The following is a 136,529-nucleotide window of genomic DNA, read 5'->3' on the forward strand; positions in this document are numbered from 1 at the left end:
ATTTAGAAGTTTCATGAGAAATACGTGGGCTGTGTTTACATCCTTTAAGGCTTGAGGATCTGCTCTTTGCCAGAAGTTTATTTGCACCTCTATACTGATGAGGCAGAGTTTATGACTCTTCACATGTAGTATTAGAGGAAAAACCCTGGCAGATGTTCAAGAGAGATGGCTTCCAAGCTTGTCTGCCTCTTCTGAAATATGCCTCATCCCCTCCTTGATTGTTGGTGGCTAAATGCCCAGGTCAGAAGCAAGGACACATTCCTACAGTCCCACACATTTGCACAGCTCAGTACTGGAGTTCACAGAGGCTTCTTTGTGTGTTGGTATAACAGAGTCTAACTGATCGGCAAACCCACAGGCCCACTGTTAACGTGATGAATTGTTTTGTGCATGCATGGAGCATACACCCAACCCAAAGTCACTTACTGCATTCTGTTCATACACTGTATCCAGAGGAGCTGCACTGACATGTCTCTTCATTCCCAGGATACAGTGCCACTCCTGCCTTCAGCAGCTCCACTACTACTCCATTACAGTACAGGTACTGCTGTCTCCTTGTGCAGAACTACGATTTTCACAGAATCACAGAATATGTAGGTTGGAAGAGACCTTCAAGATCATCGAGTCCAACCCAGCCTTAACACCTCAACTAGGTCATGGTATCAAGTGCCACATCCAGTTTCCTTTTAAACACATCCAGGGATGGTGACTCCACCACCTCCCCGGGCAGACTATTCCAGTATTTAATCACTCTTTCAATGAAAAACTTCTTCCTAATATCCAACCTATATTTCCCTTGGTGCAGCTTAAGACTGTGTCCTCTCGTTCTGTCAGTTGCTGCCCTGGAGGAAGAGACCAACCCCCAGCTGTCTACAACTACCCTTCAGGAAATTACAGAGAGTGATAAGGTCACCTCTGAGTCTCCTTTTCTCCGGGCTAAACAACCCCAGCTCCCTCAGTCGTTCTTCATATGGTTTGTTTTCCAATCCCTTCACCAACTTTGTTGCCCTTCTCTGAACACGTTCAAGCATCTCAACATCCTTCCTAAACTGAGGGGCCCAGAACTGGACACAGCACTCAAGGTGTGGCCTCACCAGTGCCGAGTACAGGGGAAGAATGACCTCCCTGCTCCTGCTGGCCACACTATTCCTGATCCAGGCAAGGATGCCCTTGGTCTTCTTGGCCACCAGGGCACACTGCTGGCTCATGTTCAGCTGCTGACCAGAACCCCCAGGTCCCTTTCTGCTTGGGCACTGTCCAGCCACACTGTCCCCAGCCTATAACACTGCAGGGGGTTATTGTGGCCAAAGTGCAGGACTCAACACTTGGACTCATTAAACTTCATTTTGTTGGACTCTGCCCATTGACCATTCCAGATCTCTCTGCAGAGCCATCTTATCTTCCAAGCGGTCAACACAGGCACCCAGCTTAGTGTCATCCGCAAATTTACTAATGAAAGATTCAATGCCCTCATCCATGTCATCAATGAAAATATTGAACAGAGCTGGTCCCAGCACAGACTCCTGAGGGACACCACTGGTGACTGGCTGCCAGCTGGATGCAGCACCATTCACCACCACACTCTGGGCCTGGCCATGCAGCCAGTTCCTAACCCAGCAGAGTGCTCCTATCCAAGCCCCAGGCTGCCAGCTTATCCAGGGGTGTGCTGTGGGACACAGTGTCAAAGGCCTTGCTAAAGTCCAAATAGACAAAATCCGCAGCCCTTCCTGCATCCACCAAGCGGGTCACCTGGTCATAAAAGGAGATCAGATTGGTCAAACATGACCTACCTCTCCTAAACCCATGCTGGCTGGGCTGAGACCCTGGCTGTCCTGTAGGTGCTGTGTGATGACACTCACTATAAACTGTTCCATTATCTTGCCAGGCACTGAGGTCAGACTGACTGGTCTGTAATTACTGGGATCCTCCTTCCCACCCTTTTTGTGAATGGGTGTCACATTGGTCAGTTTCCAATCTTCCAGAACCTCACCAGTGAGCCACGACTGGTTGTAAATTATGGAGAGTGGCTTTGTAAGCTCATCTGCCAGCTCCCTCATCACCCTGGGATGAATCCCATCTGGGCCCATAGATTTATGAGTGTCCAAGCATTTCAGCTGTTCTCTGACTGCCTCCTCTTGGATAATGGGGGGGCCATTCTGTTCCCTGACATCATCTACCAGCCCAGGAGGACAGTTGTCCTGTAGGCAAGTCATCTGCCCACTGAAAACTGAGGCAAAGAAGACATTGAGCACTTCTGCCTTCTCATCAGTAGTTACTAAGTTCCCTTCCTTATCCAATAGAGAGCAGAGGTTCGTCTTACCTTTCCTTTTACCAGTAACGTATTTATAGAAACACTTTTTATTGTCCTTTACAGAAGTCGCAATTTGGAGTTCAAATTGAGCTTTGGCCTCCCTAATTTTTTTCCTACATTCTCTAGCAGCCCCCTTACATACTTCCCGAGGGACCTGGCCCTCCTTCCAAAAATGATACATCCTCTTTTTGTTCCTGATTTCATCCAAAACCTCCTTGCTTATCCAGGCTGGGCGTTTGCCTCATTGACTGGTCTTCCACACAGGGACAGTTTGTTCCTGTGCCCTCAAAAACTCTGTTTTGAAGAGCACCCAGTTTTCTTGAACTCCTTTGTTTTTAAGGGCTTCTTCCCAAGGAACTCTCTGAATAAGTCTTTTAAAAAGGCCAAAGTCTGCCCTCTGGAAGTCCAGTGCAAAAGTCTTATTGATGTACCTCCTGATTTCACCAAATATCAAGAGCTCTATAATTTCATGATCGCTCTGCCCCAGTCGTCCTCCAACCACCACATCTTCCACCAGCCCATCTCTATTTGTGAACAACAGATCCAACATAGTCTCTCCCCTGGTGGGCTCACCTACCAGCTGTGACAAAAAGTTATCATCCATGCACTCTAAAAATTTCCTGGACTGACACCTGCTTGTAGTGTTGCTCTCTTACCCCACATAAGATCCTGTCATGCATTTGCATACATCGACCTGCTAGTGCTCTTTGACACATTTCGTGCTCTGCTTTGAAAAATGTGCAGCACAACAGTATTGACCACTTTGAGATTGCTGAACTTTCCAAGCCATAAAATAACATAATTATTAGTCTGCTGTCCTTAGGAGTTACTAGACACTCCTGCTCTGTGGAAGTTGTTAATGCACACCGGATGCTGCATGGTTCTTCAGTTTGTCAGCAGTCCATGTTGCAGGGTGGTTGTGAATGGTTTTTCTGCTTTCATGAATGCATGGCACTTCACTAGGGCTGCATCCACGACCCATGTCTGAATCAGGCAGGTGATGGAGTTACTTTCCATTCTGACACCTATCGGAAAGGCCTCCACTGGAACCCTGCATGCAGTTCTGAGCACTGTCCTTCAGGGAAGACATGGATTAATCACAGAGAATGAAAGCAATAACAATGTCTAGAAACTCTGGTTTAAAATGATAGGATTTGCAGTTGATCTGGATGGAAGAAGGCTAAGGAGGGGAACACTTTCATAAGTTTTCACAGATAACTATTTTTATATGAAGATAAAATAAGGCATGTAAAAGCTTTAGTTGCAGGAAGAAAATGGCACAGCCAGGGAATTCACTGGAACTCCAGTTTTACTATAAATGCCAAAACCATGTAGGATGTACCTGCAGAAGCCCAGCTGATCATCCCTTGGAATGTGTAATACTTGGGCCCCACCCAGGATAATTTTACAACCAGAAAAGGGACTGCAGCATTGTTAAACATATTTTGTGGATCACTGTGAATTTTATGACATGGAAAATGAAGATGAGAAAAACAGATGATGCTGTAATAACTAAAACAGATGAACAAAGAGGTCTCTTACTTACCCAAGACTGTCAACAATAAGCAATTGCAAACTTTCTGTTTATTCCATCTCAGCTGTATTTTGTTATGTTTACAAAGTTTAAGTTTTTCCTGTTTTCATCTCCTAGTGTGTTCACTCCAGGTCATTTTGAGGAACTCTTGTTTTGTCAGAGAAACATGAGAACCCTCTTTGCCATCTCAAAATGAATTCCTGTCTCTAGGGTGTCCAATCCTGGACTTTTCTTTCCCCATTTAGGAAGACTTTTGTTGCAAAGATCTTTTGTCTCTGAGTTTTTACCACACTAAGCCTTTGGCCTCACAGTTGTGCATCAGGCACAGCTTTGAGAGCCTGGATTCTCATGTGCTGACTCTGTTAGACAAGAAAAGAGAAGAAAAATCATGCAATGAAAACCCATCACTTTAAACCTTCATAAAGCCTGAAAGCTCCCTTTTGTGTTTTTTTGTTCTCTGCTGATGTTTTCAGATTGGACTTAGATACTTAAAGAGGAGAATTGCACTGCTCTGTGAAGTTAGAGCTTGGCTAGGGCAAGAGGAGCTTGTGATCTGAGTGGACATGCTTCAAGCATGCCAAGCCACTTCCTGGAGAATGGTGATATAGCTCGGGGTTAGTGAAACTTGGTGTCTTGTGAAAATGTGATACTGTACATTACCTACTGCATTCCTTACCGCAATGTGTCATGGCAAACCGCTGAGAGAGTACTACCACTGATGTTCTGGAAACAAATGTGCTGAGAAGCTGAGTCCATGTCTTGCCTGATGGAGACAGGCTGAGTGCATTCTAAGGGGACCAAGACACCACGGATGAGGTTCTGGTGCCCACAATGCTATATCTGACAGCAGCCAGATGGGATAAAAAAGTGGATCAAATGTGTCTCTGAGTGCAAAACCAACGTGGGCTTGTAGGGAAGCTCAGTGGTGCCAGTGGATCACTTCCTGGGCTTCTCCCAGCTTGCACGCTCTGGAGAAAGGCATTTGGCAAACAGGTGGCATAGAAACTGGCATGCAGGTTTGTCTGATCTTGCACCTGTCAGGCTTCTTCAGCCTGAACAAAGAGACATTCGGATGAACTGGGTGGCTCTAAGTGCCCTCTTCTCTCCTGCCAGCAGCTGGGATGATGCCAGTGACTTGAGCCATAATCCTGCTCACCTCAATGAGACATGCACTGAGCCCAGTGCTTTGCACAGCCCCCTTTTGTATCCTTCATTTGTCCTAGCTAGGAGCAGTATTTTCAGAGCTAACTGCAGATCTTCCTCCAAATGCCACAGGACATGGAATTTCAGTGCCAGGCAGGTCATGTAAAAAAAAAAAAAAAAAAAAAAAAGCCAAGTACTATCTCATGGCAACTGGGGGCATTTTCAGATGAAGGTCACCATTAGGTCTGGGAAGTATGGGGCTGGAGAAGCATTCACATGGACTGGCCACCTCTGGTAAACCTGAGCCCTCTCCACTCTTGGTTTTTGGCTGCTGGTGGAGACCAGACAGCAGAGCTAAGGAGGAGCTTGGGGCTGACACTGTGTGGGAGGTTTGGTAAAAAATCATTAAAGGACAAATCCATGGGGCTTTAAAGTGACTCAAAGGTGAGATAGGGGAAAGGAGATTTGGCAGCAATGTTAAAACTTGATACTACAAGACTGGAAGGCAGCTCTCCTGGGCTGACTGCAGACTTGGAGTAGCTCTAGTGGCTGTCACTGGAGGTATGGAGCAAACTGACAGGGAGTAAAGTAAGGCATGGGATTAGTAGGTGCATTGATACAGATGGCATTTGTGGGGAAGTAGCTTTTATAAGGTGCCCATGACTACAGCTACAGGTCCCCAGCAGTGCTGGTAGTGGGGCCATCCAGCCAGTGGGCTTAGGTGGCCATGACTTGGTCTGGCTCAGCCTTGAGGCCTCCCTGTTCCCCCTGTCCCAGTGCTGCACCACTCCTCCCAGGAAAGTTTCCAGCCGCAGTCTCAGGGTGCTTTTCAGTGTCCTGGATCCCCAAGAAGATGCGTACATCTCGTGGGGTTTCCCAAAAAGGCAGTTTACCGAAGCATTGGCTCGGAACTCTGAAGAACCTTGTCACGGGACAAAAGGCAAGCTCCAGCGTATCTGAATCGTTAAAAATCAGGAAAGACTCTTTGGAAACAAATGCTGCCCTTGCTGCCGCCCTCCGCAGCGCCCCGCTGCTGCCCGGGGGATGGACGGAGCGCGCCTGCCATCCCGAGTGCGGACGGAGGGTAAGAACCGACCAAACCGGGGCCGGGGCGGGGGCCGAGCCGGGCGCAGCTGTTCTCAGCCGGGAGGGGCGGCGGGGCCGGCCCCCGCTGAGTGACGGCCGGGCCGGGGCCGCCACCGGGCCGGACCCCCGCCCCCGGCAGCGGCGGAGCCGGCGCGGCCAGGACGAGCCGCCGGGGCTCGGCGGGGCACGGCTCGGCTCGGCGCGGCGGGGCACGGCTCGGCTCGGCGCGGCGGAGGGGTGCGGTAAGCGGGCGGAGGGGCGGCGGGCCCGGCCCGGATCGGGGCGGAATATTTGGCCGGCACCGGGCGGCCCCGGCTCGACAGAAATAGCGGCCGCCACTGCGGTCTGGGCAGCGCGCAGGAAAGGGCACTGCTTGAGTGCTGAGTCGCCTCCCTGTCTGCCCGCATCTCTGCCTGCCCGCCGGGAGCCGTGCCCGGCGGTGGGAGCGCTGCGCGGGGATGCGCGGGGATGCGCGGGGCCGGCGGGCGCTGCGGCAGCAGCCGGGGATCCCCGCGGCGGGCAGGCGGAGGCGCTGGGAGGGATGGCAGCCCCCGGCGCTCACGCCTGTCCGCGGCACATCCCGGCCGGGATCGGAGATGCTGGCACGGTGAGAGGAGAGGGCCCTGCACGGCGCTGAGCGGGTTGCAGAGGGCACCAAGAGTTCTTTTTTACTGCTTGATTGCGTTCGTATTCAGGGAGCTCTTCTAGGAGATGATTTTCCAGATAATGTATCGCTAGGAAGCTGTGCTGCTGTTGTAAGGGAAAAGTGGGAATTAGCAGAGGGAAAGGTTCCTTGAGGCCGTTGTTCTATTTGCCTTGGCCCTACTTTATCCAGCTTGAAATAGTCGCTGCCTTGAAAGGTACTGCTTATCCGAAAGATAACCTTTCTTCATTCAGATGGACACAGCTTCTGCCCCCACTCGTGTGCTCATCTGTTGCCGTCTGGTTTTCAAATGGTCGTGGACCGTTTCTTGGGCAGAATCCATTGCCCTCTGCCTCCCTTCAGAGCTGGCTGCTCTACCCTTATGTGGAGGTCTTTTCTTCTTGCTCTACAACTTTCCTTGGGTGTTGGGCCTTGAGCCAGAGGGGTGCTCAGCCATGTGACTGAGGTTGTTTTTAAGTGTTTTTAATTTTTTTTAAAAATCCCTTTCTCATGTGTTACCTGCCAGATCATGCAGGAGTGAAGAGTGACTTCTTCATTTCTCATCAAAGAGACAAGATCTGTGCTGAGAGAGGGCACCTTTTCTTGATATCTGATACAGCAAATACTGGACAAGCTTTTTGTGCACACAACCCCTACTTCAGGCTATAGCAGTGAGCTCTTTTGCCCTCTTGAAAGGAGGAGCTTGGCTACAACATTAAGGCCAAACACCATCTTGCTCACACTGTGGTGCCCAGGGCCAAATGCCTTTTGCAGTGTTGCAGAAGTGTTTTCACTGTTGCCTCTCTACCTGTTGTCCTAATGTACACACAGCTGGGTATTCCAACAAGCACACTGCATCACAGGCTCACTGCTTCTCATTTCAGAGTCTCTATTTTCCCCCTGTCAGGGCTCTTCCCCCACCCCTCCTTCAGCATTCCACCCTGACTCATCTTGTTCTTCACACACTTCTCAGCTATGATGGTCTGCTGCATTTTCTCCAGATACCATGGTTTTGGATAATATTGGAAATATGTTGTTTGCTCCCCACTCCCCTTGGTGTATTTGTGAAAGTCAAACAGATATGGAAACAGTCTGGTCTATCTCATTACTCATTTTTTTTGCCCAGTTTTTGCTTTCATTCACCCAAAGGACCATTTGATTGATCTTTGCGAAAGATCCCGAATTAATCTTTTGTAAGGAGCACCAGTCCTCTGTTGCCAGATATGTAGCTCCTATTCCCCAGAGCTGTACTATGCTACTAAACATAGTGTTTGCAGATGAATTATTATACTTTTCTGTGTGCTGCTTCACTGTTCTTCAGGTGTGTGGAATTTTTGTGAAAGGAAGGAGACTGTGATTTGCCTTCTGATGCTTTTTTTCTCTATAGCTGACAGTCTTTTGCACATCATGAGCTAGGAAGACTGTCTTCACTTCTCTGTTTAGGCAGAGACCTGTAGACAGAATATCTTCACTTGGTAAAATTACCAGGCTCTTGGAAGAAACAGGACATAAAGTTGTGCTCCAGGACTCCATGGCACAAAATGCCCCTATGTTCTCAGGCACACAGGTCCAGCACAATGGGAGGCTCAGTGGTTCTCTAGCCCATCCCCAGCTCACAGCAGACCTCTCCTCAGATAAGGAGGTTCTGGCTTCATATGGCCTGTGTCTGCAAATCCCCAAAGATGGAGATCCCCCCTCCCTGAAGTCTTGCCTTATAGCTGCATCATCCTCCTGGGAGGGAATTCATCCTATTTGTTCATGGTAAATGAGATGAGCACATAACAGAGCCTATCCTGGGTCAGACCAAAGTCTGTACATCCCAGGATACTCTTGGCTGGCAGCAGCCTGATGAGCAGCTTGGAAGCAAGGTTGCAGTGATGCTTCCCCAGAGCTCTCCCCCATTCAGGTGTTGTGCAGTTTGGTGGCTCTCCCAGCTGGAGCTGGTTCCTTTGTTCCTGCAGGCCTTGCGTGATTGTGTGAGGGTCTCACCTCTGTTAAGTGCCTTGTTCAGGTTTGGTGCACACTGTACACTGCATGCTTATTGCTGCTGGAACAGTGCTCATTTTGCTTTGGTGTTAATTAAGCATTGACCTGCGTGGGGCTAATTAGCTGCTCCTTGGTGGGGCATTTCACTGCCGTTTCCTGTGCTTCAGCTACACTACCATAGGGTGGGATTGGAATGTGCAGATATATGTTACTACCAGCTCGCTGTGCTTTGGCTTCTGGCAGTCTAGCAAGGCTCTTTTACGGGACATGGCCATTGCCTGTCTAAGGATCTGAGGCACTGCTCAGTGTAAGACAGGAGCCTTTCTGCTCCTATATTCACAACGCACCCATCAGGTTTCCTGCAAAACCAGAGTGTGCCACAGAAACAGGGATGTCCATCTGAGGACTAAGAGAAACTCAGGCAAGAAACCCAGGATCACTTTCCAGAGGAGATTGTGCTGGCTGTGAATCTTCCAAGTGGAAGGGTTCAAGTTACAGAGCAGGAACTGAGTGCACAGTGTCACTAATGACTCAAGTGTGCCCACATGCTCTTCACAGGGATTAGTAATTAAGCAACTGAGTGCATGCCAGGTGCATGAGAGAACCTCACTCTGAATAGAAGAACACATAACTGTGTTTACAAGTGTGTGTCTTAAAAATATGTAAAGTGGGGGAGATACAGCTGGGATGCTTTTGTGTTTGGGCTTTGGTAGATCTTGGCCTGGTCACCTGACATCAAGGCTATTTGCTGATGAGAAAGACCACTTGGTGAGAGCTAGTACAGGATTGTGTGGCTTGCAGGCTGCACTATTGACAAGAGGAGAGTCAGGAGATACAGGCAGTCTCTGGATATCGGGTTAGGAGTTGGGTGAGCTGAAAAAACTGAGGAGAGTGTAAGCAGTTTGAGACTCCTCAGCACTAGTGGATAAAGGGAGAGGTCACTTAGCTTGAGCACAAGGAGCCTTCCCTAGTGTGTACATGACCTCAGACAACAAGCTGTTTGCTGTGGGGCTATCAAGTGCCAGAATGGGTGTGTCAGTTCTCACATGAGGATATTCGTGGGAATGAAGCTGCATCATCAGTAAGTCTTGGCCTATTGAACTTCACCACTGCAGGAGTTTGGGTGGTGACAATAACTCCAGATAGTGTTACGTGTTCTGCATGACTGGTGTGTCACTTCAAGAGTCAGAAGTCATGTGCTTTGATAGGCCCAAAATGCCTTCTTCCAGATGTTTCCTTTCAAATATGAATTTCAGGATGGAAACCTAGATCTTCCTTGGAAAAGTCTGAGTTTCCTGAAGGGACAGCAGATTGGCTGTTGGATTTCCTCCAGCGTGAGCCTCCTGCAGGAAGGCTGAGAGTGCCTCAGTCTTTCTTGTTGATGGCTGACTTACCTGGAGCAATGAGAATGTGTGCTCTCCTTTCTACATCTGCCATGGCAGAGCTTCTCACCATCTGGAGCATCCCCTGTCCTTTCTCTGTCCACTCTCTTCATTCAGACCATGGATTTGTGTTTTTTCTTCTTTAAAAGTCATTTCCCTTTAGGCAGCATGTGACTGATTGCAGTTGGGTCCATCTGCAGCCTTTCCCTCTCCAGGCTGAGTAAGTCCAATTCCCTTTGGTTGTTCAGCTTGGAAAGACTAATCTTCTACTAGAGGACATCAGATTGCATGCAGCATCCAGCTGCATGCTCAGTGGTGCAAAGCAGAGGGTTCCCTTTAGATCTCCCACATGGGTCTCCTGGATTGGCACTTTCTGATGCAGCGTGGACTGCAGAGTAGCGTAGTAGCAGAGTCTATTGAAAGCCTTTTGTAGCTTTGACAAGAGTTTTCATCATCTTGTACATTCAAGGTGGTGATGCAGAGCCTGGGCAGGCCTGCAGTGCAATGCTTGATGCTGCAGCCTGAGTGTGTGTTTATGGCTTGTTAAAATGATGCTTTTGTCTCTGACTAGAAAATGAGATCTGCTTGAAAAGGGATCTACAGAAATGTACAGGAGGCCATTACCTTAAAGGAGTGGCCTTAGGCATTTATCTTCCATTCATTTTAAGAAGAACAATGTTCATTTGAAGTGGAGTAAACTTTTGGATGTCTGTACCTCAGGTGGAGGGCATGTTGTCACTTGCAGAGCCACTACTGGACTCTGGTTGTGTCTGTGAGAGAAGAGACTGTGGGACCAAGGTCTGATGTTTGTACTTGTGTGCTGGGAGGAGACACACCCCTTCCAGCACATCTGCACTGACTTCCCTCCTGAACAGGGTAAATTGTGATAGCAAGCACCCAGCAGCAAAGACTTCTGTTGTGTATGGCTGTGTGATGACACTGGAGATGGATCCAGCTCCTCCTCTGCTCTGCTCTGATTTCCTACTAGATTTTGCACAAGTCACATAGATTCACATTTTTAGATGTGGTCTCAGTAGGAGCTGATGTGCATCTTTCCCTTCATTGCTACTGGATGTGGCCATAATTTGTTGGTCAGTTCCTTAACCTGCAGGTAACTGGTTATGTTTGGTCGCCCAGTAACTCAAAAAGCAGGGTTGACCGTGGAATCTCTAGCCCCAGTTATGCTGGGATGCAAGCTCAGGGTTTGAAAGTTGTCCCAGGAGGGGAGAATCAGCAGATACTCACTTTTTGGTAGATTGATCTCCTTCATCTCTACATCCTCACCGTGCCTGCTCCAGCACTAGGTGTGTAACAGCTACCCCTTCTACGAGTGCTTCTGGTACCCCACTTTGCTTTAGAGCACCGAGCCCCAGCTCTCCTTCACTTCCTGACTGTCAGCCAAAGGAGATCTCTAGGCTGACAGACCCTTGGCACACATGTGCAGCTTCCCAAGAAAGTAGAGTCTGGGTCCTGCATGAGATTTTGTTGAGGTTAGCTACTGGCTTTAAGGTTTGTCAGAGGACTGGCTGTATAAGAAGACAGCTTTCACTTACAAACAAGCTGGAGGTGATTTGTTCCTCTCATCTGCACAGCATGCATCTTGGATCTGCACTTGGGAGGCTCACTGAGATTTAAGTGTATGCACAGAAGGTACCTAGCTTCTCTTGAATTTATAGGAAATGGTCACTTGAGGTATGTATAGCTCCTCCATCAAAGAACCCCAGACCCTGGCATTTATCTTTTAAGTTATGCTGCAAGTCAAAGAAAAGAAAAAAAAAAAAGAAAAAAAAAAAAGATGATAGTAGCAACTATAGAGTGGACGGTTGATATTGGTTTGTTATTTTTATACTGCAAAAGTAATAGCTCTGAACTTTGACTCAGCTTTATACTTAAGCTGCAAAAAAAAAAAAAAAATCAATACCCCAAATGAGTCAAACAGGAACAGTTTCAAGCCATCCCTCATAATATGAATTCCTGCCTTCACTGCTCCTTAAATACAGCTTTCATCCTGAAAAGGCTTCTGCCTTCAAACTTGGCAGTTTTTTCAAGAATCCTCAATAGCTGTGCTGGTCACACTTGGCTACCTCCTTATCCCAAAACCCAAGCCCCATGGTCTGCTTTCACATTTCAGAGCACAGAAAAGGTTTTGCGGTAGATTCGAGGGTTGTCTGGGGTGAGGATGTTAATTTTTTCAGGCATGGCTCTCATTGTGTGGCAGAGTACGCACAATTCCTGTCCTCTGCCTTTGGTGGTTGTTGGGTTTGGTGGTGACCAGGGATGCCCCAAAGCCTCCCACATGCTGAGTCTTGGGCATGGTGACTGCATGCTGCAGCCTGCACAGACCCCCGAAGGCAGGGTTGGCTTGGACTGATAACAGCATTTATACCTGGAAAGCCCTACACCTTTGCTGGGGTTAGTTGCTCTTTCTCCTTGCATTTTGCATGGAAGGAAGTGCTTTCTGTGCTGTCCTGGTGTTGGCATGCTGGTGCAGGTGGGAGGTTGTGTGGGGAGGCGCTGGGCTGACTGGCAGTGTGCGCCAGGTCTGTCACACAGCATGCACCAGGTCTGTCACACAGCATGTGCCAAGTGTGTCACACAGCATGCCTGACACAGCACCCATGGCTTTCACTGTGACATTTTTGTATTTTCTTGAAATTTTCTTACTCCTGGTCATTTTACCCAATTCTTCCTCGTTTGTTTTTTTTCTGTGGCTGTTGGATCATGGGGGGATAATCCAGGAGACCCTTCAACTTGGCAGTATGGCTGCTGGTGCACCACTCCCTGAGCAGCCTGCTGCAGCCTAAGTCCATTGCTGCCCTGCTCCTGCCCTGCTCCTGCCCTCCCTGCATGCCCACCTGAAGAGCACAACCAAGTACTGATGCTTGTCCTCATCTGCGGGTGAAACACAGTGAGGCCACATGGGCCACTTTCCCGGATGGGTTTCCACTACTTTCCTGTGCAGACATCAGTGCTGCTCTCAGGTTTCGGCACCCCAAAAAGGTCATGGTGCTGCAGTGGGGTGTACCTATCCAATTAAATTTTTCTCCTTTAACAGTTTTAATGATCGTTGTGCATTCCAACCTGTGTGCTCTTCAGACTTGACAAGTGCGAGTGCTTGGGCTGTCTTCCTGTGTGTCTGACAAGTACTTCGAAAAATAAGTCTAATATCTTGCTATCTTTGTAATCTATATGAATTTCAATGTTTTGAGGACTTAAAGTTGCAATAGTGTCAGTTCTGTGCAGTGTCTGTATTTTGCACTTACATTCTTTTGTGATGCTTCCTTAGTTGATTGAATGAAGACTGATAGGGTTAGTGACAAAGAGAACTCAAGTTGTGCTGAAGGATCTTGTTTAGTTTGAACTCAGGTGAAGGAGAGACTTGTGTTAAACCATGTTTGTAACCCTGGCACAAGTCAGGGAGAGCTATTTGTGGTGGTGGGTGTTTCAATACTCTGTATAAATGAAAACAATTACACTTAGTCAGAATTTACCTGCTTTCTTATCACTGGCAGTTCAAAGCCCTCTTGCTATTTACAGCAGATGGGCTGGTTTGCTTTTTCTCCCAGCACTCATTAGCAAGATAGAATAGAAGAGGCCTGGGATGTGGAGATAAGGGAGTGCCAGTGAACATACTGGTCCTGGAGGCTGTGCTGGAGGACATGATGCTGAACGGCTGGTTCTGTGGGCAGGGAGTGGTACAGAATGTCCTGCTGCCGTGGGCAAGGCTGGAGCTCCTGACGAGCGGTCCTCCCAGCCTGCTCTCTGAGAGATGTGCGAGGGGCCAATGCTGTCTGGCTCCACCAGCAAGTCTGGGAGGGCATTGTGCCCCACAACACCTCTCTTTGGGGTATGTAGCAAATTAAATTCTCCCCACAGGGATTTCAGCTACGTTTCAGCAGGCTCTGCACCTGTCTCCAACCCTCAGGGCCTTTGCTATATGCAGCCCCGGCTTCATATCTCTGCAAGATGCTTTGAAACCTGAAGCGTTTTCCAGAAGTGTTGTCTGCGTGCACTGACATCCCATGTCTGTCCTGCCTTTCGCCTCTTGGTGCTGACATCTCTGCCCTTCTGGAAGGAAGCAACAAGGTCACCCTGCGGGGCTGTACTCTGGTCCCAGACAGGCCCCTGCTTGCAATCTTGCCTGCATTTCTGGGAAGGGTCTGTGGCTGCCTTTGGGAATAGTTGTCCTCATATAGCCAAGACAGATATTGCCATGTGTATGGCAGGTGTGGGTATTTTAAGCCATTACAGAGAATTTAGCAGCCTGGGGTGAGTTATTTTCTGCCTTCCTCCTTGGCCCTAGCTCCAGCTTCTTCCACAGCAGAATGGTCAAAACTACATATGGCCTATGAAATCCAGGCTAGTCATGGCTCATGCACTGCAATCTAAGGCTGCAGTAGCACAGCACGTATCCAGATCCAAGTCCAGGCTGCTTTTCTAGGATGTTCCACATCAGTATTCATGGGTAACTGCAGTAATGGCTCTGCCTTTCTCTATGCCTGCAAGATGGGCAGGCTTGCAGGGGCTGGCTGAGCTGCTGGACATGGCTCATAGACTGGCTGGTGTGTGGCTGCTGCCCACCAGCCTGACAGCACAGGGAGCCCTGCTCTGAGGGCTTTAGGGTACTGGGGAAGCACAGGAGTCTGGGGTTCCTTCCACCTCACTCAGCCAGACCCTCTGAGCCCCATGGCTCCTGCTTCTCCACCTTCTTGGCTGCCCTTGGCTCCAGTGCCCACAGCTGGGAGCAAACCAGGCCAATGAAAAGCTGATTTTCACCCTCTCAGTTCCCAGCTGAGGGAGCTTCAGGGGCCTTTTCTCCCATCAAGAAGGCACCATCTCCTCACACTTCACCTCCTAAGTGGTGAGTGGCAGGAATGTGAGTGATGCAGAAATTGCCATCATGCTAGTGGGGAACCAAACGTCTGACAAGATGACAGCTTCTAAATTTAAGGCTTGCTGTTGAGCAAGTATGTGTGCATTACTATGCCCTTTTGTGACCAAGCTAAAGATAATTTTCCGATCTGGAAGAGCAGCTGTGTTGTAACTAGCATTAAAAAACTTCTCCACTAATGAAGAGTGATCATAAAAGCATAATCTGTCCTGAGGGGACAAGCAAAGCTAGAGAGATGTGATTCAGGGTAGGGCTCTAATGCTCCACAGGAGCTGAAAAAAGACTATTTATATAAACTCAAAGGATATTTGGCTCCCTAAAAAATACACAGGCCTTGCTGTTATTTTTAATGTAAATGTCACTCAAAACTTAATAAAAGTTACCTTAAATTATCTAAGACTCAGTATTTTCTGCAAAAAAGCAAAAAAAAAAAAAAGTACATACAGTTCTGTGAAGCAGAAGGAGACTGTCAGCAAAAGAGCAGAGTTGGATATGCTTTTGTGTGTTATGCTGTGAGTGTGCTTTTAACCCACCTGCAAATTTTAAACAAATTAGCCTTTGTCTCTGCGGTCTTTTTGCTTGCAGAGGTCTAGTACATGCATGTGATTGTGTATGGCACACTAAATTAGGAGACATGGGACAAACCTCAGGGTCAGCAGGGATTATCCAGATAGACCATTCACTTCTCTTCTTGAAGGATTGGTTTGTTACATGCAGTAGCACACAGGTCAGCTGCTTAGCTGGCAGCAGTGCAAACATGTGTTGTCTCAGGAAAGGTGGGTCACTAAGTGGTACATTTAACTGGCAGCCTCCTGAACCTGAGTGGATAATACTTCCTGATCTCCTTGTGGCTTTAAAACATGGGAAGAAGTGCCATGCACTGTAGCCTTGTGGAGTTTTGCAGGGCTCAGAGGTACTCAGTGGTGCTACAAATCTGTTTTCCCATCTGGAAGCAATGTTATCTGGAGTGCCATGTGCAGGGCAGTGTTACTGGGGCCTTGTAAGGACATGCGAGCAGCACACTTTATACTTCTGGGTTGTCGTCCTTCAAAGAAATAAATGCCTAGGATGCTTCATTAACATTTAGCACTGTTTGCAGAAAGATATTCCTAGCTAGCGTCCTGTACAAAGAACTTCCTCAGTGCTGCCCTGTAAATCCGTGATGGGGCAATTTGGTGCCAGAGCTGCCCTACTCTCACGTCCGTGGTTGATTATGTGCGTGTAGGATATGAATGGGGGCCCTGAGCAGTCTTCTGAAATCAGCCATGCTTTAAGCATAAATCTGTGACTCTAGGGTGTTTAGTGCTCCCCAGCCAGGTGGACTGCATCATGCTTCATGTATTCAGTGTTAATGCTTCTTGTTTTCATATCAGGTTCTGTTACAGCATAGAAGTGAGATCCACAAGACTCCTCTAAGATGTCTTACAGAAAGGAGCTAGAAAAATACCGAGACCTAGATGAAGATCAAATCCTTGGAGCTCTGACAGAGGAGGAGCTCAGGAAGCTAGAGAATGAACTGGAAGAGCTGGATCCTGATGTAAGTAATTTTTAATTGAGATGCTAGGTAGTGAGTCTTAGTAATTGTGGGTGAGTGGGCTGCATTAGTAATCTGTATTTCAGTGGGATCCTTTGCAGAGCCTGTATTTGGTGCAAGAGTGGAAGAGAATGGCTGCAGATATACAGAAGAATTTTTTGCCATTGGAAGCACAGTCTATATGTGTGTCTTTGTTTCTCTCTTCCTGCCCTTTTCCCAGTGTGACAGGCAACTGTGACCTGCAGCAGCAATATGAGCCAGTGCTGGTGCAAGGCAGTAATCCTGTGGAAAATGGATCTCTGTTTCTGACCAGGCTACTGTGGAGGGAATGTTTTGCGGGTTGCTTGGTTTGAGGGTTTTCGGAGGGTTTTTTGGTGTTTCAGGTTTGGGATTTTTGTAACAAACTTCAGATGGCCTGTAATTTCCTCCATTTAGGCAGAAATCCAAATCCCAGAGTTTTGAAAAGTGGGACAGTTTATTTTTAGCAACCTCTTAGCATCAGCAGGAGCTGCACATACGCAAACATGGGGTCTGCTGGTGCCAAGCTGGTGAAAGGTTTTTGGAGCCAGCACTGTCCTGTTGCAGGGGATGTGCAGAGCCAACTGGCAGGCCTTTGGCTTACGGCAGTGTTACTCGAGGAGCTTGGGCACTGCCAAGTGAGAAATTCTTCCTGCAACATGCAGTTAGTGTTTCTGGAGTAAATTATGGGTAGTGTAGATTGCATCATCGATATTTTTAATTGCAATGCAGGAAAAAATTTGAGAGCTGGCAAGCTAGCTCCCAGGATTAAGTGTATGGGCTGATGGGCTGGTTACAGCTACCTCAGAAGACATAAAGTTAGGCAGCATTCTGTGAAAGATGAAGAAAGGTAAAATAATTATGGACATCTGTCAGTGCAGGTGTAGTCTGCTTGAAGATTGCATAGCTGCCTCTCACAGTATGAAGCCTGTGGAAGCAAGCTGTCTCCTATGCCTCCCTGCTTGTGCAATTCACACACTTCTATCTTGCCCTCCAGGTTGCCTGGGTCTAACTGCTTCCTATTAGTAATTTTCCTTCTCAGGCTTTTCACTGATACAGATATAAATTATAATGAACTACTTTTATCAGGCAGGCATGGAAAAATCTGTGTTTTTCAGCATCACCTTGGATGTCTTAAAAAATAAATGTTGACTTCTACCCAGTAAAGCTTTAAAGAACATGCTTAGTATCAGATCTGGGAATAGCCTTACTTACTGCATTAAGGCTGTTCTATATTTAAATATAAGCAGGTGTTTACGTGCCATATGTGTCAAGCACCAACCAACTTCCCGTGGCAGCTTACGTGACTGAATAACAAGGAGGCAGCTTGAAAAAAGGCTGAAGTTCACAGGAGTTTTGCTCTGCAACCAAGTGATCTCCCCTGTGAGACCCTGTCTGTAGTTTTGTGATGGATCCTGAAAGGCAGAAGAGACCACTACAACTCTCTGATCTGCTCTGTGAAAGATCATCAGATTTAACAGAACTGATTCTTGTTGGGACTCATGGGGCATTGTGGGCACTTGGACAGACTCATATAGTGGGGAGAAGATGGCTGAGAGACTCCAGAAAGAAAGGACTGGAGCTGATGTTGCAGAGAAACATTCACTGGGCAGCGTTTGAAACTGAAGGGGGGAGGGAGCATCACATATCTTGGGTGATCAGTGAGGCTGGATGAAGATAGCCTTTGAGACAAGAAGAAGCAAATTGTCCAGCAGTGTGGAGGAAGAGTGGTGCAATGAGGGAAGTGTAGAGGGGAGAGTGTTGGATGGATGGGGACTGTGGCCTGCAGAGATAACCTGTGTTTCTCACCTCCATGTCCAGAACGCACTGCTGCCAGCAGGGCTCAGGCAGCGGGATCAGACGCAAAAGCCACCAACTGGCCCATTCAAAAGGGAGGAACTCATGGCCCACCTAGAAAAGCAGGCAAAGGACATTAAAGACAGAGAAGACTTGGTTCCTTTCACAGGTGAAAAGAGAGGTATGGTCATCCTTTGCATTATGCTGGGTGCATCACAATGAATGCATAGTGGGTGCACAGCAGAAGGGTTGTGTCTGACCTGTGCTGATAAAACTTCTGACATTACTGAGGTGCTGAATCTGCTCTCTGCTGTCTAGCCCAAGGCCAGGCTGGCTGATAAACTGGAGTATGCCCCATAGGTCCCTGTGATTGCTGATTTGGGCACCACTGGTATGTTGTTAAATGCTGGACGGAAGTTGAACCACTGTGCAGTCTTCTCCCATCCCTATGCCACTGCATCTCTATCAGATTCTGGGAAAGAAATCATCTGCTATCCTCTCATTTTCCTCCTTGCCCTGTTCTCCTGTGAGCTCCTTAGGTTAAGCTCCGTGTTTCACTATTGCCTTTCACACTCCATCCTGACTCTCCGTAGAGAAACTCCACAGCTCTCCACAGCTGTGATGAGGCCCTGCAGTTCCCATCTAGTTTTCATCATCCCTTGACAACCCCAGCCTTATTTCCCAGTCTCCTACAGGTTGCTTGTTTGTGTCTTTCTGCACCATACCCTGCAGCAGCTGCTGCACTCCTGCTATGCATGGCCCTGAGGTGTCAGGGATTTTCCTCTGAGAATGGGGGTGTGAGCAGGGGTTTTCCTCTGCCTCTTTTCATCTCTTTCTGGCATCTTTTGCTGTTCTCCTCATATATGACCCATTATCCAAGTGACTTTCCTGTTCCTTCTACAACTGAATATCATCTGACATGAGACATGGGCTGGTCAGTCCCTGCCTCTGCATTCTAGGAACTTCTCAGCAGCTTTTTTCAGCTGTTGTGTCTCCTTCTGTATTGTGATCCCCCTGCAGCAGAAGATCTGGTTGTGTGCTATTCATGCTAATGGTTGCCCATTATGAAAAAAGAAGTGCATGAAAATGTGGGCATATGAGCATGTTTCCTAACTGAGGTCTTTCTGAAAGGTGTCCCCTTACTGACCCACATGGCTGTCTTAAAAAAGGCTTGTGTAAAATCTGTTCATTTAATAAAACCTGAGGTGGTATTTTTAGATTTAAAAAAAAAGTTATTGAGAGAAGTAAATTAGTAAATTGAGTATGAGTACTATCAGCAAGACTGGTTTGATACCTTTCAGATGTGTGGCAGTCCAGTGTTGCCTACCCACCTGGCTAGCCTAGAAGGTAGAAAAAGTGTTCTGCAGGAAAGAGAGGTATTTCAAGCATTTTGAGTCTGCAGCATCATACTTTGGTCTGTTGTGATCTCAAATGTATTAAATATATTTTCATTTGTAACACGCTGTTGAGAGAAGACATTACTCACATTGACTGTGAGCCAGAGATGGTAAATTACATATTCACAGCTGTGGTGAAGCTGTAAATAAACCACGTTTGCAGTTTGGAGGGTGATTTACTGGTTTGCCATGGGAGGTGCTTTCCCTGGCCATGCTGTGTGCAGACATACTGTGTTATGGCATAAAATGTCATGCATTGTCATCATCATGCATGCACCATTTAATTTAAAGTTCCATCAGTCCAAAGGAGGACTGAGATACAGAAGTTCCTAAAACTTAGAAATTGACTGGAATTAGGTGATTAAAATTAAACTAGAATTAAACCCCTGAAATGTTGATGTCACTGAGGTGTCAGAAGGAGTTATGGCATGACAGCAGAATCAAGTTTGCCCTGTTTCTCTTGTTCGATGCTGGTGTTGCACACACCAGATGGTACATCTAGTTTGCCTAGCCATGCATTTGGTGGGGCAGGGGTTCCAGATCTCCACACCAAGCCAGAGCAGACATTTTGCTGCTGAATATCCAGAACATGCCTGGCTGTACAGGCACATGACACTCTGCCTATTTTTGCAAGAGCAGCTGTGTCCCAGGAGGCAGATTCCTGCCCTCTCTGTCAGAGTGGCAGCACACAGGCAGAGGATGGGAGCAAAAGGCTGTTTATGACAGCCTCCATTTTGTCCCAGGGGACCCTGAGGTGCAGTTGCTTCTTCCTTGAGGCTAAATTTAGCCCCTTTCTGCATATCTCTAAGCAGCAGGATTGTTTCTCCCTTGTAGCACCACTGACTCTGGTTTCAGAGAGGTGACAAAAATAGTCCTGGCTGGCATGCTAGGCCAGGCCTTTTGCAGTCGCTGTCTCTGCAGTGATCCAGGACTATTTTAGGGGAGGGGACTGCTCCAAAATATTCCCAGAGCCCTCCTACCCCTGTCCCAGCAATGCTGGATTTACCCAGCAGACTGCTCACTGCTGTGGAATGTTAAAACATCACAAGCCTCTCTCTTTTCTTTAGGGCAGTCACAGGTGGATGCCGTGTTGTGAAATCCCAGACCTGGCCCATTCTGCCTCTGAGAAGAATCTGCTGCCCATTTGCAGCATGAGTGGTGAGGAGCTGGGAGCAGCTGTGCAGGGCCGTCAACTCTGTCCACTGCCCCATGCCTCCTGGGATGCAGCCTGCTCCAGCAGAGAAAGGGTTGTGGTTTGCCCAGTGATGGCCACAGGCAATGGGATGGGAGATTGGCAGGGAGCACACTGCCTTCAAAACTCTGTGTGGGAGCTCTCTTGTCCGTGTGGGCACTCCCCTTAAGAAAAGGTCATGAGTAAGCAGCTAAGATGACAAGTTTTCGTTACTAGCTGGACCTATGGATTTGCATCTTTGAATTGTAGGAAATAGGTCTGGTTTTTGGCCTTTTGCTGTCCAGAGAGATAAAGCACAGAGGTCTCCATCTGGCATGCTCTTTGCAACAGGTTCGAGCTGCCCTAAGCCTGCTTCTCCTTGCATCCCATGCATTCACTGAAGTGCTGTCTCTGCCTGCTGCCAGAGTCCTCTGCCACCTCCTTTCTGCCTCTTGACTAATGTGCCATCTGCCTTGCCCACATGCACGTGGAGTTAGCAGCAAGAGGTGTCTCAGTGATGGGACTGATCCTGCTGGGTACAGGCCTCTCTTGAATGCTGCCAAACCTTCACCCCTTTTGTGCAGCCTTCCAAGGGGAGTGAGGACCTTCAGGGTCAGGCTGTGCATGGCTTTTTGAATGCTGTGCTATGAACAGCCATGATCCTATACCAGTGTGCTGTTGGGTTTCCATAGATGCGGTGCTGGTGGAAGGGCTGAGCTCCACAGGTGCCTCTCCGTTCACATCACAGCAGGACTCAGACCAAGCTGATGGAAAGGGATTCAGCTTCTCATGTGCCCCCTCTGTCCTTTCTACGTTTCAAATCTCACAGCATGGAAATGCATCTGCAAGGGTAGCTGTGAATTAGGTGCTGTCGCTATACCAATAGTGACCTCACTTTGCATTTACAGGAAAAGCCTGGATTCCCAAGCAGAAGCCAATGGATCCCGTTTTGGAAAGCGTGACTCTGGAACCAGAACTGGAGGAAGCCCTTGCTAATGCCTCTGATGCAGAGCTCTGTGACATTGCTGGTAAAATAATTTCACAGTAATTGGGGGTCCAAATTGTTCAACTTCTAGGAGTTATTTTGCTCTTTTGTGGGAAATGAGATTTGCACTTTTTTCTGTTTATCTACATGCTGTCAGTTCTGACAGAATTTATTTACTTGCTAAAAAAAGTTACTCTTGGCCTATGTGATTTAATCAGGAGTGTAGACCGAAGCTGAGGAGGGAGAAGAAGCGTTTATCTATGGAACAGTGTGTGGTTTGGTCTTTTACTTTGTCACTACCACTGACTGTTGCTAATTCCAGTCTGTGCATTCAAGAGCACAGCATTCTTCAAACTAAACCTTAGGAAACAGTCAAGAAGACCCAGCGAGAATGTGGATTTCTAGTGCAACCTGTTAAAGGATCTGTCAAGTTACAGAACTCTTTCAGTGGACGCTCCAGGCCTGGTGGTTGTTAAGGAGGTTTTTCAACATATTGAAAGTGTTGGATTTCTTGTGATTCGTGTGGTCAGACAATCAGATGACAATATTGGTATGTTGCTGAAGCCCATAGTGTGGACTTAGTTCTGTGCTTGGGATAGGACGTGCCTTGGGAAAAGGAGCACATGGACACCCCATGATGCTTTATGAAGCTCACATGTGCTCTGCTGGTCTAGGAGTCAGTGAATATTTCAATGATACTGGCTTTTTTGTTTCCTTCAGGCTTCCATACTCCCTAGCAGTATTCTTCTTGCTGGAAGAAAGTCTGTAGAAAAACTTCACCAACTGGACATCTTCTACTTAATAATACCATTTTTTGGCTTACAAATGTGTTTCTGCATTAAGGCTCCCAAATATATGTACCCTGGCCAAGCATTGCATCTCTGGATTTTGCTTTTTTACTGTTGATCCTCAAGTCCTATAAAGCCCTATCCTATAAAATCTGCCTTTCTAAGCTCCAGATCTGTGCAGCAATTACTGTCGCACAGAAATGCTGTTCAGGGCAGCTTGTTCTACAGTTGCTGGGAGAATACGCTTAAGTGGGAGCAGGCACACTGATGTGATACAAACTGTGCTGAAATCTCAATATTGACAGTGACAGCCTTGCTCCTGCCTGCTTAGCAGGATTCATTTAGCAGGACCTCCTTTTGCTCCTACCTGTTTAGCAGGGATCATTGTGGACTGTGGTGTGTTGGATCCCTTGGCAAGGCCAGGAGGGTGGCTGTCAGTGGCCCTGGAAGGGCTCTCATGCCTTTGGTCAAGCGGGAGACAGAAGTGGGATGCCTTCATTCTGCTTGAGTTCCTTTGGAGAATACACCAGAAGCACAGACTTAGAAAGAGTGGGTTACTCATGTCTACCAACACAAACCTGAGCCCCCAAAATGCATGGTCATGACAGCAGATCCTTGCCATTCTCTGCAGTCCAGATACTCACACTCCAGGCTGCTGGAGATTTCATTGTCCAAATAAGCTGTAATTTGGGACTAACTGTGTTACCAAAAAGCTGAGCCTGCAAATTACTTTGCCAAGCTGTGTTGCACCCCTGAAAATTCCATCTGAAAGAAAATGACAGAGAAGAGAGCCAGCTAAAGTACAGACGAGCAAATCTGAAGTGCCCAACCTCACTCAGACTGTCAGATAGAGACCGCTTCGCCCTGTGAGATCCAGTTGGGAATGTGTCGGTGCCATGGGGAATTCACTGACACACTTTGCTGCTGGCTGTCCAGCCTGTGCCACCCAGACATGGAGTCACAATGAGTTGTCATTATAACAGATCCTATTCTTTTGCTGGGCTTCAAGGATATCTTTCTCCTGCAAATTCCAGCCTTTCTTGGCCGAAGCAACAGAACATGGTGACGGACTCATGCCAACCAAGTCTTAGAAGTGCCTTTGTTGGTGGCATGCTTGGATTTCAGGGAGAAATTTATTACTTTCACAACTGTGTCTCTCCAGAGATCAAGACTTGCTCAAATGTGTCTGTTTTAACAAGTATTCCTGTGTCTGCATTACTCTTTAGAAAGTCTTATAGCTATTAAAAAAAAGTTGTTGATTCAAAAATCAGTTTATCTTCAAACTTGATCTTTCTGTGTGTAGCAGGGTTACTTTTAGAAACAAACTCTTTACTCCAAAGTTCCTAAGCCACTGATTTCTTATTGGTCATTTGCAGCTATTTGCAGAAATTTCACTAGAGCCCGAAGACATGGTTCAATTTGCATTTGCATATTGGCTTTACAGCCTTGAGTCTGAGAGACACAAATTGGCTGAGTTTGTCTTTTGGGCTTTTACAGCATTTGAATGATGTTCATACCACCACAGTCTACATTTTGACCAAGCCAGCAGAGCTTTAGCTCCTCACAACGTCACCTTTCAAGCATACCAAGTTCACCACCGCAGCTTCTGTGGAGTGAAAACACAATGTGCATTGCTATGCTTCAGGTGACAGTCACCTCTGTGCTGCCTTGGGGTTGGTTTCACTCCATGTGGCGCACAGCTCTTCTCCAAAACTGGACTGTGGAATTGTGTGGCACATGCCCAGTGAGTGAGGGTGATGAGGATGTGAAGGCTCCTGCTGGACTGGGCCACTTAAATTAAAGTTTACCAATGGCATTTTTTTTAATTTTTACTGTCTTTTCCTCATCATTTTCATATGATGTTGAATCAGGTAGGCTGCTGTGAAGCTTTAAATGTTTGTTGTCCACAAGATGATGTTCCTCTTCTCCTATGGATCAGGCCACTCTGGAATAAACAAGGGAGCCCATTGGAGCACTGTTGTGTATTTATGTCAGCTGGGGGGCTTTGTCCTCCCTTTGTACGTTTTTCTGTGCTTGCACAGAGAAAGGTAGTGTGCTGTGTCTTCCTGGCTCTGGAGCCTACAATGAGTTGTGTTCTTCTGTTTCTGTAGCCATCCTTGGCATGCACACCTTGATGAGCAACCAGCAGTACTATGAGGCACTGGGGAGCAGCACCATCGTGAACAAAGAAGGCCTCAACAGTAAGTGATTTATGTTAGCAGGCTGCAGTATTTGGCTTTGAAGCTGCTAGCAGAGGCAAAGTGATGATTATTTTTAGGTTGAAGGTTAGAGCTTTGCACAGCAGAGCAGCCTTTGATTGCTGGGGCCATCTCTGGTGCATCCTTGCCCAGTGCCAGCCAGTGCAATCTCAGCCCTGGTGCCATCCGGGAGCAGGACAGCCCCATGCAGGCAGTGTGCCTTTTGTCACTCAGATTTGGACCTTAACAGCACACAGCAGCAGGCATTGGATGTCCTGTGCTGGGTGCCCCCAGTGGAGTGGCATCTCATCTTGTGGCTGTTTGCCAGGTGGTGCTCCCATCTCTCCACTTCTGGAAGAGGAGGAACACACTCAGAGAAAGGATAGTGCTACTCAGGGTGCTTTCATTTTCACATCTTGCTTTTCACTTGCAGGTGTGATTAAGCCCACACAGTACAAACCAGTTCCTGATGAGGAGCCAAACTCAACAGATGTGGAGGAAACTCTGAAACGAATACAAAAGAATGATCCTGACCTTGAGGAAGTCAACCTTAACAATATTATGGTATTTGCTCCTTCCTACTCTCCTCTCTTAGTAACAAGGCTAACTATCCAATGCACAGAAGGCAGACATTGAGTCTGTTTTGCTGCACAGTATCATAACACTTTATGTAGCCAGACAAGAAACACCAGTGCTCCCCATCTCCACTGTGGGCAGCAGAGTGGATTGTTACCTGCTGTGGGACAAAGGCCTGGGGTTGGTAGCAGGAGGATTCCTCTAAGTGCCTGGAAAAATGGAGCTATGTTGAGGATAGTCTGGGGAGACCCAAAACTGGCTGTCTGGTTAAAGCCATTTTAGGTTGCTTTAATGATTTAGACAGGCATATTTGATGGAGAGAATATTGATGTATATTATAAGATGGTGGGAGTAAAAAGGTTTCATAATCTAGATACTTGCCATGAAATATGAAGAAGCTGCCATTCTTCTTCCAGGTGTCTCTATCTCCCACCCCTCCCTTCTGTGGACTCCTTTACTTCCTGTAGAAAGCAAGTCAGGACATAGCACCACTTCTTATGTTGCCTTTGGGACACTTACACTAAAGAATAGTTTCTGTTTCATGCGGTCTGTTAAATGATGATATAGCTAAACAGCAAGAACATGGTTAACTGCACATGCACATCAAAGACATTTTTGCCGCACCTTTCTAAAACAGGAATATTTTTACTTTAATGAATTTTATTCAGGCTAGTGACCCCATCCCTTAAGGACACAAGGCTGAGAATCTGGCATGCAGGCACTATTTTTGTGTGTTGAACTCATGACCTTGGGATAGGATTTGGGGAACTGGGGAGTGACAGTGGAGATTCTAAGCTGCTGGGTGTTGTGTTATGGCTCTGCAGACAACTCTGAGTTGTAGATGATTCCACATGGTGGGATCCAAATGGTGTGGCAAGAAGTCCAAGGTGAGGATGCCACTTAAAATTTTAAGTGAAAATTTGCACATCTGAAAAGGGTATCTAAAGTTCTTCATAAGTGAACAATACTGATTTTGAGGGAACTCAGAAAAAGCAGCATGAATTTTTTTTTTGGGCTGAGACATAGCATGGCAAATGTTAGCCTGTAAGATGTTGTATAAAGCAGTCAGAGGTGTCTGTGATTTATGTTACAAGGAGATAATTTCAGGCCTTTCTGGATCAGTTCGTGTAGGTGGAACTTTCCTGAATATGACATGAATGTTTCTCAGTGCTGCCATTGGTACCAGAGAGCACAGGAGCAGTGCTTCGTAGGTTCACAGATCTTGGTTATAAACATCTCCACAATGCCCCTGTTCTTAGGTAGCTGAGTTTCTGAGAACTAAAGAGCAGAGATGTGGCTTCGAATCAAGGCAGTGAGCTTTTAGCAGAGTACAAAATAGGATGAAGACATTGCCATACTCCTTAGAACATGCTGGTTATAGCAAGAGAACTTGTAAAAACATTTTTCAACCCCTTCCTGAATTACTCTTGTGCATTTGATCATTTGACCTTGGTGAGAAAAGTACCTTTTACATGTATTGCACATTCATTTTATACAGATGATGGCCTAACACATGCTTTCTGCATTTCTTATCACAGAATATTCCCATACCAACTCTAAAAGCTTTTGCGGAAGCGCTGAAAAACAACACGTACGTGAAGAAGTTCAGCATAGTTGGGACTCGGAGCAATGATCCTGTTGCTTTTGTAAGTGCTGTGAGTTCATTGTCCTAGTGCTGTGACAGGACAAGGTGTTTTCAGGATTATTGACTGACTGCTTCCTCACCTTGTTTCGTGTTTGGCATGTTCCACACCTCTGGCTGTTTGCTCCAGTTTCAGGAGCACTAGTGGAAGCCAGCAACAGACAGGCTTTGGTTTCTTCACTTCATTTTTCATCTGTGGAGGTTTCAGGGTGCTGTCCTTTAATCCATGCAGCTTCCTATTTGTCCTCTAGGATCTCCTGGAAAAGGAGCAATATCCTGATGTCCTACCAGCATCTTCTAAAAGCAGTTTCTCTCTCTGGAGATTTGTTTCTGTTGGTACAAAGGTGTGCACATCTGCTGCTCCCCTCACACACATCTGCTCCAGCTGTACCTCATACATTCTTTGTGCAGATGTGTGCAGAAGCAGGACTCTGCATCCCCTAATGTCTGGCCTCTGTAGGTGATAATGGGTCATTCTGGCTGCTGTGGTTGATCTTGGGGATGCAGAGAGAAGCCAGTTGTTCTACTTGCCTTCATGCTGCCTTCCAGGCTGCATCTTTGCATCCTTCTCCAGCAGCATTGCAGTCAGTTTTTGCTCTCAGTCATGCAGGTTACCCCTGCCTACCTACCTACAAACACACACACACACACACACATACACACACACACACACACAAAAAAAAAAAAAAAAAAAAAAAAAAAAAAAAAAAAAAAAAAAAAAAAAGTGCACACCAGTTTCCTGCTAGAAAAAGAAACTTTCTGGAGGGCAAGTACTGCTCTTAAATTACTTCAGGCACTCTGGACTGGGGAGAAAGCTGGGAAGAAAGAAAGTGCAAGCAGGACAGGTGCTGTGTCAGAGCTTGAGGGGTGCTGTGCTGGGCTAGGGGAGCTGTGGGGCTAAATGCTGTGGGTGCAGGTCAGCCCTGTCATGTGTGCATCACCTTCTGGTTCATGATTTAGATGGATCCTCCCTTGCAGTTTATTTGAAGTGACATAATCTCATCAGGTCTGGGGCATTATGAGCTTTCCAGTCACTTCTGGTCTTGCCCACCAAGGGAAGCAAAAATGAATATTATGGTTGTGATGCTGTTTGAGAGGACACCTTGGATGTGGAGCATCCATTCTTGTTCAAGACAAATGCTCCTCTCTCTGCGTATTTTAGTGGCAAAGATCTCAACCCTGTGCATTGCAGGCAGGGACTCATCAGAATGGACGCAAGGCCAGTGCTGGCCAGCATCCTTGTTACACCATGCTGGCTTTAGAAGAGGGACAGATAAAGCTGTCACAGGGCAGCTGCAGGTGTGGACTGTCACTTTCTGGGATAGCCTCAAGTGTTTGTCCATGTGAGATTTTGCTGTGGTCTCCAGCATGCTCATGTTCAAGAATGCCCCTGTAGCAGCAAGGACTCCCTTCCCTCCACAAAGAGCACTTTGACCGAGTTGCAGTGAAACTGCACAGCATGTGGGATCCTCCAGGAGTGCTCTGGAGGTGAGAGGAACTGAAGATCTGCTGTCCTGTGGTGCTCTGCCCCTGCCTGTCTGACTGCCAGCTCTTCCTGCCCATCCCTGTCCACAGGCCCTGGCAGAAATGTTGAAGGTCAATAGCACACTGAAGAGCCTGAATGTGGAGTCAAACTTCATTTCTGGGTCTGGGATCCTGGCTATTGTTGAAGCATTAGAGGGCAACACGTCGCTTGTGGAGCTGCGCATTGACAACCAGGTAAAGCGTGTGTGGGTGACAGCTCTGGTCAGGTGAACGTGGCCTGTGGGGGGGAACCAATGTGTCCTGATACAGAGACTGGGGCAAGCCTAGCTCTTTGAACCAGCTGAGCCGTGGAGAACTTGGAGACAGCTGACTGAGAGACCAAAATCCTGGTTTCTCTGGATGTCCATTAGCTGCTAATCTGTTTAAGAAATAAAGTCTTTGGGCAAAAGGACTTGTGGGAATGTCTGCTGGATGAGTTGGAGCCTCTCAGTTGTAGCATGTATACAGGAACAGGCCAGCAGTTTGTTTTATGATCTCCAAGTCAGAAATGGACACAGGTTCAGAGAAATATCTGCAATCTCCACCCCTTCCCTCTAAGTGCGTGCTCTGAATCACCCTCTAGCCTGAATAGCTTGCTTTTCTGTTTCTGTTTTCAAAAGAGTCAGCCCTTGGGCAACAAAGTAGAAATGGAAATCGCAAATATATTGGAAAAGAACACCTCCCTTCTGAAGTTTGGGTACCATTTCACTCAGCAAGGTCCCCGGCTTCGTGCCTCCAATGCCATGATGAGTAACAACGACCTGGGTGAGTCAGGCTGGGTGCAAGCATGGGAGGGTCCTGTGGGCAATTCCTGGTGGGATTAGGGCAGAACTACTCACCTTAAAGACACATATGAATTGAATTAGAATGTGCCTCTTGAAGGGCCTGATGATGCTTTGCCCCTCAGGGAGGAAGGCAGCCTTCACCAGCTGATTCCTTACTGCAGCTGCTGTCAGCCAATGTTCTTTGCAAGTAATAGTGGGTTATTGTTGGGAAGAGCAGGAGCTGCCGATGTGGTTCAGTAGAGCTTGCAATACAGCATGTGGCACACGGGCTATGAACTGCTAGCATTTGTGATTCCTGCCAACTGCTTGTCTTCCTCCAGCTTCATTCCCACTTTAACAAGGAGATGAAAAGTAGTAGAGTTGAACTTTGACAGCAGTTAAGATTTGGCCTGTCTCCTTCAGCAAAACAAACAGGAACTGTTTCTAGGGATATGTGGGAAACCACATTGTTTTTTTATCTGTACACCCTCAATGAAGTGATCACAAGTGCTTGTGAAGCAAAATGTGGGCAAGTCTGCAAACTGCCATTTCAGCCAAAGCACGTGGCAGAGCCTTTCCTTGCTTGGCTACAAGCTGCTGTAAGAGCACTGGAAACCAGGCCAGCGGAGCAGTGCTGAGTGCAGCTAACACACCCACCACACTGTACTCAGCAGTACAATGTACAGCAGCTGTCCTATCTAGGCAGATGATAGATTTGTTGTGTTTTAAAAACAAATGAAAAAAATCCATCTTGCTTCAGCCAGTACTGTGCTCCTAAGAAGCACAGCCAAGCACAGGGGTATGTGCCAGTTCTTCACAGATCACACAGAATACTCAGAACCTGATCACTCAAGCACTGCACTTGGAAAGGCTTGCTATATTCTGTCCTTTGGAACAGAGCATGATTTTTAACGACTCTGCAGCACCTGGCATTAAAGTAATCAGTTCAAAGATTTAAAATCTAGTATTTTGATTGTTCCTCATGTTAAGAGGACAAATTTACAACTTGCTTTCCATGTAAGAGTTGTGTATTTTGCCTCCTTGACCACTAAGATCTGCATTTTTTTTTGTCTGATTTGGTTCTTGTTTGCAGCTTATATTCTTCGGTCTGATGGTCTCTGGCAATAGCATCTCAGCTCTACACCTGGACAATGTATAAGTAAAAACCCCTTTATTTTCCTCCCTGTTAGCAATAGCTCTGTGCTTGTGCTCCACTCCAGTGTTCTTGCCTATCAAATAATGCCACCAGAACATGGTTTGAGTCCCATAGCTTCTGTTCTCTAAGATGCTCTGTGTGAACCGACTGTGAAGACTTTTATATTCAACCTCATGAGCTAACTTCTCCATCCTCTTTATACATTTTTGCTCTGGTTTGGTTTCTTTCCCCCACACCTTTTTGGAAAGTCGTGAGTCTAGGTGTCAAGATATGTAAATCAACTTTTAAGACTAGATATGAGGCTGTATTGGCTATATTAACCATGATCAGAGGACTAGAGCCCAATGGCTTGGGATAAGAAGAGTTTTTGAGGTATTTTTCTGAAAAGGCAGATTTTCAATTTGAAAAACTAGCAGTGGAAAAACTGTGACATCTGTTTCTTGCTGTCTCTCCATCAGTCAGATGATGGACTGGCCAAAGTCCAATTACAAAGACAAACTGTGAAATATAATTAAGTACAGAATAAGAGAGGTAAGACTGAAAGTAGCTTCTGGTCTTAAAATGCATAGGGAAAAAACCCTCATCTTCCTTGATTTTACTGCGTAAGGCCGTGCCTGCTGCTTAAGGCAGGAATTCAGAAGCTGATGCTATCCTGTTTCTTTCCTGGCAGAAAGTACATCTCTCAGCTCCTTTCTACAGCTGTGAAGGCAAGCCTGCCCTCCACATTATCCTGTTGCCCTGACTGACTCCTCTTTCTCTTCTTTTTCAGTGAGGAAGAGAAGACTTGCAGAGGTGAATGGGCCTATTTTTCCCAAGTGCAGAACTGGAGTGTAGTTCCTGGCTATGGAGGTCATTCCCGGTGATCTGTGCTACACTGTGGAAATCTAAAGGCAATAAGTGCCTTGACAGAGTATTTGTGGTGCCTCAGTTCTGTTTTATGCACTAACAGTTGAAATTAATAGTGGCTATAGTTTTTATGAAGATTTTATCCAGTAGGACTGTTGATGTTTTCTGTAGAGTTGGAAACTATTCAATTCAATGTGTCCATTTTATGCAACCTCAGTTTAGAGTACAATCCAGTGCTAATGGGGATTAATTTTTCTATAAACTTCCTGCACGGTGTTTCATAAAGTTAGGATGTGGTATGCATGAGTGAAAGATGCAATTGCTTCACACAAATTATAGAAGTATTAAAAAAAATACTTTATTTTTTTTTTCAAAGTTGATCTCAAGTAACTACAGAGAAGTAACTAGTTTAACAAGCACTTCTAACATCTGGAAACATGGCTAATTTCAAGAACTGTGAGTTATATTTTTTTTACCAACATTTGCTGAATTATTTAATTGGAGATGCTGTTTCAAATGTATCCCAGTGTTTCTTACAAAAAAACTGACCTCCACCCCCTGATTAAATGGAACTTAAGGCCACCAAATATAAAAACAGACTCTCAAAAATCAGGTGGTTTAGATGGGAGAATATCCTTCAATCCCATGGACGTGTGAAGAAAACAGTCATTCTTAGAGGTGTGATGCAACACCCAGAGATGGTCAAACTAATCAGCAAATGAGAACCTTCTTTTCTACTCCCCACTCCTTTCAGTTTCCTAATGTTAAAAGCATTTGTCCAGTGTTTGTTTGATATTCACTGGAGACTGGTCAAATTCTCTGCCTTTGCTGTTTTGTCTAAATGATCATGTCCATTAATTAAATTTTGTTCTGCTAGGAATCACTTCTTTTACTGCTGTTCCTTATGTCCACATAAATGTAAGAATAAATGTTATGCCCTAAAAAAGCTGTGAAGTGAAATATCCCAGATCTGAACTTACACTACGTACGATCTCACAGCTTTTTGTTAGTGTACACTAATTATCCAGCCTGGGAGTATTTCCCCACAGGCTTGTGGATCTCCCAGACCTGCAGTGGACTTGGACCCAGCACATCCAACATTCTCACTGTTAATGTGGGTGGGATCTTGCTCAGTAAGAAGTCTCCATGGAAGAAGCATCGCTGTACTGAAACCTTAATGTTGGGCAGATCACATATCCTAGAAAATATTTTCCCTTGCTAGAAATCTGCTTTTAAGTGTCTGTTAAAGAGTGAAGTTTTTCAGCCTTTTACATACATTCTGGCAAAAGTCCCAGAGATTTCTTCAGAGCTTGTGCACAAACATCACTGATGATTTAGCTCTGATCAGCGAAACAGAGAAACGCTATTCAGCAATGTGGGAAACACACTTCTTGCTCTTCAAATCTTAATAAATGTGTCCGTGGTGTCACATTAAATGCTTTACTATAGTTTGTTTCCTTTACTGTGCAAGTTCTGTATCAGAAAATGAATGTGGAAGAAAAATACTTGAAAACATATTAAAATGAAAAAAACTGGCAGATGTAAAAAGTACTTCCTTCTATGTGCACTGTGAAGATTTTGAAATTACCAACTAAATCATCAAATTAGAACACACACTTTCAGCTGAGCCATCCACTCAGATTTCCATGACAGAGGCTTAGGTCTTCCCTTGGTTTTGGACTGTAAATGAATCTTATCCTGGAAATATGGTGATCTTATCCTAAAAATCCTGGTGATACTAGGAAGCACAGATATGCAAGGAGATGCATCTATTGACCAGGGAGCACTACCATGGATACTAATACAGCCCTTAAAAAAAAAAAATAAATAAGAACTTTGTCCTGTGTTTCACTGTAGCAGCATCCACATTAACCTTGAAGCCCAAAGGTATATCAAGCTGTCAGGATCATTCCAGGTTCCTCAGCTGATCCTCACAGAGCTGTTTTGCTGCAGGATACACCTGACAGCTGAGAGTGGTGCAGCAGAGACAGGTAGTGCTGAGGCATCAGGCCGTGTGGTGAAATGCTTTAAGCTGTGCAGCAATGGAGCTACAAAATGGTGATAGTTAAGAGCAAATGTATCCCTGTTTGGCCCAGCAGCTCCCTGGGAAAAGGGAGAAAAGCCATTTGGTGACTGCAGCATCTGGCAGTGACAGGCTATCCTGCTGAAAACTCTTTCCTCTCCTGGAGCTCATGTGATTTCTCTCAAGCATGACCACTGCGATGCCTTGATGCCACCACATAGCTTTTCACATGGGAAGTCCTTATTTGCATTAATCTGACAAAACTAACCCAGAAAACAGGACAGAGAGCCCCTTATGGGCTAACTTGCAGGAAGCAGATTAAGACAGTCTCTTATCCCCTTCTCTGCTCTCTGCAGCAGAGAGAACATGGCTTTATGGGACTCCTATCTGTACACCTCAAATCCTTCTCCTCCCTTGCCTTAGTGCAGCAAGGACCAGAAGAGGCCTCATGGCTCCATTCTGCCTTTGAGGTAGAATCTCCAGGTGCAAGGAGCTCTCAGGAGAACTGTAACTCGGTATGCAGTCTACCATGTGGCAGACTAGCTCGGTTTCAGTGTTTATCCAGCAGAATTAAGCACCTCCAGCATAACATGTGAAGCATATTTGTGCAGTACTTAAAAAAATTAATGGAAGCACTAAAAGCTATTTATCATAGATGTTTCAGAAATTTAGATATAAAATATAGTTGTTGCCATCCTGTACTGTTAAGTGATACAGAAGCAGCGTAACAAATTCATTACAGTGTTCCAGACCTGCTGATAGACTGAATTACAAAATTGTGTTCTTTTTAGCCTAACACAGGAAGATCATGGGGCAATCCCCATCAGTGCTTTAGACCAGACCCGTGAGTAGAGCCTGCATGTTTCTTCACAAATACTCCAGTCCTAAAACCACAGAGGTGAACTGGACAGCAGGGACCATGAAGCCAGAGAGACATTGGCACTGCTCAGACTTCTGCTGAAGGTGTCTACTGATGGGAATTTCCTAATTTCTTCTCAAGGATGGGTTGTTTACTATTAAATACTATCCTAGAAAGATTCCCAAGGTAAATATTCCTAAACTCCAGGGTTTTGCCTCATTAATGGAACTGTCATGAGGACAGTTGATGAACCGTTGATTTCATGGTAGCAATACTGGAAGCAAGAAGAAATGTTTGTCATGGCTTTAATGGAACCAATGCCCATATATTTAAGTTGCCAGTCAAGCCAACAATGAGGCCTTGCTGAATTAATAGCACCATGGGAGAAAGGTACAATCTATATGAAAATAACACAGCCCTGTCATTAGGCAGCCTAAGAAACCATTTTTTTGCTTTCAAAAGCATTTGCCAGTTAAAAAACCCCAAACCTATTAACTTAGATGTCCTAATGACTAACTGTTTAGTTCCCAGAATGACAGTAGATTTTGAAGATATTTTTCAGTCAAGACACATCTTCCACACTATTAATAAATCCTTTCTGTTCTACCGCATCAGGCACACAATACAGCACATTGGGCAGTATTTTAAGTTCATCTGCTATAGATCCCTTTCAAAGACAATTTCTCCACTAACAAATGCTGAAAATTGCATAAACATCTTGCAGCTTTTAAAAAACTCAACTCATGTTTAAAAAGCACAAATGCTCTCCAGAACTTGAATCATTTAACTTGGATAAAGGATCTTGCAGTCTGCCCATAGCTGTTGCTGACATTTATGCACACATGCATCACTTCCAGTGCCATGATGCTGGTTTTTTGACAGTCTCTCTGCTCCCCTCTTTGTGTGCTTGTTTAAATATGCTTCAAGCTGTCAGGTTTTTTTAGTGCAAGCAGAGCTGAGCCCGGCATATTTCATACACTGACAAGTTGAGGGGAAAAAACACTTCCCAGGGAGACTGAGCACTGGAAAGACTGGGTTTGCTGTTCATCCTACAGGTCACACAAGTATGGCTGGGCGAGAAGTATCTCTGGGCCTTTGTTTCAGCTCCTTATGCTGCCTTCAGCCAGTTTTAAAGGAGAGCTAAGTCAGTAATTTCGGGTAACTGCCCTGCTTCTCACCGGTATAAAGCAAAAGATGCCGGTCGATGGCGTGCATGTGGAATATATCTTCAGGATCTAATCTGGTTACATACCCACACCAAATTGATAAATCTGCTGTTTGCACACCTTACTACATGCTATTGAAGCAGATGCGTGATCCTTGGAGAGGTCATACAGGTTGATCTCCATGCAGGAAGAAAAAACCGGAATTGTTCTTGAATTCCTTCAGTCTCTTTTGAATTGTGAGCAGCTCTGTCACATTGCAGATACTCTGCTCCAAAATCCCCATGGTAAAGGCCACACTACAAGGCTGTACCCAGAGAGAGGAATCTTGTAGTGCTGGTGATGGATTGGGCACTCTGGTAATTTACAGGCAAGTAATGGATTGTTTTCAGGGCATATTGAAAGGCAGCATGAACAAGACTTTCCAAGCCAACATATTTTCATAATTTCCAAACCTAACTGATTAACAGATAGAAATCTGGTTACAGAAGCCCTTCATATGAGCACATGCCAGATTAACCAACGAAACAGCTTAATCTTTTCCTGTGTCCAGCATCCTTGGTGAGCCATGTTCAATTGGTACCCTTGGCCGTCTCCTTGTACATTCACATTCCTCTTTAAGTGTCTGTCCTGAAGCCCTTGAAGCCACCTTGAGCTCCTTCTCTTGACAAACAGGACAGCAAGCTGTAAGACCTTTGTTGCAACAACTTGGACATGTCAGGACAAGCTGCCGGCAGTGCTGACTGGAACAAAGTTTATATTGGTCCCAGAGCACCCCACAGTATCTGCATGCTGGAGGGAAGAGGAAAATAAAAAGTTAACACCCATACTGCTCTGGCTGTTCCCTTGCAGAGGGCTTGCCAAGACACCAGGGGGCTGCCAGCTCTCATTAAAGTGGCTATTGTCTTGCAGGTTTTTAATTCCTGTTTAGCTTGATCTTCTAGAATCTAGCTCATTTTAAAATATTTTTACATACTTAAGACAGCTTTCCCTCTGGAAAAGAGGTGAATGCTCACTGGTGCTTTCTCTATCTCTGAATTAGACAGATTTAGAGATTCTTACTGCCAAGAGAAGACATGCAGGTGGCAACTAAGCCAGTATACAGGAATGTCACCTGCTGAGTGACATGGAACCTCTTTTCATCTACAAAAAATGGCTTGTGCAGACAGGATGCCATTTGCAGTCCTGGTAGAGTCCTTCCAGAACATCAAAGGTTTTAACTCTTTAACTGAAAGCTACAGCCCAGTTTTAGCAGTACCAAGAAGGTACATACCACAGCACTTCCCCTTGAAACTTCTGTAGGGATGGCTGTGATGTATCCAGTGTGTGTTCTGATTCCACACCAAGTCAGGCCCCTTCAAGATGTATAGAGTAATTGCAGAGGAGGAATGGGAGGTTATGCTTGAAAGGTTATCAACTCAGAGAAAAAACAGCACTGCTTCCTTAAAAGAAGGGCTAGAGCTAAATTCCAGATACTTGTATCTGGCAACGGATAGCAAAGTAAGAGATTACTTTATTTGCAGTAATTGAAGAGCAATCCCAGCCAAATCAGGCAATGTTCTTAACAACTTTAACTAGAGGCCACTGAAATTCCATTGGATATAGAATTTCTTAAGCATGGTAATAACAAACTGCTGTAGAGCATAGTGCCACTACTCTCCTAATACCTTGAAGTCTTCGTTGATATTCTGTGAGACTGCTAGAGCAGAGGACTGCTGGCAGCAGGAGAACCAGTTAAGACTTTGGTCACTTGGTCAACCACAGCACTGTGGGCAACAAGCAGGTAACAACAGCTGTAGTGCTGGACTTAAATCTCCACAGGTGCAGATGGCTCATAACAGGGGATACTTCCTTCTACTACTCCAGTTTTAGTGAACTCTCGTTAGTGACCCCCTTTCCTCTCATTTCTGTTTTATATGTTAAAGCCACAGTGCTGATAGTCATCTCGAGAAGTGACAGCACTACAAGATCAAACCAAGTATGAGGAAAAACTACACAGGCCAGTTTGGCTGTCCCTATCCTGCACGCCTCTGGAAATGATTTCAATAGCTTCCCAGCCTTCTTCACTTACATTATCTAGTCCTACCTGAGATGATATCTTCATTGGAACAAATGGCGTAACGATCATCAAATACAAACAGCTTCCCCCTGTAGAATCCATCTGGAAACTCTTCTAGGTACTTGTGAATTCCACCTTTTAGCTGGTAAACTTCTCTGCACACTGCCTGTTTAAAGCATATACCAGAAAAGCTGAAGGAGACCACAGCAGTGGTGGTGTACCAGAGTTCCTAAAGCAAATGCTGTAAATGCCAGGGGTCAGTGAAAAGCAGCAGCTTCTCAGTGACCATCAGATGGCAGCATGTGCAGCCAAGCTCTAGGCAGTGCCACCAGGGAGTACCGGGCATTTTTGTTGGCACAAACCCAACTCTTCATTTAGTGTTAGACTCAAAAGAAGCTGGTAACCTCCTCATCTGAGGAAGGTGTGCTGCATGACAGATCAGCTACTTTTAAACCTCCATGAACTTCCTATTCAGGTTTTATTTAGTTAACAGTTAGTAGAAGCAGAATTTCACAGGGTCCACATTGATGCAGCGGAAAAATCCCCAAGGTTTAAATATCTGGAGAAGCTTTGTGTACTGTTCCCTTGATCCTTGAGAGAAGGACCCAGGAGAAGAGTGAGATGGGAATTTTCGAACACAATTAGAGCAATGCACTGTGCTGGATTTAGTTCCGCAACACTGGGAGAAACACTGACTGGCTAATTTTCACCACTCTGAGATGCTCAAGCTGTGCAGTAATGACCACAGAGCATAACCTAGACAGTCTGTGGAAACACTGCAGAGTATTTTCAAGCCCTCTCAAGTTCTACAAATACCTTTTCTCAGGAAATGGGTTATGTAATTATCTTCTCTGCTGTGACACTAGTCATCACAGGTCATACTGAGCCACACTGAACTATGCAAGTCCTTGACAGACAGCATGAGACAAGCACATGTCAGATGCATTTATCTCCCCACTTGCGTTCCACAGTTAGTGCACAGTAAGCATTCACCAGCAAAAGACAGGTGCCCTCCAAGCAACCTCAAGTCCCTGACACTTGTGCCCCCAGAATGACATCTTACCTTGCTCCTGAGGTAAGCAGAGCCTCTTTCACAACGAATGCCTCCAGTGCAATACATCAGTACACGCTTGTCTTTAAAAAGCTCCAGGTTTTCATCTACATAGCTTGGAAAATAGCTGAACTTCCTGATATCTGGAGCCAGACAGCCCTGGAAATGTCCCTGCAATTACAACAGGTGGCCATGCTACCGGTTAGAAGCACTGTGATGGGTAAGGTCTGTGCCTCAAACTAGAGGAAGTAACAAACCTTTGGGCTGGAATATTCAGCTCACTGCAGCTGTTTCAGGCAGCTCCTCAGCTGCATTTATGCATCAAAACATATGTTAAAATCTGTAGGAGGATTCTGGACACAGCAAGTCTCCTCATCGAAACAAAGAAGAGAGAGCTAAGCAGAACTGTCAGAGAGAGGACAAACCACAACAGTGTATGAGGGGTGGTGGTTGTGACAGCCCCTTTCTTTTTGACAGATGGGACAAGACAAAAAATGCTGAAAAACATCCCTACAAATTATGCTACTTCAAACATTCATGCTCACATTGTATGGACCATTTCATTTTCTTCCTGCCCCATGCTGTCTAAGCACTTGGCCAGGCAGGCTCCATCCTGAGTTGCTGAGGTTCACTACTGTTTGTGTCTAACATTCATTACTAAACTGCACTCTGTACACATCACAGTCAATCTGGAGTATGTAATCTCTTCTAACAGCAAGGTTACACCCTCACAATCGTAAATACTTCACCCCAGCACCTGTAAAGAAGCAGGCAAGCAGCACTTACTATTTTACTTTCATAGAAGTTCCGGCAGTCCAGCAAGATGGTATCACTTTGTCCTTGAGTGGCCTGAGACAAATACTGTTCTACTTCTCTATGAAATTCCTGAGGGGATAAATGGATTCCTTTAACAAAACAAAACAAAAAAACAAAAAAGAGGGAGGGAGGAAGAGAAGTGAGAAGCAGACCTATGAAACAATGTCACATATGAGATCACTGATCCAGATTCTTGTCAGATTTAAAAAAAAAACTTTTTTGTGATTGATCACAGACTTTTCATCCCAACTCAATCAGACAAGTTTATCCGTGTTTGGCTTCCTATTGTCAAATGAAAGAAAACACAACACTCTTCCATACGACAGAAGATGCAGCAGACAGGTACTTATCTCTATAATCTTTTTTTGCATCCCCCAGCTACTCTTACTGCTGTAGAAGAAGGAGTGACATTCTACTTCTCTCTGCTCATTTGTCATTATATTTGTAGGTGCAGAAATACAATTTTTTAAATTAAACTCTTCTTGATAACAATGGAAAATTTCCATAAACATTACTTGCAGTAATCCATAAAATACTACTTTCAGTACAACTTCAATTTACATGAAGTTTCTCAACTTTCAGGGCTTAGGACTCTTAATCTACTGAAAAACTAGAAAGCTCCGCCAGCATAAATCCTTTACTGTATTAGAAAATACACCTACAAGCAACCTGCCAGAGTAATAGGAACCATCTCCATAAAATGCTGCAAAATAGGAGGAAAAAGGGGAAAAAAGGAAAGAAATAGCCAAACATACACCCCACAAACTGGAATATATAAATATAAATACCAAAAAATGGGAACAAAAATAATCCTCTTCCAAACCCACAAAAAGATGCTGTAGAAGTTTGGCACTAACAAACCTCTTGTTGGAAAAAAAAGCCCAAAGCTGCTCTGTTAATTGCTATTTCCTGCACTCCTGCTTACCACCTGTATAAGCATCCTTAGAGCAAATCCACAGCCAGGAACACCTTATCAGGCATAATCCACACTAAGCAGCTACAGTTACCATAAAACATATGCAGTCAGATGGAGCTCATGCAGAACTTGGATCTGCTCAGTGCAAAAGGCAGGAGCATGGCTGCTGGCTCCAAAACAAGTGAAGCCAAGTAAGCAGTCCCTACGCCACAACAAGGTAACTGCTTCATGTCATCTCAACTTTCCTACAAAACCTTAAGTTAATTTTGAAATTTTCTGAGGCAGCTATACACTTGGCTAGCCAAAATTTGATCCAGCAAATTCTCTGCACCAGTAGCTTTTGACTACCAGTGAGATATTAAATTCTCTGTATCTATTTCTCCCGTGTCCCAGCTGTCGTGCAAAGGGAAGTATTTTAGATGAAGGTATTTTACTCTTCACTCACCTCTCACTTGGGTGAGAGGCTTTATTTTTCATTACATATACTTACCAGTTTCCTTATAAGACACTATCTTTGGATCAATGCCCATAGGTACAATTTCTTTGAATACTCCAACTCGAAGGTCTGGGAAACAGTGAGCTCCTCCTGCACTGGTCTAGGAAATCAAACACAAAAACAATTAACCAAAATTTACCTAGTGTCCAAATTAAAATTACCTACTCTCTTTAATTCTACAGCTCATTAGAATATGAAAATATCTTTGTGGCTGAGGAAAAGAAATGTCTTTCCTGCTGAAATTCACACTCTAAATTCTGATATTCAGGCAGTGGATCCCTAACATGACCTGGAAGTCAAGTGTCTTAGGCCCAATGACTACTCTGCAGGTGAGACAGACAGCATTTGGTTGGAAGTGCAGGGATGTAGACCAAATCTTAGCCAGAAACATGTTACAAGTGCTGATCACGATAAAGTTGAGGCCCCTACAAAAGAATGCTGATCCTGACAGGAATATTAAATAACATCTCCAGTAAGGGGTCATGTTGCCACATCCAGGCCCTGCAGTTCTCTTCATGCCTCTGGCACTGGACACAAGCACAGCTGTGCCTCCAGTCATGACATGTGTGATGGGAACTGCAGTGTTCATGCATGTGAAGGTGATGTATGGGAGGTCAGCCAGATGCAAAATTTGTTAACAGTGGAAGCTGGCACCTCCCCCTCTCCCCAAACTCAAGTGTGGGATTTCCCATTCAGAAGTCCTAGTAAGCCCTTTTTAGAGACACCCCTACTGCAGGCTACAGGGAGTGACAATTTCTGCAGGGCTGAGCCTCAAACACAGCTTAGGCACCATCAAGTCTATAAACACTCAAAGAAAAGTGCAGTGCTGTGCAGTACTGTTCCAACTATTATAGAAATCAGTCTGCAGGAACTGTAGTGGCCACTGGGCACATTCAAAGCCCCAAGCACAGTCCTCACTCCTCTATCCGAAGTCTCCATGGCACAGCAACCTGAAAGCCTCACTCACTTGGGCATACAACACTCGGGAGGAATTGTCAGGCAGCAAATACCATAGTCCACTAATGTATGAACACTGACGCCCAGAGAGATCGTGCAAGGTTGAAGATTTTGCCAAGGTCAGGGTAAAATTCCATCCCTATTCTGTTTTTGCATCTACATATGACTGTAACTAACAGAACTCCTCTTGACATTCAGCCAAGCATAACAGACACTTATAAAGCTAAGACTGAATCATCGCTGCAGCTCAGCACAGAATTTGAGTTTCCCAAGTTTCACTAACTCCTTTGATCTAGTTGCTTATGAAAAAATGATAGCACTCCCTGCAAATAAAACTGCAGAGAAGAGCTGCTACTTAAGCAGTTTTGCTTCCTTGCAGAGAAACCAGAACCTACACTGCTTGGCAGCCAAAGCCACCTAACAGAATGCCATACAGTGCCACCAGCCACTGCTGCCCTCACCACGTGAGGGCAGCAATCAGTAAGCATGGCACTAAGTGAAGTAGGAAGAAACCTCTTGACAGTCCCTGTGTCTTCTCTCTGGAAGATACCCAATCCATGGAACTGACAGTGCGGCTATATGGACACCAAAGCCTGCACGAACCTAAATCAGTAGTACTGCTTTCAGTCAAGGATCTCAAATCAGGGTGAAGAGGACAGAATGCAAACCCTTTGCTGGGCTAAGTGTATGTTGTGATGCCTGCTCAGTCTGGAGTAAATACTTATTGCAGAATAGTGGGGCTTAAGCACACTCCCTCACTCACCTGTATAGCAGGGCTTTGTGGCTGCACCCACAGCTGCCAAAGCTTGTAGCAGCTGATATCACTGCCAATAGAAACTCCTAATTCTGGCAAAAACCAGCAAAAGTTTTTGATACAGTTGAGATCCACCAACACAGGAAAGTAGTAGGGGAGCAGAACTGCTACAGCAGACATAACACTGTCAAGAAGGAAAATACTTATTTCTTGAAAATTAAATTACCTGCATTAACAAAGTCTATGTAAAAACTGTGTTTTCATACCTTGAAATCCTCTTGACACAAAATGTTTTTGAACAGAGGCTGGGAAAGCATAACTTTAATGTAGAGACTGGTAGCAACTTTGCTTCCACCAACTGTCCCATTAATCCCTTCTGAAGCAACTCGTACCTAGAAGGCAAGAGAAGAAACTGGGGCTGAGCCTTAGTTACAGCAAAACGGACCATAGTGAAATCAGCAAAATATGACTGGGTGACAAAGGGCAGGCACAGGAGTATGTTCAGAAAGAGACTACTGAATAGGGAAGGAAAATATGGTTAGACTGAAGTAGAACATAAAGACAATATACAGGAAAAAAGCCCTCAACAATCCAGTAATCACTTCTGAGCCATTTTAAAATAATCACATCAGGACAGTCAGAAAAGTCCACTCAATAATCAGACAAATGCTGTATAAACAGCAAAACTGCTGTCTCTAAGTCCTGCCATCAGCATTAGAATTCTCACTGGAAGTTGCCTCAGAAAGAACAATAGGCTTGTGCCCCATGACTCACACTAAAAGAGCTAAAAAAGAAAATGTGAATATGCATAGCATTGTATCTAATATTAAATCTCAGGATGAGTCATTTTATCTCCAGCACTGACAAATGAACAAAAGCTCTGAAGTGGGGGAGGGGGAAGGGGGAAATATTGAATAGAAGAAGCAAGGAAAAAACCAACTGACTGGGAAGGTAAATGCTGTACTTGTCTTGGAAATAAGATTTAAAAAAAGAAAGAAAAGAAACTCAAGCAAAACACCAACAACCAGGCAAGACAGCTGAGCAGAAAAAGGAGTGAATCCATGACAATATTTCACCCCCAGCCCTGTGCTGATGTACCACTGGCAGAGAGCAAGAAGCTGCTTTGGAAGACAAGTCACAGATAAAAGGAGTCTCCTGCTCCATGTTTCCCTCCTTCTCCCCACAGATTGCCTAAGGCTAAAATTCACCTTTTCCCACAGCCTCCAGAGGCCAGCTACACAAGCAATGCACATCCTTGTTTTAGTCTGCCAGGAATTAAGAGAACAGACTGTGCAGGAATAAGAACTGCTACGTTACGGTGTGTCTAAGGTGCTGGCTGCTCTCACCTAATTCCCCGGCAGCGTGGTTTACGGCTCGGTGTAGCCCCTCTGACTGGGAGCCCACTGTGCACTGAGGAGGGAGGACACAGGTGACCAGTGAGTGGAGCAAGCCCAGACCCATGCCACCCCTCCAGCTTGGCCTTCATGAAGGCTGCGCTGTGCTGCACATGCCCTTTAGCCACAGGACACACCCAGCCTGCCAATGCTAAATGAGACAGCAGCATGCAGCTCCCTGCTGACACCACTGGTTAAGCCACTTTCATTTCCTGGTCATTATCTAAAAGTGCATCACAAATTTCTCATGTGACTGTCCTTTCTGATTGACGGCAGGTGTGATAAAGAGACTCATTTTCCTGTTTCCATGTGTAACAGAGATGGAAATGAGATAACGCCTGCAAGGACAGGGTCTGCACAGTGTGCTGTCTGTGAGCATCACTCAATGCCAAACAACCCAAGCTTCCCTGCATAAAAAGGGACACAAAATTATCTGTATTTCATTGTATTGTCTGTATCTTTTGTTGTGATAGCTCCTAAACAGAATTCTAAAAGATACATTACCAAGTCCGAGTGCCTCTCTTAATGGGATCATAAAAGACTATCACTTCCTGGTGCAAAACACACCTAGTTCTCCACATACCCCATCAGCCTGCACTAAATAAAGATGTGGTGTTTGTTTCCTTAAGAATAGAACTATTGCTTGAAACCTTACCTTGCCAGTGAGATGTAGATGCTGACACAAAGCCTTTTGCCAAGCACAGAGTTTCTCTGGATCCATCACCTCACAGTAACAGTAATAGAGAAGTACTTCTCCCACCTGGCTGCCCACAACATGGCAAAGGTAAGCAAATAGAAATAGAATGTTAAGAAAGAACAAAATTATACTATTATACTATTACACTATTAGCAGTAATCAAAATTCAAAAAACAGACTATTTTCTTCCGGCAGATGTGTAAAACCCTCAAACAAACTTTGGAGGTATCAGCACTGCTGGTTTTGATTTATTTCAAACAGAAGGAATGTTAACCAAAAAAAGCTCCCACACTTGTAATTTTCAGGACTGGTTATAAAATTAGCTCCTCTGTACTCTCACTGCCAGTGGCCCATGACATGCTGTCCCCACACACAGAACACAAGAATTGCCGACTTTTGTGCACACAAGCATGCCATTAAATGCTCACTTGGCCAAAATGGCACTTGAAAACTCAAGCACTTGAGCTATCTAAATTTAAAAAGCCAAAATATTTTGTGATATTGTGATATTGCATGCTTCCACATTCTGTGCGGCACAGGCTGAACTCAGTCAGTCAGAAACATTTCTGTGAACCTTCTCTGTAACTAAATGAGCCCCCGAGGAACCTGAACGAGCAGCAGAAAGGAACTCGTGCAGAGCATATCTTGCTGTTCTGCTTTTTTCTGTTGTAGTCCTTCCTTACAGCTGTCAATCTGTCAAGCAACACTCATACAGGTCTGCTTTAATAGCACAGAACGATATAGCTCGGACAGTTCAATCCACCGTTAAAAACTGCAGTGGATCTAACTCTTTATACAAAAGATACCCAAATAACCCAAAGATCTACAGGAACATTGGGGAAGACTCTTACTGTACCTTGGGAGTGTCGCTTGACTGAATCTCATACGAAGTACTACTGGCAGATGATTAAGTGAAGCCGAGTACCCCACTCCCAGGCCTTCAGACCGCCTGAGGGGCTTCCTTACCTTGTCAGCTCCTGATGGCTGAGGTGGCTGGTGTCCGGGAGCACCCAGGAGATCTCCGGGCTGCTGCAGGAGTGCCCGCTGGGCCGGGCCCCGCTGCCCGCGGCCTCCGCCGGGCCGGGGCCGAGCGCGGCCTGCCGCCCCAGGTCCGCCGAGTGGTGCAGGGCCACGTGCCTGTGGATGCCGGGCAGCTCCTCGAACGCCTGCCGGCAGCACCGCCACCGCACGCCCTCTCCGCCGCCGGGACACCGCGCCGCGGCCGGCACCTCCTTGGCTTTGACGAACAGGGAGAAGGCCTGGAACCGCAAGCGTCCGCGTTACCGGGGTTACAGCGCCGCGCCCGGCCCCGCGCCCGGCCCCGACCCACCTTCCTGCGGGCGGCCGCGCGCTGCTTCCTGCCCGCCGCGGCCCCCTCGGCGCTGCCCCGCGGCGAGCCCGGCCCGGGCGGCGCCGCCTCGCCCGGCACCATCTCCGCCTCTCCGCCGGGAAGCGCCCGCTCCGCTCCGCTCCACCCCGCCCTCTCCCCCCTGCCCCGGAAGTGCTGGCGCTCCGCGGGGCAGCGGGCGGGAGGCGCCGGGCCCGCCCCGGAAACGGCGCGGCCGCGGGCGGGGAAGCAGCGCGCCTGCTCGGCCCGCGCGGGGTGTCTCGGCCCGGCGTTTCCCGCAGGTCCGCGGCGCTCCTCCCGCTCCTCAGCGCTTCCCACCGCCTCTCACCGCCCCTCAGCGCTCCTCATCGCCCCTCGCCGCTCCCCGCCGCCCCTCCCCGCCGCTCCCCGCCATGTCGCGGCGGCGGCACAGCGACGACAGCGATGGTGAGCCCCGCGTCCCCCCGGGTGGCCCGGCAGAGAGGGGGGATTGGGCGGGAGGGGGGAGCGGCGGGGCTCCCGCGGCGCCCGTAACGCTGCGCTCGGTGTGTCGTTGGAGCAGGGCAGCCCCACAAGAGGCGGAGGACGTCCGAGCCGTCGGAGATCGAGGAGAGGCTGGAGTCGCTCATCTGCAGGGTGGGAGAGAAGGTAGGCGGGCCGGCCCTCGGCGGGTTAAAGCCTTGTTTCCCTCCCGGGCCTGGCGCGGGACCGCTCCGTCCGCGGGAGCGACCCTCAAAAGAAAATACTTATTTTATGAGATGGATGGAAAGTTGCCGTTTTTTTGCGAAGCCACGTGCTGCGGCGGGCAAGAGCTTAAATGGTAGCGTGGTGTTTCCCGGGCAGCGATAAACGGCCCGAGAATAGTTACCTTTGTATCTAAAGGTGGTGTTGCTGATTCTGCCAAAGATGCGAAAGGATTCCTGGCCTGCCTGCGGCACACGTTTCCAGTCTCGACAATGGGGCTGATGGAGGAGGAGGTGGCAGAACAAGGGATGGCTGTGCTCTGAAAAACAAATGTTCTGCTTGGTGCTGTGCAGTTAATCAGTGCTGGGCCGCGCTACCGGGATGCTCCTGAGGTGATTTCAGATCCTGCATCCCTGGGGAGCGCTGCAGGTCCTAGCAGGGGGCGCTGGGCGGTCGGGTGCAGCTCTCATGAGCACTTGCTGCTCCTCTCAGGCACGAGAGAACAGATCTTCGCTGCTAATGGAACCGGAGTGTTGCCCTGTGAAATGAGGGGACATGAAAGGATGATCTTGTCCAGCTTCGTTGTCTTACACGTGAGAGTCGTTTTGCCTGGCTGATGATGAAACGGCTTTTTTATTTTCATTTTAGAGTAATTCATCACTGGAGAGCAACCTGGAGGGCCTAGCTGGTGTTTTGGAAGCTGATCTGCCAAATTACAAAAGCAAGATACTAAGAATATTGTGTACTGTGTATGTATTGAGGAGGTCTGGGAATATGGGATGTGCTTTCTTTGTGCATAAGTTCAGTGTTTGAGATAATTTAAAGACCATGAGTAGCTTTAGTTCCTGATTTCAAAGTTACTGGCTAATAGTTGTTTTCTGTAATGTTTTCTCACTGCTTTCTCTTCCCTGGCATTGATGTGCTCATGTTTTTGTAAGACCATTTGCTAGAGGAGAGGTGCTGGGAACGTGAGGAGCAGAAACCAGGCTCTCCGGTGGCTGCCAGCTCTCCTTCCTCACCCTCACAAAGTGCAAAGTGCTGGAACAGAGGTGCCATTGTCAGGGTCACTGAGTGGTATTGAGGGAGGGGTTCTGCAGGGTCGTTTGCAGTAAGTAAGAGAAGTCCAAATGAAGGAAGGGTGTGGTGCAGACTTTATAGCCTATGCTAAGGTTTTGCAGATACTTTTAAGTTTATTTTGTAGCAATATGTTTAATAAAAGGTAAGTAGTGTGCTTCCTTCCCCCATAGCAGAAAGACACTCCTGAAAGTACAGTTACATGCATACAAAAATGCTAGGGGAAAATTAGTTTTTTACAAAAAGGCCCTGGCCTTTTTGGTGGACCTGCCCTTCCCTGTGCTGTGTAATAACATTACTTCTAAACTGTGAACTTAAAACAAGTTCTTGCATTCTTGCAATATAATCTGTCACGGATATTACTTGTCCAGCCCTCTGGTGTACTCCGCAGTTAGATATAAATGAAAAGCAGATATTTTAGGTGTACTAGAAAGTGGCAACTGCCTTTCTGAATGTCTATGGTTAAAACAAAAAAAATGTTCTGTAGAAATTAACTGTGAGATAAAACTGTGAGATCACGTTTAGCTGTCTTTTCTCATTTCCTCATGAGACAAGTTTAACTTAAAACAAGCAGATTCTAAGATGCTATGCAGTGGCCAATTGGCACATGATGAATAAACAACTAACAGTATTTCTTCTTTTATGTCAGTGCACGTCTGCTACCAGAAAAGCTTACTGTTTACACAACATTGGTGGGGTTGCTGAATGCCAGGAACTACAATTTTGGCGGGGAATTTGTAGAAGCCATGATTCGTCAGCTTAAAGAATGTCTGAAAGTAAACATGTATAATGAAGCTGTGCATTTAGTAAGTGGAGTTTTGTTTGTCTGTTTCACATCCTTTTTCTTTCCTCCTTTCACGTTTTTGTTACAGAAGAGCTGAATCTTGCAATGTGTGTTACAGTGTCTATTGCCATCGATGTGGGGTACATTGTAAATATTCCAAGGGGAAATGTGTGTCATGTGAGAAATACTTTCTTCTTCAGGGGCAAGGACTCATATTACATTTGCAAAATTTACTTCCAACTGTCTCTTTTTCTCAGTGAAAAATTAAATTTGCATTAAACAGATATGCTTCTCGCTGCTTGTTCTTCAGTCAGATATAAAAGATGAAAGTTAATGTACTTTCCTAATATTCAGAGGTACATGGCAATCTTGTGGGTCCCATGAAAAAGAAATTGAAAAGAAAATGAACACTGCAGTTCTTAAAAGCCATTTTTGATGGCTGGTTTCATTCTCATGAGTGGTGAAGATCAAGCAGTCAGTTTTAAGTGCTAACTGTCCTTGAAACCATTTGTTCCATTCTTGCTGCTTATAGATTTTGTCTGCTGAAAGGTATTAAAACTTCAGCAGTGTCTGATTTAGAAGCCCACTGCCAAGTTCCCCACCGTCTTCTGAAACCCACTGGTGAAAATTAAGATTCTAGTCTAGAGACTGATATTCAGTCAACTATAGGATGCTTTTGCTAGTAAGATCTAATTGCTAGAATTTCTGTTATTTTAGTAATCTCAAACTGTATAGAATAGATAAAAGTACAAAGTTTTCTTCTGTAGTATCAGTTTGCCTATTTCCCGCCCTTGCTTAATTCGGAATATTATCCTTATGATGTTATTGCAGTTGGAGTGATTAAGGACATTATAATAAACATTATATTAGGCAGCATGTATCATGCTTGTCATTGCAGGCGAGTCTGTACAGTGTGCAGTATTTCAGCCTTTGTGGTACTAAATGAGTATTGTAATTCTATTGGTGGCTTGTTTTAATCATTTCAGTAATGTTTATTTGTTCTTGTGCAGCCAGTTTAAAAAATATTCATATAGAACATTTTTTTTCTCTTTAGGTGCGTTTTCTGTCTGATCTCGTGAATTGTCATGTGATAGCTGCACCTTCAATGGTAGCTATGTTTGAGAACTTTGTGGGTGTGACACAGGAGGAGGACGTACCCCAAGTGAGCAAAAGATCTGTAGGCTCTCTGGGCCTGTTTCACAATTTGTCTGTACCATTTGTTCTGTCCTTATGCTTAGAACAGGGAGGTGTTAAGGAGGGCAACCTAAATGGATTGACACACACTGTTTCCTGAGCATTAGTAAAAGGATTCTGTGGCAGTTGGGAAATAATGCATACAGTAAGAAAGTATAGTCCTTTATAGTGAAGTGGCTGAATTTAATTTATTTTACCTTACTCTGGCAATTGCAGAGTGCCTAGCTTTTCTGCTATATTGACAATATCCAGGAGAACGTTGAAAGTGATGCCATATATCCCATTTTTTAACTCTGTCTAATACAGTTCAAGTGAAAAATTCCACTTTTGAAGCATTAATATTTTTTCTCATGCCTTGCCTATCCAATCTGCAACTGCTGATCTTTACATTCCCCCAAAACAACTTGCTGATGTCTTAAATTAAAATGTGTGTGTACAAAATCTGCTGGAGCTTACTTGTATACTCAGGTTTTGGTATATTACCTTCCTGTAGGTGCGATGTGACTGGTATATGTTTGCATTTCTGTCATCTTTGCCTTGGGTTGGAAAGGAATTATATGAGAAAAAGGATGCTGAAATGGATCGTCTCTTGTCTCAGACAGAAAGTTATCTGAAGTAAGTTGTTACTGGTTAGAAACACTCTTTGGCATTTATTTAAGTGTGAAGTAATAGCGTTGATTATTGCTCACTTTAAAGTATTCTAAAGCTTAGGTGTGAACCATTTTGTGGGAGGAACGAAGTCCTAAAAATGCAGTAGGTGGAGAGATTTATGAATTTGAAAAGCTTTATGGTCTTGTCTAGTTTTAGGGTATGTTTAAAGGTCTTGTTCTGCTCATGCTGGAGCAGCTGGAGTTGTAAGTGTGCTCTTACTAGGAAGGATTGTTGCATTAGTGCTGTGCAGTGTCTGCTTTCTGTCTAGGTGCTTCAAGTTAATGTTGTCAAGATACTATAATAGAGATATTTTCAGTGATCACAAACCTGGTTTAATCTACTACAGTAGATTAAACCTGGTTTAATCTTCATCAGTTGGAGAGAATGAATAGTAGTACACTCACAATAAAAACAAAACTGCTGCCCTAAGTTAGTTTATTAAAGATCAGGTTTTCTCTCCTGTTTAAACAGACGCCGCCAGAAGATTCATGTACCCATGCTGCAAGTGTGGACTGCTGACAAACCACATCCACAAGAAGAGGTAGTTGGACTTTGCACTGCATTCCTTCAGAAAGTTGGAAAAATAATTTTTTACTAAGGTGTTCTTTTACCATGAAATTAGAAGCATCTCTAAGAGTGTGAATGCTTTGATTTGCCTGCCGTTTGCCGTTGATTCCAACAAATACTGTGTGGGGAATTCTTTTCCAAGTTTTGGGCCAAACTAAGAACTTGAGTTGAGTAAGGAGGGGACTCTGTTGTTTGTTGCAAGCCCCTGAGAAGTGTTACAAAGTAAATTGTCACGTTTGATTTTGAACTGCAGGTTGCAGGGCTTCATGTTAAAAGTACTTTTTGTGTGAAACAGAATGTACGTAATTTCTTACCCTTAAACGTTTTCCCTCTGCAAGAAAAAAACCTTTGTAGTGGCTTTGTTTTTTCTGAACTTTGGGAAAATGCTAAACAAATACATAGGAACTGTGTGCAGAAATTACTGTGCTATTTTTCTTTGCAATTAAGCCAAAAATACTGGAGATGAGAGGTGACATCTGGCTAGCTTAAAGTGGGATTTGGCTTTTTGTATATTCCTGAGGTTTTCTCTTTACCTTAACTTTCAGGACAAATGTTGGAAAGTGGGATCTATTTTTTGGGATATTTTGGAACTTAGTCCTTTTACATTCACAGATTTAGAAGTCACAGTCTTAAAAATTATCTTGTTAAACATAGTTTGGCCATTCTGATTATGATCAGTTTGTCTACATGAGCTTTTTGACAGCCCTAAATTATCTAAAGTATCTAAATTTTGTTACTTACTTCAGTAGAGGAGATATTAGCTGACTGTGTTTGAGACCCATAGTACTTGCAGAAATGACTGTTCACATCAGGTGCTAGTTGTTACTAGTTTTGTTCATGTTTGTAGTGTTACAATTTTAGTAAATGCAAAGCCCTTCCATGTAAAAATGTTTCTTGCAAATGTTATAACTTGAAACTTGCATGCAGTAAGGCCACAGGCCTCCGGACTTCTTGTAATAATTAAATAAAGCAAGGCTATTGCTAGTTGCACAGCTGTCAATGCCATCTCTGTGAGCATGCTGGGATATTATGACTCTTTTAATACTACCGACTGTTCACTACTGTAGTTTCACTGGGACTCCTGAGGTGCCTGTTGGTATTTTAAAAACTGCCAGCAGTTAAATTTTACTGACATAAGACTGTATGGACTTAGGAATAGTTCTTGCATTTAGAGTTCTTAAATTATTTGTTGGTTTACTGAATCAGCAATTTAAGAAACTTTGGTTTTTTCTGAATGTAGTATGGAATGTATACATTTCAGATAGTTGAGGAAACTGCCCTTTTTGTTCAGAAATTCAGCAGATCTAATGTTTCTCACCTTTTCTTTTCTCAGTATTTAGACTGCCTTTGGTCTCAGATTCAGAAATTAAAAAAGGACCGTTGGCAAGAGCGGCACATCCTGAGGCCCTACTTGGCTTTTGACAGTGTTCTGTGTGAGGCACTGCAGCACAATCTGCCTCCGTTCACACCCCCACCTCACACTGAAGATTCTGTATACCCGATGCCAAGGGTTATTTTTAGGATGTTTGACTATACAGATGACCCTGAGGTACGTGGTTGCTGTTGGGAATGGTGAGTGGATTTCACAGTTAGCTTCCTGGGGTGAAAATGTGATGTCCTCTCTCCCAGGACTGACAGTAGTTGGAAGGCCAGCAGCAGTTTGCTTTGGTACTTCTGCAGAAATGGACTAAGTGACCAAGATACTATAAAAAGCAAGTTTGAGAGGAGCAGAATTTAAGGAGTGAAATGTTGTGATGCTGTCATTTAGAGGACAATGTTGACTGAATTTGCTGATATATCTAGTAAAACTACATTCAGAGAGTTAGACTTTGCTTCCAAAAAGTTCATAACTCAAGTGTTTTTCTAAACTAGGTATTTGTTGCAATGTTTATCATCTCTTAACATTTGTTGAATGCATATTGTGGAACAGAGGAATGCAGGAAAAGAATATATATGGCTTTCCCCAAATGCTTTTATGCTTCCCTTTCGGAAGAGTCTGTTGCCTTTTACCTTCACTTACTGGCATCTGGTTTTTGCAGTGAAGAGGACCATGAGTGTGTATTCTTTCCACCCTATGGTTTTATCATAGTCTAGCTCGGCTGTGATTTTTTTTTCCCCAGGCTGCATGGTGGTAGCCTGTCCAGTGACTCCACAAAGCAAAGGAAGAAGTAGATGCTCTGTGAAATTAGAATCATGTTCTCTAATTTTGTACTTATCTCTTCTTGTAATGAGTCCTAGCATTCATTTTGTTTTAAACACGAGTGACTCAGGTTTGTGTAGAAATGTGTCATACCAGCTTTTCAGTTCTAAAGGATACAGGGCAGTTGAGACCTCATGGTGTTTATGTTGAAGTTGGACTACTTTTTTCTACCTGTGTATGTATAGCTTGCTGCCTGTGGTACCATTGCCTCTTCATGATTCTTTACTCTTTCTTACCAGGGTCCTGTCATGCCTGGCAGCCACTCCGTTGAGAGATTTGTAATAGAGGAGAACCTCCACTGCATCATCAAATCCCACTGGAAAGAGAGAAAGACTTGGTAGGAGGAGCTTAGTACTGGGGGACAGTGGCACTTTTTAAATGTTACCATGGCTTTGATGCCAGCAGGAATATGTCCTGCACGGGTTAAGCAAGAGCTCAAGATCAAACATTTCCTGAAGCTGGTGGAGAAAGTTTATTTGCTACATTTATCGGTGCTGAAACTGTTGCCTGGAATACTGTGTATCCATAACATCCAGATAACAGAGTCTGTGTAATCCAGAGGGCAGTGATTTCTTGGGAAGGGAATCCCTTGATAATGCAGAATGTGCTACAAAAAGTATGCAGACATGCCTTATTCCTCATGAGATCTCTGTGGAAAATGTGGTTGTGTTGTGCTTTCTGGAATGCTGATTAGCTGGGGCAGTGAGCATGGAGCTGGTTCATCTGCAGCTGACTGAGCATTGGTGTTTATGGACACCTCCTTGTTGTTCTTCCTGTGGGAATTACATGCCAGGGATAATTGAGTTCACTCTGGAGAGTCACTGCAGGGACAGATTTCGTAAGTTTCAATTCAGCTGTGCCAGGAGGCAGTCAGGGCACTTTTCTTCATTTCTGCCCAAACACTATCTGATGTGGGTAACTGATAAACCAAGATAGTTTGCCACAGCTGTCGCACTTCTGTATGAAAACTAGCAAATCCTTTATAATATGCATGAAATGGGCAGAAATAATGTTTTTTGGTGATGGCGTATGATAAGGTTTTGTGGTTGCAGCTGTTTCATCCAGCAGAAACTAGAAATTTGGTGGTGTCGGCATTACTGGGATAATCTTCATTAAGTCTCGGGAAAGTAAAAGACCAGGACAGATACAAGGTGTGCTAGAGAGGTAGTGGCTTACTTTGCACGAATGATAGATGATAATGACCTGATTAAAAGCATTTGAAACTTGAAAGTTTCTTATATAAGCCATTAGCTTATTTGTGCTTTCAAGTCATTCCAAACATTTAATTGTTTGTGGGTTGGTTTTTTTTTTCCTTTTTCATGTGCACATGCCACAATTACAGATCACTCTGACTTCTCTTGCTGGGTGTAGCAAGGATAGTGTTCAAGAGATGTTGCTGCTGCACAGAGAGTAGTACATTGTTACAGATTGGCGTTTAGGCAGTGGTAGAGAGTCCTTGTGCTCTGTGGGTTGAAAAAAAAAGATTTTGAAAGGATTATTGATTTGTTTGGTTCTGGTTTTATGGGAACTCTTGCCTAGAATTAAGCATTTTCTGTGATTCTCTTACTTGATTTTTATATCACATTTGTTGTGTTATGCTTGAATTAAATGTGCCTGTGGTTTTGCAGTGCTGCACAGCTGTTGAGCTATCCAGGAAATAACAAGATCCCTTTGAACTACCATATAGTAGAGGTATGGATTTTATAGATCACCTCTTTGGAGCTCCATCCATTATTTCATGACTAGCACATCCCTGATTTGGGAATCAACCAGAATTTTGTTAAATTCAACCAGTAGCTTTTAAATGAGCAGGTTATGTACAAGTCAAATGATAGGCTTGTGTTTTTGTTGTCATTTTAACTTGGTGCATTCATTTTTAAACTAAAATACAGGAGCAAATGTACACAAACTGAAATTCAAGAAACTCCATTTAAACATAAGAAAAATCTGTTTTTAATGTGAAGGTGATTAGGCATTGGAAGAGTTGCAGAAATTCAAAACCTAGCAGGACACAGCCCTAAGCAACCTGCTCTAGGTGACTCTGCATTATGCAAGGGGGCTTTGACTTGATGAGCTCCAGTTAGACTCAGCCATTCTGCATGATTATGTTTGGATCTTCTACATTATTTTGTCTTACTAGCCCTGAAAAGAACTTGTAGTGAAGTAGCAGCATGTCTCCTCCAGGACATTCTCCTTATTAGAGAAATCTAGATAACTGTTATGTGTACCAGCAGACTAGCATAGGTCTTCTTTTATTGCCTTCTTTGAAAAGAATGTTTTCAAGTTGCAGAGCTATGTAAAATTTCACTGATTTTCATGAAAAATTGAGCAGAATTAACAAATTATTGTAATAGCAACTTGTTGTATGAAGGCTTTATGAGGAAGTAACTGTAAGTATGAATTTCAGAACTAATTATGACAAGAAATAATCCTGTATATAATATTGATCTTAAAGTGGGATTAAGAATTCCTTTTGGCACCAGAAATGCCAAATATTCTGATTGCTGTGAAGTTGCATGAGTTTTGGTCACCTAGTTCTATTTTTTTACTTTGAATTCAGGACAGTATTAAATTTGTTTATTACATTAAACAGTATATTGTTATTTCTTATCTTGAAAAATGGAGCTATTTTCTGCCTAACAGAGTTCTCCCTACCTTTTGGCCATATATCTCTGAACCAAATGTCCAAATTAATGCTGACACAGAAAGGTTCCCCAGCATCTTATAGTCTCTTCATGCTTTCAAGTCCTTCCATAGAAAAACAAATTCTAGCCAATGTGTTTTCATGTGATGTTTTTGGAATCTCTAAATAGATACTGATTTCTTATACAAGTAAGACTTTCCAAAAAAAAAAAAAAAAGACTCCTTTAAACTTTATTCAGAAATTTAAAGAGGAAACTGATCAACTGTAATGAATCAAAGTTCCCCAATTTAAATTTAGTTGAGAGTGGAATACAAAATAAACAGAAACTCAGAGGTGGATGTTGTTGTACGGTGGTGACTATTTTTTCTAGCAGAGGTTGACATGCTGTTATTATAGGCAAATATTAAAATAAAAACACAAATGCTGACTGCAGGGTTATTTTCATGTTTCTTAGAAGGGTTTTTCCAAGGGGTAGTGAGCATATGTATTTGCTGTATGAAATGGTGGTTGTAAATCTCAGTTTAAAGTTGTGAATATTTATATATAGTTGGTATAGCAGAAAAGAGGAACAATGGAAAAGAGATAATGTAATTTTCATGCAAATATTATTTCCATACTAAATGGTTAGTCTTTATTATTTACTACTCAACAAGATCAAATTATTTCTGCATTTCTCAGATCATATGGTATAACTGCAGTAGGTTATATAACTATGCCCATTCCTACAGTTACATGCTATGTTTGTTAGACAAAATATATGTGTAATGCTGGTGTTGTGTTAGTATGAAATGATGAGAGCAGTTAGAGTAGACTGTATTAGTACAGTGTTGTGTTACAGCTACCTCTTATTGGTTCTCTCTTTTTCCTGGAACATACATTTGGTAGAAACATACAGGTCTTTTGGGATAGGTAATTACTTAAGATTGATGGCCACTTTTGTGAAGCTGTGAATTGTGCAGGCCACATTGGACTGTGCTCTTATTCTGTGATTTCCTCTCTCATAGGTAATATTTGCTGAGTTGTTTCAACTGCCATCTCCGCCACATATTGAAGTCATGTACACAACACTCCTCATTGAGCTGTGCAAACTTCAGCCTGGCTCTTTACCACAAGTTGTATCCTTTCTGTGCTCCTGAAGAGCATTTATGAAATGCAGTCTTTTGTTTGTTCTGTAGCTGATGGGACAGTAATAAATACTATTAATATGTTACAGTATCTGCAGGAAACGTTGCCTGTAACACTTGCATTGCTTGTTGCATGATATGAATTCTGTCCTTCTGTGGAAGATGCCAGCAGTCTTGTTGCAATAATGGAAGAACAGGTTGGGATTAGAGGCTGGAACTCACAATATTCTTCTCTTTTTTCACTGTGGATTGACTTGATTTACATAATTTTGGAGCAGGCTCATGGAGAGGAAGAACATCTGACTTACCTTTTCTTTTTTATAAACCTTAATAAGAAACCTTAAGCTTGCACAAGCCACAGAAATGCTCTACATGCGTTTGGACACAATGAATACAACATGTGTGGACAGGTAAATGTGTTTTGGAGAAGATGGAAAACATTCCTTGATATGCAGTGTAAAAGAAAAACAGAGAGGCTGTGGAAAGAGTAGTCATAAAGCCTTTTTAGAGCTACCTGATGTTATTCAAAATGTTTTGTGAGCTCTGGCTTTAAGTGACCTACAGAGAAGGGGGAGGATTTAGTGCTTGCCTCATCTCAGGAAGGCCTCCCTGGAGGTCACAAGACCGGCTGTCTATGCAGGACAGTTAAGATCGGTGACAGCCTTACCCTGTTAAAAATTGTTCATGGTTGTGTAGCACTGTTATACACTGCCTGCCCCTGGTGGTTGGGGGCGTGGCTTGGAAAGGAAGTTGATTGCATATGTGCCACCCAGAGGAGGAGAATGGTGGTGATATTACCCTTTCAGCGAAGTCTGCATAGGAGAGTGGTTAATGACTCATTAAAAATGTGGAAGTTGTGTATTCAAGGGAGTTTACATTTTAATTGGTAGTTGAATACTTCATCTCTTGGTGTGAAACGCATGACAGGCTATGTATCCATAAAACCTTCTTTCTGACTCCAAATTGAGTCTTTTGTATCTGTCAACATAAATGCCTGTTTAATGCTGTAATAGCTTAAAGAGTTTAGGCTCGTCTTGGAAAAGTAGAATGTATTTTTAAGAAAAGATCAACTGAAAGTTTTCCTGCACTTCTGACATTTAACAGAGCTTTCTTTTTCTTTTAATGAAGATTTATTAACTGGTTTTCTCACCACTTGAGCAACTTTCAGTTCCGTTGGAGCTGGGAAGACTGGTAAGTTTTACCCTTTGGATTCAAACGTGCTATTGCTAAAGCCTTAACATTTCAAACACATCCAGGAAGTGTCACTGTGTAGTGGCCCTGTTAATGGCTTTCCTCTGTCTTATCAGAGACCTTTTGTAATCTGTCCACCAGCGCCCAGTAGTAGATTATCTTGATAATCTCTTTAGTGTACTGTCCCTGATGAACCTTGTGGAAAATCTCAAGCCAGTGTAAGCATTCTTTAAAGAAGGGAAACAGGAATGTGATTTCTTTAATTTGTCCTGCACTTTCTGTCAGTTGCTAACAGACTTTCCAAAATGCCTCCCCATACCTTTACTTTCAATGGTTTATGCTCACTCTTCGTATCGTGTGTTCATTCTGTTGTTTTGCTCTCTGCCCTACCCTAAACCTTTCATTATAACTTTTATCCTTGAAACCTTGTGATCTTATTCCCACCTGCCAAATCCTAGTACGTGAAGTTCCATCAGAGTTTGCCCTGCCACTTGTTCTTACTGTGCCATCATTTGAACCTGCATCTCTAGCAGGAGCTCCCTGAGATTTCCATTCCAGGCACCCATGTAGTAAGGGAGATCCCCTTGAAGCTAAGTCCTCTGTGGGGTAGTTTCCACAGCCTGTGACTGTACCTGCTTTCTCTAGGTCATCTACCTGAGAGTCCTTGGAGGGGGGGATTCAGCCCTTCTTCTGATAGGGTTCTGTGGCTTTACTTAAGCTTCCTACACTGTCCTATTGTGGAGTTAAGGGCTTGATGGCTCTCCTGGCATACATCCATATTGACTTATGAGGCAGTGATGTTTAAAGAGATGATTTTAGTTTGCCTGGATGTTCCTTAATGGCAGCGCTTCAGTGGATCTCTCTCACAAGGTGCCATTTTTCACAGGTCTTGCAAGTAACTGTATTTCAGGCTTTTCTTTACCTGCATTTGAAATCCACCGGAAGAGCTGAGGGAGAAACAGACTATGAAATCACTCAAGGTTCCTTTCCTAAGGAAAGGGAAAGACAGCTAACCATAGCCACAAATTATTTTTAATGTGCTGGGGGAAAGGAAGTTATTTGAAAACTAATCACACAGAGATGAGATTCCAGGAATGCTAATTGCCAATAAGGACATAGTGATTAACTTACCTCAATGGCTTAAAAGTGCCTACACTCCAAGATTCCAGCACCCCCATTGTCTTCAGACTGAATGTTTTGTACTATCAGACCAAGCCAAAAAGAGACTTAATGCTTTTGCTAAAAGCCATTGCATTCTGTCCTTTCATAGGTCAGATTGTCTTACTCAGGACCTTGAAAAACCCAAACCCAAATTTGTGAGAGAGGTTTTGGAAAAGTGCATGCGGTAAGTAAGATCTTTCCATAGTTATGTTCAGGGCAGTTTCATCTGAATACTGCCACAGTCTTTTTAACTTGACTCTTGTCTTGGGCACATCTGTTCTTAAAATTTATTTTCAGTTAAAAGATGAGTCTGTTGTTTGTATGATTTTTTAATCTGGTTTACCTGCTGTGGGGCACTGCTTTAAAGAGAGGGAGAAACAGGTGATGTAGATGGTGGTGAGCTATCCATGCACACCCGTAGTTCCATAAAGACATGCTTCACCATAGGCATAGAAAGAAATAAATTTAGGCTAGATTCTTGGAAACTATTCAGCATTCACAGATACAGAGGGAACTGACCAATAATTGTACTAAAAATCGAGATTCTAGTCTTGATTCTTCTGGGTGCTTCTGATATTCATTTACTTTAAACTAACAAACAACTGTCTAAACAAGCAAAATCTCCGAACCCAACAAGACTACATAATCAGTAGTTCTGATAAGTAGTCTGGGCTTAAAATTGTTGAGATTAGGGCAGTGTAAGAAAGAGAGCAAAATGTTGAAAAAGCCTATTTTTTTCAGCATCCTACATGAAAACAGTCAAGTTTTGGGTGAATTACATCTCAGAAGTGTGAAAGTATTGTGCTGCACAACAAATGCATTTTTTTTCTGTGTCATTCTTCCATTTCACTGAAAACTCTGGTAGCAAATTAAGCCTTTGTGGGAATGAAATGAAGCTGGAGAGTAAAATGAAGATGTCTGGTTTAATATTTTTCCTGCTTTGAGTACTGACATCTTACTAGCTTTCTACAGCACGTCTCATGTTTTTGCATAAAACTACTTACCAGGCAACCTTTTCACAAGTCAAATTAATTGTATAAGGATGAAACTCTAGTATCACGCACTTAAAATAGAAAGCATCTGCTAGTAAGTTTGGTTTACTTAGCTCTTACTATCCAGAAGAAACTACCATTCTGTTGTATAGGCATCCTGAATCTTGTTTTGTGGACATTAAATACAGAAAAAACATTATAAAGCAGTCATTAGCCGTGGTGTTATTCCCTTTTTAATTCTACTACTGTGGAACTTGTTATTTCCAGACTCTCCTACCATCAGCGAATAATAGACATTGTTCCTGCAAGTTTTTCTGTCCTCAGTCCTGCTAATCCGGTATGCATTTACAAATATGGAGATGAGAGCAATAGTAAGTATTAAAATTACCAGTGGTCAAGTTGACGAAGTATTTCAGAGCAAGGGAGCACACTAGATTGACTGTAATATGAGTTGTCATCATAAAAAAGAATACAGGTCAAATAAATATGCATGATTTTCTTATGGGTAAATATGCTTCACATGAGCAATTAATATGTATTAAGCCTGGATCTCTCTAATAAAATCCTGTCTGCTACCTACGAAGCAAAGAATATCCAAAACCATCAAGCTACTATTGCTGATGTGGCTGTGGTGTTGTGCAGCATTATTTACCAAAAGTCTAAAATTGGACAATTCATCTGTTTCCCCTGTTCGGGCACACTACTGTAGAAAAGTCAGCATCTGAAGTGATAATGAGAAATTATTTTTTGAACTTCATGAAGCACTAGAATATTTTACCAGTAAACTTGATTTAATGAGCATACAGAAGGAACAGATACCATAAAGACTAAGGTAGGGAGGGACCTTATTATTCCTTTTATTGCTCACTGTAAATACAGTCCTAAGCATAAAAGTGTCATCATCAAAGATACAGTGAGGAAAAACAAGGAAGTGTAGTATTTTTAGAAACCTGTTGGAAACTGAAGTAAAACTTCAGTGAGGAACCTGATTGCCTGAGCTCAGGTCTAAAGGTCTGCTCCAAGTTTTGAATTTACCATGAAGACCACAAAATGTGTTGATAATTTTTTGGCATATTGAGGTGGACGATGATATTGGAAACACCAAGTTTTAGGTGCATCTGGGAGGGTGCTTGTTTCTCTGCAAGGCAGACTGAGGTTAAAAGTGTTCACTTACTTGCCTTTCCATATTTATGACCTCTCTGTTTTTGTTCAGGGTCTCTTCCTGGATATACTGTGGCACTCTGTTTAACAATTGCAATTAAAAATAAGGCCAGCAATGATGAAATCTTCAGCATTTTAAAAGATGTGCCTAATCCAAACCAGGATGATGATGATGGTAAGATACAAGCTGTTAGGCTTTGACAGGGTATCATTTATTGTGTGTGTGGACTCATCTGCCGTGCTTTGAAGCTATGAGTGTATTGGTTCACAGACCTGTATGCTTTTCTGTCTAGTATCTGGTTTCAATCTAGCAGTAAATACACTACTGCTAGCTTTTTTGTAAACATCTTACATGCAGAGACCAGCCTGTTTTTCCTAATAGAGATAACCTGGTGCATGTGTTTTCTTCGAATTATTGACAGAATAAAAGAATTTAATCACCCCCTTTGCTTTCAGCGGCAGAGGGCAGTACTGAAATTCCATGCTTCTGCCCTAAGAGCTTCCCTGCCCTCAGTGCACTCCCACAACAGATAAGACAGCCAGCCTGCCGGCTGGCATGTTCCACAGATGAAAAGTCACACTGGGGCTACTCATGTTCTCCTTAGCTTAGCAGCCACTGATTCCTAAAGCCTTAATGTTTTATAGAGTGAGGAATGTGAGAGAGAGTTAGAAGTGATCTAAACAATGGTGAATGCTTCATTGTTTTTGTAGTATTTGCAAGGGTTCAGATATACAGGCAGAGAGCAGCAATGATCTGGTGGATTTTTTTTCTCTAGGATTCACTGTCATGTTTCCTGGTTTGCTTTAGGCTTTACCCACTAATTAGTGCTCTCCTTTCTGCCTGTTTTCAACTGCAGAGGGGTACCTGCCACCATTCACAATAGTAGCTGTATTTGTTGTACATGCCCAGTGGACCTTTCTCCTATATCCTAAATGGTCAGCCTCTGTATTTTAATAATTCTTACCTTACCCCCTCCTCACCCACACCCCCATCTTTATGGCCTTCCAAGGCCCTCATGTTGGTGCACAGCTGCAGTTTCCCTTGCTGGCTTTCTGTGCTGCCATCATACTGTCACATGTTGGTGGGGTGGCTGTGTGTCTGATGGAATTCTGTGTTGGTGAAGAAGCTTTCTACACATTTTCTCCATGGCAAAATTGGAGCCTGAAACTGTGCATTTTGTGGGAGTCTTCACTAGCTCCTTGCTCAGCCCTGCAGCACTCTCTTGATGGAACGCTTGTGAAATGAGCTAAAACCATAAATTATCTCTACAGTTGTATGAGTAGCTTACATGCTTTACTTGCAGTATTTATTAGTTTCAACTTCAAATACTTTGCAGGTGAAGGATTTTCTTTCAACCCTCTGAAAATAGAAGTCTTTGTTCAGACTCTGCTCCATCTAGCTGCAAAGTCCTTTAGCCACTCCTTCAGTGCCCTGGCGAAGTAAGTATTTGTACATTATTTTGGGGCTCATTGAATAGTTTAATTCTGACAGTTGATTGCATAATAAAAGAAATGGAGTGCAAGCTTCAGCAGTGTTAGTACTCCACAAAGTGATATGACTAGGAGAGCTAATGACATTGCTTACTGAAGGAATTGTAGTGTAAATCCTAGATTATACATATGTGAATGGAATTAACATAAATATATACATGGCAGCCATATGATGTAAATGAAGTAAATGAAACAGGTTTGGAAAATTACTTCATTTTTGTATTGCTTATTTGCTGCTTATGGCAAGGAAAAAGGGATTCTCCCTGCATTTCAGTGACTGGGTGGCTGCCATCACAATATCTTGTACTATGAATATGAATCTAGGACAATTACATCTGTATTTAAAAAAAGGAAAGAAAAAGAAAACATGAAACTTCAAAACAGTCTGCTGCTAATTTCTTCTGTCTACCAAAGCAGAGTAAAATCTATCCTAAAATACTTTGAGTTCATCCCTTAAAGATGTGCTGGAACGGCACAGAATTTACTGCACCATTTTTAGCAAGATTAGAACAACATTTTTAATCCTGTGTATTTTGGAGTTGATTTTAAGTGGTTTCGTTACATGAAGGGTAGTCACATGCATCTTAATGAGTTATTTTTCTATCTGTCCCTAAAGATAGATAAAACTACTACAAAAACATGCACCTGGAAGTTCTACAGAGGCAATGTTGACAAGAAGCTGCAAGTAGTAACCTGCAGTTAGGAGTAAAAGAGGCAGGGTGATTCAAATACACTCAGACCATGGTATTTTCTCCAATGCACAACAGCAGTGGCAGCCAAGAGATCAAGAAGAGCCTCTTATGCTTTATAGTTATATTACAATAAGCTGGGCTATGAATGCTGTGCAGCAGTTACTCTAACTGTTAAAATAGATGCTTTTAGCAGCCTCTCCTTGGAAAAGAGGCCCTTAGGATAAGTGGCTGAAGTTGCGGAAACACGTTAAGAGGAAGGTCTAAGGCTCAAAAGGCAGCAAATTTTGTTTCAGCTGTGTATAGATAAGCACATGGAGGAGAAAAATGTCTCCTGCTTTTGAGAGCCTGAGAAATGTAGCCTGGCTTCAGGAAGTAGGTTCACCACTAAGATGTAAGTTGCTTTTAGGAGATATCATTTCTTTGTAGACTATTTTAGGTCAGAATGGTAATATTTTTTCGGGGAACAGTTGTCTAAGAAGTGCTGTAGATAGTCACATAATTTTCTTTTGGCCAATATAAACCACTTGCCTTATATCTGCTGCTCTTTTGACCAGGCCCCAGCCTATCCATTGACTACTTATTTCTATTAAAAGGTTTCATGAAGTCTTCAAAACACTTGCTGAAAGTGATGAGGGGAAACTTCATGTTCTGAGGGTTGTGTATGAGGTTTGGAAAAATCATCCACAGGTAAGAGGCTGGAATGTCAAGGATCTTTGGGTGTTTCAACTCACAGAGGTCATATATGAATAAAAAAATGTAGTTTGTTTTATATCCTTTAAAAATTACTTGTCTGTTGTCATTCTAAGGAAAGTTTAGATTGTGTTTAGTGTTCTTATTACTAAAATAAAGGCTGGGCATAAAATATATACCATCAGTGGTGCTGCTTCTTTCTCAAGAGTTCACTGTGGAAGTGCAAGGGCAGTCATTGAGACTCAGATTCATACTATGCTGGTTTTTGAACAAGAGAATAACTTTCGGCAAAACCACAGTTTTGTTCAGAGTCAGAAAGCAACATAAATATATAAATTTAAATAAGATGTAGATCTCATATCTAAAACAGGCCACAATTCTAGGAATGTGGAAGCCTAGGGATTTTTAGGGCTTTTTTTTTTCTCCCCAGCAATTGGTGAAAGCTGTCCAGTTATTACACAGAGCTCATCCTGGAGTCACTACTGTGTGTGGGCAGGGTTAGTAGAGCTGCAGTAGTGGCTGTTCAGAACAGATCAGTCTGACAGTGCTGTGATAATGTTTATTCTTGAGCCAGAGGAAATAACGCCCTAAAAGACCTACAAAAGATGCCTCAGTTGTTTAAGCTGTTCAGTTTCTTGACAGCAATTGTGTTTTACCTCAGCTGTCATTTTTCTGTGAATAGAAATCAATGAGAAATTCAGGCTGACTTTGCCTGTGTTAGTTACTTCACATATTCCTTGCCAGTTTGTTTGTATTGCTGGAAAATGGACTTCTGTGCTGGAAAGTGAGCTGTTCCTCTCAGTTGCACAGGCCAGACTATAAGAAGTGATGCCAGTGATAACCAGGACTAATCCTTGCATCTGCTACTAACCTGTGGTCCATTGTCTAGTGGAAAAAATGAGCACCTAGAAGATACGTTTGCAAACTGCTACCTCTTAAAAGCATCAAAAAAGGAGGATTTTAAAAAAATATTTATTTCATTTATTACCCAGTTTACTGACCTTGAAAATGTGACATTTACAGTCTGACCTACTTTTTGCTGCCATTTAACTGGATCAGAAGAAGATTCATTACTGCTATGTAATATCTGTATCAGCTTCCTCTTCATTCCTCTGTGTCGCAGCATTACCAGATTGAGATGGAGATTTCAAAACCAGACTAAATAGTCATGTTAAATTTTTATGAATAAATCAAGACCCCTTTAAAAAATCTCAAGAGCAAAACTTAGGAAAGTCTGTTTGCTGTTCTACTTAATCATGGAACTTTCTTTTATTGCTTTTACTGCAGTTCAGTGGTTTTTGCTTCCGATCGAGCACTTTTTTTCTTATACCCAAGTCCTCAGTCTCCTTGTTATACGGAAGGAGTGGTGCCTTCATGGCAGGGCACTTGTCCAGAGTCTGTTTTCAGGCTGTTCACCCTACTCCTATGTGTATGGGAACACCCTTTGATTTGGTTCAAACCAACAATGCTTACTTACATGGCTTAAATCACTAATGAGTGGTCTGTGCTGCAGGTAATGATTTAACAGCAGGAGTCAGTAGTCCATGGACTTAAAAGCAAGCTGGTGGTAGTGACTTCATAAAGAGAGACTTTAACATTGAGATTAAATATTTTCTCCAAATGCTACATGTGTTTTTTGGAAGACCAGGCTAAGTAATCAGAAATCCTTCTTGGCAATGCAGAAAGACAAATAGAGCATAGGATGCTATCCTGGGCCTTGAAAGTTGAGTGCTGAGTCCTCTGTATGATTCATTCAGTTATTTTAATTTTCCTTCCTTAAAAGGTGCTTTGTTACACATCCTCATTTGACAACGGGTGGTTGTAAGGATAAATACAGTGCAGGCTGTGGTTCTTAGATACTGTGGCATTCAATCACATGAGTAACTAAGATAAGCCCTTTTTTCTGAACAGCTTGCATCTTCTTTAGTCAGTAACTCTTCTCTGCAGTTGCCTGCTAGATGGCTTGCAACTCTTTCAGAATCATGGCAGTGCCTGTAGCAAGTAAGCCTTTCCGCTGATTCCACGATGCTCGTTCATTCTGTCCTGAACTTAATGGGCTCTGTAGAGAAAAGCTTACTGTCGTGTTTGAAGGCTGTTGCAGTTCATAGAGAGTAGGCTAACAGCAGCCCCTTCATTATGGTGATCTGACAAGTATATGTGCTCTGGTTGGAGTACTTTGATGTCAAATACTAGTACTCGTGTCTCTCAAGGCCTCTGTTACAAGTCTGATTCCTATATTTTTTGCTTTTGTATGGGAGTATATATGCTAACAAAGAGTGATACTTTCAGAAGTAGGTATGGTTGTTAACAAAATTAGAATGCTTTATGTAATTGATACAGATCCCCTCATTTGAAATGCTTTAAGCTTGGCTACCCAGTTTGATTAAGTATTTGAAATTACTTAGTAATATTGCTGATGTAGAGTTGCATTGAATCATCTCTGGTTTTATCCAAGGCTGGAATATTTTACACAGATTGTGTGTATATTATCTTTCACAAAATACAGATGATTGCTGTGCTTGTGGACAAGATGATTCGGACACAAATTGTTGATTGTGCTGCAGTAGCAAACTGGATCTTTTCTTCAGAGCTGGCACATGATTTTACTAGGTAACAGGAACTTGATTTGGGTTGTTATTTGTCTTTGATTTGCTATTTTAAATTGCCAGTACATGGTTCAGTCTTCAAAAACTCAGTAGTGGAATAAGGTACAATTAGGCTTTTGCCCTTTCTACAAAATATGTACTTAAACATTTTTCTTTCTGAGTTGGGGTATGACTATGTGACAGTCATACCCCAACTTGGTGCGACAGTGTAAGATTGCTGCTAGCGTGTCATTTTGTGAATAGTGTCTAAGCCTGCTAACATGGAACTGTTCCTGGACAGAGTCTGTTGCTGTGTGTTGTATGGCTGCTGGCTGGGCACGACCCTGGCCTTTGGGGGTGGTATGTAACTTTGCATATCGTTTGCATTGCATATTGAGATCAGGAGAACTGTTCAATCTGAGGAGTCAAGTTTGGTGTTAGTATCTTGCAGTGGGTATATGAAATAAAATTCTGACTCTGAAGTGTACTGCAACAAATAAGCAAGAACTGATTGTTAAGATTTCTTGCATTAAAGATATGCTTTCCTGTAGGTTGAGTGTTGATTCACTCTGGTAGATGTCTCCTTAAATGATACTAAGATTTTTTTTAATTCTCCTACTTGCATTTTTCTGTTAAGAAACTACATTTAGTTTCTTTTTTTTGTGTAGTGCGTAATGAGTTTTGTGTGTTTCCTAGGTTTTATATCTGGGAGATCTTACATTCCACAATTCGTAAGATGAATAAGCATGTCCTGAAGATTCACAAAGAACTGGAGGAGACTAAAGCAAGACTGGCCAGGCAGCACAAAAGAGTGAGTACTTTACTTGTAAATTTTAAACCAAGTTGTACAAGCATGCGTGCTGATGTACAAACACACAGTTGGTTTTGGGAAGAACTGAATACATACAATTCTTCAGGAAGCATGTCTGCAGAGATGTGGTCAGCTGTAGCACTGAGACATCAAAAATCATATGCATATTCTTGGTCTGCCTTTCTAATGATAGCTGTAATTTAAGGAATTTAGTAAAATCTTTTAAGGGAGTTCATACATATTTGGTCTATTCAAGTTCTCTCTCACAAGTTTCTCTTTGAATACGATCATGTCTTCCACTTGCCTTCTAATCTGGATTCCAATTACCTTATTAGAGAACAGTAAGAACAGTTACAAATTATTCATAGTAAGTTCTGTTAAAGAGTGCTCTTGTGGCTTCCATGCAGAAGTGCACAGAAACAGCTATTTGCGATTGAGAAGTTGGCTGTTACTGTTCTTCTGATGGATGCTGCTGGATTCTGACACTGACATGGCACTTCCTTCTTCCAGGTTATTTCCTGAATATGGTTGCATGATCTTGCATTATTAAATACAGCAAACTGATGAGGAAACAGCTGTTGTGTTCTGTTGTCTCAAGTGGGCCAGTAAAATGGGGCGAGTGTCTTCGTCTGTGGCAGCTGGAAGAGATGGGGCCCAAGGAAGCTTGGCTGAATGTAGTACTTAGTTATGACAGAATTAAGTCAGTTTATAAATACACTGAATTGCAGAAAGCAAGAGAGAATTCCTGTGTTTTCTTTGAGGTTTGTAACCATGTTTACCTGCATAAAACCCTTAACTAGCTCCAAAATTTTGAATGAGGTTAGTGTCAAAATGTGACACAGAGTCTGCTGATGTTTTTTGAAGAAGGCTCCTCAAGTCAGTCATTTGTCCAGAATCTTCTATTAAGAGATCATTAATAACTCACACCTTGCCAGTGTTGGTTCATCCCAGCACTTTCACTTTGTTTCCTTCACTCACAGCACAAGCCATCCTGCTTGCCTCCTGAGTCTACATTGATGAGCAGTTAATAAATGCCTGTGATTATGGAAGACTTAGATGCAGTCATTGATCTTACTGTGAGGCAAAGAGCTTCTCTGGCATCTCAATATACCAGTATTTTCTGTCCTCGTTTCTTGCTGCAGCTCTTTATTACTTAGGACTTTAAATGAGTATTGTGCCAGGAAGAAACATTTGTATGCAACAATGAGTAGGTCTGCAGGCTCTTGCACTGCTGCCATGACCGTTCCTTTTAGAGGAAGGAAGCCATCAAGTTTTGATGCTCCCAGCATGAAGGGAATGAGTCCAAGGCTTGCAGGTTTTATCTTGGTCCTTCAGTGTTTTGAGTTCAGAAAACCTCTATAGATGAGGAAAAGGCATGTTCCTATAGAGAGAATAGAATTCTTGCTTGCTCTGGTAAGTAGTTTCCATATTTTGCACTGATTCAGAGCTATACCTGTCTTCTGATTGTGAGGTTCATTTCCTATGCTGTAGGTGAGTTAACAAATGGCCCTGTATTTGTCTCAAATTACACATGCTTCTTTTACAGATATTTGAAGTTTCGAGCTGGTAATTTATGGATGTTTTTGCACAAAAACAACTGTATGATACTAAAGCAGGGTCTTGTGTTTGAATTTATCATAATCCATCAAATCCTACCTTTCCTCCTATATGCCATGTAGTCTTGTTTAAGACTTGGTCACCTGACCTTCCAAGGCTGCTACTTAGGTGTATTTTGTGGGTGGTGTTTTCGATGCAGTGAAGCATGCCGTGTTCCCAGTTAGTAAATCAGTTTCCATGCTGACCCTTTCTGCTACTACTCTGGAGAGTAACCTTTTTAATCATGAATACAGGGAGTCCCCACTTCAAAACCTGGCTCCAGTCTTTAGCCTTCCTGTTGTGCTAACCAGCTGGATTCATTTGAGTTCTTGCACTAAGTGCAGGAGAGAATTTGCACCAGGTGCATTATTTTTTGAAGCCCTGAGATTCCAGAACTCTTTATTTAATAAATTACCTGTCTTGCTGCAGTAGATAGAATTTGAAAAAATGCCAGATTATTTTTAAAAAGTTGTTCATTACCATATAATGATAATGTTAGCACGCATATTACCTTTCATTGTGTTTCCCTTAAATAAATTATGAAATCATAGAATGGTCTGAGTTGGAAGAGACCTCAAAGATCACCTGGTTTTAAGCCCTTGCCATGAGCAGGGACACCTTCCATAGACCAGCTTGCTCAGAGCTCTATCCAATCTGGCCTTGAATAGTCCTAGAAATGGGACATCCTCAGCTTCTCTGGGCAACCTCTTCCAATGTCTCACTACTCTCAGAGTAAAGAATTTCTTCCCTATTTCTTATCTAAACCTACTCTCTTTCAGTTTAAGGTCATTCATCCTTGTTCTACCACTGCATGCTCTTGTAATTAGTCCCTCTTTCTTGGAGGTTCACTTCAGGTACTGGAAGGCTGCAATTGTATCACCCCAGAGCCTTCTCTGCTCCAGGCTGAACAAACCCAATTCTCTCTGCCTTTCCCTCATAAGAGAGATGCTTCCTCCCTCTGATCACCTTGGTGTTTCTCCTCTGAACCCACTCTAGCAGTTCCATGTCTTTCCTGTGCTGGGACCCCAGAGCTGGGTGCAGGGTTCCAGGTGGAGTGTCACTAGAGCAGAGCAGAGAGGCAGAATCCCCTCCCTCCCCTGCTGCCCACACTGCTCTGGATGCAGCCCAGGACACGTTTGGCTTTCTGGGCTGGGAGTGCCCATGGCTGGGTCATGTCCAGCCTCTCACCCACCAGCACCCCCAAGTCCTTCTCACTGGGCTGCTCTCCATCTGTGCAGCCCCAGCCTGTGCTGGTGCTGGGGGCTGTCCTGACCCAGGTGCAGCACCTTGAACTTGGCCTTGTTAAACCTCATGAGATTCCTATGGACCCCTTCTTGAGCTTGTCCAGGTCCCTCTGATGACATTCTGTCCTTCAGAAGATCAGCAGCACCACTCAGTTTGGTGTTGTCTGCAAACTTGATGAGGGTGCACTTGACCCCTTCGTTATTAATCAAGATAACACTGGTCCCAATACAGATCCCTGAGCTACACCACTGGTCACCAATGTCCATTGGAACTCTGAGCTGTTGACCACTACCCTCTGGATGCTACTGATTTCTTGTCCATGAACAGTTCACCCATCAAATCCATCTGTCTCCAGTTTAGAGGGAAGGATGTTGTGGAGGACCATGTCAAAGTCCTGATAAATGACACTTGCTGCCCTTCCCTTGTCCACTAGTGGAGTCACCCCACCACAGAAGGCCTGCAGATTGGTCAGGTAGGACTTGCCCTTGGTAAAGCCATGCTGGCTGTCCCAAATCACATCCCTGTCCTCCATGTGCCTTAGCACAGCTTCCAACAGGATCTGTTCCATGATCTTCCCAGGCACAGAGGTAATGCTCACAGGTCAGTTGTTCCAGTGGTCCTCCTTTCTACACTTTAAAGATGGGTACAGTGTTTTCCCTTTTCCAGTCACCTGGGACTTCGCCTGACAGCCACAACTTTTCAAATGTCGTGGAGAGTGGTTTAGCAATTACATCAGCTGATTCCCTCAGGACTCTAGGATGCATCTCACTGCTGCCTGTAGATTTTAAGTACGCTCAGGTGGCCATGAACCTGATCTTTACTTAGAGTGGGAGAGACTTTGCTCCCCAGTCCCCATCCTGCTGTTTGTCCACTTGAGAGATGTGGGAAGAGGAGTTACCATTGAAGACTGCAGCAAAAGTTGTTGTTGAGTACCTCAGCCGTCCCCTCAGTCATTGTTACCAGTGTACCAGCATTGTCTGTCAGGACGCACCTTCTTTGACTTCCCTTTTCTGGCTGACATATGTTCCTGATATGTTCCTCTTTGTGTCCCTTGCCAGGTTCAGTTCCAGCTTTGCCTTGCCCTTCCTCACCCCATTCCTACTCAACCCAACTTTGTCTCTATGCTCTTCCCAGGTTACGTGTCCTTGTTTCCATTGCTTCTGCATTTGCTTCTTTGCTTTTAGTTTGACCAGCCATTTTTCCCTACTCAGCCATGTCAGTCTCCTGCCTTCATTGTGATCAGAAATCCTGATTTCTTGCTCATGGGGATTGCAAGCTCTTGCTCTCTTGTAGAGATTTGCCAGCTCTGTTCCTCTCCCCTGTCCCTGAGGGCAGTCTCCCAGGCCATCCCATTGACTGTGTCCCTGAAAAGCTGACTTTCCTAAAATTCAGGGCCATCTCTTGACTCCTTTCTTGACCCATATCCCTCAGGACTGTGAACTCCACCAAGGCATGTTCATTGCCTCCCAGGCTGCCTCCTGTCTTTACCTCCCCCATTAGCCCTCTTGTGCTGGTGAGCAAACAGATCCAGTGACACTTACCCCATTGTGGGACTACTTCCTGGGTCAGGAATTTATCCTCCATGCATTCCAAGAATCTCGAGGATTGCCTACAGCTACTTTTCCAGCATGTGCAGAGGTGGTTGAAGTCCCCCAGCAGCACAAGAGCCCGTGAGCAGGATGCCTCCTGTAGCTGGAGCAAGGAGGCTTCATCAGTGGTCTCTCCTTGGCTGGGAGCCTGTCCCAGACACCACCCAGAGGGGTCCCTTTGTCACCTTGGTCTGGGATCATCACCCACCAGCTTTGGACTTGCTCATGGCTGTTCTTTGGAGACTCTTCACACTCAATCCCAGTCTTGATGTAGAGGGCAATCCCTCTGTGTCTCTTTCATCCCAAGTCCCTTCTGAACAGCCTGTGGCCAATGTTAGTTACACTCCAGTCATGGGATCCATCCCACCAAATTTCAGGAATGACAGCAAGGTCATAATCGTCCAGCAGCACAGTGGCTTCCAACGCCTGTTTGTTGCCCATGCTACATGCCCTGGTGTAGGGGTACCTCAACTGGGCTGTCAGCCACAGCACCTTACTGGAGGAAAACACCTCAATTCTGATAAATCTCTATGCTTGCTCTAGTTTTTCCAAAATCTTAGTATTAATTTTTTTTTTCCCCAGCTTTCCCATATTAGCATTTTTCCTTCCAAATTTTTATCTGGAATTGTGTGCTGCTCTTCAGTTGTTCTGCAGACCTTTTCACACGTGGAACTGACTGGAGAGTATTAATTAAACACACTTGCCAAATTACTGGTTAAGTCATGTGTTGTTGCCATTTACAGCGAGACAGTGATGATGATGATGATGATGACGACCGAAGCACTGATCGGGAAGATGGACCACTGGAGGAGCAGATAGAGCGCTTGCAGGAAAAAGTAGAGTCAGCCCAGAGTGAGCAGAAGAATCTCTTTCTTGTTATATTCCAGGTAATGATAGTCAAAGTCTCTTTTTAGTTTAGGTTTCAAAGTTACTTGATCTATAAGCTTTTCAGCATCACTACTATCTTGGGCATTTTCTTGGAATAAGAATATGGAAAGGGGTTGATGAGTTTACCACGGGTTGGAGTCAATCCAGATTGTCCCTCTGCAAAGACTGGTTCTGGGCTGGATCTGATGAGATTCAAGTGCTTAGGAGCAGAGGAGTTCTGCTAGCACACAATTTCCTGAACAACCAGAAGGTAACTGGTTTATTTTCATACTTAATTCAGTATTTGCCAAGCAAAATAATGATTCTCACAGTGCTGTTCAAAGCTTCTGACACCCAGATACTCTTACCTGAGGTTGGGATTCTGCTTTAATTTGATGATACTTGAATAACTTTGTGTTTTTTCCCCTCTACTGCAGCGTTTCATTATGTTGTTAACCGAGCACTTAGTGCGCTGCGAGACTGGTGGAATTGATGTATTTACACCTTGGTACAAGAGCTGTATAGAGAGGTTGCAGCAGATCTTCCTGCAGGTCAGTTTCATTTCTCAGTTTGGAAGGGTGTTGGCAGGGCCATGCTTAATTGGGAAAGCTCAGTTGATGGAGGGCTGAGTGCTCCACGAGAATAGCAGTAGGTGGCAGCAGCACATTTTCCCCAGAGGCTGGTATGGGGCCAGGTCACAACTCTCAGGCTCTGGCCGAATCTCTGCCACAGTCTGGTGGAGTGACTGATCCTGAGTGGAGAATTCCCCCACTGTAAGCATGCTGCAAATGTATTTCAAGATGTGATTATGAATTTCACCGACTTCCACCTAACTGTGTTTTTTTTTTAGTAAGGGCAAAGTTGTGAACAAACAAGAATGCTAAAATAGACATGTTTTAAATAAGTGAATTAAAATATTGCAGGATTCCTTTTAGTGAGGTGCATAAATATCTATTTAACATGATTTTTGAATATTTGGCTCTGTAGTAAATCAGTTAAGAAGCACAAGTGTCTGGGTGAAAGCGATTAGTTACAGGAGGTTATACGTGTATGAGTACAAGATGTGTTGAAGAATGTGAGGAGTGGTGTAGTTCTCCCTTCCCTGGTAGTAGATATGTTCTGTGAGATGAACCCTTCCCTGGTAGTAGATATGTCTTCAGGGGAAAGGAAATACCATGATTCTCCTAAGATACCTGCAGTGGCATTGTGTCCTGCACACAATTCAGGATCTATGAGTGAAGGCTTACAAGAGAGCACAAGGTAGGATTTCAGCACAGGCTTTGTTCTTGCGGTCAGCAGTGCCTCTACGTTATGCTTTTCTTATCCATAGCTGCTAAATTAGATGTGCTAAACAATTCAGATAAGAATGTTTGTGGTTCTTATATATCTTGACTTCCCTGCCTATTCTGATATAAATATAAAAACAGTAAACATACCTGGTTTGTTTTTTGTTTTTTTATCTGGCAGCACCACCAGATAATCCAGCAGTACATGGTGACGCTAGAGAACCTCCTGTTTACGGCTGAACTGGACCACCACATTCTGGCTGTGTTTCAGCAGTTCTGTGCTCTGCAGGCCTGAGGGATCATTCGTGGACAGAGTCTTGTCTGCAGGACTTTAGTGAATTTAATTTTTTTTTTTAATGGCAGAACTTTACATGGGGATGGAAGAATTTTTTTGACTAAAACTGGCTTTCACGTGCTCCTATATAAAACAATAGAGGGTTCTAAAATAAAAACAAACTGTGTAAGCATCGTAAGCCTTAAAAAGATAGGACTAATAGGGGATATTTGTGAAGTAAAGTATTAATTCTTTTTGTTGTCTTTTAATTTAGTTTGGCTCTTCGCTTCATGATAGTAATTTTATTTCTCCTCTCTTGCCTATATAAAAATAAAAATCAGGCACACTCCTCCCCCAGAAAAATTCCTAACCTCACAACAAAAAAAGCCAACCCCAAGCAATTGTTATCTCTGCTTGTCCCTTAAATCAAACTAATTACAGAAATGAGGATCAATTTGTAGTGTTTTGTGAGTATGAAAGGGGATGCACCTCAGTGAACAGTGTGGTAAGTTCTCTAGTATATGACATAGGAAAACTGTCTTAACTTTGGGCATGTGAAACGCGTTTTCAAAGTAGCATAGAGCATACAAATTTGTTTTATTACCAAGCCAGATAGGTTTTCACAGTTTAAAAGAACATGTAATACAATTTAAATATGTTTTTAAAATGTGTTGTCTAGTGTCTTATTACAGTATCTGTAAACAGTCAGAGAAGCTTCATGGACCACTTCTGAAAAAATATGATTGTTTTTGCTTTGTGGTCAAGAAATCATGAAGTGCTCTTGGTAGGAGTCTTCACAAATAAATAGAGACAGTAAGCAAGAGTTGGAGTGGCACAAACTTCTGACTTCCATGCTGCAAGCCTTACCTGGGTGTTGGGAGCTCCAGCCCCAGATGCCAGGAAGGGGACAGGACGGTGCTGAGCTTGTTTTTTTTTCTTTCAGCATGTAACTCATTGGACCATCACATATATGCTGGGCTGGACCTGCAGGCTTGCGGGATTTCAGAAATCTTTTTTTCAGAAATCTTTCATTTCAGTGACAGTGAATGAACCAAGTGCTCTCCCCTCATCTGGCTTGGCAACAACTGCTGCATCTGCTATGCTTTCGTCGCTTTAAAATGTGACAGCATGTTGCTCCCATGTCTTCAGGAAGTGTTTTAATGCTGAATTAAGTGATACATTGCAGGAGACTTAGACTGGGAGAACACAACTGAGAATAGAACAGGCTTAGTTTTGAGTTAGGCCAATAATATGAGGTACATGAGAGCCAAACCAGAGTATTCTGTACCACCGTGAGCAGCAGTGAATGGCAAAGATGCTGCCTTAGGTGCTCAGGTCCATCAGAGTGTAGAGGGCTTCCAAGCTGTTTACGGTCCCTTCATTTTGAAGGTGAATGTTTTAAAGAATTTCATACCCAGTGCTATTTAGTTTTAGCTTAGGAAATTACGCGCTTTGAGTGAGTAATTTTGTTCCTGTACAATTTTTTTTTTTCTGGTATACCTAGAAATGCATTTCATCTGTACATTGACTAATGACCTCCTGACTAAGCAAGGAGGGTAAAAAATTGAAAATTTTGCTTTGACTGTTCCTCTAATTTTGTGTGTGGCCCGTAGCAATCTGATATATCCTCATAGACTTAGATCTGTTACTTCTACTTTTTCTGCTTGCCCTTTCTGACTTGACTGATTCCTCCCACCATTCTTTCAGGGTGTATTGTTATTTGTTGTAAATTTGCTTTATGCAAGGATTTTGTCAGTCATGCACGGACTTATGCTTCAGATCTTTCTCTGTTAATGTTCTTGAGTAATCAAATAGGGTTCATTGGGGGTTTTTTTATTTTTAGGAAACATTTAATACTTTAAAGGTTTTAATTGGAGTTTAATAGTTTTTTCACTGGCTTGGGTCAGTATCAGTTCTGATATTAACTAATAGTGAGGGTTCTGACTATAAATGTGACTTCTGTAAAACTGGTAATGCAGTTAGAACTTGCAAACCTGTAACTTTCTTTGAGCCTTGACAAATACTGATGCTGGGGATACAGTTGCAAATGCTTGAGTGTAATCCTGTGTTTTAAAACCAAATAGCAATGTCTTTCAAAATGGATTTAACTTCCAATCATGCCAAGCTTCGAGCATGGGCTTTGATTGCGTTTCTGAAGTCTGTTGAACACCTTCACCTTCTTTTAGGTCTAATGGTGTACACCTGACTTGACTGGGAAATTGTCTGGATCTGTAGGAAATAGAGTGAGACGCTTACATAGGATACCAGCAGCTAACTAGAGAAACTTGGAACTGATGAAATATGAAATGGTGGATAATGTAAAGATGCTGTAGAAATGTGGCATGGTTGGAAAAAAATGCACATGTAAAGACAGAAATAAATGAAGGTGAAGCAGGTTGTTGCTGAGTGTTTGTCCAATCTCTTTGGGGGATGCTGAAGCAAAGTAGTTATGCTGGATTATGCTGGTGTTAGATGCAGAGGTGTGTGAAGCAGTTCTGTTTCCCAGCACTCGTGCTGGTACCCTGAAACACACAAGCCTTCACCTCCTTGCACTACAGCTGGTCTAACACACTCCCCTCGCCCCCCCCCCCCCCCACCTGCAGCCATGAGAGGCAAGCATATGTGCTGCTAGGTGCAAGGAGGTGCTGATGTAGAAATTTTTCCTCTCCCTTGCCGCCTGTTGTCCTCTGGGAAGTGCTGCTGCAGGAGGTCAGGAGCGAGTGGGCTGGTGCTGCATGCTGTGTGGTGGGGCAGATGCTGCAGCGTGCCCACAGTAAGGGAGTAGTCAGTTACCACCCCCTTCTGCCCCAGAGAGGAGTTTAGGGACCCAAGATAACACTGGGTTGTGAAACCATGATGTGGAGGACTACCTCCAAAAGCCCTGCTGGGACCTGCTTCCTTCCTCTAGCCAAACCTCCATGCCATTTGCTTAGGATTTGCAAGGCCTTAAATCCTTCTCTGCTTGGTGGGCTGGCAGGTTACTGCGTAGCTGCAGAGGAGAAAATTGGAAAAGTGAAGACCTATTATTGGAAGCATCATCTGCCCTTCCCAGGCACCTTTTCTCCCAACAAAACCACAGAGTCAATTAGATTGGAAAAGACCTCTGAGGCTGTCAAATCCAGCCAATGACTGAACATCATCGTGTCTACTAGACATGGCACTGCCCTGTCTAGTCTTTCCTTGAACACCTCCAGGCATGGTGACTCCATCACCTCCCTGGGCAGCTCATTCCAATGTCTGATCATGCGTTCTGTAAAGAAATCTTCCTGATGTCTGACCTAAACCTCCCCTGATGCAGCTTGAGGCCACATGTCTTCTGTCTCTGATTGTCTGGGAGAAGAGACCTGACCCATACCTGGCTACAGCCTCCTTTCAGAGAGTTGCAGAGAGTCTGAGGTCACCCCTGAGCCTCCTTTTCTCCTGGCTGAACAAGCCTGGTTCCCTCAGCTTCTGTGCTCTTCACCATCTCCATCAATCATCTCTGGGCACACAACAGCACCTCACTGTTCTTCCTGAAGTAAGGTGCCCTGAACAGGACACAGATCTCAAAGTGTGACCTCACCAGTGCCAAGCTGGTCACACTATTGCTGATTCAGGCCAGGATGCCATTGGCCTTCTTGGCCACCTGGGCACACTCCCAGCCGGATGCTGGCCAGCACCCATCGGCTCTTTTTCCCTGGGCCTCTTTGCAGCCACCCTGCCCCAGGCTACACAGGGTTGTTGTTACCCCAGGGCAGGATCTGACACTTGGCCTTGTTGAACCTCACACCTTTGGCCTTGGCACATTGATCCGGCCTGTCCAGCTCCCTCTGCAGAGTCTTTCTGCCCTCCAGCAGATCAGCACTCCCACACAGCTTGCTGTCATCAGTGAATTTACTGAGTACAGTCGATCTCATACAGATCATCAGTAAAGATTTTAAATGGGTTTGGGCCAAATACTGATTCCTGAGGAACACCACAGGTGACCTGCCCCTGTCTGGATGCAGCGCCATTCACCTCCCCTCTCTGGGTGTGGCCATGCAACACAGCAAAGAGTGCTCCTGTCCAAGCTGTGGGCTGCCAGCTTTTCCAGGAAAATGCTGCGGGAGACAATGTCAAAGGCTTTGCTGAACTCCCAGTAAACATCTACAGTCTTTCCCTCATCCTCTGGGGAGGTCACCTGGTCATAAAAGGAGATCAGGTTGGTCAGGCAACCAAAACTCTGTTGGCTGGGCCCAATCCCCTGGTTTTCTGCATGTGCTGTGTGACCACACTCAAGATGACCTATCCCATCCCACTACTGAGGCCAAAAGCCTGTAGTTCCCAAATCCTCCTTTCAGTTCTTCTTGGGGCATCACACTGGCAAACCCCATCATCCCAGACCTCCCTGGTTATCCAGGACTGATGATAAATGATGCAGAGCAGCTTAGTGAGTTCTTCCACCAGCTCCCTCAGTGCCCTTAGGTGAATCCCATCTAGTCCCATGGACTTGGGTCTAATGCCTCAGCAGGTCACTAGCTACTTCCTCCTGTATTGCAGGAGCTCAGTGCTGCTCCCTGTCCCTGTGTACCAGCTCAGCATCTGGTTGCCCCAAGGATAACTGGTCTTTCTGTTAAAGACTGAGGCAAAGAACCCAAGTATCTCAACCTTTTCCTCAGCTCAATGGCAATGTCACCCCATGTGTCCAATAACCGATGGAGATTCTCCTTGGCTCTCCTTTTGTTTTTAAAGTATTTATAAAAACACTTTATATATTTCACAGTGGTGGTCAGATTGAGCTCCAGCTGAGCTTCCATCTTTATGATTTTCTCTCTACATGACCTACCATCATCCTTGTACTTTCCTTGAGTTGTCTGTCCCTTCTGTCAAAGGTCATGACCTCTTTTCCCTGAGTTACAGCAGAAGCATCCTGTTCAGCCAGGATGAACAGGAAGACCAGGCTGGTCTTCTTCCACAATGGCTCACCATTCAGCACATAGGGACAATCTGCCCATCTGCCTTTCAAGATTTCTTCTTTAAAGTGTGGCTAGTCTTCATGGGACCCCTTTGTTAAGGATTATTTCTCAAGGGACTCTGGACCACTGTCCTGAACAGGCCAAGGTCCACCCTCCAGAAACCCAAGGCAGAGGTTTTGTTGACCCCATGCCTTACTTACCAAGTGTAGAAAACTGTATCATTTCATGGTCACTGTGTCCAAGACAGCCTCCAACAACATGTCCCACCATCCCTTCTCTGTTCATGAACAGATCTACCAGGCCACTGCCCCTGGTATGTTCATGTTGTAGTTAGGAATGGTGTTCCCCAATTCAGCATTTCTACTGAAACACTCCAAACCATGCACAACTTGCTCACTCCTCCCAGCAGGAATGAGAATTAGAGGCACAAAATGTAAAGATCCAGGGTTGAGATACGAACAATTTACTGGAAACAGCAATGAGGTAAGAAACACACAGTATCAATATAATATTAATATAAATATTGTGTGCAAGAAAGATGATCAATTCACACACAAATGCCCACCTCTTGAAACCCAGTGTTACCCTGACTGGAAAGGACCCCCTTGTGCCCACCCAGCCCTGTGTTTGCTGTGAGGTGGTACAGCAAAACAGGGTCTGGGTCATGCCCCTCCTGACTACTGCAAAAAATAACTGTCCTGGCCAGAACCAGGACAGCTTGCTTGCCAGCTATCCTTTGTCTTCCACACACTCCAGGAACCTCCTAGACTGCAACCTCTCCCCTGCTGATGTTTTCAGCAGACATCCCACAAACTAAAATCTCCCACAAGAACAAGGGCTAGTGATAGTGAAACACCAGCCAGGTTCTTACAGGACATTGCATCTGCCCCTTTATCCTGTCTGGGTGGTCTGTAACAGACTTCCCATGGGATGTCTGCCTTGCTGGCCTTTCCTCAATCCTTACCCACAGGCACCCAACCTTATCACCACTGCCCTTGAGTTCTGCACAGTCAAAACTCTCCCCCAAAGTACAGAGCCACCCCACCACCTCTGCTTGCCCACCTGTCCCTTCTGAAGAGCTTATGACCATCACTGCAGCACTCCAGCCATGGGAGTCATCCCATCATGTTTCTGTGATGGCAAATATGTAGTCGTTTTCCTACTGATAATTTCAGTTCTGCACAGCCACAGTGGCCAAGGCTCACAAAGGAAGTCTCCAGAGACTTCTCAGAAATCTGCCATATTTACAATGGTGAATAAATGTAGAGCCACAATCCTAGAACATGTTCCTTCACTTCAGCAATTTCCACATGCATTCTCCAAAAGCTCTAAGGATGAGAAATTGAAATTTAGTATTTGAAGTAAATTGGTTCTACTGAAAGCAAACATCATTCAGGTGCAAATAAAGGAGCTCTGCCATGGAATGCTACTTCCCTCTTGCCCAAAGGACAGCTCTTGACCCTTGCCTTGGACTCAGCCTCAAAAGATGGGGGGAAAAAAAAAGAAGAAAACCAGCATGTAGGGAATATACCTAAGGACTCTCCTTAGGTAATGGCTGTGGGCTGCCATACGAAATATGGTAGAGACATGTCAGAACCTCCCAAGGAAGTAGGCAGGTTTCCTCTAAGAGGGAATTGTCCTTTATGGATTTGTGTATCCAAGCCAAAGGAGAACCTGCCTCAATATACGGTATCCCACCACCAGAAGGGCTGCTCTCTCAGCCTGTTGCCCTCTGCCTGCCCATGACCAGTAACTGAAAACCAGACAACAGTCAAGAGAAAATAGGGAGCCTTCCTCCTGATTGAAGCAGAAAAGCAGTAGGAAGGTCAACCTCATTTCATCAGTGCATCAATTACAATGATACAAAAGCTTATCTTTTGACCAAGAAGATAACAATTGTTGAATAGTTGCAAATGTGTGATATTATTTTCTATGCTAAGATCTAGCTTAAAAGCCAAAGCCTACTGTTCTTCACAGAGCTTCCTGCAACTGAAAAATATAACAATTCATAGAATTTGGCCAACAGCTTGTTCATAATAAGCTTTATTTGATTTTAATACAAAATACCATTAAAAATAAAGTAAAATTAAAAAAAGAAGTTAACACTACATCTTCTCATAAGTTAATTCATGGCCACATACAGTGCATGTCTTTCTATATGTATCTTCATCAATGTTTTCTTCTGGTCCGTATTCATGTTCATGGATACTAGCTTGTTTCTTCCACAAACTACTCCTCACAGCACGGCGGAGTTCTGGTAAGAAATACAAGAAAATTTTAAGATTTTAATAAATTTTAAATAATGTTCAATAAAACGCAAGCTAACCAGCTTCGTGAGGCCTACAGACGAAAGTATCCTTGCTTCCCATCTTCCACAAAGTCTGGGAAAGAATCTGCTCTTGCAAGAACAAGCTCTGACTTGCCTTGCAATCCTCACTCACCTTGTCTGCATACTTTAAAGGCCAAGAACTACACTGTCATGGGATCTCACAGGCAAAGGTTTTCTGTCTGGGCTAAGGACATGTTGACTGCTGCCTTTTTACACAAAGCCATTCAAAGGTATCCAAAAGGGTTAGGTGGAATGCAAAGGAAAAGTTTTTATAGAACACCTCATTTATTTTACATGACCAAGAAAGAGTCATTTTCATTCAGGTCACAGAAAGCCTCCCAAATGACTTGGCATTCTCTAAGCTTTATGCCCAATAATATGAGTTGCCTCTGCAGCATCCGCAGTGAAATCCGTGGGTTCTCTAGAGCGCACAAGCTGGCAGCAGGACCCAAGATATTATCCGGATGTTGCAAGCGGGTGGCAAGAATACTGAACAGCAAAATGTGGTCACAATTTTGAGCCAAGCCATTCAGGCAGCAAACTCTGTCACATTAAGGCCTGTACTTGCACTGTACTCTGGCATCTTGGCTACAGTCTGCTGCCAGTCCTTCTGTACACACAACATCAATGGCCCAGACAGGGGTTATTTGTGCACTCTCAAGTTCTGCCTCCTTCAGACAACACCGGTACAGCCAGCTTGAGCTTTCTGTCCTTTTCAATGTCACCCCAAAGCAAAGCATGGATGCTACAGGTGGTACAAAAGGTTCCACCCATCAAATACTCTTCTAAATACTAATTTATCAGGGAAAAATCTCAAAGGGTAATGTGCAGTAAAGACAGCAGCTAGGAATCCTGTGAATAACAGGAAAACTCATTTTCATTAGTCACTCCACCTAAAGGTTATCACAGAACTATAACCCACTGCCACAAATTCAAAAATATCAGGAACAATCCATGGCACATTCTGGGTCATACCCAAACCTCCGATGAACACTACAACGAACGACTGTAATTGATTTCTGTCACATCAAGTCCACAGGACAACAGGGGAATTCAAACTAGAAGGGATCTTAAGTCCTGTAGACCAACACTGCCCAAAATAGTCAGCTGTGAGGTCACACCACTGTTTCAGGCTCAACTCCCATCCTGAAAACATCCATTTTACCACACAGTATATTCTCAGTAATATAATCAGATAGAGACACAGGTTTAAAGAGAACTGTACTTCCCTTGAGGTACTGAAGTATGTAATTTTAACATTTTACCTTTAACTTTCTTGTCAAATTTCTTCTGTTTCATCTTCTCTCTGTTATCACGGCGTAGCTCCTTTGCTTCCTGCAATGCTTCCTCGCTACCCCAGACTTCAAGTGAACGCTCGATTACCTACAGGACGGACATAAATGCCTTTTTTTTTCCCCTGAAATGATAAAAGTAAACTATTCTAACTTACTAATTTCATTTTTCCCTACACATACATAAACCAACCAATCTTCCTCTGCCTCCCACCTGTCTCTGCTCTTGACTCACAAGACTACACTCTTTCCACAGGAAGCAACACTGGTTTTTAGTATCAGCTGGATGCAACTCAGGAAAACTTAAACCCAGCTCTAATTTTGCCCATGTTTTACTAAAACAATACGATTCCTATGAAGTACCAAACAAGAAATGACAAGAACCCTGGGAAATAACTTTCCTTTCCTGCTGTCTGCTGTCTCTGTGGGCAAAGCCTTGAACACAGCTACAAAGGGCCACACACAGCTGCAGCTGCCCCTTGCACTTCAGAGTAGAACTGATGGGCCATGTGCTTTTCGACTTGTAATTGTGCAACCCACTGAAGTTCTACTCAATGAACATCTTCAAAATGTTCTCAAAACCAGACATTTTCACATCTTGGACTGAAACCATTTAACTATAACAAGCTATACATAACACACTTAGCTTTAACAAAACCATTCAGGTTTTTTCCAGCAAGTGGCAACCAAAACTGTACAAAGGTAAAAAAAAGGTCTGAAACATGTTACATTTCTATACCTGTAGTTTTAAATAAAGTTTCATTTCACCCCATCGTGAATTATGAGGGTTTTTCTTCACAATGAATCTGAGCACTGGTTCCCTCTTGTCTAAGTCACAGTCCTTAAGAAGATACTCTTCTTTTGCTTCTGTCCTTGTTATAAGCTTATGTTTATCTTCAACGTCTCTGCAAGATGTAAAATAATGATGAGAAAGCTACACCCTAAAACCACTGGTTATTAACATCTAAATCCCGATCCCTTCTAACATTCCTGAAATACAGGTAGGCCTAATGCTCTCAGGCTTTTTATGCATGCAAATAACTTTGGATTCCAACAGCCTAGCTAAACTCCAGACTAGATTTACTGAAATTAAGTGTTTTAAATGTCCTCTGATTTCAGCAAACACAGGCTGAGAAGCCTGTTCTTCTAGAAAGGCTTTTCTTCTATTTTTCTAACAAGAGGGAATAACTGAAACTTAACATGAATATGAGTAATTTCAGGTATTCACCTAACCCAGATGCAATCCAAGAGGACAGAAGTACGAGCCTCACATGGTCAAGACACAAAGAATGTGTAATGTGAGACAGGTCAGATCACCTGAGAATATACACACTCCATATGCTTTTAGATCTCAGAAACTGATTAGCAACACAGACAGAGCACTTCTTTCTATAATGCAAGACAGTAGGCAGAGAAACCATAAAATAATGACTTTTAAGAGACTGTAGCCTTTACCAGATAGTAAATTAAAATCTCTGGGACCACAGCAGCATTTATGAGTTAACGGAAAAAATTACATTTACGCAATCCTGACTGAAGTACAACTTGAATTGCTTGAGCAAAACAATCTGCCAAACACTAAGCACTAACAACGGTCATCAAGAAAGTACTGCAGTAAATGTAGCTTTACTAGAATTCAAAGTTCACTGTTACAGTTAATGCACCAAGGACACTCCATTCATCAGCTACAAGAGTTTAGGCCCCAAGGTAGAGGACTCCAGAGGCTCAAAGTCCTGTCCTTAACGTCCCTTTCCTACCCACTGTAACTTCCGAGACAGAACTTTGCCTCCAACGTGACTGCGAATTGCCTGCACCACGTGCACGCCCTAACCACTCCCTGCAGTAAATGGGCAGCCTCCCAGAACAAACTCCCAACTGCCTTTTCTTTTCATTCACGCAATTCATTCTTACACACATGGGCGGCCGGCTGCTGCAGTTGGTTTCATTGCCCTGGTTATCTTGATGGCTTTTGGGGCATTTTTTTGTGTTAGAAGATAAGAGCTTGCTCTCCTCCCAAGGTCAAACTCCTGCTTACCTCACAGGCCAACCAGTAACCTCCCATGAGGGCTCTGCCCTCTGGCCGTTGTGCTGCCAGCATGCCCATGCTGACCAAAGTACCAACTTCACTCGAGTTAAAACACTGGGACAGCAAACACTCTCCTAATCCTTGCTCCAGGATATCTACTTCAGAGAGCAGATATTTGGGTTCCATCAGGTTTTCAAATGGCTCTCGATTGCAGCCAGGTATAAATTTTCACACGACAAACACATCAACTGCTCTCATAACATCCTATTTCCATCACGTTGTACGAAAATCCACTGATGTCCCCTATCCTAAGGCAGGCTTATGAGACAATCTGTGACTCAATTCCATAATGGAAAATGCAGAGGGTATCAGTCAACTTTATTTTTTCTTTAAGTTACTGAAATATGTCTCTCTGCTGCCAGTCTCTTTAAATGACTGTAACTCATGGAATTATAGCCAGCAATCTTTATCTAAAATAGTGTTTCTCTCTTCTGATTATGTGTAATACCTGCAATTATCACATGTTGCCCAATCAAAGTGCTGCATAAGGTAGGAGTCCATGAATTCTTTGCCACAGTCTCCACAGATGAGATAGTCAAATTCTAGTACGGGTGCTAATGGAAAGAAATATTTTTAAAGGGACTACAATGATAAAAACAAGCGTCTAGAATTGGTATTACAGGCAATTTTACTAGAATTCACATAAGCATGTTACAAACTACTTTCACTCTATCAAAGTTTTTCACAACAATACAGTACAAATTCAAACCCATTACCATACAATTCCATCTCTATTGGAATGTATTTTTGTTTAAAGTTCAGTGTTAAGTACTTAACTTTTAACATTTAAATGCACATTAACTTAGCCATGGTTAAAAAAAATTCCCCACATTTCTCCCACAAAGTGCTTGAAATCCTCTCCTGCCACTTCCTGTTCTGACCCTCCCAATATATGCCCTGATTTATAGAGGACACGTGGGCAGGGACACGAGGAAGCAGAGAAGGGTTCAGTTTGAAGAGGGTGGCCAGAGCAGGAAACTACAGGAGCTGCGCTGGAATCATAGTTTTCTCAGCTCTGCTCCAGTTTTTTTCCTAGCTCAGCCACACCTGCCTCTCCCTAAACAAGCTCAGTGGAAGCCTGGGGCAGTTGGCAAGGTTCTTGTCCGTTCCAGCTGGCAGAAACGGAGGTGGATGGCCAGAGAGCTGCTAGGAGTGGAATGGGGATGGAGCTCCACTACAATCCTCTCCCCAAGCCCTCTCAGCACTGCTCCAAGCCCAGACTCATCTCAGTGCCAGCCACTGCTTCTGGCCGCATCCTCAACGGGCGGATCACCTCCAGCGTCATCACCATCTGCTTTCATGTTCCATAGGACACCAAGAAACACCGATTCAGGGAAAAAAAGCTATAAGGAACATTCCTTGAACAGTAACATTGGAATTCTATCAGAAAATTAACATTTCTATACAGTTTTGAAATCTGAAAGCAAAGCAGTGCTGTGGAATTTTAGAAACACCTAAAGCAGAAGATTAACGGTAGACATGCAGCACCATACATTTTAATTGCGTTTGCATTTATAGCAGATTCGATCCAGCAAAGACGACATTTTATGTAAATTCAGTCCTACTAGCGACAGCCGGATGCTCAGTACTTCAGAGTCATTTCATACTCTTACATCACATTCCATCATTTAAGGCAGTGCTCCCGAACACGAAGACATTTTATTAAGACAATGACGTTATGAATTACACAGCAAAAAATACGCCCAGTGTAAAGGCATCCCAGATCTACTTTAATTTATTGTTAAACATTAGCCCATCAAAAGAAGTAGGGCTGCTAATTGTTTTCACTGTTAATGAAATCTGGTGCTGATTTCTAACAAAGAGATACACTGCACCAAGAGCCCCGCAGCTGATTCAAGCAGAACAAAGCAAGACAAAGACAATCCCAGAGAAGAAAGTCGATCTATTTTGGGACCCTTACTTCTCCATTTGCTTTTTTTGGTGGAGAGAATATTGGAAGGCAATGTGCTGAAAACCTCCACCGAACGATCAGTAACTTGGCGCCAGCACGTTTTATAACGATAAAAGCTGGCACTGCAGCAGCGCTCCGGTCTTGGCACAAACGACATAAATCCCAAAATTCCCACAACCGACGAAGCCGCGCAAATTTACCCTCGTGTCGATCTTAAAATTTAAATTCCGCGAAAGGAATAATGGAAATATCGTTTATGGAGGAGGAAAAAAAAATTAAAATGTGCTATACCCAAGGGCACTGGCTGTGTCCCACTTCTGCGGCTTAAAATTCTTCATTTTTAATTACCGCGCATTTGCTATAGCCGATTTAATGCTGAAAAGAATCGGACGCGCCACTAATCGAGCACATCCAGAAAAACGTGCTAAATAGGAAAAGGGGTGGCAATCAAAAAAAAAAAACGAAGAAAAAGGAAAAAAAAAAAAGAAAAAAAAAAGGAAAAAAAAAGAAAGAAAAATAGGGTAAGAAAGGAGAGTAAAAAAAGCCCGGGAAAAAAAAAAAAGGCGCCCATCCATCCCGCCCCGCTGGCGCGGCCGGAGCCGGCTCACTGTCGCCCCCGCGCCTTCCTGCCCTCCCCCGCCGGCCCCGCGCACGCGGCGCCGCCTCCTCCCGCCGCCTCCCCGCCAAACCCCCGCCGCTCCCTACAGGTTTTTTTTCTTAATTACCGGGTGGCTGCACGATCTTCTCGCCGGCGCCGCGCTCTTCATTCTCCTCGTTCTCCTCCTCCTCCAGGAAGAAACCCCCTCCCGTGTCCACGACCTTGGGGAGGGCCCGCGCCCGCCCGCCGCCGCCTGCGGGAGCACAAACGAGGCGGGCGCTGCGTTAAAGCGCCGCCGCCGACAGGGGGCGCGCGCGGCCGCCCCCACCGCGCCGCGCGCTAGGCGGGGGGCCGCGCGGAGAGCGCGCGCGTGCAAGAGCCCCCCCTCCCCCACACATGTGGGGGGAGGGGGGGGCCCCTCGCGCGCCGCGGCGAATTCTCTTCCCCCCCCCCCCCCCCCCCAACCTCCACGCCGTTCCAGCCGCCCTACCGCACCCTTCCCCTCCCCCCCCCCCTCCACCGCCGCCACCGCCTCACGCCCGGCGGCGCCCCTCTTTCCCCACATCTTTTCCCTCTCGAAACCTCCCCCCTAAAAAAGAGAAAAAAGGGCGCGGGGACTCGCCCGTTCCGCCGCCGCCGCCATCCGACCTGCGGCAGGGTAGGGCCGGGCCGCCAGCCGCGCCTGCCGCAGTGCCAGCGCCCGCTGCCGGTTCCGCTCGATCTTCGCCAGCGCCGCCGCCGAGAGGTGCGGCCGCTCGCCCGCCGCGGCCGAAAGCCCCTGCTCGTGGTCTTGCTCGTGGGCCGGGGCCGCGCCCGCCATGGCGGCGGCGGAGCGACGGAGCCCCGTGGTCCCCCCCGCTCCGGCAGCCGCTCTCGCCCTTCCCCTCGCCGATCCGCCGCCGCACTGCGCCTGCGCAGGGCGGGGGGCGGGGGTGGCCACAGAAGGGGCGAGGCCGCCCGCGCAGGCGCGTAGCCGCCGCCCCGCCCCTCCTCGCGAGCCGCCAGGGCGGGGGCCCCGCCCCGCCGCCGCCGCGCGGGGCGCGCCGGGAGGGCGCGCGAGGGGGGAGGGGAGGGGGGGGCGCGCGCGGCCAGGCGGCGGGGCGGGGCCCGGGGCCCGCGTGGCGCGAGGGGTGGGGGCGGGGGGGGGCGCGCGGGCCGGGGGGGGGCCGGTGTCGGGCCGGGGGGGGGCGGCCGTGCCGCCATCGGGACCGGACCGGGACCACGGGACCGGGGAGGGGACCGGCTGGGGGAGGGGAGCCCACGATGACCCTGCGCTTTCCGCACCGTCCCCCGCCTCGGGCCTGAGCGGCCCCGTGGAAAAAAAAAGCCATAAATCCCGCCCCGCCCGGCAGGAATTCCTCAGCAGCGTCACCCAGCAATGCCCCTTTTGTCCGCCCGGCCCGGCCCCGCCACAGCCCTGCGCGAGGCTGGTTCTCGGCCGGAAACGGCGCCGGCCACGTTTTCTGCCCTGAAAACTGCTGGAGCGGTCTCCCCGCTCCTGCCCCTGCTGTGCGCAGCCCGCCGTGGGGCCGGCCTCGCTCGGCACGGGCAGCGATCCCTTTCCTCACAAAATCCCCGTCCTGCCCTTACTGGTTTCGCGTGTTTAATGCGAGGCGGGCTAATGGAGGCTGCAGCCTCCCTTACAGACGAGGAACGCGCAAATGGCTTTGTCATGCAAATGTGGCTCTAAGCCACTTTCATATAAAGCCACTTAATGCCGAGCAGGCAGTGATCTCGGCCCGCCCGCCAGGCCGCGCCTGCCCTGTCCTTGACGGAACGGAAATGGAGGCACTGGCACAGAGGCGCGCTCCCGGCCTCCATGCTGGAACGGGATGACCTCAGCACGGGGAGAAGCCTTCCTTCCCTCCCCCCTGTACACCTCCCCACCCCCCGCACATCCCCCCTTCCCCAAAAAAAGAAAAGCTCGCTCTCTTCCGTGAAACTAAACTAGCTTCCTGCCAGCCCTTTCTTGCTGCTCGAATGCGTCCCTTGTGCCTCTCCGTTCAAATGCCCGCGGTAATTACCTGCATGGATTGTGTTTCTCCTGTGTCCTAAAACATTTTCTTTTTCGCTTGTCGTCCTCGCTTGGCATTAACTTTCGACAACAGCCAGCAGAGTGTGCTGTGAACGCTGAGAAAAGAACATCCTGCTTCTGGGAAATTTATATATATATCTCCATATATATATATATATATACACACGTATGTACAGAAATGCAGATGAAGACATTTTAAGTGGTTCTAATACTTGCATGAGTGGTAGGTAGCTCCTCCCATCAATTAAAATACTTCTCTTGTCGCAGATCACAGAACCTCTTCCTTAAAAATTAATAACCAAGTCATACTAAACCGTCTGCTTTCAGCGAGATTGCTTTCCAGTGTTTGTATAAAGTTGGAAAAGTGCCACAGTGGAGATGTCCAAATACGTTTCGCAGTCAGAGAGAAGGATCTAGAACACAAGGTATTTAATAGATGAAAATGCAAATCATACAGGAAGCAGTTTATACAATTATACAGTATGACCATACCTTTCTCCAACCTCATGACTCCCTTGTTTGGACTGACTTACAGACAGTGGAGTTGCAAACAGGTTAACTCTGTATAAATAAGTAAAATTAGAAAAAAGATTGAAAAAAAGTGTTTACTAGATGTCTTGGAAATTGAAATGTTTGCTTGAAAAGCAAACATACATATGCCTGGATTCCTTTTGCTATTCTGGTGTCTCTTCTTCCTTTTTTTGTAGGAGCAGACATTTAGGGAGGAGTGAACTGAGTTGTGCTTGTGGGGTAACAAATAGTTCTGTATCTTTCATAAACCGAAACTCCCTTAAAGCAAAGCCAAGTTTGAGACCCTGTGTAAGGGTTTTAAGGGCAAAAGGACGTTATTGTTATGCAACCAAACTGGAATTAGGATTTAAAGGAAATCAGAATACATGAACAAAAGCAAATTCAGAGGCAAGGCATTAAAATAAAATTTGCTGTGGGCTGCAACTACCTATGCAAGTGTTAAGTATTAAGTAAAACTGTTTTAGAAACATATACTAGAGAATTTTGGGTTTTTTTCTCTATCTCAGGGGCAGTCTGATAGGGCAATCAAAGCAGAATATTCTCCCCAGCTCTGCTTTTGACCAGAATGAATCAAATACAATGCTCCTAATTTTCATGGCCAAGAGAAGGTAATAAAATTAATAGTTGTATATTAGCAAGATGTTACAAACTGTCTCACATGCATTGCTCTGGTTGTGCAATAATATTTGTGCTTAATATTAAAAACATGTGGCTTAATGTATGTACATGAGAGAATAATTATAATGGTATCGGTGTTTTAATCAGCTTTTCAGGGTGGTGTATGCCAAGTAATATCAAGTAATACTAGGCTGCTGGTAGCCATGTATTAGAAGGTAGGCTGTCATTAATTGTCAAGCACAAATGTGCATTATTTCATACACACAAAGACCATCATCAGTGAGGAGTTGAGCACAAGGAGGCAGCTGAACAGTGCTTCACAATTCATCACTGCCATGGAGGAAACAGTGAGCAGCAAGACAAGAATGTTTGCTGACTATGCAAAACCTTTTAAAGTTAGCAGGGGGTGAGGGTCATCGGTAAAGAATTGTAAGTCATTAGGAAGTAAAAAAGTAGATTAAATACAGAGTAGATAAATGCAAGGTGATGTCATAATTAGCATTACATAAAAGGTAGGAATACCTGAATTAGTTGCTGCCACTCAGGACTTTAAATATGTATGCCCTGTATGAACACCATCTTTATGTTTGGAAAAAGCAAGCCACATTTCAAGAAAAGGGACAGAGAACAAAACCAGGAACATATTTATGGCGCTCCAGAAATCTGTGGTGAGTTTGCACCATGAGGACTGTTCCCTGTTGTATTTCCTGCTTCTTAGGAAAAAAATTGCTGGAACTAGAAAATAATAACAAGGATGCTTGGCTCTCTGATTTTGTGTCTCTTGAAAGGGACAATTGAGGCTTGGAGTTCTCACCGAAGAGGGAGGATGCATGAGGCCCGTCATACCCTAAGTAACTTTTAAAGGGTGGATGCCAGCTGACTTTCTGAGTACAAACCATCAGATTTGCAGTACCGGGAGCCCAAGTCTAAATAAACAAGAGGAGATGGTTCTTCGTTCAGTGCCTTTCTGAATGGTATGGTGAGTACAGGGTGTATTTCTCTAGGGTGCAGGGAAGATGGGCCAAGTATTTGGAAGAGGACTGTGTTGGGAGTTATTGAATGAACACCCCCTCACGCTCAGGAAATTCCCAGAGGTGAAAGCAGTTGGTAGCTGTGGGAGTGTTGCAGAGAAGATATCATATATTTGCCTTGCTTTTCCTCTTCCTTTGACGCTTGCCTGCGGCCTGTGGTGGAAACAGGATGTTAGGCTGAATGGGTTCTTCATCCGAGGCAGTATACCTCTTCCTCTGTATTCATGGAGGATCACACTGAAACATGTGGAGCCCCATAATAGCAATAAGCCTGTGCAATGGGGTCTTTCTAACCAAATTCACTGTTCATCTAGACCACGAGTTACTTATGGAGCAGCTGCTGGCCATATATTTCTATTTTGCCTCGTAATACACTTCTTTCTCTGTGTCCTCAAAATCTTAGTAGCAGTATGCATACAGCTGCATTGCAGTGGCATACCTACAACCAAACCATCCTTTTGTCCTTCCTCAGTAGAACATACTTGTTCCATGAGAAACAGACTTAACAGTCGTACTTTTTCTATGAGTTTGTGTTTTGAAGAAGCAGCTGTGGACAAAAATCTCTTTACTCCTCCCCCCACCCCTCCCCCCATCCCTCTCTCTTTGATGGTTCATGTGGTAGCATCAATTTTAGCCACATTCGAATTCAGTAGCCAGAAGCTGACTGGCCAATACACACAGGGTGTTGGGCTGCTGCCTCTGAGCATGACTAAGGCATTGGATTTTGTCCAATGATTTCAAATGCTTTTTCAATGGGAGAGAACAGTTCAATTGCATCCTTAGGAATGTAGGGCGAAAAATACCATGCCCTTTCTGATTTTGTTTCCATTGTGGGTTAGTTTGATGCACCCATTTCTTATGTTACTTTTACGAAATAAGTGGAGAAATAATGCTGGCTTCTTGGTGAAAAAGAAGTATGTGACTTATGAAAAACAAAGTGAACTTGTTAAAACCAAATAGTGCACCTGCTTGGATTTGTATGTTTTCTTTCTGAATTCACATATGCCATAGCTCATGGATCAGGAGTATACAGTGAATCATCCTGTTGGACAGAATGGGACATGCAGAGTAAGTTAGGTTTGTCAGCTCTCTGAGATTTTCTCCTTTGCTCACTACCTGTAGGAGAGGATTTTCATAGCAATGTGGCCTGTCTTCACGCTCCATTTATTGTACTCCAATTGATGTATGTAATCTTCGTTTAACAGATAGGTAATGGAGTAAACACATGAAGTGTTGAATGCCTAAGCAACACATCTGAAACAAACAGGTAGGAAAGAATCAAAGTACAAATGTTTAGAGACAAAAATTGATGTTATTCTCTGACATAAGATCTTAATGCAAGTTTGTTATGATTTTCTCTGTACAGGAGATGACAGAATTTGAAATTACAATGTAAATAGCTTTTATTTGCTAGCATTGTACAAGACTTTTCTATTTTATTCCTGAATAGGACTTTAATATGTTTGCCTTAATATCAATAGAAAACGTTCATTTCATATCTGTGGACAGGAAAGTATTGATGGCCACATGATGAAAAAATGCTGTTTACTGTTTCAGAGATTGCTAAAGCTGACTGCACACTTTTGCTATTGATTGATAATCCAGAAAGAGAAATCCTCTTCCAGTATTTTTCCAGAAAACGTCATCTTTCTCTTCCATGCTCATAAAGAGTGGGAAACCGTGGCAAAGCAGCAAACACATTCTGTAACTATGGTATGGCAGCCTTTGGCGATTTGGTATCTTCAATACAAAGGACAAAAAAACCTGTAGGAAAACTTGTATTTTTTTCTGAAATTAAGATACTAGAATATTTTTATTGCCCCACCAGAGGCTGGCAGAGGAGATTTTATAGAAATGTATTTGAAGGCCTGTCTGAGCTGTCATAAAGTTGAGCTATTCAGCTTTTGGGGCCTCTTTCCCAAGTGTGCAAGGAATAGTCACATATGATGTAAAAAGGATCTATATATTGATAGCTTTATTCTCCCTGCTAGTCTTTCTATATGGACACTTATTTAATCCATGCAAGAATCTTTCCTGTAGCAAGTTAGAAACATCAAGAAACTTTGCTGAATGTTTTAGTAACTTTTTGTTCTATTAAGAGCATCTTGGGCATTTCTAAGACAGAAAATAGGTACATCATCTGCTATAATAGTTTCCAAGACATGAGCTTTAATTGTATTGATGGTGAAAGGCTGAACATTCTGGAGAAAAGTTCAAAATCCAGGCCTTGCTGAAGTATTTAAGAAGATGGGGAATATAAGTATTTAAAAATAAATTCTTCATATTTCCACTTTATACTGTGCACTGTTTTATACCTTTTTTTTTTCCAAGCCATAATATAAAGATATTTTCTTACTATTGCTCCAAGTCAGTCTGACTTGTTCCTATGTACAGAGTACCTGGAATTGAAGACCATAGAACAGCTGACAAAGTCTGCTGTAGCAAGAAAATCATGTCCCAGTTACCAGGATTTAAGAAAGATGTGTCTCATCTGGGCCTTGCAAATCTCTGCAAAACATTTTGGTGTCGGTTTGATCAGATCTCTCTCTCCCGTTTTGTTTTCTCAATATTAGCTGCAAACATATGGTAAGTTCATATCTCAGTGCTGTCCATATGTGCCTCCGGGCCCCAGTCCTGCTCTTCAGGACAGACACCACCAAGAGCCATGATCATTTCAGTTCATTGAAGCATGAGAGGAGAAGGATAATATGGAACTGGTCTTAGAGTCTGTGCATTCTAGGTTCACACCAACCTACCTGTGAGAGAAATATGGAGCCAACATATGCCTTAAGCCCCCTAGTAATGCAGGACCAGTGGGAGGTGCTTCCAAGGGACTGTGCCATCAACAGAATTTGAATCTTGAACATAATGTGAATGTATCCTCTCAACATGATCAGAAAATAGTTTCTGATCAGGGTCTTGCTACTTGGATTACTTCAGGTAGTTGATTTTGTTGTCTTAGTTTTGATTGTTTTTTTTTTCTCCCTCATTGTGAAAACTTGGCTTTGCCTTGCCAGAAAGAGGAGCTGTGACCATAGCAATTTAAAACACGATTTAAACTGATTTCTCTCTTGGAACAGGGAAGAATGTATTCCAAAGGTTTTAGTACCTCTGATTAAGTTGAAACTGTTTATGAGTGAAAGAAAATAAAAAGAATTCATGATGCCACTCACTCCTTTCTTACAGGTTGACATATACGACATTCCTGTGTTACTTGCATTTCATCGTAATGTTCCTGGCTAAGCTGTCCAAATCAAACTTTCAGAATTTGTTCTCTTTGTAGAATAGGTACACTGAGCTTTGCTATTTACTGGAGCCCCCCCTTTTTTTTTTCCTTGAAAAACCGTGATATGCCTAGGGCATGGGTAGTAGTTTGTGAAGAAAAATGAGAGAGGGGGAAAAAAAGGAGATTTTTTTCTTCCTGACTAGATTTGGAATCTAGTTAAGTGATTTTGGAATCTTAGTGATCTAGTGACATAACAGTTATGTTGCAAGAGACTGCACTTTCTTGATTTTTTTCTCAGTGAGAGTTTTCTTTACAGCAGTGGTCAACAGTTTCCAATTTTCAGCATCTTCCTTGAATTTGGAGGCAATGAAACTGTTCACCACTGATTAGAAGCATCCTCAGCTGTCTAGGAAAGCATCCTGTCTAGAAGCTGACTATTCCTTGACTGAAAACTTGAGACACTCAGCTGCCAGCCATTGTAACTGATGTACTACCTGAACAGTCTCATGCCAGGAGGGATATGTTACTTGGTCTTGAGTCTGCGGGTGCTCTAGGTCTCTCTAAGGTGTGTCAGCATGGTTAAACTCAACCAGCTTGGATTTTCATCTGTCAACGTTTGCATCTTCCTCAAGTCCCATTTTTTAACTTCTTGTTTTTCTGGTTTTGAGGGTGCATTTGTTGTTCTGAGTGTTGCACATTTTCCTAGTTTATGTTTGAGATTTTTTTAAAAAAATATTTTGAGTTTCAACTTTTTTTGTTCCTTCACTTTTCTGAGAAAGCAAGAAAAGCAGAGTCGATGAAGTCTCAGCAACATTTCACAGATTCATTAACTTTTACCTTGGTGTCTACCAAAAACTGAAAGTGTCTGTACAAATCACCCCAAACATCCATGGTCTTAGACTGTTTGTCTGCACTAGCCACCCCATCTCTTCTCTGAGCAATGTAATTTCTCATGGTACATTCAAAAGTATTGGAACAGGCTATCCCAATGCCTTTATTTTCTGAGTGCGTGCCTCCTAGTGTCCATAGAAGTGGTCTTCTTGGAAAAAAGTGGAATATTTAGTGCTGCATAGTAAAACCTCAGTTTCTTCTCTAATACACTGATAATTTGAATACTTTCCCTGTTTGTTTCATCATTCCATTAATTGACTTCATACTGTGAAACTTGCTTCCTTGCTTTTCCTTATTTTTTGCAAAGTGATTGCTCAGAACTGCACACTGCAGTAATCTCCTATTACAGCATAAAATTTTCTTAACTGAGGTGGAATCCTGGTTGGAAATTTCCTCAGTACATCGGTTCTCTTGACTCATACATTTATGTGGCAAATCCCAGAGGACACACTCATTAAGTAGTATGCTGTCATAGTAGCAGGTAGCAAGAACTTTAGTTACTAACTTAATCAGGCAACATAATGATTAAATGAAGACCAATGTGATAATAATATGATATGGCAAATTCTTGAGGTGTAGTACATGTCTAGGGGGTGTGCTTGGAAATGAAATGCTGACAAAACATGCTTGCTGGCTACTTGGCATTCAAGATATTCTTCCTAATCTGCTTCCATAAAGACTATTTTCATCTGTCCCTTATCTTTGACAGTTTCTTATGCTATAACTCTCATATAGTCTATCCCATATAGTCTAACCAAAGCTAACCTGGCTGGAGCTGCCATAATTTGTTCAAACATTCCCAGCTGTTGGGAAAGATGGGACAGGAAGGACTTACGAATATGACTGCATGGTAAGAAATACTGTAGATGTAAAACCTGAGTGAAATAGGAATGAAAGCCAGTTCCGAGATGTGAGCCTGGCAGGCAGGAAGACGGTGATTAGCTGAAGACAGGAAAACAAAAGACAAGAATGTTGCCTTTTTACCTTGGCAAAGACATCCGGGAACAAATGCATAAGAAAGAAGTCTACAGAGTTTAGAATATAAAATGACATGGTAATGTAGTAGTTCTTACAGGCTGCATGCAAAGTTTGTAGGTTTTGTATCACACGCCAGTTGGTCACTGTAAATTAGAATATTCAACACAAAAAGAGATATAATGTAACAAAGTGATGGCTCGCTTCTCTCTTCCCCTCGCTCGCTTCTCCTCTCTTCCCCTCGCTTCTCCTCTCTTCCCCTCTCTTGTCCTGGCTCTCCTACCTTTTGCCCTTACCTCTCTCCTCTTCTGGCCCTCTCACCCTTCTTCCCTTACCTCTCTTGGCCCTTCTCCTCTCCTTTCGCTCACCTCACTTGCTCCTGTTTTCTCCCCACGTTTTTCCCCTGATCCTACCCGTTTTTACCCCTTAGCTCTCTTCTATCTCTCTCTCCCCGTTCTCTCTTTAGGGCTTTGCTCCAGCCCAGGCTGGTGGCTGGAAGCAGGCCCGCTTTACCCACGACCCTTGTAATAATAAAGCCACGTGTTTCTAGAACATCTCAGGTCTGCAAAGTTCCTTGTCCCAACCATCCACGGAAAAATTGCTACACCCACCTAGTACTTTTCATTCTGACAGTGTTTTATGTTTAATGACTATCAGACATTAATTTCTGTATTAAAGTAAATTCCATACTTAGGCATCTTAAGGAAAGTTATGATTAAATGGAAAGTCTACATGTTCCGCGATTGCTTCAGAGAACTGCAAAAGTTCTGTAAAGATCGCTTAATCATGACTCACTTTTACAGTAGCCACATTGCTTCCTTCTCAACAGATTGTCTTCATGCAGCTGTACATTAATTCCATCCTCTGATACAGTTTTTGCTAAGTTCTCTGGTGTGAAGACCAAACTTACTGCTCTATCATTTTTTGTATCCTTTCTGATGATTTCCTTGCCAATTTTGAATATGGCAAATAAAGGAATTACTTTTCTCTAAGCTGCATGAAATGTTAAAATATTTTTTATTTAAAAGCATACAACTTTCGGTGAATAGGCAAGGTAAAACCTTGCAGTTACATCTTTTTGGCAGATATAGAACAAATCATGTACAGCATATTCATGTGTATATTTTAATAAACTTTCTGGGTACTGTATTGGCATGAGAAAGCAGATACATTAACAGCTTACCATAAAAGGTTCAATTAACATCCGTAATAATGGCCACAAGAGGGTGCTCTTAATTACTGTTCCGTGAATGCTGTTGAACTTCAATCCTCAGAGCCAATGGGACAACTAATTTTAACATTTACAGAAAAATCAAGTGAATTAGTCATAAGTGGAATCTCCCTGAGTTATTTGAAACCAGCCATAATGCTTGGTCATATAATCCCCACCCAAATTCACTTTCCTCTAACTTGAAGCTAAACTAGACAGGATCTTAAGCTTTCCTTTCATGTGTGTTTTTCACATTAACGCATCTGTAAGAATAGTGAGAATTTTTGTTTACTTTTGTTGCAGCTCTCACACCTACAAAGTACATAATAAAACGTTTTGTATTTGATACAGAAGCCAATTTCTAAATGAAAATACTTTTTCGTGATGTCCAGTTGTTTTCCAAAAATGAAAAAGAATTTCTGTGTCTGGTACTGCAAGTACTTCGGGTTTGTGCATTGAATGGCCTACTGAAAAAGGGCTTGATTTGGCTTCACATGTTGTTGGTAATTTAACCAATAAAGGTTGACAATTAGCTTGCTGCTCCGTCTTGAAAGACACCTCATTTTCCACTCCCAGAATATATCATTTTTGTGAGCTTTATGTGTCTTTCTGTGTGGGAAATGAGAGTGTATTCATCTCAGTTTTAAAATGCCGTTTAAATTCCTGACAGAGAGTGGATGCAATGTTAAGAGTGCCACTTTCCGTGAAGTGGCGCTTCCCACTTGACAGCCAGTTAGTGGAGTACTTGTGTTAAACATCATTCAATACACAGGTAAGCCACTTCGTTTCAAATGCGGCCATCAGACCACGTTTGCGCACACATCACTATCTTTTGTGGCAGTTTGTGCTGAAACCATAACAACTTCCAAGCAGACCACCCACCTTGCAGTGCAGGAATGCATTTTGCACAACTGACAGACTTTGGATTCTTTTTTCTTTTCTTTTCTTTTCTTTTCTTTTCTTTTCTTTTCTTTTCTTTTCTTTTCTTTTCTTTTCTTTTCTTTTCTTTTCTTTTCTTTTCTTTTCTTTTCTTCTTTTCTTTCTCTTGTTCCTCTGAATCTGCCGTTCAAAGAACAATAGATTGATATAATGGCATCAGCATTGAGTTTTCTGTGTGTTCATGCTGCTGACAAAAGATCAAGAGTAAAAGAAGAGATTTTTGCCTCTGTAGAAGTTGAAACTGATGAGACTTACTCCTGCTGTAAGTCACACTGTGCAGTTTTGAATGAGACAGACAGCTTCTGGCTGGTTCTTTCCTCTATTTCTGTAAAACTGAAATGAGGCAGCCCTGAGAGAACAGTAACTGAAGTGAAAGCTGCTGCACTGCTGAATTAACCCAAACCATAACTCTGTCACTGGAGTCAGAAGTCCATGGCTTCTCTGCACTTTAGAACTGCCACCCAGCATGGCAATGCAGTGCAGGCTGTGTCCCCTCCTGATCAGGGGCTTCCAGCAGCATCAGGGTACCTGGCTGAGACCTGTGCTGCACCTGTGGCCATGGCTGTGCTGGGGATAGTGAGCACAGAGTCACTACCACATTAGAGATGACTTTGCTGACCTGATGCTACTCCAAAATGTCCATTCATTCATCCAGATAGGTACTATATGGCTATTTTGGCTCTTGTTTGTTGAAGCGTGTTTCCCAGAGCTTGCTACTAATGTTTAAAAAGGCAGGAAAACAGATGAGCAAAATGCATCCTTTCTGTGCATGTCACAGGGCAAACAGTGGTCTATCCTTCTGTAACTTTGTCAGCACCGAAGACTTGCAGAAATCATAGGCACATAATTCATTGTTCTCCAGCTGATGTGTCTTCAGTGACCTCTGTTGGGAGTGTCTGACACCACTAGTGAAGACAGCTGCTGGCAAGATGGTGCAAGAGAATATAAAAGATTAGGGGCACAGTTCTAGTAAAAATCTCTGGACACCTGTCAGAAGCAAAGAACCAGTCAATTAAACAGAACCTGCACTGGGTATTCTCCTGCTGGCTCACAGGATCCTCAAGCACTTGAAATCCTTACATTAAAATCACAGAACCACAAAATGGATCAGGTTGCAAGGGAGCAACCTCATCTGGCCCAACATTCCTGAGGCAAGGTCACCCTAGAACACATGGCACAGGACTGCATCCAGAAAGAGGGAGACGCCACAACCTTCTATCATCTTTCACAAAGTGGCTCCGTGGTGGATTGTCATGCATCATTTGTCTCTTCATACAGCAGCTGGGTTGATTAGCAGTGTGTACTCCATCTTATGAGGAGACGTAGACAACAACCCAGGATGAGCATAATGGGAATTTAAAGTGTAGCCTATCTTAAATTTTGGAGACCTCAATAAATGGAGAGTGTCTGTCAAACCAGGATCTATGATTGTTATAAATGTATATTATAAAATTGGCTTTTCACAAGATGTGTCCTATATGATTAATAACTTTGTGTAAGGATATAGGATATAAGTTTTTTATTTCTAGTGTTAGTAAAGAGAATTAGGCATAGTGGTAGTAGTTGATATAGTATGCTCAAACTGTCTGTTTGGTCAGGATAACCTCCAGTGAACATGTAAAGAAGACCTTTCTATTGATATACCAACTATCAGCATCTCCCATCTGAAGAGAGTATGGACCAAGGCCCGGGCTGGAGGTGATAATGAGGACACAGCCATGAAACACATGTGCTCTAAAAAGGCAGACCCAAGGAGGGACCATGCAAAACAGTTCCTGGAATATGGAAACTAGTTTATGGAAGAATATGAATATTCAACAAACTGATGCAATAGAAAGGGTATTTAACGAATGTCTCTGATATAGCAGGGTGTGGACTTTGCTGAGTGCCAAGTCACCCAGCTGGCCGTACTTTGCTTTTTTTATCTTCTAATTGTCTCAATATTTTATTAAATCTATCTCTTAAAATTTACCAAGAAAGTGAACCTCGTTTTTCACAGCGATCAAGTCTCCTTTTCCCATACTGAAATTTTGTCCAGGCCAAAAACCAGAATCTGGGTTGTTTTTTCCAGGATTTATGAGTGTCTGGTAGACTGTTGGAAGAGTAATGCTGTGTAATGCAGCAATAATCTCTGAAGGCACAGTCAATATGCACACATCATTGAAAGGCAACTATAACATGTGCAGACCTATTTTTTCTTGTACAACCAGTGAATCCAAAATGACCTAAAAGCTGCAAAACCTTGGTTCATGATTTCTGTGAGTCAGCTACTTTTGCTCAGACAGTCCTGTGTGTTCTTGGCACACAGGTAAAATCTTCCTGTATGTGCTCAATAAATCCAGGGTGTGTATGTAGTGCTCAGTGTGGAACTGCTGCACAACATGAATGTGTTGAGACATCATCTGGTAGAAATATAAGAGCCTGATAAAAAAGTGTTAGTGATATTATGTTATTACTCCCAACTGAGAGTCTGATTGAGTATGAAAAAATCCTGTGTCAGATTTCTGACTGAGGCATTTTGTCTCCAGCCACAACCAGGTAAAAAAATCTTTCACGAGGTAACAACGTTTCACCACCATTGTGAGGTTGCAGTCTACACATTGCTAGATCAGTTTGGATTACTTCTGGACCCTCCAGCTGCACAGGAAGAGCAAGTGATTTGAGTTTCTTTATTGCAAAAGGACACAGCAAATGTACCTTAGTGTGCCTGCTTGAGTAGTTAGATCAGGCCCACCTCAGTACATTCATTGCTCAACAATTGCAAATTTGTTTAGTAAATACCTGAGATGTGCCAGAAACTGGGGAAATAAGAAAGATAGAAAAAGAGGAGCATGGTTTGAATTGCTTTCATGCTTAGAGTTTTCACTTGGTAAAGAACCACATGGATAGCATCTTCACATTCCTCAAAGCTCTGTCAGAGGTCTGTTCTGCTTCCTAAGGTTTACTGATAGTGAGAAGATGCTGTTCAGGACTTGTCAGTGTTGCAGTAATTTACACTTCCTTTCCCTTCCACCAGGAAGAGCAAATTACAGACAGAAGGGGGAGAAAGAGAGATAGAAAAGTAATATTGTTGTTATTACTGAGAAGGTAGACAAGATTTTATGAAGTGATTTAGCTAAGGCTGCAGATCTGAGTCTCATGTGCATACCATGCTTCTTTTGGTTAGCTCACACAAGTGTCTCTCTAAAGTGATGAATTTGCTCACTTCTTGCAGCCATGCAAAAATCCAGACTTCTCATCAAAGCTGGTCTTTTAATCTGTCCATGGGATTGTTACTTAGAGTCCAGGGGAGACTGCTACAAGTTATTTGGATTTGTGTCTTAGGAAGGGCTGAATCACAGGTGTTGCCTGTTTCTTTCCCTTAGGGGTAAAGTGAAACACTTTTCACTGTCTACCTGATTCCATGTAGGACAACAGGCAAATGGTTGATTCCCACCTTTTCCGTCTGGGCTACAGTTCCTCAGGGCAGTGGAAATGGTGCTGTATGGTCTGGTGTACCTGTACCTGGCATAATGTATCACTGAGCTTGAGGAGAACTTGTAGTGGTGCTTTTGTGTAGTTAGACACAAGAGAGATGGCTTCTGTTTTCTTTAGAACTTTTTCAAGTATTCCCCACTGGGCACTACATGATGGATGCCATATCCCAAGGATCATTTTTGACGGCTTTCCTGCCCTTACCATGGACAAGGCAACACCTTTGACATTTGTGGGAATCACTACTACAGACAATTCTTCAATTGTGGAGTCCTTCAGCCACTCAATGTAATACCCAGGCTCTGGCCTTGGCAAGACAGACCCCGCTACCCCTCCTGCCTGAGGGGATATTTCCAATGTGCTCTGTACACAATGGTTTGGTCAGTTCTGCCCCTCCTCAATGACCTTGGCCTTGTGGTTCCTTCCCCCTGGGTGTGTCTCCATTGGCTTCAGGTCAATGCCCTTACCTGCCCTTTGCCCTGTCCCCAGACCCTCTACCTAAGGGGAGATGGAGGTGGGGCTCTCTCTCTTGGCCTTGGCTCTCTCTGCCTTCTCCTTCCTGCCCGGCTCGGGTTGCGGGGGGGGGGGGGGAAATAAAATGGACTCTTGTGCTTAACAAAAGAGATTTATCTCGTCTGTTTCCCTGACGGCGCTGTAACCTCCCTAGACATGATGAACGTTGTAGCCACGTGACGCTACATTCAATGAGACAGTCAAAAAAGTGTCTGAAGGTGCTTCACCATATGTGCCAGGTATGTCTCCTCTCTTTTGCAGATCCTTTCCCATACTGCAGGGCAGGCAGCAGTGCAGAGGTACTGTGTTAATTACAGAGGTGATGGTCCAGCACTGAAGCACCTATGAAGTCTGTGAGTTGCTGTCACAATCACACATGGAGGATGTTGTTTCCCTGTGAGTAGCACTTATGTTTTTGATTTAAACATGGGTGATCAGTTCAGTCTTGCAAGGTTGGTCATGCTGGATGGAGTATGGTTCCCAAAACCTGACAGAGATTTGTGTCAGGGGACATCTCTGGAAGTGTTTGATACCAGCGTAAGTGCCCAGCAGGGCTCACTACAGGGCTCACACTAGGTCAGGGGGTTCAGGCCCTCATCTGCTTGAGTGCTTGGTAACTTCAAGGCAGAGATTCCCACTACCTTTCTGTAGCTTGTCCCAGGGCTGCACTGCTCTCAATGAAAGTTTTCTCCTCACATCTAAAATCTTCTGCAACTTGTGCCCCTTCTGCAGGACCTTCTACCCTGTCACTGGTCACCTCTGAGAAGAGTCTGAATTTACTACCTTCCCTATAATGCCCTATAGCCAGTGGGAAGCTGTAACCAGGCCTCTCCTCAGATGTCTCCTATCTGTGCTAAGCAGAATATGTTTTGCAGAATGGACTGAGCTGAGAACATCTCTTTAACACAATCAAGAATAAGTTAACCTCCAGTCAGGAGCTGGCAGCTGGTAATGTGAAGGCAGGGCACATTTTCCTTAGAAGGCACGAGGCAATGTGCTGACTGAAGTTACTATGGCCAGTTTTCAGTGATGGCACTAATTACTAATGCACAGGGAGAAAGTGGGGGTACAAGAATAAAGAGGTAACAGATGAAACTAGCAGACTAGCTAGATACACAATCCAGCTGTGTGCTGTGTGTAGTTCTCAGTGAATGGCTCACCGTGGCTGGCTGCCCCAGGAGAGGGTCTCATCATGCTCATCCTTTCTGTTTCCTGGGTCCTCATTATCACGGCAATATTTGCTTTTGTGGATTTTGTCTTTCCCTGTTACTTTGTCCATCTCTTTCTGTGAATTTATCTTGTGAGTTTTAAATCCAGGCAAGACTGTTGGGTCTACAATAACTAGCAATAATTAGTCACACAGCTGGATTGTGTGTGGTAAGAAGAAATTAATCCTCTGGCTGAATGTGAAGCTGCCATCTTCTGGTTTCATTTGTTGCCTCTTTATTATTGAACTGAGAGTACTTACTGCCTGTTGACCTTCTCCTTGCCTCTCAGTGCTGAAGGGATCTGCTTTCATGCTAGTCATCTCTTCTAGACCAGCATGTCTTGATATAGTTGGCTATTGCTTACTTCTCATTATCCTCTCAGTATATTTCTGTCCTTTTCCAGTTCTTCCATCTGCTTTCTGAGCCAGGGAGATAAAGGTTAAGTATTACTCCATTGGCATTGTGAGAGGCATGTGAAAGAAGAGATTTAAAAGTGTGTTTGGATATGTTTAGCAAGGAGGAGAGAACTGGATGTTTGCTGATTGTTTATGCAATGTTTTCTCTGGTTATCTAAAGGCTTCTCAGTGATGTAGACAAAACCTGGAAAAGACTTTACTAACACCACTGTCACCTTATCCTTTGTCCAAGCCCTGGTCCTTCAGGCATCTTCAGTGAAGGTCCCACTGGACCACACCACAACAGTGATGTTGTGCCCATTTACATGTTGCCTGATTTTCTGCCTGCAGAGATGCACTTGGAAACAGAGACAGTCCCTCCCCCTGCCTCTAGGGGGAGAATCGTATTATGAGAGCACTTTTGAAGAAAAACTACGCCTTTTATTTAATTTCCCTCTTTTCTTTCCTGACTACAATGGTCAAAAGGTACTGCTGAAGGTGGCTTCTGGAAACTCACTCATTTGCCACTGGGAAGGTAACACAGATGGTGCCACAGATGTATTTGAAGTTGTTTTGCCTATTTTCATTACCAGGGTAATGAAAATATATTATGAATGTACAAAATGAAAAGGGCCAGTTTCAGAATCATGATTGACCACTTGTGTAGGAATGGCTTTGTCAGGTCCAGGTGTTGAGAGGATGCAGGGCATTTCAGTGGTGGCCTCTGAGGCAGGGGCACCGGTGAGAGCTACTCTAGAGTGGGACTAGGAAGACCGGAAAGTAGAAGATGCCCTTCAGAGGTGATGTGACCCATGAAGTGAAGGCTGCTACAGAAACATCTGGCAGGAGAAAAGAGTTCTTGCAGCAGCTTGCAATGGACCCTGGAGGCGCCACAGGAGGTAACAAACACTGGAGTCATTCCTCCTGCAAGCAGTTTCATGTGTGAGGGTCACAGCAGAATACTCAAGCCCTGAAAGCAATTCAGGTCAAGGTAATACCACAGTTATTAAAGCAGCTGAATCGGTCAGTTTTTGGCTTCTCAGACATCCCTGAAAGAAATGGAGCTATTTTATTTTCTGAGTTCACTTCTGCAAAGGAAATCGCTGAAGGGGTACAAAGTGTTTGGGAAGAGTGTTAAAATTCAGCTCAGGCTGAAAAGAACTCAGCTTTTAGACGAGTGGAGGCTGGCAGGATTTTCTATCTGCTTTCAGCATTTCTTAAATATTTGTAAATACACAGTTTTGGACTTGGCCTAGGAGTCAGCCCCATTTCTGCTGGTACAGCCCAGAACTCAGAAGCTTATTGTGTGAGGCTTGTGGCACTCCAAGCAGGAGCTGCTCTTTGTGCAGAGGTGTCTGTCCTAAAGTAAGCCATGGGCACTCAGGAGGGCAGCAGGAGAACAGATGAAGCAGTAGTCTGTAATTTTCTACTAGGAATGTTATGCTAGTAAGATGTCCTGTGCTTTTTACAGAATTATTCTCTCTTGCTGTTAGAATAATTTCTCCTTCAAAGTCATAAAATACTGCTGGCAAGGAAAATCTCTGCCTTAAGAATAGCCCAGAAAGCAGCAAAGACCATATTTTTATGTAAACCATTTTCTCAAACAATTGTCTCTGGTGTCTTGGCCCAGGAGCTACCCCCACAGTTCAAGGTACAGCCATTATGGTGACACTTTTGGTACACATACAACAATGGGGCAACTCTGTACTGAAATGAGATATGCATCACCTGCGATAAGAGAAGAAGTGATAGGTATGCTGCTTTGGCCTTAAATCCCAGTCTTTTCCCATCCCCCAGTTTCGCTTCATGACCCAAAACTCCACCTAAATACAAATTCTGTGCTTTGCTTTAACTTTCACCAAATCCTGCAGGGGATCCTCTACATATGAGAGCTTTTTTCAGTGGCCGCATATCAAAAGAAGTGTTTTAACAAACACAAAGGATGGACAGAGGTTTTGTGCTCCCTTGTTATTCCTTGCAGCAAAGGCATGTCCACTGGGGGAATCAAGTTGTTTTCTTGATCAAGGAGTCATTGGAGATTAACCTTCTCTCGAAGTCGTGGCAGGACAAAGCTGCTTCTCCTGGCAACAACTAAAACACATGCCATGAGATGAAACACTGGAGTAGATGGCACCCAGACGCTCAGCATTGGGGGAAAGCTGGGGAATACCATTCATGCAGCCTCTGCCACTGTGTGGGTATCTATCCGACCATGTGTGGCATCAGTTCTGCCACCTCTTTTCATAAGAGATTGCTGGGGTGGAGGAAGGGACCATCAGCCCCACTTTGCAGGGTATGGGTGTTTTACAGTGTGGCAGGACCTGGGTTCTGGCCTGACTATGCCAGCACCATTGCTTCTGTATGGTGTCCTTCACTATGTTTGCCACTGCTTTGGCTCAGATGCTCCCAAACAATACCCAGGCCTGGGAGTTCCTTTGGGAAACTCCTGGAACAATCTCCACCTATATCCCTTCAAAGTCAGACCATTTCAATCACACATAAGGTCCCAATCACACAGGTGCCCCACCAGACTACCTGAATTCTTAGCCCTTGGGCACTGCCCTTCCTTCCAGTGACTGAAGCCTGCCCCTAAGCAGAAACACTGTCAAAACATATGGTGTAAGTGTCTATACATATTTAGGTGAGAGGCTGTTCGGAGGGTTACCCTGAAGCCAGCATTACACAGGAGCAGGGACATGTTCCTGCCAGGCTGTGGGGAATAGACCCACACCACTGTGTTTGTAACACTGGAACAGCATGGCCTGCTGGACTGCAACCCCCAGGGTTACACCCTGGAGTTTGCTGAGAGTCTCTATCCCTGCTACCTCCCAATCTGCTTTGCATCACAGGGGCGTTAGCCACCAAAAGGAAAGTCTGAAGGCTTCATGCCCTTGCCCAGGTAAGGACAGCTTTCGTGCCTTCTCTAGATGTAAGACTTGCCATGCAAATGATCCAGCTCTCAGACAGCTTCAGCTCTTCTGTCGTCCCCAGCTCTTGGGAATATGCAGGAAATCTAAGAATACATTATTGGTAGTGAAAACAGTCTGTTGGTAGCCCCAACAACCCTTTAGATTTTAGGATGGCATGGTGCAGGACTGTTCCATGATGGGCACTGGCTGGCTGCCTGGGAAGGCAGACATCCACTTTAGCTGTGTCCACCACAAAGAATGGAGCTGGAAAAAATGAGAGAGGGAATTTATGTCAGCAAGGAAGAAAAAGGGCAAAAGAGGGTATTTATTTCTTTGATATTTTGCTCTTTGCTCCTGGTGAGAAAAACATTCATGAGAGTCCTTCTGCCACACTGGTGCAGCCAGGTCTTCATCATAGCATCCATGAAGGAGGAGCAGACAGTTCTCAACCTGTCTGATTGCTGCTGTGGGCACAGTTTGTACTTGCTTCAATTTTGCCTGTCTCATTGCTTCATGGTTCATTTGGCTGAACTCTTCATAAAAAATAACATGTTAGACAGGCTCTGTTCTGGCAGTATTGTGGGAAGGCAGTAGCTGTCTGTGGAAGGGATGGGCAAAGGGACTCTGCTTTCAGCATCCATACTGACTGCCTATGAAGCAACTGTGTGTGTTTGCCTTGTCAACCCGTTTACAGTATAATAATAATAATGTTTCAAGTCAAAGAAACACACCTATGAAACCAAATCTTTCTGGCCAGTGCCTCTGTCCACAAGCTTCATGCACTGTGTCCTACCAGCTTATTCCAACTCTTCGCTTTGTGTTAAACAAGGAAGAGTGAGAGTAGCACGTGCCTGATGTTTTAGTTGAAAATATTTAGTTACAAATGAGTAGAAGAGATATTTCCCTTCCAAGCTTTCATTTTTGGTTCTCTTTCAGCAGTGTTGTTAAGTGGGTTAACACATGTAACAAACCAAAAGATGAGTGGCATCTTTTTGAAAAGAGCATAGGCAGGTGCCCCAGCTGCAATAGGGTACAGAAATGTGTAAGTGGGGTTGAGGGAAGGGAAAGGATAAGGCCTGGGTGGAGGTATGGACCACAAAGACTAAGAGACATAAGGTCTCTCCAGTAGTGACTTACCTCTGTTGGACACTGTTACTCCTTGGGCAGCCCAAAGTGGCTCCAAAGGTTTATTAGCGGCCCCCTCAAGTGAGGGGACTGTAGAAGGGCTAGGGGAGAATGGCACTGTCCCACACCACTGTGGTGCACTTCTGTCCTGCCCCACTGCTGAACATCTGGGACAGAGGGCACTGGGGTGGGAGGCAGCACCAGGGTCTGCATCCCTGTCTTGGCTGAGTCTGCTGCCAGGGAGGCTCAGGACAGGCTCTTCTGGGTGTGTTGGCAGACCAAGATGCAAAGGGCAACCACAGAAAGTAGGGACTAGCAAGAGCAGAGGGCAAACTACTTAGTTTTTTTAGTGCTGTCAGTGGAAAAGGTGAACTAGGGTCTTTTAAACTTGTATCTCATGTCCAAGATTTCATTGAGTTCTGGCTCTGAAAGCCTCACAGCAGACAGTGGTAGTGGCTGAGTGAGAGGATGCTCAGACCCCTGCTGAGTTCACAGACATGCAAAATGGGCCCTCTTTCAATTACTCCAAAGGCTGTGAAGCTCAGAAATGCTTTGTCCCCAAATCAAACAACTGTAAAATCCACACCTGAGGGTCATAAAAAGCATGGAAGCGTAACAGTGAGGTCCCCAGTCCCACCACCTGATCAAAGCATAACTCACTAAAGCTAGGTTAGGTGCCTTGTCCTGTCAACTCTGGAATATCTCCCAGGGCAGAGGTCCCATCACCTCCTATTTGCACCTTGTCTGTGTTAATGATGGAATTTTTTTCTTATATCCAGCTATAATTTTCCCTTTTGCAGCTCGTGCCTGTTGTCTCATCATCTCCTCATGTGCCTCAGAAAAGAGGTGCCTCTTGCTCAAGTAGGCAATAGCTGACTGCAAATTGATCCTACTGTAGCTTTTTCTTCAGGGTGAAGATCAGTTTCTTCCACTTCTTCCCATAATGTCCTGCACTCCCATCCCTGGGACATCTCTATGGTCCTGTGTTTGAACTCCTCAGTTTATCAATATCTCCCATTTCTTGAGGAACTCAAAACTTTTCTTTAAAATTTCAAATGTGCTGAGCAAAGGGGCACAGCCCCTCTCTGCAGGGTTTGGGTGTGCTTTGTGCTAGACAGTCTTTAGGATGTGTGCTGATGGCATCTTTCCTGCTGGGTCTGGGAGCTGTGTGAAGGGAAAGTGATGGCACATCTTCACAGTGTGTGCCTTCTGCTGCTGAAAGTTGTCTAGGGCACACAGGAACAGTGGAGTATGCTCCTATACGGTGACAGGACACTGGCTCAGAGTTCTTGTTGTTTGCTGTATGAATTTTGGGAGTTCTCCAGCTACAAAGGGCTATATTTCTTGCCTAATTCATATATTCTGTCTTACTCATACATGAACTAATACTGTTTTTTAGAAATCTTCTGTACAGGTATAATATGTCTGACATACTGCCATTCTCCCTGTGCTTAGAAGCATTTCTTAAAGACTTTGTATTATTTGATATTAACATTGTTTCACTCTATGTTTTTGTGTTTGCTAACTGGCATTTATTTACAGAACAAGACACAAGTACTTTTGACAAGCACATGTAGTGACTGGTTTTAGAAAGATGGGGCAGGGCTCGCCTTACAGACATTTTTAGACCTGTTTAAGAAAGGTTGTGGGGAACAAATAGCTGCACCTACATTTTTCTGTTTCCCACTGGTTTTAGTTGCAGTTAAGTTTGACCAACTCTTAATAGGCACACTAGCACACTGGAGTCTGCTCCCAGCTTTCAATTGGTCTTCCTCAGAGAAATACACCTTGAGGCTGCTTGAGGAGCAGCAGGAGCAGTGGTGTAGTCAGCCCTCTGTTAAAACAACAGATGCTGTACCAAAGCCAGGGATTTTGTTTATGGCACAGGTTTTACACAGGCATAGGTGCCTCTTAAACCTATGTGTAGGAAAGATGGTCTTTCTGTTTCATTCCATTGTGACAGCCAGGTTGTTGGAGGAGGTTAAAACAGCCTTCAAATGGGAGACTTGCCTTCTCATACAGTATTCAGTTCACTGTTGCCTGCTTATGCAGTGGTACGAGGCAAGGAAGAGACAAGGTTCCAGAAGATTCATCTGTCTCTGAGAAGTGAGATCTTCTTACCATGAGTAAAATCAAAAATAAATCTAAAAAGAGTCAAGTCCATTGCTCACCTCTGTCTACCATAAGAATTTTTTTAAAGGCAGAAAATATTTTCTTTTCTAACAGAAATAACTAAGACATTTGACTCATCACTCCAAAACCAGAAGGTGCTTCTGTAAGCTGCTAGCTGATTAAATTCTGTACGCAGCAAAGCAAGTTTGCCTTTCCCCAGAGGTGATTGGAAGTGATCTTGCTGAGTTCTCTAGTATTAAAGTTGATGCATATTTTCTTGAATCCAAGTTTTTTTCAGGATTGCACAAAGGAGGCAGAGTTTAGGAGCAGCTTTATTTTACCTTTTGGAAAGCAATGACTTCGTGGTTATTTTCAAGCTTTTGAGTAGTCAGAATAGCAGATCACTCATTCATTCTCATTAAATGGATTTTCAGGAATGGCTGAAATCCCAGGACCTTATCTGTTGAGGTTAATTCTTTTGCTTCCTTTTTCTTTTGCAGTGCCTTGTATCTCTGAATGCCAGGAACACATCCGATGCCCCAAAGATGGTCATGTCAAGCTGTGTTTGGGGTAGTTTGTTCTTGCAGGCTTCACAAATATGCAGCAAAGGCATCTAGGGTGAACTCCACATAAATGCAGCTTCCCAGAAGAGTGAGCACTTAGATGTAATTGCTTGTAGTTAAATTGGATGTGTGTCTTCACTTTGTAATGTAATATATGCACAGCTATATCTGATTGTGACATTATGCCCCACATTTCCTTCTGTGAAGCAGTAGCAAATTGAAAGGCAAGGTATTGTCTTGTAACAGAGAATTTTAAATAAATAATCACAGAATCATTGAATGGTTTGGGTTGGAAGGGACGTTAAAGATCATCTAGTTCTAATCTCCCTGTCACCTTCCACTAAACCAGGTTGCTCAGAGCTCCATCCAACCTGGCCTTGAACACTTCTAGGGATGGGGCATCCATAACTTCTCTGGATAACCTCTTGCCTCACCACCATCATACTAAAGAGTTTCTTCCTAACAGCTAACCTAAATCTACTTTTGCTCAGTTTGAAGCCATTATCCCTTGTCTTGTTGCTAGATGTCCTTTTAAAAGGTCCCTCTCCAGCTCTCTTGTAGGGTCTTTAGGTACAGGAAGGCTGCAATTAGGTCACTGCAAAGTCTTTTCTAGGCAGAATAAACTTTATTCTCTCAGTCATTCCTCATAGGAGAGGTGCTTCAGCTATCTGAATGACCTGGTGGCCTCCTCTGGACTCACTCTAGCAGTTCCATGTCTTTCCTGTGCTGGGACCCCAGAGCTGGGTGCAGGGTTCCAGGTGGGGCCTCACCAGAGCAGAGCAGAGCAGAGCAGAGGGGCAGAATCCCCTCCCTCCCCTGCTGCCCACACTGCTCTGGATGCAGCCCAGGACACGTTTGGCTTTCTGGGCTGGGAGTGCCCATGGCTAGATCATGTCCAGCCTCTCACCCACCAGCACCCCCATGTCCTTCTCACTGGGCTGCTCTCCATCTGTGCAGCCTCAGCCTGTGCTGGTGCTGGGGGCTGTCCTGACCCAGGTGCAGCACCTTGAACTTGGCCTTGTTAAACCTCATGAGATTCCTATGGACCCCTTCTTAAGCTTGTCCAGGTCCCTCTGGATGGCATCCTGTCCTTCAGGAATGTCAGCTACACCCCTAAGTTTGATGTCATCTGCAAACTTGATGAGGGTGCACTCAACCCCTTTGTCTATCTCATTAATGAAGGTATTAAATAACACTGGTCCCAGTACAGACCTTGAGGGGCACCACCTATCACTGATGTCCATTGGGACTCTGAGGTCTTAGCCACTACTCTCTGGGTGTGGTCTACTTTGTTACATGCCTAGCAGTTCACCCATCAAATCCATCTCTCTCCAGTTTAAAGAAGGGTGTTGTGGGGAGCCATGTCAAAAGTTTTATAGAAGTTCTGATAAATGTTATCCATAGCCCTTCCCTTGCCCACTAATGGAGTCAATGGAGTCATCAGGGAATGCCACCAGGTGTTCAAGAAGTTTAAATTAATTTTCCTCCAAATCTTTGGGTTCAAATGTCATGTTTTCCCTACCACTAGATGAAAGCTGAAATCCTTATCTACTCCTATGTCCATGGAAATATGGCTTTTAGAAAAGTATAGAGCACTGTAAGACTTCAAGAAATCCATCAGAGCTCGTGGCAGCACACCCTGCATGTGCTGGCTTCCCCAGTGCTGGAGCACATCTTGGTTGATGGATGCTTATATTGGACTGAGTGCCACTGAGAGTTAATCAGCTCATGAGATGTGTTCCAGCAGCACACAGGCTGACATGTGGGAAGGTATGATCTGCAAGGGATCCTGTCTGCAGTCAAGCTCCAGGTGTAAACATTGAGGTCATCCCTGTTCTTCCTGAGGTGCAGAAATCCCACTGGGGAGGGAGTGGAAACGCACTGATGATGACCCAGTACACAAGGTTCACAGGTATTCAGCAGGAAAGGGCTGACCTGCAACCCTGATCTCTTACTGTGAAAGGTGAAAGGGAATCATGAACTGTCCTTTGATACTTCTTGCTCTGACTTTTGCATATTGGATTCTGCACATCAGGGAAAACCTTGCTGCTGTTTGGATTGGAGTTTCCAGATCAACATCCAAAAATCTATAAGGCTTTTTCCTAAAAATTATGTCAGCTACACAGTCAAGAAATATATTTTGTGATGCCTTTTTGCCATAGTTGTCTGATGATAATAACTTGTTGATAATTAGGTGGACCTTGTGGGCTCTTCAGGACCTGAAGATGACTTCTCAATCATGGAACAGGAACAGGCCTCTGTTTCTGGGGTAGGACATGTGTCTAGCAATATTGTAGGCATGTCCTATGAAAATTTTCCCCGTGGGTTTTGAATTAAATTTTGCCTGTATTTAAGGTGGAATGTAATTCTTTTCTCCTGACCTTTAACTATTCCGTAATCACATGACTTTTTGTGTCTCATTGTTGTGAAAGTGCTCACATTTACGTGCCTGAGGAGATAACTAAGCAGGCAAAAACCAAATTCCATGTGTTTGGTTACAACTATTTAGGTCCTGGAGTTAAAGCTCAACTGGCTGTTTTGCATTGTGGTTACAAAACTGAGAAAGGATTGAATTCCCTGGTGCTTGAAATCCCCAATGTGTATGTACCCAAAAGATGTTTTCTAGAAGTGGAAGCCTCAAAGCTATGAAGCCATTTTAAGTAATGGTCCACAATACACTGAAATAAAACATTACTCTGACAGAAAAAAAACATGGAATAGTAAAACTTCTGGGCTCACAAACCAGAGTAGCATACTGTCCTGAAGATTGCTCAAGGGAAAATACCATTTCAGCTTGAACTTTGAAGTTTACAAAAAGAATGGGTGGGTTTAGGTACTCCAAGGTAATGTTATGAGAGTTTTTTAGTACAGATCTAACTTAAGTATCTGTTACTATATGCATTTCTAACTACATAGGAGGATCGGGTTATATGAACACCAGAAAGGTACTAACACTTTTTCCATCAGCATTAATCCTATTACACGGGAAAATTGGCTACCTGCCATATTGGACTTGCCAGGAGTGCAGAGTAAATTCTAGGTGCCTTTCTAAGTAATCCTCTCTGTGCTGATAATGTGATTGATATGTTCTGGGCTGTTTTGTTTATGAGACACATCTAGTATCAGAAATACAAAAGACTGTCAGAGGGAGTGGTAAAATTACCCTGGAATTACAGTCCTTCAAAATTCTAATAGTAAATGTGACTGCTCTTTGCTTCGGAAATTGTTTGGGCGTGATCAAGCTTTACGTGAATATTTAAAGTGCACATAAAAGAATCTAAATGAGGGGGAAAGGGTGCAGCTCCCTCATTTTTTTGGCTTGGAGTGTCCAGGACATGATAGGGCATGTCCTGCTATTTTTTGTACTGATAGATGTGAACTTGAAACTTAAGTTTTCAAAATGAAGGGGAGGGTGGGATGAGGGGAGGAAGAATGCTTCCAGAGATAAGCAGAAGACATACTTCCAGTGCAACAATTAAACCTGTTGCATGTAGTAAGTTTAATGTAACCCCAAATGTTAACACAGTCCATGTGCAGATACTGATCGGCAAGGTGCCAATAATTGAACGAGTTGTCACATCTCTCCTTGGCCAGGAGAGCTGATGGTGTCCCTGTTAGAGGGAGTTTGCAGGGAGTCATGGTGAAGCAGACCCAGGCAGCCACTGTCTCTCTCTCCTTACCCTCTCATTTCTCCCTTTGCATACCTCAGCACTGTCTCCAGGTACGACCAGCAGTGCCAAGCTCTGCTGCAGTTACCAAACACAGGCATGGGGATGAGCTTGGGGGCCAGAAGAGAGAAACAAGTAAAAGCTTGATCCGACTATGTATACGGGATGCTGGCTGGTTCCTGGAAGGCACAGATAAAGTCTATCTGCTTTGTAGTTGAGGAGTGTCTGCATTTGCAGCTGCAGCTCTCTCCAGGCAAAGGAGCTGTGTTTCTTGTTCCTGGAGGGTTGAGTAGCATTGAATAGCAGGGATTCTTTTTTTTCTTCCTGCTGCCCAACAGACTGCCACTACAGCTTTTAGGTGCTGACACTGCGTTTCATCAGCACGGCAATTATCACCTGGAAATGTAACATCACAGCCACTCCGCATGAGCTCCACCTTAAATCACTCTGAAAGCTGAAGCTGGAGCAGGATATGGCAGCTCTGTGCTAAGCTGGGTATTTTCTGCATGCACATGACAGTATAGCATGCTTCTGGTTTCAGGGTGGAGTTCTAAAGGTGGCTTCTGATCAGTAAAGCCTCTGTACCCTGTTGTCACTGATCTACTGAATAAGTATTCAACGGAGAGGTCTTTTGGTTTCCTAGAGGTAAGCCACTCAAAGTCTATGTCTGCCGATGACCCTCAGCTTTGCACCTCTCACACCTCTTGCAACTGAGCCAACAGAGCTCAAATCTGTGACCCCAAAAGCAGAATTCAAATTTTTTGTGCTCCTGAGATGTGGGTTTGCTATGGAGGAAAGCAAGTCAGGGAGGCTTGTCCTGATGGCAGGTACAATGTTCCTGCCTCATCCTTTTCACTGAAATGTTTTGCAATGTGATAGCATGTACACTTGATTGATTTGGTAGCAAAAAGGGCTCAATTTAAAATATGGGCCTGAACACTCCGGAAACGCACTTCTTTCCATCTCTCCTACACAAGAAAATAAGTAAATGATCCAAACAAATCCAGGTCCTGCCATTCCAAGCAGTGGAAGAAGCAGAGATCAAAAGCTCTGCACTAAAATGACTTTTTTTTTTCTGAGAACAATTGCAGAAAAAACTTCCCTGTTGCTATCTAATGGGTTTGAAATCTGTCGTACCCATGCAGTGACTGAGCCGATTGTTTAATTTTATTCATCTGTGAACACTTTTCCAAAAATGTGCTTCTTTTCTCAGCTGCAAAACTGAGAAAAATAGTACTGTCTCTAAAGTGACATAACTAAGAAAGTTCTCCCAGACAAGTGCTTATTTTCGTTGTTTAGTTTGCAATAGAGTAATTCTGAATACAATTAGATGTGTTTGTCTTTTTAAAATTGGTGAAATCCACAGCCTTTACCTAATAGCAGAGATTTCAAGCTATTCAGGTAGACCACACAGTGCTCACATCTAGTTAAGGAAATAAAGGTGATTGAAGTGAGAAGCTGATAGAAAAAGCCCAGCTGAAGATCCCTTCAGGAGGAAGATGATGCTTGGTGTTTTCGGGAACTTCTGTAAAGGATTCTTCGAAATACTGATTGAGAGGGCAAGTATTACTTTCTGCTCAGTAAGTACCAGTATGAACACAGTAATGACTTACAGAAAAGACCAAATACAGAGGTAGCATCTTCTCTTAATTTTTATTGTGGTGTAAAAACAATTCCAGATATATTTCCTGTAAAGTAAAACTAAAAATTTTCATAGATATCACTTGGAAAAGTATTTATTGGTTCAGATCTAATAACAGTGTTCATTAGTTTTATGAGCTATTCATGGATTTGTCAGTTAATTTTTTTTTTCTGTAGAAACAGGTAAGGTTTTAGGGAAGCATACAGCAACGTCCAAGCTTCTCACCTAATACTTCATCATAGCAAAGAAAACTTTGAAATATGTGGAGGTATGGGGTCATCCTGAGAGAGGTGAGTAAGTTTTAGTTCTGAAACACTGCAGTGAATTGCAAGTGTCCTGTAAGTTCAAGCATGTTACTTTTCATTACCAGAAAGCTTCAGCAGTGCTGTTTTTTTCTCTGTGTGTGGGAGCTCCACACCTGTAGTAATCTGAAAGGAAGCATCATCTCCTCCCTACTGCAGCAAACAGATGCATCAGGCAATGTGGTGCCCAAGGGATTAGCGTCCTGCTATTCATTTGGGCCTTTTTGGAGTGACAAGTAGACTCTGTGCTTTGGCTCTGGAGCTTTGGCAGACATACTCTTGGTATTACTCACCATACAGCATTGTCAGGATGTCAGATTAAAGCACGCCCAACCTGCAGATAAAGCTGTGTTTCAGTGCTGCCTGTAACTCCTTCCAGTACCTCACTATTTGTCCCAATATAATAAAAGCATCAGTTCTGCTTTTTTTTCTAATTAGTAAAACTATGTTTACAGGGCACTATCAGTCCCTTTCCTTCACAATATCTATTTTATTGTCTGATCAACAACACATGAACTTTGTGACTCTAGGAGTTTACAAATGATGGATTTCCCTGCTAGTTTTCAGATATGACAAAGTATTCAGATGGCAGGCACAAAACCAGTGTGCTGATCCTTAGGCTAGGCCAGCACCAAAGGATCAAACTGACAAAAACAAATGATGATCTTTTAGGAATGGAAATTTTCTGGCAAAAGTTATTTTTGGAGTTTTTGATCATTACTTTTGAAGCTGAACAGATGAGATTATGGATTTAACAGGTGAACTGTTAAATGAGTGGAAAACTGGATGGGCTGCGAGGTTCAAGGGCATAAGTCCATCAGTAAGAGTAGCTGGCAGACAGCTACATGTGCCATTTCTCAGGAGTTAATACCAGGGTAATATCTTTAACATCTTTAGCAACAACATAGAAGAGGGGATGTAGCACACTGGGGATTGTTCCATACTGAGGGAGCAGCTGGAGGGGAACACAGCCCTTCAGAGGGGCCTCAACAGGCTGCAGAAATGGGGTGCCATGAACCTCCTGGAGCACAGCCTGAGCAAAGGATGTGTCCTGCTCATGGCTGCAAGAAGTCCAGCAGTGAATGAGGCCTCAGTCTGGATAGAAGGGCTGCAATCCTGGTGGACAGCAAGGCATGTCAGCTGTGAACTTGGTGGCTGAGCAGGGCCTGGGTGGTCCTTGAAAGCCAGTGGAGGGAAGAACCTCTCCACTGCTTGATGGCACTGATCAGGCAGCACCCTGAATTAGATTCAATCCAAGAGAATTTTTAAGAAAACAGAGATGAAATCATCACACAAGCATGGTGCAGTTCTTGGACATGGTCCAGAGAGATGATGGGATCTCCATCACTGGAGATAACCTGATCTAGCTTTTTAGTCAGCCATGTTTGGAGCAGATTGCTAGAACAGGGACCTCCAAAGGTGGCTTCCACTTGGAATTTTTCTGAGTTCCTTTAATTGCATTTCACAGGACTCTCATAGCAGTCCTAAAGTTGAAATGGGGAATTTGTTTTGACTGAATGCAGTTTCTTGTGCCATGCCCAGGAGGCCTGGGCTGAGGTTAGGAGGTGACTTACAAACAAGAGACTGTATGCTCTGACAACAGGATGGCAACCAGGGCCCAGAATACACTTCTATCTTGCCTCTTTCTGATACTTCACAAAACCCAAACCAGGAGAAATGATGCTGAAAGAAAACAGAGTGTTGAGGCAAGACTGTCCCCCTGTAGCAGCACCTGTATCCTAGAGAGTACACAAGACCTGCCCAAAAACCAACTTACCAAGAGGTACCCCAAACTGGGACTGCAGGAGACTCAATGAAAAACTTGATACCTGGTGTCCTTCATCCGCTGTGCCATTCCAAGTGATCCTGACCAGATTGCTTGGGCATAGACCTCTCTATGCCTGTTAACACATGTGTAAGAATGGGTAAGGGAAAATCTGTGAATGCACAAGAGAGAGAAAAACAGCTTGCTTAAAATTAAAGTGGCTTTCCTGGTCCATAAAAGCTGAGGCAGATAAACTTGGTTGAAGAGGTGCTGAGAAGACCCACCCCCAAGAAATCACAAAGCACCATAATGGTGAACTGGGGATTCCTGTGTGTGCATACAAACATTTTGATAATGGAGACCAACAGGGGGTCAGTGATGTAAAACTTGATTTGTAGCACTTCTGTAACCTGACATGAAACAAACCTGAAACACACATTGAAAGTAGACCTGACCTTCCTTCCTACCAGGAACACATGGAAAATTGCCTATTTCAATCATTCTGTGTAGCTACACAATGTTGCAGAAAATGCTATATTAGAGCAACGTCTGAAAGGAATGAATGGAAAGCACACATGCCAATTTGACAGACACTGCTGCAGACTGAGTAATCCCGTTGGGCTGCTGGTGTATATTTAGCTCTTCAATTAAGAGCAAGTCCTACAATTGGTACTTACATGAGTGAGCCCCAGGGTCACGTAAATAATCCTCAGGATTACTCAGAAATTATTTTTTAAGGCATGATTAACACACGACTGGGAGCTGCAGGCTATGCACATAGAATCATGGAAACATTCAGGTGGGGAGGCACATGTGAAGGTCTTTGTTCCCATCCCACTTTCCAAGCTCAACTGTCTTCAAAACAAAGTCAGTTTAGTCAGTGTCTTGACCAGCTAAATTTTGAACATGTCCAGCAGTGGACATCCCACTACCTCTTTTGTCCCTGTCCCATGACTGCACCACTGTTGTTTGGCTCCTTATGTGCAAACAGAATTTCCCATCCTGCAATGTGTCCCTTTTGTCCCTTATGACAAGGGTCTAAACAAGACTTTTTAAAACACGACATCTCCGAACTTCTGAGAGAAGGTTGGTAACTGTCTGTAAGTCAGTGGACATCTGCAGTTAGGGCTTCTCTGAGACATGCATTCTCCATGCTAACAAAGCCTGATTCCTTCCATCTCTCCTCTCACCACCAGGTGCACCAGACCCACACACCATTTCTAGTGGCCTTTCACTGATCTTGCTTCAGTCTGCCAACAAATGATGTCTGCTTCCACCCCTGATGTGTACAGAGGAATTGTGGCCATCCTGAGGACACAAAGGTTTTTCTGATGACACTCTAATGCTTCTGTGGCTGTATGTACCAGTCTGTTCATACAGACTAGAATTGGTCCCCACAATGATGGCTCATGTCCTCTCCCATGTGAAAGAGGGAACAGCAGGAGCCCACATGGGAAACAGGTGCTGTTTGCCATGCAAGGCATTAAGCAGCAGGACTGTGGGTGGCACAGGACCTTGTGGTCAACTGGTGATGGACATCTGGACTCTGGACAGGTTAGAGAATCATACTTAGAGGCAGGATTTCATCCTGGCATTTTGGCAGCACCTTTGTCTGACCCACTCCCATGTCAGTACTGAACAAATGTGTAAATAAAGTATGCTACTTCTCTGTTATATGTCCCACACCCTCCTTCATTAGTTTGGCTTCTTCTCTCCCCGCCCCCCCCACCCCTTTTTCTTTTTACTAACAAAATGCTCTTGCATATATTTCTTCAATAGGCATTGACCATGAAATCATGATGCTGTGGCTCCAAGTACTGATCAGCTGCACAGAAACCTGTCTGGCTTAGGCAAATGACTATTTGCTTGCAGTATTGCCATTTGCTTTCCACTATAGGTACAAGCTCCAGACATTAACTGTTGAGCAATGCTGGAAAATCTGTTGAGCAATGCTGAAAAACTTGTAGGCCAGATCTTTGCCAAGAACTACTCCAGCCAGCCAACAGCACAGTAATCATATCAGGTATGAATTCACATTATCATTGGAGCGGAAGTATACACAGGCTCTCTCTGTGATGCTCTGAAATATGTCAGTACAACTTAATATCTGAGGAATTAAATACACTGAATTGTTGAGAGAGAAAAACATTTGGTGTCAGTTTTTGAAATTTCACTGAAACTGTTAACATGCAGCACACTCACTGCTCACAAGTTCACTAGCTGGGGTGTGGGTGGCTTTAGCCTATTGCACTGATTTCAGTTCTTGCAAATATTCTCATCACACTGCAGTCATGTCCTCCACCCAGCACATTGCAAAGTTATTTATTCCTGCTGAATGCAGTGTCTTACAGCCTGTTATGCACAGAGGATGGAGACCAGACTCTGTGGAACCCCATGGGGTTGTGCTCCTTCCTGTGAAGCTCTGACAGGAACAGTCCAGGCTGCAGCGGAAATTGTTTGCCCTTCATGGCCACCTTTGCAACTTCCAGCTTAGCCCCATGGCCTTTCAGAGACAAACAGCACAAGTTCAAGGCCTAAAATGCCTGCTTCCCCTGCCAGGGCAGCCCACAGTCTGACCTTGGGTTAAAACATAGGTTTTTGCAGATGTTAGCTGTACTTCATATGAGAGAACAAGCCTGAAGCAGGTGTAGGAGTAAGGTCAAGTACACATTAAAAATATACACATACAAGCATTTCTGATATCTCTGTGTGGTGCTGAGGAGCATGCAGGTGTTGCTGGTTAATCTGGAGTTTACAGGAATCATACAGAAATGAGTGTCAGAAACCCAGGGCTAGCTTGGCCGAAACCCCAGGAATGCTCCAGCATTTGTTCCTCAGCTGTACTTGTTTAGGCAAACCAGACAAAAAGTACCTGATTCAGTCTGAAGAGGGAAGCTGGACTACAAGGCAAACATGTATGGGCAGCACTCCTGAGCAGCTTGACTTTCAAGTTTTCTGAGAGCAGTCATGCCCACAAAGTCAGTAATGAGAAGGAATTTGTTTGCTGAAAGATCTCTGAGGCTCTGTAACCCTTTTCCAGGTGGAGGCATTCAAACAATTGATGAATTAAGCATTTTCTGTCTGGGATAGTAAATATTTAACTGGAAGGTTTAGAAAGATCCATGTTTCTGAGTTTTCAAGACCTTCTCAACAAAAGGTTCTTTCCTGCAGTCACAAAACTAAATAAACACAGAAAAGAGGATGGAGCCTAGGAAACAAAGAAGCCAGAAGAGCTTTGTCCCTCTGTAATGCATTGTATTCCTGCATCATTTTCTCTGCAGCATGTGCAAGAAACCTGCAGCCTCTGACATCCACAATATGATGCAAAGCATGTCTGCCTCCCTATTCAATTTTATTCAAGCTCTTCCCAAATCCCATTTTTCACATTAGATCTACTCACTGAATGTTCAATGCTTTTCTTTCCTTGGACAATCAAGCAACACAAAATGTGGCCTGCATAAAAAAGTGAAGAGAAAGGTAAGATTTTTACACAAACATGTATTTTTCAGGTTTTCCCACAGATTTGTCTGGCAGCTTTTGGACATGAGACTGGCATCAGCAACTACCCAGAATTTTCTGGCATGCAGTGTTTAGTGGCCTGGTACCTAGGCTGCTAGGATGCATCAGGATAGTTTGTTATAGCATCTTAGTGTGGAGAACCATCACTTTTGGAGGCCTGATCCATGTGGCAGCAGGGATTTCCAGTGATTTCAGCAGAAATTAGTTGCTCTCAAGCACCAAAACCAGCTAAATCCTCATATTCACTAACTAGGGTATATTTTGTGGTTCATCCTGGAGAAGTAGCTGCAGATAAACAGTCTTAACAGTCCTTCTGTGGCTCAGGAAAGGCTGTGTCTCAGATTGTATCCTACTGTGTCACAGACAAAAGCTCTGTGTGTTTAAGGCCACAGTACATTTTGTAGTCAAGCACAGTGGAAAAGAGAATTCCCTGAGGTCGGCATGCTCCCCCACTGAAGCTGACTCAAGGGCCTTACCTCTCCAGCAGGATGTACCTGGTGTCACCAGTGAAATGCCTGCCTAGCCAGCTATGACAAGGAGGCTTGAATCCACACTTAACCACTCAACAGCTCATGCAAGTGGAGACTGGAAAGAGGATCTGCTGGAGACAGAGTGTTCTTAGGATGGTAATGCAGCCTGCTGCCCTGAGAGCAGTGTGTCTCTTCAGAGCTAAGCACCAGCAAGAGGAGTCTGAGAAGGACAAAAATAAAAGACCAAGGAGAGTACAGGGAGTTTCAGTGGGCTTTTTTGGGGGGATTACCATTGCTCTGCAGCACATTTCCATTGATCCTGATGGTAGGATGTTGGCTGGGCATATGGGCTGCTTCTTCAGGGTGGTTCACTTTCTTGCTGAAAATGGTCAGAAGAAATCCTTTTACACTTGAGTGACACATGATGGGAAAGGCATTTAGAAGATAACTACACAAGGAAGAGGTGGCAAAAATGGAAAGAAAATATTTTGATATCTGAGAGGGAAGGTACAGCTTAATAAACAGGGGCAAAAGAGAAGGGTGCTGGGCTTGTTCAGCCTGGAGAGGAGAAGGTCAAAAGGGTACAAAGCTGCTGTCATCCCATCCACTGTCCCACAGGGTTATCTGGGAGAGAGAGATACAGACTATTGTTAAGGTCCACAGGGAAAAGACAAGAGATGACAGGCACAGGTTGCAACAGGGGAAATTCTTATTGGACATGTGGAAAAAAACCCTCTTTTTATGAGAGTAGTGCAGGTCTGGGATAGGCACCAGAGAGGTGGTGAGATCTCTGTCCTTGGAGATTCTCCAGACAGGGTAAGGCCATGGGCAACATGATTTAGCTTTCATGAGCACTGCTTTGATCAGGTAGTTGGGCTTAAGACCACCAGATATAAATCTTTCCGCAATTCTTCAAGGAACTCCACAGAAATCCTTCTGAGGCATCTCTCCATCCCACATGCGGCAACAATATGTGGCACAGGATCCTATAAGAGGATAGAGGCTGGACCTCGGGGAAATGTAGGGATGTAGGTTTGCACGTCTTCTGCTGAGAAGGGAAGGAAGTACCACACACTCCTTTCCTGTCCTTCCTGTCATCCCCTGATGACTGTTATGAAAGCCTCAGAAAGCAAAGCTAAACCTTTCACCACAGGTGCTTCACAGCCATATGTTAAAAAATTATGTCATGCATGCTAGTAGTGCTTGATTTCTATACAGCAAAGCCTGTCACATCACTGATCTTTGGAGGAACAGCCATGATGCAGCATCTGAAACAGCCTTAGATCTCAACTGCTGGTGATTTCTTCATGCTCTGTGCAGGTGAGAAGAGGCATGAAGAACACAGAGAAACAAGGGCTCTGCAGAGCAGGAAAGGCAGCAGTGAAGTTGCTGAGCACGGCTCAGCTGGAAGTTTCCATTGACTTGGAAATGATCCACTGAGCTTGCAGCAGGATGCTGCACTACAGACTGCATATGGAATGAAAATCAGGAAACCTAGGCAGGTTTTCTGTGCTGCACAGAGCACAGGTAGAAGCTATTGTCAAAGGTAACTGGCTGACTAGGAAACCTTCTGGTAGGTGGTGCTTCTGTCCCTCTAGTATTTAATAAGGCCTTCAGCCCATAGACTGCTTCAGAGCAGAGATGGCCTCCTCCTGGGCATATGGTGTGAGAGGCACTAGCAGAGGGGCCCGGCTTTCCTTGCCTCCTCGAAAAGGAACTGGGTGCAATCCTTTATCCTGGAAGAGAAATCTAGATGGGAAAAAGATAAGGCTTTAGCCAGTGATGGCACTGCTGTACACCTCTGGAAGGATGGAGGTAAACAGACAAGTGAGAGATCAAGCATGGCTGGGATGATCAGGGTAGGCTCTGGAGGCTTAAGACATGGTCTGGAGGTAACGAGGGCTGTTACAGGCAGCATATTTCTCAATTTTGTCTTTCGTGCCTGTGAGTCACCAGCAAGCTGGAGGAACAGCTCAAGCAAGGATCCCCCCACGCAGAATTGTGTGTGAGCTGTCCCTGTGAAACTGCAGAGCACAGCACCATTGGGATGTCATCTGGCAGTACCTAGTTGCAGCTAGCCCAGTCCACTGGGAAGTGGCTCTCCATGAATGTGGAAGGCTGAATTTGAGCTTCACTGGAAGACCTCTTTTTTTATTTTAGTTAGTCTTTAAACATTTGTTTTCCAACTGCAAATGGTTTTAAACAAATTCTGGCACAAAACTTCTTAATTATTTTTAACAAAAAACCCACACCTGAAATTTATCACCTTTTAACAAAGGATTTGCTATTTTTGAGAGGAACTCCCCTCTCAACAGAGTGATGGATTGCTCCCCCTCTGCCTGAGCCTTTCCTACACCCCTCTGTCTCTTCCACACCTTTTCCTTGGGAGGGAAGCCAGGCAATGTTGCAGGATGTTAAGCTGAAACATGTTCTAATCTCAGCCCCATGAGACAGAAACTGGAGGGAAGGAGTTTGAGGATCATTTTGTGGTTTCCTGGGGGCAGCAGATACAGGTGATGCAACACTGGAGGAGAATGGGCATCTGAAGACCTTGCTAGGGAGGCTCACAACATGCTCTCTTGCAGCAGAGTCCATTCTAGCCCAGTGCCTTGTTTGGGTGTCTGCAGCACCTAGCAGCTGGCATCTCTTGCTTGCAACAACACCAACAAAAATCAGATTTTAGGACTGTTGATGTTATGCTAGCTTCAGTCTCAGGGATATAAAACTCAAAAATCTTTATGGCGCCATGTACCATGGTACCATGTACCAAGAGACAAAGGAAGTGGACTACAGAGAGACAGGACACAATGAGTAACAAGTGCTCTCCTGAAATGTAGTTACTCCAAGCTCTCCTCACCTGCTTTCCCAGAGTCCTTGGGGCTGGATACTGTCTTATCCCAAGCTGCTCCTCTGGCTGGTCACTGCAGATTTGCTGCCAGTTTTTTTTTGTTGGCTCTCCTGGCACAGTGGCACACACCCACAGAGTAATCCTTGCTGCTACAAAGTGTGTATCAAACAGATTGTTTCACTTCTTTCGTTTTTTAAATTTAGGGAGTTTGCACCCAAGGCATATTTATTGGTGATGAGTACTTCATCGTGGTGAAGTACAAGTACTTCAGTACATTAGCTGTCTTTCACTTTTATCTGGCATCACAAGCACAAGCTGCCTTCCACTCCCCAGGATTTCTCCCCTCACAACCAAAATGCATCAGAAATTATGATGACAAGCTAAATACACTGCATGTGTTTGAGGCCTGCCCACAAGCTCCTTTCTCCTCTCTCCAGCAAATGTCATCTGAGCTTTTGGACCTCTCTCCTTCTAGAGCCCAGAGAGCCTTTGCCAACCATCATTATGTAAATGGAAAATTTATGCACACACCCCCATGCATGTGCAGTCATCCCTTCTGCTTGCTGACATACTCTCTGTCAGACACCTCAATTTTTCCAGTCAAGGCCTCTGTTTCCAAATGCAAACTTTTCTGGACAAAATTCAAGGACTCTTATACCTATCATTAAATTCAGGGCTAACAAACTGGAGCTTGGCACCAGTCTTGTGCCATTCTCCCAAGTGCCGTAAGCCCACTGATTTTAGGAACTCCCTCTCAAACTGAACTCCTATTACTGTTCAGGCTTAGCATGGCAGCATAGAGACTGTATCTATGCACTGCAACCCAATCTCCTTTCAAACAAAACTGTCTTAGCATGAAAGAAATTGTAAGCTATAACTAAGTTTCAGTACCACACCTTTCATCTCATCACTTGAAACTTGTCAAAGTGGGCTAACTTTGTTAAGAAGATTCTATTTTATATCTCTTCCATCACAACACATGACATTTTAGTCACATAAACTGAGCCAAGCAGCTGGATCTGAGCTTATCCCCACAGCATACTCCTCAGAGGGGCATGGGTTCCCCATTTTTTGAAAAGAAGCTGCAGGAACCACACATAGTGCAGTGAAAGTGCCCAGGAGATCACATATGAAGACCTACAACCCCAACAACATATAGACTGCCCCAAAAGTACTAAACCACCTTGACTGTGTAAGACAGCCTGGGCTGGAGGAAGAAGCACTAAGTTTCATCTCCTTTCCACTTGGCTCCCATCTGAAATCTACAGCAGCCATGCAGAAATCAGGGAAATATGACTAACACTGACTTACATCCATGAGTGATCCTGGTTTCTCATCAGTCCTGCCCAAACTTCAGCTAAAGGCGCAATGTAAATAGGAGGATGATAATTACAGCAGCCAAACGGCTTTGCCAGTCCACTTAATCTCATTTTAGGTGCCTAATAAGTATCCTTGAAATTCTGTGATCTACTTGTCATATGGATTAAAAAGTAAGCTACTGATAAAAAATAACTCTGTGGAAAGTTCTTTTTCTGACTATTCCTGACACAGATCCAGCAGACATCTGTTCTTGTGCATTGCTCCAAAGCGAAGTAGCCACAGATCTAGGTAGGAGAAGATGCTGTTTCTTGTGAAGTTTACAGCTGATGGAAGCACAAATGGACTGACACCTACGCAAACACACTGTGTTGTGCCACACTTCCCAAACATGAAGGATGCACTACTGTCAGCAATTTTTGTAGAATGGGGACTCACGGAAATGCATAAGAAGGATTCAGTGAAACCACTTCAGCCCACAGGAGAGCCATGGGAGTGGGTGTTCCTCTCTGAGCAGCTCTAATTTAAGTGAGTGTCATGGACGAGCTTTTCATTACAGGTAGACCAGCCCACTTGTAACAACAGTACAATGGTGGTGGGATTAAGATCAGAAATTGCATCCCTCCACACTTTGAAGGAATTGTCAATTAAAGAGTTTTTTAAGAACAATTTTTACAACACCCTGCCTGAGAGATGATGCACCCAATCTCACCTTGCTTCTTCTGAACTTTCTTTTCCCTGTGAAGAGAACACTTATTCTCAGCATGCAAATGTCTAAAGAGGGCAAGTTTCGGACTGTGCCTGGCAGCAGATGAGCCAGATTATTTAATTCACTTCACCTGGACCAAAAGGAAACCTTCCTCTTCCTTTCAGAGGGTTGTGGGTTTTTACACTAAGTAAAAAAAGAAAAGCAAGAAAAGAAATAGAGAAAGAGAAGAAGGAAAAGAAAGAGAAGAAAGAGAAAGAGAGAGAGAAAGAGGGAAAGAGGGAAGGAGGGAAGGAAGGAGGAAGGAAGGCAAGGCAAGGCAAGGCAAGGCAAGGCAAGGCAAGGCAAGGCAAGGCAAGGCAAGGCAAGGCAAGGCAAGGCAAGGCAAGGCAAGGCAAGGCAAGGCAAGGCAAGGCAAGGCAAGGCAAGGCAAGGCAAGGCAAGGCAAGGCAAGGCAAGGCAAGGCAAGGCAAGGAAAGGAAAGGAAAGGAAAGGAAAGGAAAGGAAAGGAAAGGAAAGGAAAGGAAAGGAAAGGAAAGGAAAGGAAAGGAAAGGAAAGGAAAGGAAAGGAAAGGAAAGGAAAGGAAAGGAAAGGAAAGGAAAGGAAAGGAAAGGAAAGGAAAGGAAAGGAAAGGAAAGGAAAGGAAAGGAAAGGAAAGGAAAGGAAAGGAAAGGAAAGAAAGCCCCACCAAACAAACAGCTCAGGGTCAGTTTCAAACTGAAAGCTTCTCATGAAACAAGAAGGCAAAAGGAATTCTTTTGCAAAATGTCAAAATGTGTTGTTTTACTCCCTTCTTTTTAATTAAAGCCGTTTGTCAGTTTGGATCAAATTCAACAAATAATTTAGTTTGCCACCAAAGCACAACTTTACAGTCCAAAGCATGCATCAGGAAACTCCAGTGGCAGTGTGGACCCTACTTGTCTGGCATCATAGTGCTCTCATGTGCAGTGAGGGAGTTGTTTATGAACATCACCATATGTGGAGCTAAATGGACCAGTTTTGATTGTGGTACAGGATTACGAAACCCACCTGCTTCAGCTGGAGCAGACCTTTCAGAAAGAGGCAGTCTGAATCTTAAGGCTACATAATTAAACTACTGATGAACTAGTAACCAAGATGCACAGTGTGAGTGCTTGCTGACAGACTTCCTAAGTAAACAGTGCAGAGCTGTTATCAGATTTGGAGGTGTGTAACTTTGAAATTTAGGAGGAATTGTTTTGCTTGTGTGCAAAGGCTGTAATAAGTCACTTAAGTCTCAAGTGCCAGAGCCAAACCTGGGTAGCACTTTCCAATAAAATGAAGGTCTCACTAACAATAGCACTGGTATTTGACATGGTGAGTTCCATCCAAATATGCCAGGCTACAGATCCCCCACCCATCTCACAAGACAGGAATGTGAGGACACCAGAAGCATGCACTGCACCTGCCCAGCGGTTCTTGGGCAGAGACTGCACATGAGCCCAGCCAGGTCTGAGGGCTGTCTGAGACCCATTTTTTGTGGTGGCTGGTGTCCAGTGCTTGGTACATGAAATTAAAAACCTCTGTCTCCAGGATCCTTTATGGAGTCTGTTGAGCTGAGAGCATGGATTCCAGTAGCTGGGCAAGCTGGGCATCCCCTACATGCATCATTTCATCATTTCCCCTGTGTCAGGGAGAAATGCTCTGTTCCAGTGAAGACTGTTTAACATGAGTACCAGACTCACTGCTAGGATTTTCTCCATTCCCCACCCCCCCCGCCCCCCCCCCGCCAAAAAAAAAAAAAAAAAAAAAAAAAAAAAAAAAAAAAAAAAATCAGTTTTCCTTTGATGGCTAAATCATAAGCATACTATGAACAACCTCCAGTGAGTATTGCTGGAATTAAAAAAGAAGATAAGAGAAAAGGACATACAATCAGTAGCATTTTGAAATAAAACGGGGAAGGAACAGCCCTCTTTCCCTGCTAAGGCCTTGTTTCACTTTTAATTTGGTATATTCAGCTCCTATATAGCTACATGGACGATGCTGATGACACTTGTGATTATTATTAATACAAACCTTAAGAGGCTGAGCTGTGAGATGAGACACCCTATCCAAGCTACAAATACAGAACATAAATGTAGGACAAGCACAGGGCACAAGGAGCTGGAAAGATAGCTTCGCTTATTTGCTAAGTCTAAATAGTCTGCTGGTTTTCACAAGTACTTCTGAAAGGAAAGCTTTAACGAGAAAATTTAGGAGAAATTTAAGGAGAAAATTGAGGAACACAGTGATAACCTGTGACTAAAGCATTGAGAAAGGTAAATTATGTTTAACCAATGGAATGGATGGAGATATCAAAAATGATTGTTTCTTCTTATCAAATGCAACTCCTAACAGGAAACCTTATTTCAGGTTAATGCAGTCAGACATTTTAGAGTCAGTACAGGAAAACTATGTTCACAGTTGTGGGCATGTCTGTGGGAAGATCCTGCAAAGTTGGCTGGTTGATTTTAAGGGGTAGGACTTTAATTTTATACCTTGTGAAAATCACGAAGTTGATTGAAGCCAAAATTCACAGATGGGAGGGAAAAAGACAGCAGTCTGCTCTTGAGGGAGGATTATTCTGTCACACAGGACACAATAGAGACCTCTTCTTTTACTACTTTAACAAGTTTTGCTTCATGCTGGCATTCCTGCTTCAGAAAGGCACTGTCATGGGAAACGGATTCTGCCTGGAGACCAGACATTGTTCAGGATATCCCTTCCACCTCCGCGTGCTATTCAGCATTAACACAGCCGCAAGCAAAGCCTTGAGACTATTGAAATTTCTTTCTTCATCTCCCCCTTTCTCTTTGACAAATGTGTGACAAGGATGCAATTGTTTGAAAGCCCAGTGATGGAGAAAACAGAGAGCGAAGCCTTCAGACGTGCCTCAGTGATTTAGAAGCCTTCCCCCAAGACTTGTGAAAAAGGTCACAGGAGGTCTTCTATAGGGTTCAGCTTCCCAGCAGGGCACTGGATGCCAATGTAAAGGCACTTAAATTCCTTTAACAGCTGACCCCTTTGTGGATGTTCCCACCTAGGATTATCCTGGCCCTTGGGGTGAAGAATAGCCCTTAGCCAACTAATGGATCACAGGCCCTTCCCTTTGAATATCTGCAGTTTGTGTTGGGTAATCGCCCATCCAGCCAGCAGGAAGTTGTTTCTTCATTAAAATGACAAAAGCTTTTGAATGATGAAGATAAGAGTTCTGATGAATCATGGGCAGGGCTGGTTTGGGAAATATTGTTTCATGCTGCCCAGAAGTTACTCAGCAGCTTGCTGGTAATGTAGCCTGAGCACAGGGGAGGAACCTCAGGCGTTGATCTGTGCATACATTCCTCTGTCAAAACCCAGCTCGGCCCCAAACCTGGCCTTTTTCCCTGCAGTTGCTGGGGCACACGGTGCATGAGGTACTCTTGGTGTGAGCAGACATGTGGACCAGCTTCTGCTGGGCAATGGGGAGAACTCCAGGAACACATCTACAGCGGAAACTTCCACACACACCAACCGTCTCCCTAGGGTACTCCTGCTTCTGCCTCCTAAAGGGAGATCACTCTCCCTCCTAAACACCATGCACTGGGGCCCCCATGCCAACTCCTCTGCCCATGGACAACTCTTTCCCATCTTCCCCCCCTTTACAGAGCAATTCCTGCTCCTCCAGGCTACATGTTGCCCTCTTAGTGGGAGGGCATAAGGAGGTGGTGTCAGACCCTCTTCCATTAAGGCTAAGCTATTTAAAGATCAGTGGGCCAGAAAGAGGGACCAAGGGTCAGCATCACTGCTCAGAGGAGTATTTACATATTTCATGCACTGACGGTTTCATTTACAGAACTCCAGAAGTCTTTTGAGCAAGGCAGGCACAATGGATCTCTTCTGGCAGGGGCAGCTGTGACTGCCAGGTGACCCCCTCAGAGCCCTGCACTATTTTGACTATGACTAGACATCCTTCCAGAAAGAGGCAGGAGCTCCTCCAGGCCAAGAGCAATGCACAGTGCAGCCCATGGTGGGCTGGTCTGGCTCCTCTGCAGTGGACAGTAGCCCTGCCTGGTCAGGAGGATGATGCTGACCAATCCAGAAGAGCCACTCCTGTACTCGTCCAGCCACTTCAGGGACTGAGCACCTGCCACCAGTGCCACTGTGATTTGTGAGTGCACAGAGCACTACTAGCTGCTGTCCCCCATGTCTGCTAAATGGCAAGAGCTGAACTATTGCTGGATTCATCCTTATGCATAGGGGTGTGCACTTCATGGTGCTGCTGCTAATCTGGTCAGCCCCCTGTGCCCTGGGTCCATGTGGACCCCAGGGGCCGCAGGACCTGCCATCAATCCCAGCCACCCAGGCCATCAATCCTGGGTGCCATCAATCCCAGGCCAGAAGCCCTGGGAGCCCAAGTGTCTTCTTATCCTTGTTCCTGTAGATGTGGAGGGAGATGCCTGCGGGCTGCAAGTGCCAGGCACGTGCAGTGAACTTGCTCTGAGCACTGGGAGCAGGTGCTCTTTCCCACCTGAGTTCCAGGACTTCAAATAGTGGTAATGTGCTCTCCATCTGCCCAAGAGCCGCCCTGCACCATAATACAGGGTATAGCTGCCTGGGAGAAGTGGCATGCCTATAAGCTCCATGTGCTTCCAACACTGGACCAAGAAAGTTATTTGAGCAGCTATATCCCAAGTCCTTTCATAAACCTCTGCACCAAACCTCCTACTCTCCCTCAGAATAAAACCAGAAAGAAATGTCTTTCTGTGGCCTCTCTTCCTAAGTGACCTCTCCTGAAAGCCCTCTAGGCTTCCAAAACAAACAAACAAAGGGGGGGGGGGGGGGGTCAAAGAAATGGAATATGATGAAAAAAAAAAAAAAAAAAAGCGCAGAAAAACCTCAGGCACCATTAAGGAAAGTACTGTCTTCCTCCAGCACTGTGCCACCTATGCTTAATGCCTAGAAGGCTGGGAAAGGTTCTGGGAGAAAAGTCCACTGTGCGGGAACATTTTAAAGGCCTGGATGGTAATGAGTCAGTGGTGAGGTTTGGATTCAGATCTTTCCTACCTATTAACTGCCCAATGTGCCAGACCTTCTAGGGGAAAGACAAGGGAAGCCATTATCACTCATTGACAGAAAGGAAATAGGAGCTGAGCAGAAGGAATACGTGCTCAGGATAATACCAGGAATTGCTGAGGGTCTTGGGTGAAAATATACAGGTTTCAGGCTCCTTGGGACATAAGATTCAGGAGATGGAAAACTGTTGATCACAACCCCACAGCCATTGCTGCACTGTTGGTTTGCAAGGGAGGGAAGAGAGGGTGAAAAGGGAAGGTGATGCCATGCTTTTGATGCAGAACCTTTTCTTAATGGTAAAGGAATGAGGACAGAGCAAGGAACAGTGATCTGCACTGGAAGATCTGTCTGAGGCCTCTGGAGGCCATCCCCTTTCCATTCCTTCAGCCTCTCTGTGGCTGTGCCCCTAACCCTGTCAGGCTTTGTTCTGCTTATCAGTGTAAGTCAGCCTCCACTTCTCTTTGGCAGCATGCCTGGGGCCACAGATGTCAGGGGGCAGTTCAGGCCAGATGCTCCTGTCACCAGCAGGTCCCAGAGCCACCTTTTCTGGTTGGTACTCCAAATTCACAGAATCAGAGAATGGGTCAGGTTGGAAGGGACCACAGTGGGTTGCATGGTCCAACCTCACTGCTCAAGGGGCAGGTTTCATCCCAGGGTTCATCTCAAGGCCATGTGCAACAACTTTTGTCTGTATTTCAAGGAAGAGAGAACAGTGTTTCCTCTATCTACCCATAACAGAAATGGCACTCCCTGACCCTGCTGTGGCTTTCTTGTGGTGCTCTCAGAGCTTCATTCCTTCTTTCCCTTCTTACCTCCTTCTGCAGGTTTACCTTCCCCCAGGTCTTTGTAGTGCAAAAGGACCACACATGGGCTCACGCATATCATGAGCCAAACATGCAGCTTTCTATTTCACAAGGTCTCTAAACTATTAGCTGGGATTTTGCCTTGGTGTTTGACTTCCCAGACACGAGCCAGGCAGCTGAGAGATCTCAAATGGCTACATCAAGCAGGAGTATAAGGAAGCTCTCAGCTTTAGGTCTCAGCATATTAAATGTTGGACTAGTTCCTAAGTCTCTGCTACCTGCAGCAGGACAAGCTATCTGCTGAGTTAGTCACAGGCAAAGCTGGGTGTTGCTAGGAATGTGCTGAATTGGGCATAAGGGAGGAGGATCCCCAGTCATCGCAGGGGGTCTGGCAGCCCCTCCAGACAAGGAGAAGGAAAAAATGCCAAAGCAGCAGCTGCCAGAAAAGATATTGCCATGAAGATGCACAAGGCCAAATGCCTGCACCTAGTGCACACAGCTCCTGCCCCTACAAGGAGGTTGAGCAATAACCTCGTAGGAATTTGATCAGGAGTTAAGTCCCAGTCACCAAATACAGGTTGCATGTGGGCACAAACCCTCTCTACGCTCTGTTTGCCCTCGTTCTGGCACTGACCCTGCCATGAGCTCATTGGAAAAAAGCTTTGTGCACAGCAGCCGCACGAGATACACTTCCCTCCACACCCAGCCCAGGCTCTGGAGACTCATGCACTGCTGAAACATCCCTTGTTCAATGGCGAGGTGAGGCAGCACCATTGGACTGCCATGCAAGCTGCGTGACGCCTGGTGCTAGAGCAAGGCTTGTCCAGAAGGACAGCTGTGGTCAGTCTCTGAAGCAAACAGTGTGGGGAAAAGTTGAACTCTGTGAAGGAATCAGTTGGGATGAGCATCATAAATGGAATGAGTTTTATTTTGGATTTGCCACCTGGCCTTAGAATAGCAACATGAATTAGCATGGCTTTCCTGGCCACAGTTACACCCTCTTTGCCCTAGGGATGTTGTAGAAGAGGGCACACAACAGCACACACCTCCTGATGCCACACTGATAAGGGCACTGGTGGTTCCAGAGCTAGGTCAGCATCTACACTGACAGCTGTGCCAAGCAGCTGGGTGTAAGAGGGTCAGGAGAGAACCCTCAAGCCCCAGGGTGTTGAAGAAAAAAAAAAAACATTTCCCCATAACCACTGCCCAGCTCGCTCTGTAGTGGCAGAGGATCTTGGTGCCACAGAATCTGGCAGAATGTAATGGGAAAACCAAGTCCAAGCCTGCCAAGAGTGCCCTCACCTGAGGTCCTTTGCTGTTGGGGGATGCTGCTTCCACCCCGGCCATGCAGCATGCAAGGGCACTGCTCCAGTCCGAGTTCTTCGAGTCCAAACACCAGAAAGTATTTCCCGACCCCAGCCAGGGATTCTGGGGTCGTGGCACTGCTGGAGCCGCCACAACCCACCCTGTTTTTCAGGTTGTGTCAGACCGAGGGTTTCAGGTTGCGCCGGGAGGACATTCCTCCGGCCCCACATTCCTTGCAGGGCTAATCCTCGGGAGAATGCGGCATGCACAGCGGCCCCAGGCTGTGCCCCCGGCCAGAGGCACCGCCGGGCCCCTGCAGCTCCAGCAAGCCTTGTCCCAGCCCCAAGCCTCTCTCAAGCCTTGTCCCGTGTGCTGCTGCCAGAGACACTTCTGCAGCTCAGCTCTGCCCACAGCAAAGTCTAAAGAGCAGCTTTAGCTGTCTAAAGACAGACACAAACTGTCGCAGTCAAAGCCCTGCCACAGGGACTCCAGCATTTCACTGCCTGCCAAGCATAGGCACCCAGAGGCCTAGCAGGTCTCAGCTGGTCTGTTCATAAAAGCCAGCTGGTTTTCTCCCATCCTCGTCTGTAGAACAGGACCTCATCTACTGAATGGCTGCAACACTTCTGCCAATGGTTGGGGCATTTCAGAAATATTTTCCTTTAAAACTTCGTCTTTATCCTCATCTAAGTACAACTGTCCTGCAATTGTCACATCTCTCTACTAATGAGTGGGAGAGGCTGGGATGGAAAAGTGTTCTCTTCTCTGTAACTCTCTGATACTTTAGTTTTTTGCTGTAATCACACCAACATTTTTATTTTACAAGGTGAAATTATCTAAATAATAGTGGAAAAATTTCTTTCTCTAATCCATGCTCTGGAGGTGAGCTCTCTTGAGCTACTGCTCTGCAATCTAGTGGATGTGTCTACCAGGTGAAGAAAGCAAGCTAAAGTAGTTAAAAGACTTGTGAAAGGATGCAGGGGAAAATTATTTCTATGTCTGCTATAGCTTCTAGAAATCCAACCCTCCTTTCCTGGGCCCAGATATTTAGGCTGAGCTTGTGCTTTCACCCCAACTACTCCACTGTCCTTGTTAAAGAAATTTGGTTGAAAATTACCTTAAGCCTTGTCAAAATTCCAGTGCTTCTCTGTTTGGACTTGGCCAGTGTAATCCTGGCTAAAAAATACAGAAAATATTTCAAAGTCCAACTTTAAAAGGACAAGCATTGCTTTATTTGTGTTTAATTAAAAATAATAATGAAATAATGGTAATTGTTTTCCAGACCCATGGTAATTAGCTATCCAACCTGCAGGTCCCATGGGAAAGAGCCTCAGTTTCTGCAACTAGTATGCCTGAATATTGACTTGTTCTAGACATTGCCAAGGTTTTGAGTTCAGCAGTTTGTTGAGAGGGGGTTTCCAACTTCAACTTCGTAGCAGTTTAACTGCCATGCTCCAAACCACAGAGTTTTACTACAGCCTCCATTTCCCTTTGTTTTACCTGAACTTCTCATCTTGCTCTGCAAATCCTATGCCAGAATGAGTCATTCCTGCAGAATTATCTCTGATTTTTCAACTCCTCTCTCAGTTGCCCAGACTAGTTCTGAGCAGAAAAAACTGACACGCCCCATTCAGAATGTGTAAGAAGTGAATGAAAGAAATTACCTTCAGTGCTCAGCTATTTGCACTGAACCAGCAAGAACCACCCCATCTCTCCACCACAGCCGAGCCCTCAGCATGGCACGGCATTGCTGACAGCACTGGGCTGGCAGCTGCAGCCAAGGGGCTGCAC

At 44.3% G+C, this 136,529-nt stretch overlaps 4 protein-coding genes and 1 long non-coding RNA gene across 7 annotated transcripts; 3 read left to right on the top strand and 2 right to left on the bottom strand.

The window, feature by feature from the left end:
• The first annotated feature begins 6,052 nt into the window (after nt 1-6,052).
• Nucleotides 6,053-33,211, top strand: TMOD1 (tropomodulin 1). 3 transcript variants are annotated; one of them, XM_083883689.1, is made up of 10 exons: nt 6,053-6,072; nt 16,350-16,513; nt 18,350-18,506; nt 21,802-21,921; nt 24,778-24,867; nt 25,298-25,428; nt 26,979-27,086; nt 28,658-28,801; nt 29,227-29,371; nt 31,296-33,211. In XM_083883689.1, the coding sequence occupies exons 2-10, from the start codon at nt 16,394-16,396 to the stop codon at nt 31,358-31,360; spliced, it is 1,080 nt and encodes a 359-aa protein (XP_083739815.1). In that variant the 5' UTR covers nt 6,053-6,072; nt 16,350-16,393; the 3' UTR covers nt 31,361-33,211. The 3 variants fall into 3 exon arrangements, with proteins under 3 accessions (XP_083739815.1, XP_083739814.1, XP_083739813.1); XM_083883688.1 differs by lacking the exon at nt 6,053-6,072 and adding an exon at nt 6,268-6,311; XM_083883687.1 differs by lacking the exon at nt 6,053-6,072 and adding an exon at nt 6,273-6,316.
• Nucleotides 33,212-33,382: 171 nt separating this feature from the next.
• Nucleotides 33,383-45,989, bottom strand: TSTD2 (thiosulfate sulfurtransferase like domain containing 2; the record flags this gene model as incomplete). The annotated part of the gene is made up of 9 exons (XM_083883686.1): nt 33,383-36,209; nt 37,504-37,642; nt 38,540-38,698; nt 39,314-39,432; nt 40,750-40,855; nt 42,733-42,858; nt 44,516-44,624; nt 45,524-45,816; nt 45,888-45,989. The coding sequence occupies 9 exons, from the start codon at nt 45,987-45,989 to the stop codon at nt 35,950-35,952; spliced, it is 1,413 nt and encodes a 470-aa protein (XP_083739812.1). The 3' UTR covers nt 33,383-35,949.
• A 298-nt stretch (nt 45,990-46,287) lies between these two features.
• On the top strand, nt 46,288-76,828 carry NCBP1 (nuclear cap binding protein subunit 1). The gene is made up of 23 exons (XM_083882861.1): nt 46,288-46,331; nt 46,447-46,532; nt 47,217-47,317; nt 48,292-48,448; nt 49,481-49,588; nt 50,114-50,235; nt 50,743-50,812; nt 52,172-52,387; nt 53,278-53,375; nt 54,667-54,730; nt 56,687-56,797; nt 57,152-57,216; nt 57,935-57,997; nt 59,268-59,342; nt 60,418-60,521; nt 61,364-61,486; nt 62,649-62,751; nt 64,088-64,181; nt 66,691-66,794; nt 67,466-67,580; nt 72,754-72,897; nt 73,315-73,428; nt 74,345-76,828. Exons 1-23 carry the CDS (start codon nt 46,298-46,300, stop codon nt 74,456-74,458), a joined length of 2,385 nt encoding a protein of 794 aa, XP_083738987.1. The 5' UTR covers nt 46,288-46,297; the 3' UTR covers nt 74,459-76,828.
• A 4,557-nt stretch (nt 76,829-81,385) lies between these two features.
• On the bottom strand, nt 81,386-88,455 carry XPA (XPA, DNA damage recognition and repair factor). The gene is made up of 6 exons (XM_083883232.1): nt 88,237-88,455; nt 87,716-87,841; nt 85,527-85,632; nt 83,732-83,897; nt 82,966-83,083; nt 81,386-81,625 (listed from the first exon to the last, which is right to left on the bottom strand). Exons 1-6 carry the CDS (start codon nt 88,406-88,408, stop codon nt 81,477-81,479), a joined length of 837 nt encoding a protein of 278 aa, XP_083739358.1. The 5' UTR covers nt 88,409-88,455; the 3' UTR covers nt 81,386-81,476.
• Nucleotides 88,456-89,949: 1,494 nt separating this feature from the next.
• LOC310922592 lies at nt 89,950-94,021 on the top strand. The gene is made up of 3 exons (XR_014592449.1): nt 89,950-90,048; nt 91,561-91,746; nt 93,361-94,021. It is a non-coding gene; the product is annotated as an uncharacterized lncRNA (long non-coding RNA).
• The last annotated feature ends 42,508 nt before the right edge of the window (nt 94,022-136,529 follow it).

The sequence above is a fragment of the Zosterops lateralis genome (assembly GCF_965231275.1).
Source record: "Zosterops lateralis genome assembly, chromosome: Z".
Lineage (NCBI taxonomy): Eukaryota > Metazoa > Chordata > Aves > Passeriformes > Zosteropidae > Zosterops > Zosterops lateralis.

Coding starts and splice junctions, on each gene's coding strand:
- NCBP1 (XM_083882861.1), top strand. CDS start 46,298: ATGTCGCGGCGGCGGCACAGCGACGACAGCGATG. Junction 50,236..50,742: donor CAGACAGAAAGTTATCTGAA/GTAAGTTGTTAC, acceptor CTGTTTAAACAG/ACGCCGCCAGAAGATTCATG. Junction 59,343..60,417: donor GTTTTGGAAAAGTGCATGCG/GTAAGTAAGATC, acceptor TGTTATTTCCAG/ACTCTCCTACCATCAGCGAA.
- XPA (XM_083883232.1), bottom strand. CDS start 88,408: ATGGCGGGCGCGGCCCCGGCCCACGAGCAAGACCACGAGCAGGGGCTT. Junction 87,842..88,236: donor CCGGCCCTACCCTGCCGCAG/GTCGGATGGCGG, acceptor GTGCTCCCGCAG/GCGGCGGCGGGCGGGCGCGG. Junction 83,898..85,526: donor GCAACATGTGATAATTGCAG/GTATTACACATA, acceptor TACATCTTGCAG/AGACGTTGAAGATAAACATA.
- TMOD1 (XM_083883689.1), top strand. CDS start 16,394: ATGTCTTACAGAAAGGAGCTAGAAAAATACCGAGACCTAGATGAAGAT. Junction 16,514..18,349: donor TGGAAGAGCTGGATCCTGAT/GTAAGTAATTTT, acceptor CTCCATGTCCAG/AACGCACTGCTGCCAGCAGG. Junction 18,507..21,801: donor TTTCACAGGTGAAAAGAGAG/GTATGGTCATCC, acceptor TTGCATTTACAG/GAAAAGCCTGGATTCCCAAG.